We start from the raw sequence: 144,179 nt of genomic DNA, 5'->3' as shown, positions 1-144,179 counted from the left end.
CCTCCCGTGTTAATATTTTTTTTGTCCTTTCCAATGCTATCCTAAAACCCAAACCAAAATAAGTAATACAGGATAGAAGTAGTATACACATTTCCCTGTGGAGTAAGACATTGCATGAATCTCCTTAGAGTAAGTCAAATAAAAATTTTAAAACCAGTTTCTGCTGAAGTTCAAACAGTGTTATCTTGTAACTGTTATATGTGGAACAGGTAAAAAAAACTTTAAGAACAGTAATTTCAAATGTGTCTACTTCTATAACTTCCTTGTTTAAGTACTTGTGTAGTAGCTGTCTTTCCTAGGAGTCATGAATGTTACGTTCCTCTTGAGATTGGTACTAATCTCCATGTTGTCACACACATGCAGATGTGACTGGCTTACACCAAGAAGTTAAACTTCCACAGCTGAAGTTTTTAATAAAGTAATTAAATATAAATACATATTTTATATGATTTTTTTCACCAATCATTTTCTCCAGAACACAAACCTGGATATCACAAGTCTACAAACAAGGAAAAAGCTTATTTGTGCAGCAACAAATACTGTAATTTTGTCTTCTTCAGAAAATATAACCATATTATTCTATTGCCAGCTGCTTTTAAGGCAATTCACTCCTGTCAAACACTCAAGTACTCACTCATGTCAGCTTCCTTCCATGCTTCTATCCTCTGAGCAATTGAATCCATAGGAGATTGCATGGGGACATATTGCCAGCCAAGAACCTTTCAGCTGGCTCATCTGACTACACCCAAAGTTTAAAGGTCACTGAGGGGAAGACTAGTATTTGGGGTTTTGCACAGAGCCTGTGCAATCATTTTTTGGTGCTGTTTCGAGGCAATAACACATGTCAGAACAGAAACACTGTTTAAGGGTTATTGACCACAGATAACAAGAGCATCTAATCTACCTTGATTAGTCATGCACACAGAAGCATAGGTGGATAGCTTTCTCCATATGCAGTCAGAATTATCCACTTTACATGAGGTCTCCAAGATGAAGTATACCTGCTTGTAAGGTATGATACCTTAAGGAGATCTAAAATAGACATGCTGTTTAAGGTACTGAGCTATTTTATCTACACATGCTGCCTCTCCTTTATCCACTTCATTTATTTAGCCAGAATTTTCTATTCTTTCTAATCTGACATGAAACAGCACTGATGCATCAGATTAGCAATTCATCTATGATTCAGAGGGACTCCTTGTTAAATGCAAATCTTTGAACAGTTGAAAACAAACTGAAAGAGGTGCAAACTCATTTTACCCAAATCTAGTTATTTAATGAATTGAAAAAGCTGATCTTCCGGTTAAACCCCCAAAAAATGTCTCTGTCCCCAGACAAGAGTTTCAGAACTCATTCTTCAGCAGCAATCTGTGAGCACATGGAGGCTTCAGTGCCCAGCAGAGAAGGTACAATTTGGCATTATGTTCTGAAATAAGCTAAAGCTTGCTTCTCAGAATAATCCTTATTCTCACAGATAATTCAAAAATAAAACAATGTTATAGCACTTACATGAAATGTATCTCTATGGTAGAATACCGGTTTTGTTTAGTGTCAACATCTCTAGGAGGAAAAAAAGAAAAAAAAAGAAGAGTCCAACTTTGTCCATCAATACAAAGACCTATAAATATCGAATCCAGGAACTCTGGAAACAAACTCTTAACGAATCTGATCTCATACTTTTTTTTAAGCCTAGGAGGACCTCTAGTTCTGCCCAATGAATTTTACAATGGAAGTATCTTTTATCTTTTTTAAGAGAGAGAAGTATATAAACTCCTGGGAAATGTTAGTGTGCAGCAATGGATGAACAGGTTACAGTAGACATCAGTGTATATAAACCAATACTTCATCTCAGAATTTTGACCCAAGAAACAAAATCCCTTAACAGGGCTATAGATGCTCATCGCTTGTGTGCATGGGTAGTGTCATTGCAGCAGGGAAAAGAGATCGTGAGGTCTAGGAATTTACCAAGTGAATTTAGTCCAGCAGGGTCCTGTTCTGCACTTTTTATGCATCTTGGCTAAGTGGGCAGCAAAGTAGGTTAGTTTAAAACAAAATAAAACCTTTCCAACCCCCTACACCTCCCAGATAAAATTCCTGGTGTGGAGACTGGCGATCTCAAGCAGGGCCTCGGCGCCATCTCCTGGGGATTTTGCTGTCGTACACGAGACACCGTAACTGACTAAAAATTTTAGAGACCCAAGTAAGCATGTTTCACTAAAAATTTTTATTTTTCCTCTCTCACAGCACTAATCAAGTTTCATTAACGTTCAAGTACTTACATTACCTATGCAAAGCTACCCTATTACTGAAAAATCACTCTAAAAATATTGTTCCCTTTTCTCACTCTCAACTCCAGAAACAGTTATGCTCACTTTATGAGCTGTCTGATCAAACGGTGCCACTGTTCCTCATTTTCTTTTGTCAAAGAGAAAAGTTTGGCCTATATGAAGTAGCGTCCTCATATTTTCCTTCCAGAAAACTTCATTATGTCTGCAATTGGAGTACCATGAGCATGGCAAAAGAAAAAGTGTTCACCCCAAACAAGCTGAAGTTGAGTAGGGAATAGTCTTTTCAAAATGAGGCTTAACCACTGGAAAAGTTGGGGCAGCTCAACAGTAGTATAGACTATTTTCTAAGAATTATCCCCAGCGTGATGTGCTCAAAAGGAACTCTTCAAAGACAGCGGTGTTGCTGTACAAGGCACTTTGCAGGATTCAGATGTTACATACTACAGAACACTGTCCTTCCTTGTGTGGGAAAACAAAACACCAAAAGAAGTGAGGTCAAGTCTTAAAAGACTGTTATTAAAGTTATAAGGTTCCAAGCTTATTCTCTTGGGAAACAGAAACTTTAAGTATCAGAAGTTCTTAATGCATAGAAGAGATTGATACTGAGCTAGGTTGTCCTATTCCAGATAGTTTCAGAAACTAGATTTACTCAAATTTGGGGGGATGTGGGGGGGAGGGGAAGTAAAACAGTGGAAGTCACTGTTACTACCCCAGGAGACTTTCCTTTGTGGGATTTGAGTTCTCTTGGCATATCAGCAGTGCATGACCCAATTTCATACATAGAAGCTTGCATTCCCCTCTTCAGTCAATGTTGCAGTGATACATGCATCATGCAACACTGTTGGAGTACAACCTTCCTACAGCCAAGAAAGTTCTGAAGAGAACAAGAAAAGTTTAAGTATTACCAGATGTCTTCTCCATGTGAAAATACAGACCAAATTTCCATTAAATGGTGCTTGCCTTTGGTCTTTACTAGGTAAAGAATTGAGCTCTTCCCCATTAATAGACTAGCACTAATTCTCTTTGCTCTACAAGCCAATTGATGAACCTTATACTAACGTAAGACTAAAATAAAGAGTAGGCATATTCATGCTCAGCTTTTAATTAGTTACAGTACTTATCAGAAAGAGTCAGAAGGCAAAAGGGAATGATGTCCTAAAACACCTTTTTGCTTCGCTGTCCAAAGGGGCTGAAAGAATGACAATACCAAGCTAGTCTCAGTATTGACCAGGAAAAAAATTATTTCCCATTACTTCCAAAGAACTGAAAGTGAACACTTTTATATGTGACAGTATCAAAAAAACCCTACTTGCTTGAATTCTTTTTTTTCCCCTTCATATCACACCCATGCTCTTCCTGCTCAGGAAATAACTGATAATCCTGACATAGACAAAGCAGGTACAAAGTCTGACCCATTTTCTAGGCTACCAACACACAGGCTCAAACTCCCAAGAGCTGTAGGAAGTACAGAAATCACAATCCCTTGACCAAAGCAAAGGGAGCATGCTTTATTTCTGTATATATTCAAAATCAGTAACCATGGAGTTTGATAACCAAGTCTCCACCTATGAAGGAAGTTAATTCAGTGCAATTCTTGCAATTGCAAAGGCTACCTTAGTGACAGAAAAACAGCGTAAGTAAAATAGACAAAGTTTTTGTACATGTAAATATAGCTACTCTAGTGCCCAGATTATATTGAAAACACCCATTCAAATGACTCCAGAAAAAACAGGTTTTCATATAGCCTCCAGATAGCTCAGCAACACCGATAAAATTTTAGTAAATACAAGAACTTAGAAAAACTGGCAACGCGGGTGGAAATACAGTAGCATTCCTGAGCTTGACTAATTTGAGAGTTTCTTCTTCCTAGTTGGTTGCACAGATACCTAAACTAAAATTTACCAGAGTCATTGAAATTAACTGTTAAATGTTTTGTCACTTGTTATTTACCAACAAAATCAGAAAGAAGCACAAGTTATTTGAAACTATGAAATATTGTATTTGATATGTGGAACTATCAATCAGCAATTTCAGAGATGTCAAATGGCTGAAGATATTTCTATTACTTCCACACATTTGAATCAATAAAGAAATCACATATGCAACAATCAAGTAATTCAGCATTCTTTCAATCCTGCATTTACCCTGCAAATGCTTTTTGGTGAAATAAGAGCTATAAGGCCATTTGATGATTTAATAGCAATCAAACTGTCATTCAGGGCAACACGATGACATATGAATTTCACTGCAAGCGAATGCAAGGTTATACACAATGGAAGGAACAATCCAGCTAAACAGGCACATGCTGATGGGTTCTAAAATTAACTGAAATTATTCAGAGAAAACAACAAGGGTCAAGATGAACAGCTGACTGAGAACATCTGCTAAAAATGGAGAAAACTAGACAAAATGTTAAGAGAAAGACAAAGAATAAATATTCCAAGTACTGTCCTATTGTTTAAGACTGTTATATGACTTCACCTTGTATATTTACTGTCTCCAGCTATGAGACTTCTGTAAAATGAGCAACTAGTACCTACATGAGGCAAGAATCTTTACTGCTGTGCTCTTCTATAGCCCTGAAAGATCAATCCAGGTATCTGGACCACAGATAGCAGTAAATGGAAGATCTCAGGAAGGACAGAGGGGCTCAAAGTATAAAATCCTACCTTTAAAGAGATATTAAGTGTTTTTATTTAGAATTACCTGATCATCACCTGGATTTTACATCTTTCTATTAGAATGAAAAGAGGGAAGAAAGAAGATGACAATACCAAGCGTGACAAGGAAATTTAAGTTCTCATTCACACAGACAGAAGATGAAGACAAAAAGTTGAAGCAATGGAAGAACTGAATGATTTGTGGATCAGGCTCACTTTGTCACTTTCAAGTTAGAAAGAATAAATTATCAATCTTTCTTTGTTAAAGAGTATAGGGGTACAACTCCATTTTACAGCCATGAAACTAGAGAAGAGACAGTATGAGAATCTGATCTTACAAGTCAGGATCCACAGAACTGAACTATGCATTACCCTTATGAAAAGGCATTTCATGCTCAGAGAATCTACTGGATAACAGCAGGGAAAACCATGTCAGAGTTTGTTGCCACTGAATTGACTCACAGCACATTTAAGTTACAGTCACATAAAGATGAAAGGAAAACTACTTCTACTAAAGAAATTACTAATGACCATTTTTACATTGATTTGCATTTTTAAAGGTATCACATTAAAGCAAAACTGCAACAGGTATCCAAAGTCCTTTTTTTCCTCTCAAGAAAAACAACTTTAATCTCATGTTTGAGTCAATCTGATTCTTTTTTTCTTCAATCAAACAAAAGACTATAGAGAGCAGCAGTCCAAGAAAACAAACAAACAACCTCACTTACAACTTAAATCATGGAATCATTTCAAAAGGATAGTAAAGTTGCAGCTGTACCATCAAAAATAAGCAGCACTTATCTGGCTGTATGAGCAAACAATCACTGCCTTTACAGACCAAATGGTTGTTGCTGATGAACCAGTATGGCTTGGAGGAAGGGAACAAAAAAAAAAAAAAAGTCTCAGACTCAATGTTGACAGAGAACTTCAGAAAAATTTTTGTGGTCAAGACAATACCAAACCTCAAAAGGCAATCCTGTAGACAAGATATTCTTCCTGTGGTGCTATACACTATACATGTGCAAAACAGACTGATAAGGAATTCTTTAAACAAAGGTATCATAGAATCATATACATGATGGGTGACAGACCAAAATACAGTAATAACCAAAATAATCCAATAGTCCACATAAAAACAGTGTTGTATGGTTGGCATTAATTCAAGAAAATAAAAATAAGAAAGCTGCATGAACAACAAGTTAGAGTACCTGATCACTTACTGGGATTGTCTTGTTTCATTCATGTCAATAGCAGGTCCTTGTCAATGTAATTTCAGCTCTTTCTGAAAGATGATCAGTACTGTTCTTCAAACAATGCAAAATCCTATGAAATACAGTCACTGCCTGTGACTTAGATAAATGCTACATTGATGAAACCAAAAGTGTTTTAAATGTTTACTCAGTCACTGATTATAAGCTGAAACCTTACTATATATAGCTGTTCTAGTTGAACAGAACTGGATGGTTAGAATAAAATGTCAAATGTCTGAGAGCGGGTCACTTTAATAGCAGATTATAATTATCTATGGATATTATAATCCCCAAAGAAATAATATTGTGCTTATAAACCCTTTTAGAAGAGTAAATAAAAGACAGTTAAAATCACACAAGTGATAAAAAACATCATATTTCTCCACATAGTGCCAATTCCTTTTTTTGTCACTTCACAGAATTTATTGCATACTCATTTTTTTTTTCATTAAAAGTTATGGTAGGTATATTGGCCAGCTGAAAAAAACAACTTAAACCATTCCACAGAGGCATAGTTCTTACTGCACAATGGATAAATTATGAACACTTCCAAAGACACCATTCCTAAAAAAAAAAAAAAAAGATTCAGACACAAACTTCTTGAACAGTATTTCAACTTTAATAGAATCAGAACAGTAAACCATCAGAACAATTCTATACATCTATATAAACACTTTGGAGCATGACTAAGTATCTATTACTTCCTATATACAATCACCTGAAATAATACAGTGTAAATATGCCTTAACTAAGAAAATACAAACATGCTTTTGCAAGATTATTTAGCTCTTTTTGAGCGTAGCTGTCGCTTGATGATTAGCTGATCGCTTTCCTTCTCTTTTTGTTCTATAAAGATCTGAAAAAGATGACATTTCAAGAGTTACTCAGCATTTCTTCAGTGACAAATGACATGCACTTCTAGACCCATGTAACCAATAACGTGGTTTTTCCTAGAAGCTGTTTTCAGAATTCATTTTGCCTATTATCTTTTAGTCAGAGGTCTCCAGAATACAGACACCATTTTAGTGCATCATAATAAGCAACAAATACTGGGATCATACAAAATTTCATTTTTTGCTGAAACAAATATCAAAGTCCAAAGAAAAAAAATGATCTGAAAGCAGCTCTCACTTCTTATCTCTAATACTCATTTTGTGAAACAGGAAGTGTTCAGAAAACATTTTTAGCTTAAATTTCTTTAGCTTTCTGACTTTCCCAGGATTCAGTCTTTAACTTTTCCTTTCACTTCCAAGCTTCTTAGCTTCTTTTGCTCTGCATTCCTGTCATTTTCTTCATCCTCCTATGGACAGCATTTTGGTTACTGCTGCATCTATTCATACAATTTACAGAAAAGTCTACAGTATAACTCAGTATGGGCAAATGCTCACCATAGCGAATGAAAAAGGACAGAATAGAATGAAGAGATGTACTTCTAACAGCCAGAGTACGCTCAGCACTTTAGTTACTGTCAAAACCATAAAGATGGATTTCAGAAACAGTACATCAAACCCTGGCCTATAAGACTCTCTATAGGCTGGCTTAGACAGGGCAATGCAATTTAAGCACACCCAGAAGGCTATTTAAACTGTGCTTTGAGAAGCATGGATGTATCCAAATCCTAAAGTAACCCTAATATCAGCTGGGCATAAAAGGAATCAGAAACTACCTTAGGTGCTCACTTGCCCTGCAAAGTTAATCGTACATGCAGACCTTTATCTTCAGTGTTTCAATCATGCTATTCCAAATCTATGGATTCCTTAATGGTCTCTATTTCTATTATTCCTTTATGCTACTCTTAAATGAACACCAACTACTGGAAAACCAAATTAAGACTCAACTGCTGTAGTAGAGGAAAAAGTAACACTCCACATACCACAGCTAAGGTATCTAAGAATCCAAATGTGAAGATATCTCCATGACTACTATATAGGTGATACAGCAAGTCAGCAGTCACACACAGAGAAGATAAGTGAGAAAACAGAGAAAATTAAAGTAACACATCAGGAAGAAAAGACCAAAAGAAATAAGTCAGTACTTTCAAACCTCTTCTGCAACTTGACTCGATCAGGTTTGTTCTGTCCCCCTAATAGCTTATTTTAAGACAAGATTACAGAATAGATTACAGCGGACAGAACACTAACCCATAATCACTTACCGAAGAAACAGGGATATCTAGAGGGCAAGAAATGTCAGTTGAATACAGCTTTCTCTTAGCTCGTTTTGGCTTGAGCTCGTTTCCTTTGACATTTTCTGGCTCTGCAGACTTGGGAGAGCTTATTGTTGCCATCAGCTTCTTTGCTACAAGAAAAATTTTATTGTAAATCAATGTCTTATTGGTTTTATGAGCCTCAAAATTAATGAATAAAGGTTTAATGAATAAAGGTTTATTAAAACCAGTTTAAAAATGAAACAGACGTCTGAAATTTAAACATAAAAATTCAGAAGTGGTATGTATTTGACTACCACAGTCCTCTATATCCTGAAACAGTTTTCTATAGCTTCAAATGCAAAAGCTTAAAGGACACATTTAAATAGCACCAAAAAAATCAATTGGGATTCAGATTTCACTGGATGTTAAATACAACAGGAATTGAAAACAGGGCTTAACTTCTTTGTACTGACAGAAGCACAAGGTTGAGTCAATTTTCTCTATGTACTTGTATAGTTTTATCAAACTAATACTAGTTCTATAAAGAGATGAGTGTATGCATCTTATGAGCTAGAAGGAAAGAAGAGATCCCAAACAATACTAAGTTATGCAAAAGAGGGAAAAAATACAGGACATGGTAATAAAGGTTACAAATTAGACCTCATTTGCTCAAATAAAGTATTTTCAGGGTAAAGTTTTGAGTAGTCTGAATTTGGCTTCCATTGATAATGACATGTTGTCCTCGTGGAACCACTCTCACAAATGTGAAAAATTTTAGAAATACCACTATCTTAATTTTAACTGTGCAAATTGAATAATGACTAACTTTGTTTTAACCAGCCAAATAATAGCGTCTTTTAGAATTTAACACTGGTGATTCCTTGTGCCCTCTGCTAATTTTAATCTTTTTTTTAAAAAAACCCCAGTAACTCAGAAATCATGTCTTACTGTAGGAAAGAATAAAAATATATTCTTCAATGGAAAGTCCTAGCAGTTAGTTTTCCCAAGGCTATGCTTAAACTTAATGAAATCCATTAACTGCTTCATAACTAGTTTAATGAAGTCTTCCACATATTTTCAGGAGATACTGGCTTTCAGATTCTGTAGAACTAACCTTCCTCTCCTACATACATACTTCAAAAAACATTAATACAATTTCCACAGAAACAAAGCAGGAGGTGGGGGGGAGATTGCTTATAGAACAAGATAAGATCTGGGTTTGAATTAAACTCTTGATTTTTTTAGATCAGCAGGTCAAGTTTCTGAAATTGTCTTTAACTGTTCTACTGTAAGCAAGAACAAAGTAACTCAGGCATTTTGAGCTTATCATTGCTTTTATGATAAATTTATACGCACATAGTCCACACTGCATCCTTTCACTCTACCTGGCCTACCTTTCACACTTAACCTAAACTTTAGAACCATGTGGTCCTTGTAATCAAGTCAGCCTCTTCTACGCTGCAAGATTCAATATAGCAGGCCCCAGTTCAGACTCCATTATTTCATAAATGAAAGAACAACTTGATGTAGCAGACGTGTCCTTTAACAGCATATACATTAACAGATTACGGTGGAAAAAAGCTATTCTACAATACCCAGATAACATGGAATAAGCCTTATTTATTCTGTACAAACCTTTAGAGTGAATAATAACAGGAGAACTTTGGAAAAAATCTCCAATTTTTTGTAGTGTTCCATCTTTCTTTTTAGCTGACTTTTTACTTGAAGTAGATTCTTGGTTTCTTAAGGGGTATTCTTTTCTAAACACCTGTGTAGAAGACATCTGTATAGAAATACAAGATCATTGTTTAAGTCAAAAAGTTGACTTATCTTCAAGTTTAATTCCATTTTGTTTGACTTCAATGTTATTTTCAAGCTGACATTTTGAGCTTTGCTACCAATACCTCTGCTCATTAATGATACTGCTGCAACAAGCAATGTAGACAACCTTATTTTATACCCAAAAGAAAACAAATTGTCAGTTTCACAGAATACATCTAAGGGCATGAGTAATATAGGAAACAAATAGTTTCTTTTAAAAAAGTAGATTCAAAGTTTTAGAGTATTTCATTAGACAAGCTGTTTAGCTATAAAACAGAAGGAAACTGATGAGGAAAATAAATCTACTATCCACCCTTTGAGCCTGCCCAGGTTACTACTAAGGCCTAAAATCGTATTTTTATAATTGTCATGCATATAGTTGACACAAATCTTAGTTTTACTTTGAAAGGAATTGCCTATAACATCACATATGCTAAGAGCATGTTCAAACTAGTCTTCATAACTATTCAGCATGCAACATCCTTCCCTGTGCATCACTGTACACTGCAGCTAGTACACGTTCTTGGCAAATACAGACTTACTCTCTTTGGTTAGCTTATAAAGTTTAGTAGGAAGACAACCTAAGTGTTTAAGAACCCTATTAAAATACATAGATAAGGATTAAAATACTGCTGCATAAGAATGTTTGCTCCTTTCACAAGTCCACCTTTACAGAAAAGGTGGACTTATGAAAGGAGAAACTAACTTCAAAATTGAACAAAACCAAACTATTTTCTTGTTGCTTGTAGAAGGTGAATTAGGCATAGCAGGTTTTGCATTTTCTTGTTCTCACTTTTCACAAAATCCTAAGAAAATAAATATGACAAATTTTAACTAGGATTCTTCTGGAAAGCATAATGATTACCTATATTACAGAAGCAGCCACTGTTTAAATGCTATGACTAACAGTAGGGAGGAATTGACTAATACTGGATAGAGGTAACTATTCAAATGTGAAATAAACACTAAACAAACTTGTGGAAGGGAACTAGAAACGCCTGTAGTCAAACCATTCTGACATTTACTATTTTCTTCTCTCCATTATTTCCTATACTTTTGTCTTTAAGAGATTTGACAAGTCAACACCGAAACTGAAATTAATAAATCAAAGTGTAAATTTGGATTTATGGTGACAAGTACAAAAAACAGGTTGGTAGCATAGTGCCATTGTTAAGCTGTCTTTTAATGACATCTTCTATCTTGTGAAGTGGTGCTGAGAGATTTCAGATAACCAATAGCCATACCAACTGATAACAGCATCAGAAAATGGAAAGAGGATTTTGTTCTTTAATTAGAAGGGAGCCTCTGCAAAAGATTTGGTTTTGTTTGTTTCTAAAACACCAAGGAGTTTGTTTTATTTTTAAAAAAAATTGACATGAGCAGTATGTGGTTATTTTAGTACTACAGGTTTCCCCTCAGTTTTAGTTTTCACAATGCTTTTCAGTTTTAGGAAATTTAAAAAACAAACTGTGTCTTCAGTAGACTTGTAACAGTTAAAGTTACTGAATCATTTTATAATCTGTTTGGCGTATGTAACATGAAGATAAATATTTAAGAGTAACATTCAGGTGAATAAAACAGCAATATGATACTTCTAAAATTAGTTCCATGTTATTGAAAAATTACTTAGCTAAATGTTATCCCATCGGGATATGAACATCTATGCTATGAAAGGATTTATAAATGGATTGGTAAAACAGTCTTCTCAAAACACGGATAACTATGTTAGATGAAATATATTCATCTGTAGATAAGGTTCAGTACTTTTCCAGTGCCTTCAGAAGGATGGTTATTTTTACACTTACTTTTCCAGCAGCCTAAGAGAATACTCCTCTCAAAGAAAATTGGTTCAAGACATAAGAAGTTTAAATCAACTCTGGACATTATTCCAGAATGAAGCGTTCAATTCCAGATGAATTAATTTACACAGCTTTTAACAGTTACTTTTGCAATCCAAGTTTAACAAAATGAGTTTATTGAAGTACTGTTGAACACTAATCACTAAAGTGATCATTTCCCTTAACTATTTTACTAAGAGATTAAAAAAACATCACTTGAGAACACTTGAATGAGAATGCTAGAAAAGCATCAGACACTTCACTCTCCAGCTGAGACCAACTCAGAGTGATCACTTGCCACTTATGCAAATGACCCACAGGTCATCTCCTTATACTCACCTGTCAGCTTCAGAAGTCCTTAGAAGTATAGAGATTCATAAGCCCCACAAGTAGGATTACAAGTATGTAAGTACCACCACAATGAGGTGTTAGGGTTTCATAGTCTTTGTAAGTGTCTTAGAAATAGCTGTGTTCATGCTAATGTTGATAAAAGTCAGAGGAAAGAAATGTGCAGTTCAAGTAGGAGCAGTGAAGATTTTTACCACCCTGAACTGCTGTGAAGCCTTAGTCTCGCATGTAAACACCACAGCACACTGAGAAGGCTGGCACATATAACCTAGCACAACTGAAGGAATTAAAGAGGAATTAAGGTCTACAGAAAACAGGGAGGTTCAGGTGCTTGTGCAATTAGTTCTGTATATTCCCTTTAAGTACAAAAAGATCAAAGAAAACACAGACTGGACAAAAAGTCAAAGGAAGTGGTCTTGAAACTCTGAAATGCAATGATTAAGCCCAGAGGCTTAACTTTTAATTGCCTATTAGAAGAGATTATAATTGATACCAATGATTGCTTAAACCAAAAGAAGCAATTCTATTGAACTGGTCTCTAATCCTGCAGATCACAGCTAGAGACAGAAGCAAATAGTAAGAGCAAGGAGAGAGAAATGCAAAATGTGAAGAGGAAGTACATATCAGGGACAAGTGTCCAGTCTGGATAAATTGAAATCCATGACTTTATTCAACATAGGCCAGAGATCCACACCTTGGCAGGGGGTGGGGGGGGGAGAGGTTTAAATATTCTCTGTATATATCCTTAGGATCTCAGTGAGAATCAAAAGGATAGGATTTTAACAAATGATCAGAGTAAGAAATTGGAAGACTACACAACATATTTTGTCAGTTGGTCTAGGTCATACCTCATCCATCTCTTCACTCTTCCTTTTCTTTCTTGGCTTGAGCACTTTAACTGTAACTGGTAAGGTGCTGCCCTGGTGTTTCACCTCCATCTTATCGGGTTGCAGAGGTGTGAACTGAATTTCCATCTCTGGTTTTGGGAACCGACTAGTATTTCCATTTTCTGTGGACACTTCTGAAGAGTCAAGGACAATTTCTGAATGGTCCTGCAAATACATGGAAATTTTAAGAACACAAGTTTTAAAATAACTGAGTTAAAAACCCCATAATACATATCTTTCCCCAATGGATTGCAAAGTAAGCATTCCATTTTCCAGCTGTTCACTTTCAGAACACTTCTAATTGAAGGAATCTACTTCAACCATAGCAGAGTTTAACCCTTACTTTCTAAAACTTTGTTACATTTAAAAAAGTTAACGTTTCTATCTACAGTCACAGAACTTGAACTCAGCCTGACACTATGTTTCCAAGTCATTTTGCTCAAGGGCAGAGACAGAGAGTCACAGTTTTCACAAGTAGCAGTAGTAGAATTGACATAATTTTCATCTTAACTCTGCTGCTCCTTAGGAGCTAGGCAGTGATAGCAGCTTTTGAGAGAAAAGTATAACCTTTCTCTAGCCTCTCTTTAAGGAATTTTCCCTTCCCCTTCTACACCAGAGAAGTTGTGTAAGTAACAAGGTCCAACTAGCAAGCTACAAGCCAAATTCAACCTATGAGAGACTTCTACATCACTACCTGTTCTCTGGAGGAAGAGCAGGCATTAAGGTAGCCTATTGCCCACAAGCTGAAAAGCTTGTCTTGTACCTGCCTACAGCCAAACTGCAAGAACTGCACAGTGAGGGTGGGATGGAAAAATCAGTTTGACAATTCTTCTTCCTCAGCAGCACTTACCTTCCACCATCCACCCAACCCTGTTTTTCTTAGCAAAACCAGCAAGTTATAGCTGTGGTCTTCCCAGCTCCTGCATCTCTGTGGCAGCAGTTTAGCTGCTGGCTAGCATACAGAAATGGATTCAGCAGCTGTTTGAATGAAACCTGAAATATAGGCTTTTGGGGTTGTTGGTGGTTAGAAATTGCAGGTGGCTACTACTACTGTTGCTAGTGGGGTCCCAAACAGACTAGCTGCTGTTGCTTCTTGAAGGGAACCCTCCTCCTCTCAAAAAGGAAAATGATCAAAGCTCATGGAAAGCCCAACGATAGTCACATTCTTCAACAGGCTCTGCTGGGATTCTGAGTGAGAATACAAGCACCACTGCATTCCCAAGAATGGAGTTGGCTAATACAAACATTTTTCTTTATAACTGCTACTTCATGAGAGTTAGCAATCAAAAAGTTACACAGGAATGGCTAGTGTCATTAGCTAACAAAGCTACACACAAGAATCCTGCAGTGGAAGAAAGCAAATCCAATTTGCCCTGCTACTGCTCATCCATTTAAAAGGGTTTATATATTTGTTTCAAGTGACTTATCTAATAATCAGCCACTTCATAAGCATTGGTGAGAGGTAGGATTTCAAGAGCATGCAGCTGAAGTCAGATACAGCTATTCACATGATTACGTTATACATCTTTTATTTCTACCAAAATCCACTAAAATCAGGTGATCTGATCACCAAGAAAGGTATTTGCAGAATAAAACTTTAGAATTGTTCAGACAACAGGATACATTTTCTTCCCTATTCTGCATTTAGCAAAACCCATACAACTGCATAAAATTTTTAAATTTCAGTTTTGTACCAACCTCACTTAATGAAGAGGCACTGCTAGGACATCGAGATAATGAATAATTCCCTTTACCTTCATCATATCTAACTGAAATACTTGACAAAGTATAGGATTAGTCCTGCTTTGTTTTTCTATAAACTGTAAATATTTAGAATGAGAAGAGATTATGCTAAACTGTAAACCTCAAAATATTTTGATTTTTCTAAAGCTACAATATAAAAGCTCAAGTGCAGACAGCTAATGAACACCTGGGCTGAAAGACAACAAAGTTTAAAGCAGTAACATCTACTCACAATGCCATCATAAGATGTGCCCTGGCTGGGTCTCACCAACAGTCCGTCTAGTTCAATATTCTGCCCTCAAGAGTGGCAAAGGGAGATGCTATTTAAGGAAAACGTGTGTGAACCTGGTCACCTTGTCATCTGTCCTCTCCATACTCTCCCAGCATTCTTAGCTGTTGCATTAGAATTGTCAGAGTCTACACCACTGCTTAACCCTCAGAGTATCTATTTAAAAATATATTTATGGATTTCTACTACAAAATTTTTCTAATCCCTGCTGACAGTACCTGTTTCCACCACCTCCAGAAAATTACTAACTGCTTCATATAGGAATATGTTATTTTAACTGTCTTAAAATTATTTCCTATTAGTTTCATGAAGTGCTGCCCAGTTCTTGCAGGATTTTAACAAGGACAGTTCTGCCTTCTGTTTACCCACCGCAACCATGATTTTGTAAACCTCAGCCCCATAACCCTCTGGTGGCCTTAACCTCTCCTAATCAGAGTGCCAGCTTCTTAGCCTCTCCTCACAAGGCAGGAGACACACATCATCTTGATCACTTTAGATTTTCTTCTTTATCTCCACTATATCTTTCCTGAGAATTATTTGACTTCCCTCCAAAACTCTACACCATTCACTTCACCACCATAATAGTTTCTCACATGATAATACTGTTAGTAGCCTCTCCTTATTCATAACATTAAGTATTGTGGCTACTGGCTTGAGGTAAATACTTGAGCACCAACTGTTCACAACAATTCTTTTCTATAACTAATTTTATAGCAAAAATAACTAATTTTATGGTGCTCTCTTAGCTGCTATTACAAAGTTATATAAAGCAATAACCATTCTGAGAGCTATCCTCTACTCCCTCATACATCACAAGCTTTATCTATACAGCATTAGCTGAATTGATGAAGTAGCAAGAAACTGGCCAGTCTTATTTGGCAGTAGACAGGAAAAAGATGAAGAGATGTATTTTATCATTCAGTCCAGTTCTGCCACAAGAGGAGAATCGCATCTTCTAGCAGCCAGGGGAGGGTCTGCTAGGAAATCCATGTTCAGCTCTGTTCATTACTAGTTAGCAATAGAGTCACATAGCATTAATTCAGTTTAACAGGAAAACTACCTCATTAAAAACTGCTTATGTAGCACACAAGGGTTTGGTCAGAATCAGAAGTCTCAGTACAGGTGCAAGCCTTTCAATTTTTGTTCAGGAAATATGCAAAGTCGATCTTTTCTTTGTGTAAACTTCAAATACTGTTTTGTTTTTAAGTAAGATGCAAGATACTGTTCTGTTCTTGTGAACCCCATATGGGCTGGCAGCTCTAATTACAGAATCATCTCTATTACCACACTATACGTGACATCAAGAAAGTTGTTTGAGCTGAAATCCCCTTAGCACTGAATAACCAAACAGAGGTGACATCACAAATAATGTGTCTTCAAATCTCTAGAATCTGGATTAGTTAACTAATATTTCCCTCAGGTACATAAGTTTTATAGTGTATAGAGAGGTTGCATTCTATTAACTAAAGCGTTTCTTTTTCTGAGAGGGAACTTGAAAGAGGGAGAGAGAAGAATGAACAAGAACTCAGAACTAATGATATAGTTAAAGTACAAAGAACTACAGAAAGTAACTTTTGGGAGATTCCCCATGTTGCTGAAATATATACTGAGAAAGCAACAAAACAAGTAAGTTATTAACATATCATTAGTACATACTTTCTATAAATATAACAAACATACCTCTTTGTTTACAGACTGATCTATTTTATCTTGTCCTTCAGGTAAAGGTACTTCTGCCAAGGACTGAAGACTTTTATGGTTAATGCGTTGTTTCAATTCCTTTATGAAGTCATCTTTCTCAGCCAGCTGTTTTCTTAGTTCTTCTATATCAGTTTCCTCATCCTAATAAACATAGCAAAAATTGCTACAAATTGCAGGATTGGCAAAAGAAATTAACATGTGCATGAGCATCATTACAATTACTCAGTAGCACCAGTTTTAGAATTGCAGGCTCAAACAGCCAGCTGTCCAACAAAAAGCGAACAACTTCATGTATGAGTGGCCTCTATTTAAACTCAAGAAAGGTCGTATAACAGCCTGGGAAGATGTAATGTAAATTTTTTTATTTTACTCCACTTACGTAGGGTTATAAATTTCACCTCCCATTGTTTGTGAAGTTCTTGGTTCTGTGCAAAAGGCAGCAGATGTGATAGTTGTTTCAGATTTCCAGTTCAATCAAATTGCAATCAAATGATCAAACAGACTTGAGTGTTTATTTGAACTGCTAAGTTTTTTGAAACTTCAGTTACTGTTACAAATTCAGTTTCAGAAAAGCATAAAGCTTTTTTTTTGTATTAGCTGCAAACAATGTCAATATGTTTGAAATAGAGCCAAAACGTAGAGTTTTGCAGAGTTAGTCAATAACAAAAGAAAAACCACAAAAAACAACTACAAAAAAAATCCCACGGAAACAAGAGAAAGAATGAGAGAGGACCTTTCCTGAATCCTTTACTGCAGCTTGTTTCAGTTCTGCTATTTCTTTATCTTTTTGTATGGTGTTAGAAACCAAAGTCTTGAGCTGTACTTCCAAAGCTTCTATTAATTTATCTCTTTCTTCACGCCACTTTTGAAGATTGTTGTCCTTTTCTACCAGCTGTGCAGCAAGTCTTTCCTGAGTGGGGGAAAAAAATAGGTTAGAATTGAACACCACTTCTACAAACCATCTGAACTGTTTTGATAGTTTAGTTTTGCATAGTTAGTACTATTTTATGGCCTTAGTAGACTTGAGAGCCTATGTAGATCTTAAAAAGCTCACACAGAACTAGTTTTGCTACAAATATACAAAAGCAAACCATGCTTCAAATTAGAAAAAACTGTATCTATATTTATACTCTTTGTGAAGAGAACTTTTGTCAAGAACCACCACTCCTGTTCCACTTTCTGATTTTATTACTAGAAAGTCTCAGGCAAGCAAAGTCACAGACAAAGTGAAAGTAGTCCTAAGCTCCTAACATCCTCCTGTACTGATTGCAGGTCTGGAAAGTCATTGCTAACTACTTCTAGATGCAAGTATAGCTTTAGATTGTACAGATTCATATAATAATTTCATATGCTTAAGAAATTACAACCTTAATACAGTCCAGTGACTAGGCAAGGTATTCACCTTGTTATTAACTATCAGTCACTCTACCTTGAAAGTGGTATGGGAACAAAACCACTAACATTTTGACCAAGTATTTTTACTGGAAAGATCTGGAAAGAGGCTTTTTTTGGTCAACTACTGCTTGCTTCTTCTCTTCCTTCTAAAGCCTCATAGGCTTCTCCCCGCCCCCCCCCCCTTTTTTTTTTTCAGGAAAGCCAAGCAACAAATCTTGTTTTTCAAAGTATGTTTTCTTAGCTTCATTAAGTAGCAATTCATTTAAGCATAGGTTACTTACTGGTGTTTTACACACAAGATGAAGTTTGAAGAATTCATAGCAAGGTGGTGGTGGTGATAGGATAGAAAGGAACAGGCACACTAACTTCCATTACGTATTACGCTTTTTCATTTTGTGACACTCCTATTCTTCCCTTTCACATTGAGATGATCTCATGTAGGCTTTGTCATGTGATAAAGTGAGGGGACTTTGACAAAGACCAGCTACCCTCAAGCACCCACACTGTTAACACTTGACATGAGATCTGCTCTGTACTAACGACTTACGCTAGAGGACTCTGCTAAGACCTCCAGTCACTTACAATTTCTGCTTGCTGCTCTACATAACGTTCTCTGTCATCCGCGAATTTTCTCATTTCTCTGTTGCGATGGCTCTCAGCTTCTTTCACTTCACTCATGAGTCTCATTTTTTCCTCCAGCCAATTCTTTCTATCAGTTTGATACTTTGCCTCACTTTCCTATTTTAGTGGAACCAGAAATAAAGTCATAGGCAGAGATTAAGCAACAAAAAAAGAAGTCTTAAAATCCAGATTACCATTAAGCACATTAATTTCAAAAAGATAACAGAAATACTAGCACAGTTTTACTCCAGCATATTCCCAAGTGCAAGTATTACATTCTCATTTGTTCTTTTCCATTTAAAAAAATTGTTCAGCAGTTCTCAGAACTTATTATTCAGACTGGCACATCTTCAGGGAACAGCCTTTTTTCCCTCTAAAAATGCTCTGGGTAAGTCAGAAACACTATTAAAGTTACACCAAAGGTAATGGCAAAAAGACCCTTTTTACTTGCAAATTCCCAATCTTTTATACTTGCAGAACATGTTAGAAAACCTACTTCAAGACTGAAAGGCAAAAAATGCAGCAAAATTTGAATGGTAAACAGAGATAGTGTGTAACTAAGAATGTTGCTTCAATGCACAGCAACTTTGCCTCCTTTTCTACCACAATCAAACCTCTTGTCAGACATTCTCCCACACAGGACCTGAAAAGCTGCTTGGGAAAAAAGTCTACTTTCTAATCCAAGGAGAATTAAGAGGTAAATCCTTAGTCTAACAGGAAGGACTTACAGGTCACACAGCAAGCACAAGATCTTTAAAGAGTCTGATTTATTTGCCCAAGCAACTGATGGGAAAAAGGCTCGAAACAATCCAACTCTTGACATCTGTTCAAGATAATTTTAAGAGGAGCCCAGCTACAGAAGCACCGTCCATGGTAGCATAACATAGTGAAGGGTGCACTCCATTATGGAGCATCAGTGATGCCGTATATTACAAAGACACCACATCCAGACTTTGCTGCACTGATGCACTGGAGTTTTTAGAGGAGGTTTCCTTTACCAGAACTTGCCACGTTGTGCCCTAATTCTTGAAGATAACAACACAAAAAAAATTTAGACTCCTAAATGAAAGTTATGGCTTTAAACCTAAGTATGAACTACATCACCATGTTTTACCTTCAGTTCTTTTTGCAGCTTTATTAATTCCTCATATTCATCTATGTTTTTTTCTGTGGTTTTGCTCATCTTTTGCTGCCAGTCACTATTGCTCTGGTTATTCAGCTCTCTATATTTCTGCTTCCATGCTTCCAGTTCTAGTCAGTACACAAAATGAGGTTATATAACAGTTTTAAATGCATATTTGACCACATTCACATCCTTCTACTAAAGTTACTTGGATTTATCAGCTATGGCCACAGAGGGACAACAGAAGCCTTTAACTGTTAGAAGCTTGTTATGTACTATATAAAATTAATGCCTAAATTACACTCAGCAAATCAAAACAGAGATTTAAAGCAGCTATCACAATACATCCAAAATAATTTTGTCTCCTTGCTCCCTTTCCATGGAGAGATTACCCCGAACTAATCTGTTGGTCTCTTCTAATTTGGCTTCAATCACTTGATCTTGTTTAATCTGAGTCTGTTCTTGTTCTTCTAATGTCATCCGCATATCTTCAATTATTTTTTCCTTTGCACACAGATCTGAAAATAAATTTACAGATGAGTCCCCATCCTAGTTCCCACCATTCTCTCCCAAAGTGCCTTCATCACAAGTAATTTCCCCCATTTCCTGAGATCTAAAGCTCTATTAGAAAGAAATAGAGTATCTCTACTAAACTTTCCAAATCCAAAATTCTGAAGTGATTCTCATCAACTTGATTTAGGTGAGCATTTTAGTGTTAATGTCAGACTAAGGCTTGTATTATACGAAAACCTAACTATTGTTCCACTGCTAAATGTTTATCAAACCTGCAAAAACTGTTATTGTGCTAGTTCATGTTTCAGTGTTAACATGGCCAACTAAAGCAGCAAATAAATACCAATATCTAGTAAGTTAACACTGATACAGCAAATCCAGTCTTCTTTGGGCTTATGTTTCTTATTCTGAGACTGTTTCTTTGATTTCAAATATTCCTGTTCATAATGATTCAATAAAAATTAGTTCCCAACTGTAACATTTTAATGCCCAGGTTGGAGTTTCTCATTATTTTAAAATATAAATATGCAAGACACTCCAAATTAGTTAACATCACAACTCATTATGTTGCCATTCTACACCCAAAAAATGGCACAATGAGGGCTTTTTCTGACCTTTACATGCTTTCTCATACTGTTTGGAGATTTCTTCCAGCTTCTCATTATTCAACTGCTCCTAAATATCACATTGAAAGAGAATTAAAGAAAACATGTCAAAAACATGTTGAAAGAAACAAATATACATGCTAGATATTAGTAGCTTTTATTTATTATTTATTACAGCTCAGAATGAAAGTATTTAAAGACAAACAGTGTTTCATATGGTGAAAGGAGTATTCAGGCTGACTTAAAAAGTGTTTAGAACACATTACTACTAACATATCTAAGTGTGACTAATCAGAATCAGGGTATCTGCAGGTATTAAGTATGTATTTACTAGGCAGATTGGCAAATTGTTTTAAATAATGTCCTGCAGTGAGAAGTTCTTTAAACATCTTTCATTCATCCATTAAGACTAATTTCAGCTGGTTACTCTTGTTTTTACCCCAGTTTCTGTAAGCTTTCTCCTGTTGGTTGGAAAATTTGCCTCATTACTAGATTAGTTAACAAAACTAAAAGCAAGTAAAATTTAAAAAAATAGAATACCTTTTTAAATTGCAGGATTGTGCGCTGTTTGATCTCTAATTCTTTACTAAGCTGGTTTTTAATTTTCTGAAGTTCATTAACTTTGTTCCTCAGGGATTTCTCCTCAGATTGCATTGTACACACCTGTAACAATGCACAAAGACAGCCAGAAAAGCTAGCATTTAGCTATAAGCCTTTTAACTTGCAGAGATTATATCTAAATAAAAAGATATTTTAATCAAGAAGCAAATTTTTGCAAGCATCTTTGCTAAATTTCAGGGGCTAGAAGTACACTGCACTGTACATCCTTCCTAGGGAACGATTTTCACCATAGAATAGAGTATTAAATTTGGTAGAAAGAAAAACAACAAACCACACCACCAAAACCAAAACACCAGGAAATAGCCTAATCAAACTACAAATTCAGTTGTCCTTTAAAAAAAAAAAAAAAAAGGGTTTCCTGACATGTGATCCCATCCACTCCTTACTGCTTCTCAAAGGATTATACACTGCATGTTGAGTAGGGAAAAGGTCCTGAAATGTTAGGCTGCTGGGGAAGACATTAATACTTTTTTAAGGCTTAACTTTCAAGCCCAAACTCTTGCAATAGTCTTCTGGATTTTAAGTTCTTGCGATATCCCACGAGGTTCTAAGAAATCCTACTGCTTAATAACTAAATACTAACAATCAACATTAGTAAGTTATTCTATTTTTTCATTTCTTCTCCCCAAACTTAATAGAAAACATCTCAGATTTTAAAAAGTCTCTAGAAGTTCATGCTTTCCTTTTCCAATTAATCCATCTTTTCCTCCCAGAGAGGAGCATTTTCCAGAAGTCTGAATTCTGAGGCTTTGAAGTCAGCACAAAAAAACAACATAAGGCTACTGTTGTTATGAAGATAACAAAGTCCTTCTCCATAACCAGGCTAGCCTACTTTTGACAAGCCTTTTTCAAGTGTATTAATAAAATTTACTTCCCCCTTCAATATCAGTACTAATCCATGTTTTGACATCTGGTCTTATCTTTAGCTTACAGCTTTAATGGCAATGTAACTTAAGATTCACTCTTACTCTAAATGGATTGCTGAACACAGCCTTATTATGAACCACTTTTAACATCTGTAGCTTGAGATTTGTGAAAACAGGTTTTACTAACAGAACCCCAAACAAACTTGCAGAAGAAACATCTGGCCTATGGTTACAAACCTCTTTTTGCACTTGCTGAATTTGTTTTTTGGCATCAGAAAACTTCTCTTTCAAATCTGCATATTCTTCCTCTTTCCTCTGCACATCTTTTTTCAAACTCTGTACAAGGGTAGAGCTCTCAGAAAGATCTTTACGTAGCCTTGTGTTAGAAATTAAGAGACATAAATAACATTAGTGTTATACATCTCAAAGAAACAGCTTTTACACATTAACTCAGGCTCTTTGATGGCTGGTTTTATTCATGAATAGAATCGCAGATCTATCAGCTAAATGACAAGCTTTATAATTTTACTTTTGGATTTCAGCTACTTATTATATGATACTGAAGTAACAAACCGCTCAGATTCACTCTTGAACAGTGTAATTTTTTAAAATTCTTTTTTTAAGCACAGTAGAGTAACCATTTCTATCATTAGATGTCCTTACACAGTAACAAAAGGGACAAGGTTAATATCAATTAAGTTTAAACTTGATATTTACATCCCAGACCTTGTAAGGATCAAAGTAAATAAAAATCAAAAGAAAGTAGAAAAAACAATAACATTGTAACAAGTCCTGTTGTTATTAAGAGCTACAAAATAATTAAGAAGTTTAATGGGTTTATTTTTAAATGGTCATATTTATTTTAAAAAGCTTACAGTAAGTTATCTTGGATTTTTACTTTACAATTAACTAATAAAAGATTTCTTAAATTCTATAATTAACAATACAAAATAAGGTCTCACAAAAGGAAAACCTTTCAAAATTTTACAAACACGGGGTCAGGGATCCCCAGACCTTCATGCTAAATTGTATTTTAGAGCACATGCAGGTGCCCACAGATATTGGAACTAAAGAAACCCTAATCAGAAGGGCCACACAGCATCTTAAAGCTATTTTTACATGATTGCAATTTCCTTGCCACATAGCAAATATAATCTCTCAGATACATTTAATCTCTTATTTCTTAAAGATTTAAAAAGTAGAGGGGGCTGGGGAAGTTCTACTTTCCTACACCCATTATTCCTTCAAGTTCTTATAGTATACTGTGTTCACCTAGAATAGCTATTACCAAAACCAGCTGTTTACTGTTTAATTACTAGGCTTTTTTTTTTTTCCTTTTTACCATTCAGTCCTTTCTAAAGAAAACATTGAGTGCTTTTATACATGTTACAGGATATAACATTAAACTATGTCATTTCCTCCAAAAAGGGTATGCAACATAATACTATTAGAAATCCCCAAATAATTCACCATTTCCTGTTTCGCCCTACAATAGTTCTGCATGATTTAGAACCATATTTCTGAAAGAATACACAAACGGGTGAGGAAAACATAGCTAGCAAAATATGCAAGTATAGAAATCAAGTAGTGTATTAAAAGTTCTTAAGCAGTTTGTTTAATAAAGTTGACAAACATACAAATGTGTTATGTCAAAATAAATTGATGTTCACAGAAGGTAGTTTTTACTTGAGTCTATTCTCAAAGAGCTAGGAATTATCTCATTATTTACTTACAATTCTATAGATTGTATTTGCTCATACTCATTTTTCTCTTTATCTTGAAGAGTGTGTTTCATGTTCTCCAAGCTGTTCGTCAACTGCACAACTTCCTCCTTTAGATTTGCTTTCTGATCATTTAATTCTTTCAGTTTTTTGTCTGAATTGGCACATTCCTCTTGCAGAGCTGCTGTATTACTTTTCAGATTTAAAATAATAGATTCTTTTCTTTGAAGTACTTCTTCTAACCTTGTTATGATGCCATCTTTAGTTCTAGAAGCCTCCAAGAAGCATTCAAACTCTATTCTTTTTTCCTCGTAGCTGGCAGCTTGCTCTTCCAACTGTGCAATTACTCTGTGATCCTCTGCAGCCTGGTTTTCTAAATACTGATTCTTCTGGATGTACTCTTGTAACTGTTTCATAAGATCTTCTTCCTTTGTGGACTGATGATCTTGATTTGCAGTCTCATTTAACTTTATTTTTAGTTGATTATTATAATTTTCAGCATCATCAAGTCCCTTCTTTAAGTCTTCAACTTGTTGAAGTAGTTCTTGAATCTGCTGACTTTTTTGTGAAGAAGCCTTAATAATGTTTTTGCATTCTTCCCAAATGCTTTCAACACTACAATGAAAGTTCCCCTGTCTCAGATCTGCTGTAGAAGCAGTTTGAGACTCTATGCATACAGGACTCATTTGAGCTCTCTCTAGTTCATCTTTCTGAGAGTCTAATGAATCCTTTAGATTAACTGAATCAATATCCATAGCGTAAGACTCTAAGTGACATTTATACAACTCATCTACTTTGGACTGCATTGTTTTAATTAGTGACACTTGATAAATTATATTTTGGTTAGCACCTTCTACTTCGTTATTTAGCTGAATAATCTTTTCTTCTTGTTCCCTATTTATAGTTTTCTGTTTGTCCAATTCAGAAACCATCTCCTGATAGTCAGCTTGACACTGCTGAAGTTCTTCACCTAAGCCAGAAGCCCTTTCTTCAGAGGCAGAGAGCTTGAGATTCAAGTTTTTTATTTGCCCACTGAACTCTTCTTTTTTGTTTTTTTCTCTTCTGCATTGTTCTTCAAGTGCAGCTAGCTGACCTTCCAAGGTTTCAGTTCTTTCCTTCAGTGCTTGTATTTCTGCATAGTTCTCAGTATTATTTGTTTTCACATATTCAGTTCTCTTCTGGTCTAGAGAGTCATCTTCCCGACTCTCCTTCATACCTCCTAAAAAAAAAAAAAAAAACCAAACCCAAACCCCAACAACAGTTCAGGATGATTAAAATCAATAGTACAAGTCACTAGCAATACCAAATAGCAATTACTATATGGAAAATGGTCACCATCTGAAAGCCACACCCTTATATCATATGGCATTTTGAAGTCTTGAAGTAAAGCCCCTCTGAACAGTTTAAAATGCAGTAGGTGCCTCTTAGGCTTATAGACATAGTTTGCAGCAAGAGGTGTTCAGGAGCCTTAAAGAACATTTTGCCATGGCTCTATTCCAGCCTTCTACTCTGCACCACTATAGAAAAATCTAGCTAGCTTTATTAATATGTAGTAATACCTGTGAGCTAGATAACATTTACAGTTATGTCTAGTTTTCACCTTCACTGGTTCTTCAACAATCCTTTTAATACAGCCAATCACTCATTTTACATTTAGTAAAGCAATGGTATTGTATACTTTCCTGAGAATTTTTGTTCATACTCAATATACCCTTACTTTAAAAATTAAGCTAAAAATCCAGCACAAGTTTTTTGCTTAGTGTTTGGGACCTTCTCTTTTTTTAGTTGGTTTCTAAACTAGATACGAGGATAAATACTTACGCCCACACCTAATGTGTTGCATGTAAGGTTCTCCCAGAAAGATCTACAACATTCTATCACAATCCCAATTTTCCATAAACATTTTATTAGCTTAAGACTGTTCCTCCCCCCCTCCAAAGTAAAATCATATGCATTTCACCACCTTCAAAATTGACTCCAGCTGTATTTTACACAAATGTTTTAGAATCCAACTGTGTCCATTTAGTAACACGCATGTATGTTTTAGTATTAAAATCAAGCCTGACTATCACTAAAGGATTAGGTCATCACAGCTATGTACTACAAGGAGATACTATAGATTTCGGTGAGTACTGCAACTATAGTAAGGTGGAGTTTGGCAGTCATCTCACTTTGGGAGCACTAAGCACATATGTACATGTGTACTGCATGAAAACATCCTCTGAACAGATCCAACAAGGTTTATAGAGTCACTAACAAAAAGTCATACTGCATTTGCAATAGTGGTTTCCACCTCAATTCAGGTTTTGGTTTTTGATTATCTTCAGAGGGATCAAATTCTACAGGACACTTTTATCCTCCTGCTTTTCTGTACCTTTTCTTTTCTGTTCTAATTAGACGTATCAAACATTCCTGCTAGGTCAGAGAAAACAGCAGCTTTACTTTGGCTTGTAAAGCCATGCTTCTAAATACAACAAGATTAAAACTTTGGGATTAGGAGATGGTTTTCTCTGAAAGCCTAGTTGTTAATCTCAAGAGAACATATCAGACAAAATATTACAAACTCCTCACACTGGACATGAATTTTACATACTTCACTAAAAGGGAGAGGTGCCGAGATGTCTTAAGACATATTTTGTCATCTAAGGTGCCAAGATAAAAAAAAGTAGCAGAGTTTTGCCCAACAGCTATAGTGAGAAGGGTATGATCATTCATAAGAGGATTTAGAGGTGATCGAGATGCTTTGTACTGACAACCACAATCATGTAACAAAGCAGGATAAATATTAGTGCAAGAAGATACATGATATTCAGTGCAGAAGTTTTTTATGTAGGAAGTACTAAGAAAAGAAAAAAAATCTCATCCCAAAACACGGGAGGAAAATCCTAGACAAGAGTATAAAAACCTGAACCTCAAGACAAGATAACCTGTCTTCTCCTGTCCTGACAGATTGGAAACTGGCCAATGTGACACCCACATATAAGAAGGGTCGGAGGGGCGATCCAGGAAATTACAGGCCTGTCAGCTTGATGTCAGTGCCTGGGAAGCTGATGGAGCAGCTCATCCAGAGTACCATCACACAACACATGTGGGACAACCAGATGATCAGGCCCAGTCAGAATGGGTTTATGAAAGGCAGGTCCTGCTTGACAAACCTGATCTCCTTCTATGACAGGGCGACCTGCTTATTGGATGAGGGAAAGGCTGTGGATGTAGTTTACCTTGACTTCAGTAAGGCCTTTGACACCATTTCCCACAGCATTCTCCTGGCAAAACTGGCTGCTCGAGGTTTGGATGATCGCACGCTTTGTTGGATAAAAAACTGGCTGGATGGCCGGGCCCAAAGAGTTGTGATGAACGGAGTTAAATCCAGTTGGCGGCCGGTCACGAGTGGTGTCCCCCAGGGCTCAGTTTTGGGGCCACTCCTGTTTAACATCTTTATTGATGATCTAGGCAAGGGGATCGAGTGCACCCTCAGTAAGTTTGCAGATGACACCAAGTTGGGTGGGAGTGTTGGTCTGCTCGAGGGTAGGGAGGCTCTGCAGAGAGACCTGGACAGGCTGGAGCGATGGGCTAAGGCCAACTGTAAGAACTTCAATAAGGCCAAATGCCGGGTGCTGCACTTGGGTCACAACAACCCCCAGCAGCGCTACAGGCTTGGGGAGGAGTGGCTGAAGAGCTGCCAGTCAGAGAGGGACCTGGGAGTGTTGACTGACAGCCGGCTGAACACAAGCCAGCAGTGTGCCCAGGTGGCCAAGAAGGCCAATGGCATCCCGGCTTGTGTCAGAAATAGCGTGGCCAGCAGGGACAGGGAAGTGATCTTACCCCTATACTAGGCACTGGTAAGGCTGCACCTTGATTCCTGTGTTCAGTTTTGGGCCCCTCACTACAAAAAGGACATTGAATTACTTGAGCGTGTCCAGAAAAGGGCAACGAAGCTGGTGAAGGGTCTGGAGCACATGTTGTACGAGGAGCGGCTGAGGGAACTGGGGTTGTTTAGTCTGGAGAAGAGGAGGCTGAGGGGAGACCTCATCACCCTCTACAACTACCTGAAAGGAGGCTGCAGAGAGATGGGGATGAGTCTCTTTAACCAAGTAACAAGCAATAGGACAAGAGGTAATGGCCTCAAGTTGTGCCAGGGAAGGTTTAGACTGGGTATTAAGAAGCATTTCTTTACAGAACGGGTTGTTAGGCGTTGGAATAGGCTGCCCAGGGAGGTGGTGGAGTCCCCGTCCCTGAAGGTGTTTAGGAGTGGGGTCGACATAGTGCTGAGGGATATGGTGTAGTTGGGAACTGTCAATGTTAGGTTAACAGTTGGACTAGATTATCTTTAAGGTCCTTTCCAACCTAGATGATTCTGTGATAGGCTACTAGCATATCTAAATTCTACAAAAGCCATCACAAAGTACCTGTGCTCATTTTTCTATTGTACCAAGTATGTTCAACGAGAACGGTTAAGTGTAAGTTTATTTAAGTTTCATCATTACAGAGCATTTAACAACTCAGTTTTTAAGTTAGATGCCTTATATTCTCAATAGTCACAAATCAAACATTTAACATGACCGAAGAGCTTGCTCTTCCCAATAAAGAAAAAATCTCAGTGCTGTCATTAATTGGCAGTTACCTAATTTCTTGTTTGAGAAGAGCTATCACTTTTCTATTTTTTGCTTGTTTAAACAAGCTTCAGTCATGAGATAAGAAACCTACTACTATATAGTATATCAAAGAGTCTACATCAGCTTCAGTTCTCACCCCCTTCCTGTAACATTTATATAGGTGGCACTATCAAATGGTCATGCTAGGACCCAGTATTCATCCCAACCAAAAAAGGTAGAGACAAATCAGAGATGCATCTGGTACAGACAGAAGCTTTTCTTAAGAAAGACTTCAAATTACACTTATTTGAACAAGCTGTACAAACATTAGAAGTGGATGACAGACCATCGGTTGACCTAGGCTAATATTTTGCCTCCTTTTGCTGCTGTTGGCAGGACCAGCCACTTCCCACAAACCTTTTCTGACATAGGACAACTGGGAATGTTGGAGGAACATGAGACATACATCCCTGCTTAATCGTTTCAGTATCTATGTATGAACCTGTTGGCCGTTAGCTTGTCTAACCACTCCTGGAATCTGAGAATTATCTGTCTCTCTCACCTTCTAGGGCAGCAAATGCTAGAAGTTCACTACCCATGGCATGAAGTGCTGTGTTCCATAAACCGATCTAGACTAAACATTCCCTTGTTCTTTCACTGCAGTGATGAATGACAGTCCAGCATTCAGTTTATTCACCATCTGTATCCTCAGTTTTCTGTGATCATGTGAATTTGACAAGTCTCCTTTTAACATATTTTATCCCTCTTTATGGAGATAGATATTTTCTGATCCCCATTTTTAACGTTATTCTCTTTGTCTATCCTATCCTCACCCAAACAATTGCCTGGAAGATCATCTTTCTTGCACCTATTCTGCAGGAAGAAGGCAAGAAAGTAAGGGATACAAAGGGAAGATCTTTCATTCTCCTTTTGCATATGCTTTCCATAGTTGTATGAGAAACTGGAGCCCAGCTCTGTCCTGAAGTCAAGTCAGAGACAGGCAGATCTTACAAATACCATTTTGCACAAGTCACTACCATATAGTTCAATCTCACCAATTAATAGACTTTAATGAAATGGGTAACATAAGTAGTGGTGTCCTTTTAAGTTCTACCCTTATGATTGAAGGTCTTCAACTGTAGCTAGTTTATTCACCTCATTCTAAAAAAACTGGTAAGCTCGCAGATAAAGCAAGGAAAGCAAAAAGATTGGAAGTGCAAACGTGAGAGCTGCACAAAAATATGTATCTGTGGACTTAAAATAATTTTACTTGCATTCAAGTGAAAAGCTTTTCTCCTTTACCAGCACTGTCACCTTGAGCAAAGCTGGTGTGTTCACAGCATGCATACAGAATGAAACATCAAGTTTCACAGTACATGCTGTATGCCTGAACAATCAGTAACTCACTGACACCTTTGATGCTTGCGTAGGCAATTTTAAAAAACTTGAGCAGGGGATGCTACTTTCCCAGAAGTCCAGCAACAGGAAGTTTAGTACAAAAAAACCTGTTAAGAAATTAAGAACTACAGCTGAGTCTGCAGATACATTAACAGATGAGAAAAAGCAGCAGAAAGGAGAGTCTAAAAACTAACTTGTATTTTAAGCATTTAGGACTGAACAGTGTAGGACCTTCCGCAAAAGATGATATTTACATACCAGTTACTTTGATTTACAGTTTAACATAGTAGATTTTCTCCTCACAACAGAATGTTTACACTTCACAACTTTTCACTTCTGTTCTGGAATAGTAATCAAGTTTTTTTGGAAGGCCCCCTGTTGAGTGATGGTAGAAATTTTACCTTTCTTTGCAGGTGGCTCTTTTTCCACAATAGGCTTACTTTCAGAGTAACGTTTTCTTCCCACTTTCAATACAGTCTCCTCACAATCCTTGAATTGGCTGCTTTCAATCAGTTCATTAGAGTTCTTTTCTGCCAATTTTCTTTTAATGGTAGTTACAGTGTTGTCCTGTGTTAAAATAAGATAAATTACTTTGAAGTTTTACAAAGTGAGCACTTAAAAGGCTTAGTAATCTTTTAGATGCAAATATTTTTACAAATCTATCTGGGTAACCTGTATATGGGTTGTCAGAAGAACAAGTCAGTTACAGATCAGTTGCTTAAAGAAAAAGCAGGTACACCTTCAGACAGTAATAAGCACAATGTTTTGCACTGTACAGAAAGCAGAGCAAGAGACTAGGAAACTACGAAATGCAAAAGGAGTTTACCACCTAAAGTATCCAGTGTCAAAAGAGTGGAGGAAATTCATGATTTGCTCAAAGGGCCAATGGTCAGCTCTACAAGTTCATCACTTTCTTGTCATAGTTGGTAGAGCTGGGAGTCTTAACCACCTTCAGCAAAGCCACAGATCATTTTTGTCATGAAAGATCTGGTGCAATTTAAAAGCCTAGTCAGTTCTGTCATACATACTTTAGACTATATATTTGACCAAGAATAAAGTTTCTTTACTCACAAGATGACACAAGTGGCAAGCCATGCTGGTTGCCAAGGACCAACCACTCATCTAAGTAATTCATTAAAAAAAAAAAATCTATAGAACAGACTTGAGGTTTGTGTCACATTTTAAGTTTCATCCCACACAGTCTCATAGAAACACTGGACAGAGTTGGAGCCTTTCTCTTGGAAGCAGTCATCACAACTGTTACCACTCTGAGCATTCATACTATTGAAAAGCTAAGTTGCTCAGAGGCAGAGAGGGAATAGAAGATTAAGTATGGTCAAAGCTTTAAGTTCACAGTGGAAGAGAAAAATGGATCAGAGTGCTGCCTAAGTTTAACTTAAAATGTTCTCAGAACTACATTTCAGGTTGCTGGGCATCAGGCTCAAAAAAACACCTAACTGCATGTTTTGATTTTTTTTTTAACCTGTGTACATGTAGCCAAGCTAGTCTTTTGGCATTCAGCAGCTAGCAGTAGACTAGCCAGCTGCAAGTTTTATTAATCACATCAAAAGCAGAGATACCCTGGCCATCCAGTCTTAGATCAAACTCTGCTCAACACATTCATATTATTGCTCTGCTTTAAAAAGTTTGTGTGCATGGTGGTAGTAGGTGGGACACACTGACTTTTGTTGCTAATTTACACAATCACCGTCCTTCTCACATTAACTTCTAACTTCAATTAAATTTGAGCTTTTGCTGCAGCAAAAGCTCCTTTCCTTCCTCTTCCATTCAGGTAAAAATAAAAAAGACAGTGACATAATCCCTCTCTTCCCACTGCTAAAGTCCTCCCAGTTTGAGTGTTGTTTTTTTCTTTAGAGTGGCTCTTCATAGTCTCATCTACAGTCCTCCAATAATAACTCCAGATCACTGCTTCCAGAAGTCCTATTTTCCACACACACCTCTGCACACATTTTGCTGTGACTTTAGTTTCAATGCCAACTTCGCCTACTACCATTTCAAGAAAGTAGCAATTACTTACAGAAAATTTCAATTTTCCAAAATAGTCAAGTCCGTTATAAGCACAGATTTAATCTTTTTGTAAACAGAAAATTGAGATGTCTAAGACTTACATAGTCTTTTATGGTTTCTTCTAAACAGGATATCAAATCTTGCAGTCTTGTGATAGCATCATCTTTTTGCTCCACAATGTCCATTAGTACTTCAATCCTTTTATTCTGCGTATTCATTTTCTTAGAAAAGGAAGTAGTTCAGTCAATGTTAAATTCTTGAACTATGTAATGCATTTAGAAGCAAGATCAGTTAAGCTAAGCTTGATACAAAAAAAGCTAGAAACATACTACAATAGCATTTTAAGCTACTGAAATTTTGTATTAAAGCAAGTAATTTTGCACAAGTTTTTTTTGAGAAAGTTACCTCAGTTGCTTCTTTAAGCTGCTCAGCAGCCTCATCCAATTTAATCATCTGCATTTCAAAGTCTGTAACAGGAAAAGAAGCCTGCATCAAATAAGTGGCTGTTACATAGTTTACTCAGTAATCCATTTTTCCAGATCTTCTGGTACTTTAGTAGCTTTTGAATAGACTCATTTATTTTTGTGTTGGCTTCTACTTACAGGACACATTTCAAAAGTTCAGGTTTTTTTGAACAGAATTGGGCCCTGCAACCCATATAAAATATAGATCACATCAAGAGACTTCTGCTGAAATCATATTATGAGGTATTGATACTTTTATCTATGAATGTTCCACAGAATACCTGAAAACACTGCATCAGCAAAATGTAAAGTGCTGGGATCACAATATAACCATGAAATCAAGAATAATGTTGACATGTTACCCCCACAATTCAGACATCTTCAACTGACAGTTTTAAGTTTTGTCTTAAAAATGAAATAATCAAGGCCTGTGGAATTGTTCAACCCAAACATACACAAAACAATTGATTACCACCTCTATACAGATGATTTGGTTCCAAAATCCTGCTCAACTGGATTATTTCTATTTTACAGTAGCCATTTCTTTTTTCTTTCACATCACACACACACCCAGCTCACCTTTGGTTTTCTGTGTCAGCTCTTCTTCAATTTTGATTAGTTCATCTGCTTTCTTTGTCAGCTTTTCTTTGGTGTGAGTTAGTTCAGTGCTAGTTTTTCCCAGTTGCTTTTCAAGCCAACCTATAGCTTCCTGTGGGTCCTCTAGAGACACAATGTATCTGTATGTTTCTTCCGCCTGCTTTTTGATATCAGTGACATCATTCTGCAGAGAATCAATAACATCCTCGAGATCAATGTAGGTGCCTGGCCCTATGCCATGTTCTTCATCCTGAAAGATAATTTATATCCATGTAGAAATAGCAAATAGTTACACAATATCCATTATTTCTACTGAAAATTTCGAAGAACATTAGGTACTCAAAACATCTAAGTACAGTTAATTCTGACTTCAAAGCCATCTTGTAGGTTCACAGGCAATTTGATTGACAGTTTCTCTCTACCTTCACACAGAAGTCTCCAGTATCAAGTAACAGCTACTTTATTTTTAAAGCATTTAATGGCCCACCATGACATTCCCTTTTATATCACCACAAAAGCATCCCCTCCAAATTTAATATAAAAGCTAGCATTTTTACCCAATGAGAATATTGAATGAACACAGCAAGCAAACAGTTTTAGAAGGAATACATCTGAAATTTTCAAATATCAGTAAAAGTTTGTGAGGTCAAATAAGTTTGTGGTAACTTATCAAATTAAGTTGTACTTAAAACACTGACTTTCTATCTTTCCTCCTTGTTTTTTTAAAAACAAAGGGTTCCAAACTCACAAGAACCAGCCTCAACTTAAGAGTTTAGTTATGCTTAAGGGTATATACGATTCTCATTGCTTCAGTTGTGACTACAATAGCCTTAAGAGGAAAAAAGTCTCTGGGACCACTCCAGTGCAGTCCATATATGGGGTCTAAGAAATCAGCTTCAAATACCTTAAATAGGCACTCAATGCAACAGTTTATAGCATAATTGCAGCTTTTCCTCCAGTTTCTTTGTACACAGTAATTTTCACTTTGTGTTGCAGAAATGCAGAAAACCCCAGATTCCTAAATGCATATCCGAGGCACAGCAACTACTCCTATTTAACATGATAAATATATCTTGCTGAGGATACAGTTAGGCAGCATGCAATTCCTTGAAACCATTCTTCTAATTCTTGAGACATACCATCACCATAACAGGTAGTTAGTGAAAGGGATGTTATCAGGGGGATAATACCAGAGGTCCAGCTTGTTCACTGCAAGGCTTATCCTTTAGTTCATTTTCTTCATCCATGTCTTCAAGATAACCATTTACAAGTTCCTTGAAGATTTCCAGGCGTCTGTCAGAATCTTCTTGAAGCCGTTCTCGTTCGTAAGAAAGGAACTCGCTATATTAGGAAAAATAAGTCAGATAAAAGCTAGCTAGTATGAGCTGCTACAAAGTTATTAGTACAGCTGCCTGTAAACAAAGATTTTTTTTCTTTATTTTGGCACAATAGAACAATACACAAAATGGTGTTGCTACACCAGAGTAGAAGTATATTTCCTGCACGCACACTCCTGAAGAATGAGGGGGAGACATATATACACAGATTATGGCTAACACTTGACTACAAGCATTTTTTCTAAGCTTCTTGAGCCAGAATACCCATTTGAAGTATCACTAAGACTGCAGTAAGCAAAGAATTTGCAAGTGTCACTCTTTCTATAGACATCCTATCAAAGCTCTTCTGTTAGGGAGAGCTCTACAGGAACACTGCTTACAGATTACACACACACACACACACACCCCTCATGCCCCACAAAAATCAAAGCCTTTCCTACACAGTATTTTTCCTGAAGTCATAGTCCAAATAAAAACTGATCTATTAACAGAGGCAGTAAGTCCAGCAGAAGAGTGTGGTCTCTTATAGCCAAGAGACAGATTTAACAAATAAGTGAATTTAATTTCATTTCTTTTAAATCATTAACTTTAAAAACCACTTAAAGCTAACTTACTTAAAATCTATTTCCTGCTCAGCAAAATATTTGGCAAATTCCTGCGTCACCTCTTCACGAATTTTTAGTTCCAGCAGTAACTTATTCTTCTTTTCAGTAATAAGTTTGTTCTTCAACTCTTCTACAAGATTCAGCAGCATCTAGAATTACCATTAGTATTAAGTTTTTCATAAATAAATGGTTTCCCATAAGTGAGATTTTTCTCATTCCTCAAACACTACCAACACCACTTTACCCTTCCACCTGAAGAAATTTCTTCCAGTTCTTTTATTAGCTTATTCATAAACAGGAAGATTTATGAGTAGATCAAGATATCTGTTTGGTACTAACACAGCAATTTATAAGTTTGCCCAGAGCAGGCATTTGTAAAGAACATTCATTTTATTACAAGAATTGTTGAAGTTGTCTTAAACAGGCTTAAGCTCCACAGGATCTGGCTCTTGTTTTCCAGATGCTCATTTTTGGGGCAATATTAATGAAACCTCCACAAAACAGTTTCTAGTCCTCAGTTCCCTCCTCATCTTCCCTAGAAGTGACTAAATTTGCTGTTCCTTAAGGAACAGTTTTCAGCATTTTCTTGTACACAGAATACAGAGAAACAGTCTTCTATATTGCTAAAACCAAGTAATACTTGCTGTGCATTGACCATAGGCTACCAAAAGGAGAGAAAGCCAAATCTGCAATTCTTACTGCTTAGTGTATATTTAGACACATTATAGAGTTTTCCCACAACAGGCATCACACCATGAGTAATCTCACTTTTAGTTCTTAATGCTGGATTTAGATAAAATAAGGGTGATCAGAATAAAAAAAAAAAAAAAAGAAAGGTGAGAGGGGGGAAAACCAGAATAATACCTTGCTTCAAGACTCCATGCTACACTAATCCTTAACATACCCCTGGCACATACCATGTACTCTTTTTTTCCAATAAGAACTTTATTATCTTCATGTTTCTGCACTGCTTCTTCTCCTGACATATGCTGTTCCTCCATCTCATTATCATCTTCAGTCACATCTTCTAAGCTCCTGTCCCATAGGACAGTAACTCTTTTCCTTGAAACTGGCATTTTAATGTGATTAAGTAGTGATGATGTTGTTGTTTTCTGGTCAAATGACTGATCTTGGACAAAAACAGATGTGTCCATAGCTAAAACCTACCCAGAAAACAAAGAATAAAGTCTTCAGTATTTTTTAATCCTCTACTGGCACTTCCAAGATATACCTGTTGCACTTTCCTATAGGTCTCCTGAGCATAGTACTCCCCCAGTCTATCATCTGTTCAGAGTCAGTACTTCAACTGGTTTCCAGCTAGAGTATAAAGGAGTCACTTTAGAGTCTAACCCTTCTTTTGATTGCAGGAACACCTAGTTTCACTAGCTTGACAACATACAAGAGGGTTGCCACCTCATGCACCTTCAGATTTCTGTATTTCCTATACTTTGAGTTTCTAGTTGCATTACACAAATGCCATCCAACAAATTCTGTTTGTTTTAGTGTTGTACTTAACCGATTTAGATGAGCCCACATTCTAATGGCCTGGATCTATTGTCCTTTGAACATATTTAACTGTCAACAGAAGTTTACCATGGCTTCTATTAAGGCTGCAGCACTGATCCCCAATACTTTTGTCTTCCAACTCCGCCAGGGTTATATCACTGCACTTACTCCTACTCATTCTGCTTAACCTCCACCTTCCCACTGAAGATTCTAAGGACATAAAGACGACCTTTCAAATTCTCTTTGGTGCTCAATCTATATATTTCAGGTGAGCAATATTCCAAATTAAGATAGCAGTAGTATATGAGGCACCTGGACTTGCTCCTAGGTAAGAGCATGCTGTGACTACAGAAGAAAAATTCACCCAGATCTCAGGGAATTTCTTCCAAATATAGCAAGTGTCTTGTCAGTCTGGATATTTTATGGGAATTATATATTTTTAATAGGAGATGTTCCCCCTCCCACAAAAAAAATATATGTCCCAACAAAGCCTTTTTTAAAGCTTTACAAGGAAATAAAGCCTGACTAGGAGTAACTAGAAAATATGATTGCAACATGAGACAGAAAAATCCAGTAACTAAATTCATATTCTTAGAAGTGAGGAACCTGCTCTTTAAAGGCAAATCAGAAGTACTGATCAAGATAAACTACAACACACTTACTTTTTGTGCAATGGCCGAGAACTTTAACACATTGAGTGTTTCATCATATGTTGAAGCACATTGGCTTATGTTTACTATCATGTATACCCTCCCCTTTCCACTGAAGAATCCTTGAAGGAAATGAGTTAGTTTACTTTCCCGAAAGGGTATGTGCTGCTGCAACCTTTAAAGACAAAAGAACAGATGCCCAGATGTTTAATAATTTCCAGTCAGTGTAAAAGCTACCCAGCATGAAGACTTAAAAATATTTATTAAAGTAGTAGTCATTAAATAAATTAAAATTGTTTTGGACTAGATGCAGCTGTTTGTAGAGAGACCATGTGGCTGTTGTGACTGTGGCTTTAGCCATTATCTTAGATAGGCTATAGCAATATAACCAATGGGAGCACTTAAACTGAAAGAGTGTTCAACGTTTAGCCTTGGGCAGGTCACATAGCCTCATGTTACATCAAACTATACCCCAACCTCTCTCTTCCCTTCCACATTAATGAAGAGAACATATCTAGTTCTAGGTATGCAGTACCCAACATTATCAGAGATCTCTCTCACTCAGTATCCGGCCTCTGAGAATGGACAAGAGCAAGTGCCTATGCAAGAAAATGAGTATACACCAAACACATGGAGATACTTTTCAGAACTTTCTTCCTAATCTCCCAGCAGTTTGGCACTTCCTAAAAAAATAAAAAAAAATAAAAAATAAAATAATAATAATAATAAAAAAAAAAATCACAATTTGTGCCCTTGAATTTAACAGCTGGTGATGTAGTTTTTGATGTTTATAGGAAATTTTATGAGAATTCCTAAAACGTGACTGAACGCACACTTGCCACCAAATAGATTGCCTGCATTTTGGACACATAACAGCTATTCAGTTATATGAACAGTGCTACAGAACTCAGGAAGATAGTAACACTCCTACCAGAGTACATAGACAGCTCATAAGTAGCTTTGCTGCAGGACTGGTAGTCCAAAACAATTTTAAGAAAGTTACTATTTCCTGTTCAACTTGCAAAGAGCATGTATTAACACTTTAACAATATAGAAGAAATGCTCTGAAGCATGATCTCTTAAAATTCCAAGTTATTAGGATCAGAAAAAGACATTCTGAATACATCAACAGCCCTCTAAGCAGCCGCTAGTTTTAATGCATCCTTCCTATCTGGAAAGAACAGAAAAATAAGACAGACTGTAAATTCACAAAACATAATCAGGAACACACGCTAGTAAAGCTTCTTCATCTTAAGGTGTTACAGACTTTGAACAGGCTGTCAGGAAGAGTGCTACGGGGTAAGTGAATTTGGCAAAGCACATCAATCAGCAGACTGAGTTCATTTAACTTCTGGGACAGAAATAGAGCTGCAAATGAGAACATGTGGAGAAAGCAGTTCCTAGACAGTTATATCCAGCTGTGACTATATATTGTACTGTTTTTAGACAACTAGCTTCTTGTATTATTTCACTCTTATTTAGATCCCCAAGCTAGGGCATAAATAGTAGGAAGGCTTTCTTTTGTCTGCATATGGTTAGCTGGATCAGGAGGAGAGTGTTAAAAGTTATGTCAGTATTTATTTAAAAACAGACAAATTTTGTCAAATGGTGCACAGTTATGATAGCACAGCAATATTCTGCTGATGAAAAAATGTTACACTAGAAGTATAGACAGTTGAGTTAGTTCATAAGGAGTAATAAAAGGCTAAAAATTTGACACTTACTATGACACTAGTGAAAAGGGGGTTTTAAACTTATTCCAAAGTTCGATTTTTTGATAAACAAAGCTCAGAAGAGTAAAGTTGCTAAAATATACAATAGCATGCTTAAAGGAGATTAGAATTGATGATTTAAAGAGCAGAACAAGGCAAGTTTAAGATAACTTTGGTAGATCGACAAGTCTATACATCATTTCCACCAAAAACTTAGTATTAGCATTGCGTATTTTAAACATTGTAGGTAATACCTAAAAGCCACAACCAGTTTGCAATTCGTAAAAGGACTTACTTTGACTGTTGAGAATTCTTGAGTGCGTTAATACACTTGCCTAGAATCAGAAGAGAGGTGTTTATATTTCCACTCTCTTTCAATCTATGACCTTCATTGTGGGTCTTGGCATATCTTTCTGAACCAGCAAGATCACACATTGACAGTCTGAAAGCAGATAAGGAAAACTCCCTTTATTTACCTTAGAACATGCACAAATTATTCACTTTTTAAAATGATCACTGTTTTTAGAGGAAGAATTTCTTGATCTTCATCTGCACAAACACTTCCATCCTTCTCAGTGTTGCTTTCCCAATCAAATTTTACATTACTTCCTGACAAATCTTTTCCCAACACACTTCTTATTCCCCCCCCTCTTCCTTTTGAGGACTTAGATGAGTTCAGGTATATAGCAGGCTAACAGAACCTTGTGCTGAACAGAGGGGACAAGATATAGAACAGCACTGCAACCTGATGGCTGGAGATAGAGGGCCAAGTACTGCATGATTGTAGCAAGTGGGGAAAAGGAAGTGGGAAGTGGGTAGAAAGTGCATGAGTTTCTACCAGGAAGCACTGGGTATATAGTCAGTACCAGTACACCAACACAGAAGATAACTGACAACTTCATCAGAAAAGAAGAGAGGGTCTCCGCTCTGAACTTACTCATTGACTTGGGTCACTTGTGGGGCTCCTGAATCTTCAATTTTTAGTATCTTAACTGTGAATATGCTGTGACTAAAAGGAAAAGTTTAAATCAGCAGAGAAGATAAAGTAGACTAATACCTTCAAAATATTTTTAGCCTCCACAACATCTGTTCAAAACACTGTTGAATCTGTCAACTTGTCTAAGCATATACTCTATCAGATACAAACTTTTAAAGAGATGCTGGTGTAGCCTTTATTTTGCTTTTTCCTCAGACATTTAGATGGAATAAAGCTAAGTGCTTTTGCTTGAAGGAGAGTATTTGATAAATCTGTTAGCTTTTGTACATGTTCATCTTACTGAAGGATTGAATCCTTTTAACTAAAAACATTGGGTCACATAGTGCTAAAGGATGACAAACCTAGATATCTAGACCCTGTTAAAGCCTCTTCCCCTCCTAAAAGCCACAATCCATATTTTAATTCCCCCTTCCTCCCAGACACCATCCTATGCCCAGTGCTATTCAAAAAGTTTCTCACCTTCTGCTGGAGAAAGTATTTAGCTTCGTGCTTGCGATACTCTGGTGTTTCAACCCCAGTTTTAGAAGTCTAAAAGCTTCTTTAGAATCAGAAATCTGAACCCACTGCAGATCTTTAGGAAGAATAAACATGGTAATCTTGTAAATATCATTATCAAAAAGAAAGAAGTGATTAGGGGATAACATATGCACACCAAGAATAATATGTTTATTTGAGACAAAAACATTTTACTAAGCATGCTTCAGACAGAAATTATACGATGACAAGATCAAGATTCTTCCTTCCATGGGAAAGGAAGGGCACATATCTCTCACCATTTCATGCTATTAGCACACAGAAATATGCTCCATCCAAATTAAGTGAGCAACCTTAGCCTCCACTCTGAAAAGCCAAAGCATAGGATCTAATATGAGCATGAAAGCCCTATGTTCATCAAGGCAGAATTCTACCTGGACAGCTTCTCTGGTTTAGCCTATGATTTTGAGGGCAGCGGGGGAAAATCACCTAGACATCTTTCAGGGCCATCAAGGTTAAAAAAAAAAAAAAAAAAAAAAAAAAAATCAGTGAAGAATTTTGTCTGCAATATGATGACTGTATATCACCTTGGTATGGGCTAGAGTAAATACCTACAACCCTACTAATGGAACTTATAATATGAACATTATGGCCTCTGTTAAACCAGAGGTCACCAAAATTGTACTAGCAAAAATACCAGCTGTCACAAAGAAAAATAAGAAAATCATCAGCTTGTTTTCCTCAATAACATCAGGAACAGCCTTATACTTCCAAACATTATAAAAAGAGATTATGCTGAAGCATAGCTCAAAGCAGACTATTTCCTTCTTCACACATTTTCTAGTCTTTGAAGAAATGAAGGAGTTGGGTTTATCATCTGATTCAGCTTTTTGAATTATAGTTTGGCATATGAAAGATAAAAGGAGCAGGCCAAACACCTACAAAAAAGCCTTTAATCTAGAATTGGTGTCTTGATTTTCCAAAGAACCTATAAATCAAATAGGATTTGAAACCTGTTATTTCCATGGCCAGAAACAAACACTGAACTGTTCGAGTTCTGCTAACTCCCCACCTCCCCCAACCCACAACAAATTACATCACAGGCTTGATTAGAGTACTGTAAAATGTAATTTACAGTCAGACTGAACTTTCTCACATATTCTCTGAAAATACTAAAAAAATAGAACTGTTGAGCCAATTATAACTATAGGTAAGAATTTGGAGTCTTTTTTAAGAAAATGGAAAAAAACCAAAACACTAAAAAATTTGTCAATTGTTCTCAATATTTTTCCCATTTCAACGAAACATCAAGGCAGTGGAGTGCACGCAGGCTTTTAAGAGTTACAGTTAACAACAGAGAGAAAACACTATTGAAGGTACAGATACTTCTGTGTATGTAGATTGGTGCCTTTCATACACAAGGTAGACATTTCTAGTGCCACAGTGAATATAGTTAGGAGTTTTCTAATCTAGAAATAAATATTATTACAGGAAGACTGACTTCTCAAATTACACGTTTGGCATTTGCAATGTATTCTAATCACCTTTTACATAAGAACATCCCTTGATATCTTGAGCAAGGCGTAGTGTTTTTCTTTTCTTGTCATTTGACATAGGAATCAGTAGATCATAAAAACATTCATTGTAAATCTCACAAAATGAAACCCAAAGAGAAAATTTCACGTGATTTTTCGCAGTTGTGCTAGATTGTTCTGAGCCTTTTAAGAGTTCTTCCAAATCTGTCAAGTACAAAATATTACAAGTCAGTATAGACCTTGTAAAATAAACTTTATTTAAAAAATTACTAAGTGAAAACTGTTATTACATCAGCCTTCTAAAAAGCACTTACCCCAGACAAAAATACCTTGAAACTTTTCTCCCCTTAGATATCTGAAAGTCACATGCTTACCCTACATATTTGCCAGACACCTAATCTACCACTTCCTTTCCCACTTGCAAATTCTATCAAAAATATGCAGCTTTGTTAGAATTATTCAAGTCTCTTCAATATCTTCAGAAGACAGAGAATTAAACTGACAAGTACATGACATTCTAACATTTTAAAGCAACCCTAGTATTTAGGTAGTTTTTAAATGCTAGAATTAGGTTTATCTAATTACATACAGGGTCAGGATACCACTAGAGACCATAGCATAAGTAGTACTATTTTTCCTTGCCATAGTTTCATCTCATTTAATCCCTGTTCAGGTATACTTCTAAGCATTTTATCCTTGTGTTTTCTGGCCAGATAACTTGATCACTATCTAATTCACAGGCATCTAAAAATGCCAAGTAGTCATTTTATTATTAACATAGGCCAGAAGTCAGTTGTTGACCTTAAGAAAGCTTCTTTGCCTGCTTTAATTGCAATTCTTTAATATAAAACATACCCTTACGATCAACTGGTGCTTTGCTGTTAGTGCTATCTTGATGGTCTACCTACAAAACAGAACAGAGGCTTTAAGATACATCCTTGACAGTAGATCACCAGTTACTTTTGTAACAGCTCCTACTAGACAGTAATACAGTGTAGTTGCAATATGCCAATACAAAGATCCTGACTAGGCATCATGTCTAGTTCAATGCACCTGTTCACTCCTATTGAAAGGATTGTTCTTACCTTAATACTCATCCCTGACACTTCCCTTACATCAGGCCCTATCACAGTATATAGCATTTCAGCTTGCTGAGCCAGAGGAAAACTAGCCACAGAAAAATAGAGGGGTGGGACCCCACAGAGAAATAGGGTGATTTAACAGGATTATTTGTGGAAGTCCAGTTGTAGTTTACACATTATTCTTAACCTGGTGAATCTAGAGAGTCTGGAAATTTTTTATTATTGGTATTTTGCTAATTCAGGATTCTATATCTTACAGCTTCCTAGGTCAACTCTCAGAAACAGAGGTAAATGTAGAACACTTGTTCACTTAAGAAATTAAGTGAACAACTTACTACTATATGATACAGTCTGTATCACAGTTGAGATAAAGCCTAGGTTTTAAAAAGAGAAGGAAAACTTCCTTCTGCTGAACTCTTAAAAACAAAAGTAAAACAAATCCCTACAGATAGAGGTTAATACACATACACTCCATTCCCACTCTTAGTTTTGGTTGGTTTTTTTAGGCACAGAACTGCAAAGAAGTGTAACTCATCTACCAAAACCAGTATGCTTAAGAGAAGAAACATGTGATTTGGGTTGGGTTTTTTTAATGTTTTGTCAAGAGCATATGTCATAGTTAAATACATAAGTAATCAAAACTTTTGGGTTTAAGCTTTACATATATAAAACACCCACCCAAACCTCTCTCTGTTGAAGTAGGTGCAAACTTTGAAAACTGTTGTTATAAGAACAATACTTCAGCTTAGAAATTTAGTGGCAAAACTACAGGGGACACATACATGATCATTATTTCTGAAGCCCTTAAAGACTGCTAGAGCTAGATATAAAATATGTCTGTGCTTTTGAAGTGAAGTCTTGAGGAATTCTGCTGCCACCTGCCTTCCACACTGGAGAATTCCAGTTAACTAACTCGGATAAAAATCAAGGTAACAGATATATTCCATCCCACAACAGCCACAACACTGCATTATAACCTAGCATACCACTAGGCAGGTACTTAATTCTTTTCACTAAAAATAAAAAATGCACTGCAATCCCTTTCTAGTTCAAATTCCTAGCATATGCCCAGTTTTCTTACGTTATTGCATTCATTTCAGAGTTAAAGACACCAGGAAAAAGGTATGCTTATACAAAATACAAATCCCCACAACTGTAATTGGACTAAACAGCTTTAGAGTTCCAAGCAATTCATGAAACTGAAGTGTATTTCTGGACTACTCAACAGTGAACTGTTTAAGAATAAAGTCCAGCAGAAACCTGTTTTAATTCAAATCTTTAGAAGTCCAACAGCTTTATAGCTCTGCTGTTCCAAAAAAACCTTTGCTTCCTTTGAGGTTATTTGTATAGACTGGAAGAGGGGAACAACCTCAAAATCATTAATTTCTTTCAAGTATCCTGGAAGAGAGTAAATTGTTTAAAGGAGCAGACCTACTAGCATCCCCACAGATGGCGAGACTATTTGCATTCCGTCCTTATTAAGCACCAGTAATCCCAGAGGATAAATTATCAGATGCTCAAACTATAGAAAAAAACTTAGTGTTTACATTCTATAAAGTATTCAGCCACAAGGCAGAAATTCACAGAACAGGGTTCATCAGCAATATTGCTCACTTTGCTGCTAATCTGAATAGCTACCTGACAGCAAAGACACATCCATACTTAAATACAGATAGTTGCTTCCCATTGAAAAATTAATACGGTAACATTGAGCTATCTAAAGATGCATGTACTCATCAGTACAGAAAGAAGTGCTCCTCTACCTCTTTTGTTAGGCGAAGTATCGAATTTTTAATAGCAGTTTCTTCTTTCACTTGGTCTCTAGTCAGCCTTATATAATCTCTGCACCGATGGGGTTTGAAATCCATTGCTGTGTATAGCCTCCCTTGAATACTTTTAAACAACATATCCATAGTCCTTGGCAGAATACCGATGTCATCTTCTGTCCCTGAAAGCAACATACCAAAGAAAGATCTTAATTATTACTGTGAACAAGATATACAAATAAACAAAGACAGAAAGATAAGCAACTCTAATCTCAAGGCATACATGATGGATTTGGAGGCCACTTACAGCACGAAGCAGTGGGTTTTTTATTCTCAAGGTAATAGCAATGTCATTAGTGTTCTGAAAGGTATTTGGTTTTCAGCAACAGCTCATGCTCTACCCCTTAGACAGTAAGGGACAGAACATAAAAACTGATGGGGTGTTCTGCATAAACTTAGCCTTAAGGAAAAAAAAACAAACCAACCACAACCAACGCACATTCAATAGAGATTTGCAGTTTTTCAATTGCATTTCATAGGCTGCCTTCACTCTCTCTCTCACGGAAGTCATCTGGAAATACAACTGATGACTCATCTCTCAGCTGCAGTCCTGTACTAATTCCACAGACCCTACAAAAAAAGTTCTAGAAGCCTTGTGAAGACTCACTCCTTTCCCTGTCCCAGACCCTTTCCTACCAAAGCATCCTACTTTTGCACATGAAAGGCAAAAAGGAGTCAGATAAAAGCCTCAGTGAACACTTGATCTTTCTGAATCCAGATGCAAGTTTAAAAAGGGTTCATTTAACTTTGATTTCTAAACCAGAGAGGAGAGGAAAGAGGGGAGAATGGAAGAGAAACAACTATCCTGTCTCAGACTGACAGCATTATCTTCCAGCCTCTGATAATTTCTACTGCTCCTGAGACAGATGGGCTTTCACCAGTTACAGCACTAGCTGTGTTGCCCAAGTCAGAACCTATGTAAAATCTAGCTGGCACTCAAACACCAAGCTAGGAACCAAATAACATATTAAAGTACTGTTGGATTACATTTGTTTCTCCTCATCTACTCATAGTTTTTTGTTTCTTGTAATGCCACTTGTAATTCAACCTAACATGAACAAAGTAGCAGTCACTGGCAAACAATGAACAGTCCTAAAAAAACTGTTGCATCTTTCACTTAAGTCCCTTGCCACTGACTGAATACAGACTCCCATGTAATGCCAGAAAGGAAAGGCTATATTGACAATACTGGGAATAACAGAAGAGGAAATCATGGCACCCCGTAGGCAACATTCTGCCCTGACAATTCTTATCACAAGTTGATAGTTAAGTCCTAGAAAAATATAATAGCATGAAAAAGTCTCCAGAGTCTGAAAAGACATGAATCAAAAATTCTTGAAAACCCACACAATATAGCCCAAACTAGTCAAGCATGCGGGACTGTACACTTTAGGAATTTTGGGGGTTTGTTATTTACCTATTATTTATTAGGACAGAGCATCCCATTATTGCCCCAGATTAATGATAACTGAAAATACTGGCAGTAGTCTTTAGTTATAATCTACCTAACAGAAGATCACTTAGAAGACAATGTCACTTCAATAAAGATCAATTTCATATGGCATAAGACATATTGTCCTTCTACTACTTCTGTGTATAAAATAAGCATTATAGCATCTAGAACTGCCATTTTATTATAGGAGAAATTGTTTCCATCTAAATCAAGCCACCTTATTTGTTAAAATGCTTTGAAAAATAATTAAAGAATGACATCTTCCAACCAGAAAGGATAATGAGCTTTAACAGTACAGAAACAGTACATTGGAAGACAAGGTCTCCTAGGATATTATTGATAAACTCAGAAACTTGAGACAAGACAGAAATAATTGGAAGTACTCAAATATGTTTCAAAACACTTATGCTCTGCCTGTAATAACTGAAACAGACTCAAATGCTATTCCTTATTTGGAGACAATGCTTATAAATGCATATGACCTTTATAATAATGATTAAAAAATATTAGTCTGGACTTACACACTTTTCACATTCTGATATACAGAACACACATTTTCTTAACTCCCCCCTCCTCCCTCTAGATACTTGGAGGAAAAAAGAAGTCACACACAGCTGGTTGAAATTATTACAGTCTTACAAAGCAATACCACTGTATGTTTACGTAAACTCTGGCAGCGACTGTCAGTTGGCAGTTTAGTGATATTTGTTATGGAAGGAGACTTTCAAAGGCTATTTATTATTGTTATTATTCAAGAGAAGCCAATGTACAGGGCCTACAGCTTAAATAAAGGAAAGAGTTATAATATTTCTGCTAGAAGTAATCCTCTCAAAAAAAAAAAAAAAGGAATTTCATTCAAGAACACATTTCTACTTATACCTTGGAATGTGTAGGTTTTCCCAGCATTTGTAACGCCATATGTAAAAATAAGACGATTATACCCATCTAAGAAGTCTTGCACTGGTTGCTTCATGGTGCCTTCAAAAAATTCTTCTTGAGTTGTTTCAGGGGCAAACACCTGAGCATTACCAAGAAACATCTTTATTTTGTTTCAGCAATCATTAGAGACTTTTAAAGAATCCTTTAAATTCTGTATGTTTATAATCTTAAAGACTATTGACAGTTTAAAAATCTAGTTGGCTTGCTATTTAATAATATAAAGTTAAACAAATTTTTCCAGGAAAGTATTAAAAATTTTTAAAGACAATTCATTTACTTGTGAAAAAGTGAACTTCTGTCCAACAGTTTTTTCACTCAGTCGACTCAAAGAATTTTGGGGTGGCTTCAGTATGACACTTGTTGAATCTTCAATTGAAACACAGCTCTATTAAAAGGAACCAGAAACAATGCGGGCATGAAAAGAGTATGAAAAGCTCAGCTTAGAGGAAAAAACAAACCAAAAACCCCAAGCATACATTTAAGGTATTTTTAAGCTATATAAATGTCACACCTGCAATTCATTTTCTCTCTCCAACGATGTAAATGGCCTAATACGCAGGCAAACTTGTATGTGTCCCTTAGGCTCCAAAATGTTCCTCTTAAATAAAAAAAAATTAAGGAAGTTAGAAATTTGACTAGATTTTTTGTTGGATAGCTATCATGTTAAGGCAGTTTTATTTTCACCAGGCTACTTTGAACAGACTTATTTGATGACAAGAGAAGCAAAAGTAATTCACTACATCAGTTTTCACAAGTGCTTAGGCCTCTGCAGAAGTTTGCTGTGGTAACTTAAGAGTTCATAATCTTGCAGCATATATATATACACACACGACGCTAAGGCAATGAGAAATCAAGAATGAAACCCACAAAAACATTCCATGATTAAGCTGCTCCAAGTCTGATGCGCCCAATAAGGTATCAATGCAGTGCCACACAACTTAGTCTAATCCTATCTATCTCCTCCAAATTAAAAACATACTAAAGATGCTTTTCATCTTCTCTGTAAAATTCTGATTATTCATATTGATGAAAAGACTAAGCTTATTAAAAAATATCCAAACAATGCAAACATTAAAGCTTTCTTACCTGGCTTGTGTCCGAGTCTGAAGAAACCAAAGAAAAATCACCAGAGAGATCTGTTTTAAGGTCTTCCACACTTACTGGCCCTGTTCTTTGAAGTGGCTCAGCACTAGCAATATAGGATGGTCTGAAAAATTCCTCTTTATCCAAATTTGGTTCCATCCTGCGAGATAAAATAAAATCCTTCTTTTGCTTTCTGATCACATAACATAGAGCTTCTGAAGTCTCTTATATAAGACAAGTCAATTTGAAACTGATAACTGCAGTTTCTTTAAGGAGAAAGCTTTCTTTATCCTATTCAAAATTTACACAGCAAGTTTCTGATAGCTGGGGAGAGGGTCTGCAATGGGGTTCACGTCATGGTGAAACAAGACCAGCCATTCTTCTTTCAATGCAAAGCAATACCAGGGAAAAAGCCTTACACATATACCACAACCTTGCTAAAACCCATGTCTGACAAGGAAGATATAATTAAAAAATAAAAACACCAAACAATCATATTGTTCCACATCCGTTTCCCATTATTGTGTCCATTTAGAATAAAAGTTCATTGCAAGAGTAACCCAAACTTCATGGTTATCTCTGCAGGACCTGATAAATAATTGGTATTATAAATATAACACAATGTAGCTTAATACATAACAGAGTTCAGAAAAATTCTGAAGACTAACAGATAGTTTTAGCTATTAAGGGGACACTAGAAAATTAGAAGACCTCATGCCAGAGGGCAAGTTACAGAACTGCTTTTTAGTAACTTTTTCAGTCATTTTATAGATCAGCAATTCATCTATTAATCCAAAATTTAATGATTTTTGTGCATCTCAGAATCTGGGCAGTGAAAATTGCTATAGAAAATGAAAGTAAATTGATTCAGTGTTGATAGTAGACAGGTAGATTTCAAAATAATCTTTAAAAAGTACATTTTATTTCAAAATATTAGTATATTTTGTCTGCACTTCACTCCAATTGCTTTTTCCTGTGATGTTACAGATGTGGCTTGGCAGCTTTTGTTATGGATTAAGTTTAACTCATTGGGCTCACAGACTATGACAGCAACTCACTGGGCTCATAGACTATGGCAGCAAGCATTCTAGCAATTAGACATCTACCACATGGTCTCCTACAGTTTTGAAGCTTTGGACATGATGATTCAATGGTCTAATACTACATTCCCATGTCTATGCTACAGCAATGTATATATATTTTGTCTCTAAATACTAATGGAGAACACACAGCATTCATTAAAACAGTGGACAGACCAGGGCTGGTTCAAAGCCCTTTTGCTCAGAAAAGGTGTTGCCTATTAAGCAGTTGTAATATTTTTGTTCCCCCCAGCAAAAAAACTGAAATATACCAGCACTTTGGTGTCAAAACATTTAACAGTTCAGCTTTCCTATCTAGCTTGTAAAAGGCAGATACAAGGCTTCATGAAGCTAGACAAACTTCATCAAGAGGCAAATGAGGTAAAGCTATACATAAACTAAGCAGCAATGTTTAGTTTAATCTACAGTTTTTATTTTTGTCAGAAAACTATATGAAAACCAGGGAAAACATGGCCTGAAATACTGACAAAGCTTGAACAAACACCAAGTTGGGAATAAGCTACTACTGGAAAGAAACATACCTGTGCTGTCACGATCTAGAAGTCTTACTCATCAGCTGCACACAGTCACACCGCAAAACTCTTACCAGACCTTGACAGGAAACATATTTGTTATGTAACTGACATTTTAGTTGTTTTAAATATAAGGTTATTTTAAAGTGTGATTTGTCAAGATTATGCTCTCACTCTGTGCTTTTTTACCTAAGGGGCAAAATACAAACATTAAACTATGCATGCAAAGCTGGAATGCAAAGCATTCATATGAGCCCAGCATTCAGATAAGTCAGGTTGATCCACTAATAGCATGTAAAACACAAGATGCAAACTGTCCATCTGTCTCTACACTGTGTCATACAGCACTGTAATTACCTTAGATGTTCTGGGGCAAACAGGTATACTGCCTGGCTGTAGCCACTAAAATGTACTTGTATACTGGGATACGTTATTGTAACTCTGCTTATCGTGACAACAGAGTTTAGAGCTGCAGACACCTTAAGAGAAGGGTATCCAGAATGGCACACAAAGCAAAACACGGTCACGGTACACACACAACCTGTAGCACTGTCAGACAGCACAAAGGTTGAAAAGGCTCCAAACCTCACAGCTGGCAGCTTATAAAGAAACATAACGCATCAGTACTTACACTTTAAAAAATTTAAAAGAAAAGTTTTCCCTCCGCAATTACCAATCTCTCACTGCAAGGCTTCGCAGTGTTTTCCCGTTCTTACGGGACACTGCCGCATGGCCTCATCATAGCCCTGGCCGCTACCCGTGACTTGCACGCCCCTCAGCAGTAAAAGTTTTCACACACACATACCCCGCTCCACAACTTTTCACCCACCGTAGTGCCAGGGGAGAAGCGAGGGGAAGAGGCCTCAGCACCACCCGCCATGCAGACCCCTCAGCACCGCTTCCCAGCTCCGCGACCCCGAGGCCGAAACGGCCGCCTCCTTCCCTCCTCTAGCGAGCGGCCGGCAGCCCGACAGCCCCATAACCCCTTACCGGAGAGGGCACGGCAGGCTGAGCGAGCCCAGCCACTGACCTCCGCCAGGCGAGAGCCGCTCCGCTCTGCCGAGCGGCCCCAGCAACCGTTGTCACTCACCAACAAAACCTAACATGCACGGCCGCGATTCTTTTCAAATCTGACCAATGGCGGAGCGCGGCGCCGTCACGCGACCGCCGGCAAGGGAGGGCGGACGTTGCCGCGGCGAAAGGCTCGGCGGGAAATGTAGTCGGGGGGGGGGCACGCGGGGGGGGCACGCGGCGGGGGGGGGCGGGGCGGGGCCGGGCGGCCAGGCTGGCGGGGCGGGGGGAGGTTTCCTCTCAGGCGGCGGCTGGGCTTCGCAATGGGGGCGCGCTGCGCTGCGTTCTCTGAGGCTTCTGTGTTGCAGGCACCCGGAGCCGCCAGGGCCCGCCCTCTCAGCGGCAGCACGACCTCGACTGCCCCGGGAAGGCGCCCTGGCCTCGCCAGGCCTGCCCCGCGGCCTGCCCTCACCTGCCTGCCTCGCCGGCTGCAGTGCCCGGGCTTTGGTCCCTCAGGTCTGGCAGAAGGATGTATGTAAGTTCGAGCTTGTCGATACTCTGGGTGATGAAAGTGATGCTATTTCCACGGGCGTTTTGCAGGCTGAGAGGCAAGCTGAGGCTTTGCAGTCTGTATATAATCACTGTTTGCAGGTAGTGAAAGGGAAGAGGCCAGGTGATGTGCTCAAGCTGCAGATGCCCTATATCGGAGCAGGGATAAGCACAATTGGGAAACTCCAATTTTAAATTCAGGCTGTCTTGTTCCTCATCCTGGATTACAATACTGACAGAGTGACAGCTGTAGAAAACACTTTGTAAGGTATCTTTGTTTAAAACTTTCCCCAGGTGGAAATTACTGTTTGGTACCAGGTTTGCATGATAGGGATTTAATTTCTTAAACATCAGTAAGAGAAATCCTTTGGCTTCATTTTCAAAACAGTATCATAATGCCAAACAGATCATCCTTTTCTAAAATGTCAGTGTATGGAAATGTATGGATTTAGGTAACAAAAATCACCATAAGTTTCTCTTTAGACTCAGACAGGAATTCTTTGAACTTTATAATAAAGAACGTCTGCCTGTTTTAAATTGAAATAAAAGGACAAGTAACTTGAAAGTAGTCAGTAACTACCAAAAACAAACGTTTGTCTTTCATTTGAAGAAAATGCCAGCTAGTGCAAGCAATTCTGTAAAAGAATAATTCTACACAGATCCTGTATCAGCTGCTTTGATGAGGTTGTCTTTAAGATTATATCCCATCTTTCGTTAAACAGAGGTTGTGTCATATCAGTAAAAGATGTGTGCTTGATTTCAGTTCAGATGCAGGCCATGTTGCAAGAGTTGGTGTGTTTTAACAGTAGAGTGTGATGCGATTTTGGATTTGAAATTGCTTGCCAAACAAAACCGAAAAGCTCTTGTAGACATTCTTTAAGACTTAGGCTAACTTTTTAAAAAGTATCTTAATTTCTATCCTGAACAGAACAGTGAATTCAAACTACTGAACTAACCTAATGCCAAACCACCTTTTTCATACCAGGAAGGGACTGAGAATGGTTCTCAAAGAAAGGGGAAAATTAGCTCCTGCGAGCAAACCTGAAAGTTGTTCTCTTCTACTTGTTGAAAAGGAAAACTGAAGATCTTCTCGGAATATTTTTCAAGGTGTATTCCTAAAAATGTTGGGTGCTGTTTCCTGCAGAACTTGGGGCATAACAAAGCTCATAGCACAAGCAGTATTTTGGTTTTGTTTGAATATTAGATTTCTGAAACTGATTTTAAAATACTGCACATGCTGCATAATTTAAACTAGTATCTCAAAGGACTACCATCAACATACTAAAAGAGCAAAACACAATCTAACATGTGCTCCTAGCCTCACACAAACCATGATAAAGAAAACATTAGATCAGCATAACCAACCCAGCCTGTTTTGGAGTGGGAGATGATGAAACTCCATCTATGTAAATAACCTTTATGGCTTTTCACCAATATATTCTCCTTAAAGTGGTTTGTGCAAGGACAGCCAGTTGCAACAAAAATATCTGCTGCCAAAAGTGTTAACTCATTAGCTCCTGAAATTTGATTATGTTTCTTTTTAAATCCTCTATAACTTGTGGAGCAAGGTTGCCACTCTGCAAGGGGAAAAGATTTTTTTATGAATTACTTGTTACAGCTCTCATCATTACCCTTAGAAACTTATGCTCCTTATATTTGGGACAGGGTTGAAAAGTTGTGGATAGTCTCCTCATCAGAGTGATGAGATGATGCCCTCTGAGACAGCGTATCTCGGGTAGCTTTTACACTGCTGTCAGAAGTAATTAGAGACACAGTCAACACTTCTGGGACTTGGCCCAGCATCCTTCAGCACATCTGAGCAGCAGCCAAACCAGAACTGGCTTCAGCGTCTTTGTACTCAACTCATCTTCCCCGGGGAACTGACAAAGCACTTCAGTTTCCCCTCAGCACTCCTGGTTCTGCTGTGCTTCCCTGTGCCCTGACAGCACTGCCTTCCCATCCTGGTTGGAGGAGAGTCCTTCTTCTGCAGGGCTTGTTTGGAGCTGACTGGCAGGAAAGCTCCCGTTCCTTGTCACAGAGGTGCCTTGGAGGAAAATGGTGTGCTGCATTACCTTCTTGGTAGTCTGCCATATCAGCCCCTTTTCACCTGTCTTTCAGGGCAGTGCGTGTCATTTATCTTGTGATTTGCACAGTCCTGTGGGTGCATTTCACACTGCCTTTAATTTGAACCTATATAGTGGTACCCTTGTTGGCCCAGTGCCATCAGTTGCCTTCAGGTGACATTATTTCTAAGTCATATACAGCTGATTTTGTGAACTCATGACTTTGCAGGCTGTTGATTTGTGCATTTTTCTTTACTGATACAGGTATATTTTCCTTTACCTCTTTTAAGCAATAAGCTGCTTCTTCAGTCTCACATTTCCCAGTTCATCCAATATATTTTTTCCACGGCTGACTTTCGATTCTTCAACTATTTGCTTGTTTCCTGCTCAAGATTAGCTTTAAAGGCACAAACTTAAGAGAAAAATGACTTGAGTTTGTCCATGTAATTGTTGTGCGTCAGCGTGCATACATTCAAGCCTTCCCTTGAACCGAGGGTCGCAGAGGCAGTCAGTGGCAAGCAGACGATGTTCACGTTGCGGTCCGGTGTCAGTCAGCCAGCACAGCGTCTCTTCCTTCAAAAGGACGCGAACTTACGTCAAATTAATGACGGAAGACAAGGTGACGCGGCCCAGAGCGCGAGGCCCGCCGTAACGTCCCGCCGTAGCGCCTCGGCCCCACCGGCCCGGCAGCGCTGGCGGAAGCCGCTTCGGCGGGGAGCGAGGCCACAGCCCACCCGCCGCCGCCCCGACCCTGCCGGGCCCTCGGGCCCAGCCCCAGTGGAAGGCGCCCGGCCTGGCAGCGCAGCTCGGCCCGGGGGCTGCCGCGGGCGCTCCCCGGCTCGGGAGGCGTCGCCCCGGGGGCAGGTGACGGCGTCGGGGCCCGGGAGATCGGAGCGGGGCTGGGCGTTCCCGGCCGGGAGCGGGTGGGGTCCGGCCCTGCAGGGCGGGGGGCGGCTGACTGAAGCCCCGCGGCGGTGCGGGGCCGGAGCCGCAGCCGGCCCCGGCGGTATCTATAGTCGGGGCCCTTTCCCCGGGGGCAGGGGCTTTCTGCCAGCCGCCGGCCTCCAAATGCTGCGGCTGTTTCGTGGGTAGTTTGGTTAACTGAGTAATTGCGGGAGTTCGGGCGGGGTGGGAGGAAACCGGCACTGGAAGGAGTTGACGGATGGTCGTGAGGCCGCTCCCTTGAGGTGCTCTGGAAGCATAAAATATAGTCTGGAAAATGAATCCCAGACCCACCGGCACATGGCAGTGTGAAATAGCCAGCCGGGGGCCTGGGGAGGAAGGAGGGGATCGCTGATGGCTGCTGGAGGCAAGCCATAGCGCCTGGTGCTGGACTTGGGCCTTGACACTTGGCCTCTGGTGGCTTCCCAGCACCAGGGCTGGCTGCTGTGGCAAGTAAGGTGTTGGGGTTGCCTGTTGCCCTGTGGTCGTTTAAAAAGTCATTCACTGAGAAGAGACAGGGAGCTCACAGCTGGAGGCATGGTTGTGTTAAGGCATGTTTAGGTACTGCTGCATGTGTGCTTTTCATAGATGCAGTGAGGCCACCTGGTCCCATGCCAGTGTTTTGTGTAATAAAAATGTGCTACATGTGCTTAGCATATAATTTTAAAATCTTCATAGCTTCATTTGAAAGCATGTACTTGGCAAACATAGTATTACTCTTTGAGCAGGAGCTGTATTGTTTTACATAGGAGAAGATTTGAACTATATTTACTAAGATGTATTTTGTTCAATTTGAATAACTCAAGACAGTCCTTGGAAAGAGTGCAACTGAGACAAAAAAGCTATTGCTGTTTCTCCCTCCACCCTGGTTATTCATTCTACCCTTTGAATTATTGCATAATTCTCTGATGAGCTAAAGAGATCATTTCAGCTTTAACCAACCTTTTAATCTTGTAATTAAACCAAAAAGTTTCAAAATCGATTATTCTCTGCAATACGGTAATATAAATGATTACTGTTTTGAAGGTCAGATCTAGCATTTTGAAATCCGAACCTTCTATCTCTCATCAACAGGCTTAAAAATGTACCTGAAAACTAATTGTGTGTCTTGGATCATTACGCTTACCAAGTATATGAGAGGTTATTTTAATTCGAACAGCTCTTAAAGAAGCATGTGTAACCAAGTGCCTCATAGTAATAGTGTTCTATACTGGCTCTAGCAACTAAAATAAGTGAATGGCTTGGATATTCTGAGGAATTACTAATGCAGTTTTTTTCAGTATTAGTGTGCTGTATATTTTTTACATCCATCCATCCATCTATCTTTAAATCTTTTGTTACTATGATTAGGAAGCTTTTCAAGGCAGGATCATTAGGGCCTTCCATTAGCGCAGTTGTACTCATGTTTGCCTAATACAGTGCATTCTTAACCTCACAGGAGCTTTTTAACATCATCACAGCATAAATGATGATAAAGTATGTTTCTTAAATGTTTCTGTGATATACCCTACTCATTTAAACTGCCAATTTGGAGTAAAATTTAATAGACTCTCAAGATGAATAATAATTGAGAAATATTTTGTGTATGTATGTGCGTATATATATATTTATATGTTTTACTACTAAAGGAAACTGAAGCTTTACTAACTGGAGGGGAAAAAAAATCAACTTCTATTTTTCTGCGTTTTCTAGGGACTTTCTGTAACTCTGGCACAGATGCTGTAAAACCACCAGTGATGGCTAAGTATTTTACTTCTTTATTGCTGAAAGGGGCTGAAGCATTTAGACAGGAGTTGGCTGATCAGGCCAAACAACACAGTATCACAGTAGTCAATATAACAGCAAAAGTGGCCTCCGTTGGAGAAAATGGTAAGAACTGTTTTCACATTGTGACACAAGTATTTGTCCTGTAAATGTTTTGTCTGTTTGATTCGTTTTGTTTGTCAGTGTCAATGTCTGATTCAATTTGTTGTCAAATGTCAAAACATTCAACCCATTTTGTCTGACTGATTCATAGTCATGTAGCAAATAGCTTAGCTATCAGGTATTTAAGACACGTTGTGAATAGTAAAACTATTGTTTAAAAAATATACGGTCAAAGGTTTTTTTGTGAAAGTGTATTTATACAAGAAAAGATGACTGCTCTTAAATTGTGTGCTGTCTTATTTTTAAGAAAAATCTGCATAGATGGCTTTTCCGTAGAACTGGTTGCTAAATATAGTTTCTGGGGCATTTGTGATGTGCCCCAGAAAATTAACTCCATCCCAGCCAGAGCCGGTACACTGTCTCACTTTGGGTTGGGATCATGCTGAATCATGTAAACCAGACATTTTTGAGTTACTGGTAATCACATAACTGAAAACCTTGACATAGAATGCACAAGCAGAAAGAGTGACGGTTGGTATCAACTAGGTGTGTAATATTCTTCTCTCCTAGTCTACATTATACTGATGTCTCAGAACGTACTGTTAGAAATGGCTATACAGCTGGAATAATAAATCGAATCCTGTACTTAGAGAAGTCAGTATGAGCTTTGCCGATGTTTTCACACAGCCATCTTCGTTTTCCTATGGGTTTCAAGTCTTACATCCTTTGGACATAAAAACAGAGTGGTATGGTTAATGCAGAAGGACAGATACAGTACAGGAACATTGGCTACTTCAGAAAATGTTTTTTATATGTGCTGCTTATATTTCATGAAGGGTGTTTGAACTGTGTATCCAAATATTGTTTGGTTCCCTAAAATGTCCCCTTTTTTCTTTTTTTTTTTTTTTTTTTAATTTCTAAACCTGTGCCTGTGTTCTTCAAATATTGGCATAATGTCTTTTCAGCTCTGAGTCTGGGACTAGGCCTGTTTTGCACTTTTTGCCATACGTGATGTTAATTATTTTTTTTGCAGACAGTATGTTAGCTTGTAACCTCCAGGTTAAGGGCTGGGCATGAATTCCAAATCTTATTAGTAAAACTATTTCTCTCCATGTGTTGTTGATTCTTTTTCAATCATCCACAGAGCTGTATAAATACCAACAAGGGTAACCATAAATTAAAGGTAAAAATCTCAGGATTGACTTTCCTAAAATGAAACATATGTTTGAATTTTATTTCAACTGAGGTTTCAGAAGTTTTATTTCAGTTCCAGGCTGCTTATGGAAATTCTTCATGGTGTAAGAAATTCAAGCTTTAATCCTTAGGATTACTTTTTTGAGAATACTGTTTCTTCTTTAGTAGCGTTATGTAAAATAGAGGCTGTAAATAGCTGTCTAATGGTCCCAGAGCCCTCAGAACAGCCCAGAAAACTTTACCAAAGGCATTCTGTTGCTCGTTACATTCTCAACTGTTGCTGTCCTCTTACTAGAAGCTTAACAAGATAAATAAATTGGAACATGAAGTCAATACATATCTAGAGTCATGCAATTCTGAAATGGGGAAACTGGCCAAGATACCAAGCTATATCTAAATAAATATCAGATATTTATCTGATAGCTGAAGAAACTGAAAGATCTCCACTAAAGGGGGGTGTGCGTGTACATATATATATATATATATATATATAGTTCTGTGTAGAAGCCAGAAGACTGGACACTTCTGTGTCTCAAAAATATAAGGTGCCTCAAAAAGATGTGGTTCAAGAGCAAGAAGCTTACTGCTCATGTAACATGGGCTAAATCCAAGGAGCAGGATATGTTATAGTGCAGCCATTACAGTATTTCAGTGTAGTATTACTCATCTTTCTGGCTCTGACACCCAAGACAGAGCTTCTTTTATCCTTGGCAAGTGTCAACTGTCTGTCTTGACCTCAGAAACTAGTGCCATTCTCTGATGTTATGTACCATTCCTCAGAATGTCATCATGGCTTTGGGCACTCGGGGCTTCTCCTTGAACTTAAGTGAAGATGTGACTGGAGTGGGATAGTCATGCCACTGACCTTCAGATGTTTTAACTTGGGCTTCCTGTAGAGCCAGTGGTGAGAAATGCTCAGAATAGTTTCAGGCCTAAGTTAAACTCTTGTTCTTTCCAGTTATGCTATATGGTACAGCTAAACAATATAACCATAACCTGAATTGCCCCCTGGAGAAACCTTGCTTTCTAGCCTCTTAGTTTAGATGTTAAATTTAATGTCTAATATTGGGTAACACAGTTATCCTAAAGCATGATAAAAGGGCAAGAAATGAGCATTTAGAAAACAAATTTCTTAACCAGTGACATCTTTAAAGGACTTGAAAATAATGGCTCTTTGACAATAACAAATGGCCCAGGGCATTTCCTGTTTTGGTCTGAGCTCATCTTCCTTTTTTTTTTCTTTTGTAAGCTTATATTTTAGTAGTATTTCAGGCTGGCCATTGCCCATCCTGTAGGAAAAACAGAAGGCAGGGAGCTTAATACACACTAGACATCTGCCCTGCATAGAATGAAGTCATACTCCTGAAAAGAAGAGACTGTATTTGTGCCATGTGATGGGACTACAGTGTTCTTTGCAGTCCTTGAAGAGAAGCACAGTCTTCTTCCCTGAAAGTGGACCAGCAGATGAAAGATGATGAAAACTCATGAAGTCCCTGTTGCTTCTCAAAGGGTGGATTAATGAGCAGCTAGTTTTTTAAACATGTTTTTATACCATTATTTTCAGCCAAATCAGCAAGTAGATCTACGTGGCCAAACAGGTGCTGGGACAGCAGAAGAGCAGGCAGAAATGCTGGTGGGACAAAAGAGCAGGGCTGCTTCTCATCTATTAGGCAGTCTTAGATTGGCTAAATTGCCTCTGAAGTTGCATCTTTGGCAATTCTTCAGCAAGGAGTCAAATATGCAGGAGGCTGGCTGGATTGCAGCCTTTGGACATATCCAGACTTGCAGAGTTAGAGAGAGTATTTCCAAATGTCGTTCAGCATAAAGTTCTCCCATTTAATGCTGCCCTGATGTTGTCACAACATGCTGCAGCCAAGGATGAGAAGAGTTTTGAAGCAGGACAGGCTTCCTTACTGAAAGTTTGCTCACAGCTGAAATCTGGAGAAATTGAAAGGTTTCCACTGAAATGATGAGTGTTACCAAGCACTGGCTGATCTGACCCTCTGTAGTCAGAATAAACCCCATTTTGCAAAAACTGAGCTGTAAACAGCAAAATTCTGTTGTTAGTAATTCAGTTTTGTGCATCTGAGTTTCCCTTTGCTGTTTCAACAGATTATAGGATCTGACTGCAGTTCCAGTCAGGTGCTTTTGTATAGTGTTGCCAAGTACTGTCATAGTATCACGCTTCATCATGTATGTGGGTGCACTGAAGAATACACAGACATTTATAAAGCACCATAAGATCTTTCTGGGTGAATGGCGTTATAAACCTAAGATAATTATTCCAACAATCCAAAAATTCTGTATAAAGCAGATTTTGGCGTTGTGAAAAGAAACAAAATATGCAACAATTTAGGGGTAAGAGAGGAATCATTTTATTTTAAGGATAATATTAGTATAAAGTTAGAAATGAGTCATTTTCTAACTCATTTCTAACTGGGTGACTCATGCTCTTGGCAAATTAATTATCCAAGACAAATGATTCAGAAATAGATGCTATAGTTTTATTATTTTTTTAATCAGATGGCTATTGCTGTTACAAATATACATGAGGCTTGATTTCAGGTATAACAAATGTAGCTATACGCTGCAAATTATGCCACAGTGCTGCTTGAGTATGTGTTACACATGCCAATTTTTCTTATCTGATGTTTTGGTTTCAGTTTTAGGTGAATGCTGTAGTAGCTACTGGGTGTCTAAAGCAGCTGTGGCCACCAAGAATCTCAGCAGTGAACTTCGACAAGGGAAGTCTAATGTGGTATGTGTTTCTTTCCATACAGGAACTGTGATTTATTAAAGCCTCATCACAGGAACATTCCTATGAATAAACTTTTCACCTCAGAATTCTTAATAAATTGTTTGATGAATATTATTGGGAACATTGACATGGGGATGATGGGAAGATCCATGCCATCTTTGCTTGGGATGGATATATTGTATTGTTGGCTGTAACCCCCTGTCTCTGTTTTCTTTCTTTTTCTCTCCCTGCCCTCCCCCTTCCTCCTTGGCTGCAGTTTGTAAGGTAATATCACAATGCAGGTCTGATCTGTTGAAACCACAGCTAATGCCCATGCCTGCCTCTGATGGGAAGAGAACACAGACCACAAGTTTGGGATTTCTGGCCTCTTTTTAGGCAAGTCTGTGGCTTATTTTCCCCTTTGCCCCCCAGTTCCCTTTGTTCCTGCCCTTCCTCTGTATCATTAATTCATATCAAAGTTCAGTGTTATTGGTTGCTGGGAACGCAGTTTCATTTGGCTATACATACACTCTTCCCTAAAAAAAGTTAGATACTACCTCCATGTTGCATGTTCATTGTGCAGTGAAAATATGGAGCATGATTTTATTGTAGTAGTTCTGAATGATTTTCAGCTGAAGTAATGAAGAGGAAAGTCAGGCACATTTTTGTGAGGTGTTCATGTTTCTCAGCTATGATTCTTAAATTGGGAGTTTTGAGTTTTTAATAACATTAGAAATTATTCTTGTTCATTGCCGATACCTATACATCCTTATTCTTAAAAGGTACGATATTTGCTAGCATAGCTGAAATTATTCCTGTAGTGAGACAGGAGAATGTCTAAGGAAAACTGCATTGAGTAATAGTTTCTATTCTCTTTATTTTGTTCAATTGTAAATATAGTAGAGAACAGATGAAATAGCTATTGACGTAGAGAATAACACAAATTATGTCAAACAAGGACTTCAAACAGTGTGTTTTGAGGTCAGTAACCTGTGTGCCCAGAACTTTGGTCACACTGGTGACAGCCAACTGACATAACTTATGTGGATGTACACGCAAAGATAAATAGGTAGCTTTTTGCTGAATTTTCCAAGCAGAACAGCAAGATGTCAGTGAAGATGTATATTTCTAATAGGTTCAAGGTGCTTCAACAAAGGAAGCCAATACTGATGAGTTAACTTGCTGAAACTGCAAGAGGTTTTTTTTGCTTGTTTGTTTGGTTTTTAAACCTACATGGATCCTGTTTTCAATAAACAGCATGAAGGAGGAGTCTTTCCAGGGCTCTGCCATATCAAATAGAAGACAGCATGTTCTGTCTGATGAAATGTAGGTTTGACTGCTAATCGGCCAACGCAAAGCATTGCTAAATTAATAGCCAATTTTGCTGAGAATACAACTTCTCAGGAACTGAAGGTGTTTCCTGAATCTGTGACTGGCTGAGAAAAATGGGAATTCCTTTTAAGAAAATCAGGATATTCTGATTTTTTCAAACAGAAGTCTTTCATATTTCCATGTCAGCACTGATCCTGCCTAGGCAAATGAGTTAAAAATCTGAGAATGACTCTGGAATACTGCAACTGAATTTTCCAGTTTGGGGGCATGGGTATTTTAATTTTCATTTTGGGTCAAACTGATCCAAATACGGGTTTCAATTTGGAGGTGAGACTGTCTGCAAGTCCTTTCTCAGCTCTCTCACTACTTTTTGTTTTATCATTGTTGCTTTTGTTTCTTTAAATGGGAGATGAGAAGAGCAGTTATTCACGCTTTATGAAGTGTCTGAAGATCTGTGGGTACAGAGCACTACATTAGTGCAAAGTATTTAAATTCAGAACTATGTTATGTCTTCTTCCTTTTTCCTTACGCCAGTCTGAGCTGTGACTGAAATCAGTCTGCTTACAATCAAACTTAATAGGGGCAGAGAATATTTTTTTTATGTTTTAACCACAGACTTTCTCGTTCAGTGAAAGGAGGGTTCCAGCCTATTTCTCTCTGCAGGAAATTTATATATATATTTTTTTTTTTAATGTTTTAATTGATTAGGTAGTCTTTGCTACTCCTATGAAAACAGTCATGATGTGTCTATCCAGTGCTGTTTGCATTTGCTTCAAAATGTGGGAATTAATCTGTGCTAAAAATTACTTGGTTTATGTGTGCGTTGTTTAGTTTATATGTTCTGGGAGGATCTAAGGACTGAAAACTGGCAATAATAAGGAGGTCATAAATCAGGCAGCTTTTCTTGGTTTAGGATTTTAGGTCAGGTGTATCAATTCCAGCTTATGCTAGATTGCAGCTGTGCTTGTGAATGGAGACTAGATCATATCATGTAATTTGTGGGGGTTTTCTCACTTGCAATCCATGACCACTGATGCCTCATAACCACTGCAGCAGTATTTTCCTCATACCTTCATCTGATGGGGTAGCTGTACCTTCCTGTCTGGCTTGTGTGGTTGCTCTCTTTCTTTTTTTTTTTTTTTTTTGTTTTTTTTTTTGTTTGTTTGTTTGTTTTTTGTTTGTTTGTTTGTTTTGGTTTGTTTTTTTTGTTTTTTTTCCTTCTAAGAGGAAATGAAATTAAGATAGATGTCTCCTTTGGTATTTTAAGTAAACTTTATAAAGGGAGGAAATGCAAATCAATTGGTGCTTGCCACATATAGAGCAGTCAGACAAAAAGTATGAGAGGTTGATGTCTTAGCACTATCAGTTCTGTTTTCAGTGGATATACAGAGGTTTTGTAAACAAAAAAGGTATCTTTGTCTCCTGTTGTACAGGAGTTACACAATGCTTTTGTTTTCTTTTCCCATGTGTGAAATGTCTGGCACCAAAGTAACTCCGAGGCTTCTTTATCTGACTTCTCTGTCAAAATTAAGGATAAATACAGCAAATTTGATTAGCAGTGTTCATGAGATCAAGGAGTCTGTTTTACCATTCTGGGTTAAAAAGAATGATAAATGTGTATAATTAGGACTTTATGTGTGAGTGTCAAAATAATGCTTTGGTCCCAAGGTGTTCAGTCATATGTTATGAGATAATAGAACATCTTCTATGCTCTGTGGTGCTTGGCATATATGTTTCTTAGACCCTTTCAGGTTAATCAGATTCAAGAACTTGTTTCGATGACCCAGATGGTCTCTTTGAGTCTTAAATTCCCATTAGACCAAGTGTGTGTATTAGTTATGTTTTATTGCAAGAAAACAAAGATTTTGGTGACACTAAGGTTCCTGCAGTGAAATGCAAGTTGCCTTCAGTGTGGGAGAGATCCTGGAAGTTCCTTTCTATTGTTTTGGGTTTTTTTCACAGTGTATCTAATGAAAAGACAGAAGTCTGTGTAGTTCTGTGGTTTTTTTTTTTTGTGTGTACATAGATTGTATTGACCTTGTGAAAACCTGAAAGCACTAAATTGGCCTCTTGAACAAAATGAAATGCATTGCACAGAACAGACTATTCCCTGTAGTATTTATTCTGAAATGTCACCAGTCACAGAAATATCAGAGGATGTAACTATGGCAAACCAACCCAATGTTAGCATAATGTTTGGTTGTTTCCCTTCTTTGTTACTAGGTAATTGGAGCCTTTAGGAACACATTTGTCATTTATAGCACAGCCCCTTCCTACACAAGACTCTGATTCTTTGCAAACATGGATAAAAAAGATATTTTTAAAAAGATTAGCATTTGAGTTTTATTGTCTGTGGTTTCAGCTTAATTTCACAAGGACATATTAAATGTTGTTCAGCATCAAAAACCTAAGCAAATGTTTGTTTTATCTATCAGAAAGCAAAGTCATGTTGTTCAAGTACTAAAGTCTTAACTCTGGAGTAGTTGTGGTGTTTGGACTTAACTGTGCTTAAATGCTCTTTCAGACATACACTTCCCTGCTACTGAAGGTGATTGAGGAGAAAAACCAAAGATGTGGTGTGTTTCCGTTTTGCACCGATTCCCATCTGTGGACTAGTTTGGAAGAAGGAAAATAGAAGCTCTGTGACCTTTCTAGCCTCTGATAGACACTGTATGTTCCCTCCTGGGTTAGAGGAGTAAGCCAGTTTTGTCTGGTTTGGAGGTATGTATGTCTAGCTAGAATAGTTCAGAGAGATGCTTTTTTTCCCTCTTCCACATACGGACATAGAAAGTCCGGTTCCCTGTTCTTATCTGATTCGTAATCATTAATATCCATGGGAATTTCATGTCAGCATTTAAACTCTGGGAATACAGACCAACGCAAGTGAAAAACCTCCATGCAGCTGAGTACTGATAGGAGAACCAGTTTCTCCTCCTCTTCAGATGTGGTAGTGCTGAATAAGGAAGAGAGAGTCTTTTGTAATTGTCAGCCATTCTGTTACTGTCTTTCAAAGTGCTTGTTTTGAAACTGTTACTTCCCTCCTGATGGCATTATGAAGGTCCATATAAAAATGCTGAGTTGAAAAAAAAGTGAAGACATTCAGCTGAGCAAAACCAGTATGTTTACATACACGAGGGTAATTGTCTGTGGGAGAGCAGTCAGGAACAAAGGCTTTTCTCTACCAAGTTCTCTCTACCAAATGCTCTGTCACTTGTTACGGTAATTTTGATGATGATGAACAGTAGTTCTCAATCTCTGGGTTGTTAACTTGCCTGTTTTTCAATTACATTTTGTATATTTAAGTTTGATAGTTAAAGATAAGCAGCAGTACACTGAGCCAAATACTTAGGTACAAGGTAGAGTGGATGGGAGCAAAGGACAGTGTATTTGAAATGAGATTTTTAGCTTTTTTACATACCTAATAGTTTGAGTCAATTACCTGGCTTTTCCTTTTTTACAAACTCTCTGCAGAATAGAACCTATGTCATGGAAAAAAGATGATTCACCTCTTAACACCTACTTTGTCTTCACTGGCTTGTAATCCTAAGCAATAATCAAGGACTAGATTCTAAATGTTTACTAATTTGTGGAGTTTATTTGAAATGTCTGAACTAAGGCACTGAAGGTTTTTGTTTCCTACCAAAGATGGGCAACCAACAGCTCTGCCAGGGATCAGTTAAAGTTGTGGAGAGTAAATGCACCTGCAAATTAAGTTGTAATTGTCTAGTTGAACACAGAGAAACAGAGGTATCAGCAGGAAAAGCTTTAGAAGGAAAAGATTCTCGCTGTTTTGTGACTGCTGCATGCTTTTTTTCAGTTGGGATGAAAGACGGCAACCACAATCTCTAACCACATCTCAGCACTGCTAGAGGATAACTGTAGAAACCACTTGGGCCACGACAAAGTCTGGCCGCAGGGATGGGCAGGCTGGGAAGACCAGGATACACCTGTGTACTCTTCTGACTGTTATTCCCTAGTCTTGGCTATTGTTGTTATGTTCTAGTCCAGACAGCTTTTTCCAGGTAGCGTTCATACTGCCTTTCCTGGACATTCAGCTTGGCACTTGGGCCGGGAGATCTATCTATGCCCTATTTGTCATCAGTGAAGTGAAAGAACATGCCTCCTGAGGGCTGTTCAGACTGCCAAAGCTAAATTCCCACTTAGACAAGAGTGCCTTTCTCCATCTTTCTTACCCTTGATGAAAGTGAAGGGGAGATGAGCTTCAACTCTGTGCAGGGGAACCGGGCTTTTTATTAAATCAACAGGTTTTGTTTAAGTGTCACAGAAGGCATAATTGAAAGGAGCCTGCACTGGGAGGTGGGTGGGGAGGAAAGGAAGAACTGATGGTCTCAATATAATCTTTCTTGGCCTCAATCTGGCAAAGATTTAGGCATATGACTAAATTTATGCCCTTCACTTCCTCTATCATCTGCAATCAGTTTCCCTTCTCAGATGCGTTAGTGTTGGGGGAAAGCAGAATTCTCGTGCTAGCTAGCTGTTGTCATAGTAAGGCTTAGCTTCCCTGTGGCTGCACTGATAATACTAAGAGCACTTTGGGTCCCTTTCTAAGTACTTTGTCATTGCATTTTCCAGATAGGAATTCTACACAGTTTTAGAGCTGTTTTGTTCCGTTTGATTTACACATTTATCATATGTCATTATATAGTTACGTTTGACTGTTAGTCTTCTAGCCCTGCAATTTAAAGGGAGAAAGAGCATTAAAATATATTTTAAACAGGTGTCTACCTAAGGCTAGTTGTTTTTAGTATGTTTTTTTTCCCAGTTCTGAAAAGAAATTAGGAAGAAATACTGAATTCCTAGATGTGGTGTTTCCTTTTGATACATGTGATATGTGAATATACCTAAGCCAACAGTATCTGATTTTTTGCAAGGAATGCTATTAATATTTTAATGTTACTTTATTAAGCTGTACTGTATTTGCTTTATTTTCGAAGGGGAAAAAATGAATAAGAACTAGTATGACTTTCCTGTAATATAGAAACAGGGTAAACATAGAATAGAAATGTAAACAGAAATGGCAGAGTGCCAGCAACCCCTTGAACATAAATCTGCCAGCAGCTATGCCAGAAGTCTGTTTCATTACACTCTTTGCATTGGTTAATAGAGTTTGTGTAAATTGAGAAGATGTGTACATGCTCCTCATTACTACTTCTCTCCAAAATACAACCAAAGCTTTGTATCTGGATGGCTTTGAATTAGAATAACACCACTGGTGCTCTGTAAGATTTTTTTTTGGTTCTTGGGTAATGGATTTACATGTGGACTGCACCTGTTTGGTGCTTATTTTAGCTTAGTCTCAGACCAGGGACATAGGAGGTCCACAGAATGAGGGAGGAGGAGCCTAAAAATTTCAGGCCAGGTTGCCTGTGATAACATGCCTGAAAGGGTGTTTTGGTTTGGTTTGGGTTTTGGGGTTTTTTTTCAGTTCCATTGGTTTTGAAACTGTAAGGGCTGGAGCACACCATATTTGATCCTGTGGCAGAGTGTCTTAACCACAGGGTAGTCATTAGTTTGCTGAAGCTGACTTGTAGAGTTAGAGAATTGCAGCCTGGCTCTCTGTATTTATAAACAAATAAACAGAGGTGATAAAAAGCTGGGAGTCTGAAGTGAAGGCGGGTATGGAATAATCCATGAAGTGTTTGCTGTGCAAATGTGTAATATACAGTGAGTCAGTATAGCAGACTTGTTCACTGTTCTGAGTCCATTTGTGTCCTGGATTTCTTCAGTGTACTATGTGTTTGTAGTCCTTTTCCCACCAGATTGCTAGTTTACAGTGAAATATATAGGAAAATATTTTAAAATAAACAAGTAGTTTCCACCTACTCCTGTTCAGAAAAGAAAACAGAAATCCTGAGTAAACGTTAATATTGAAAGAACTATAAGCATCCTCAATTTTGTTTGTCAGTATTGCATTTCTACCTGGATTGTTGTCTTGCAAGTTAGACTGAAAACTGAAGTGTCTCACAGGGTTTATTTATAAAGTTAGGATAAAAGGAAGAGGCAAACTTCACTTTGGTTGCACCGAAGTGTTAGAAACTCAACCTGTAATACATGCCATGACTTCATTGACGGGTGTTGTATGTTCTACCTAGTTCTTGATTTGCAACAACTTACATATATATATAAAATATATATAAATTAATATAAAGGGATATAGAGTAGACAGTAATATACTGAATGTGTATCTGTGGTATAAAGGCAAGGAGTGCAGTACCTCTTAAAAACAATACCTGCTTTCAGCCAGTTGTGCTGTGATGCATCGTCTCATGAATAGTATGGATAAAAAAAACCCAGCAGACAGCAGGTCTTGAGCCAATGGCTCAAATGTGAGAGTAGCAGGGTAGTTTATTTCTGCTTTTTGTCCTGTTTTGAAGAGGTGACATTATCACTTCCATCATATTTCTTCTGGATTGTGTTTTCTAAGACATTCCAGATTTTCAAATATTAAGTATAATGTGAGACCTACATCACCAATTTAGCTCCTGTGCAGAATATTAGAAGAGCACAGGGTGTCTACATCAGGCAATGAGTTCATGAAATGTTGTGCTGTGGTTCTACCTGTGGCTCACAGCTGATGCAGAATAGGGTGAACAATTCATTTGCTCCCAGATTCAACTTTATTATTGCAAAAGGCTCAGGTCTTTTTGCCCTGAATGCCAAATGGATTGCACTGTAGTTTGCTTGTGCCCAGAACAAGCAATGCTATATACACCTGAGAACATGAGATTACTTCATTTTAAACCCTTACAGATGATCCTGTAATACATCAAGCACTCTAGTTTTATTCCCGTTGTCTTAGTTTACATTGCAGAAGAGCTGAAGAATTCTGAAATCAGAACTGAAGAGGGTATGTAAAACCTTTCATTCCAAAATTAAACAAGTGTAAACAAAAATAATATGTAAAAGGTGATACTTTGCAGTGCAGAAATCAGTTCATGTGATATTTGCCAGTACAAGAGTCTGAAACTGTTTTGATAAAGCAGCACCTTGGTCTGAAACTTGGTATTTCCACAACACAAAATGTTAGGAAAGTGTTTTCCTCCATTTCTGCTGGAGAGCTTACAAGATCAGGGAAACTTGCTCACTTAGAAGTGAATCTGTCCTTGTACATAAAACCTGTCAACTGATTTGGACCGTCTTTAGTGTTGCTCTGTTTCTTATTTTCTCCAGCATTATTTGATGTGACATTTGTTGTTGTTATATGCCATTGGTTTACACTGCCCCTGAACTTTTCAGTGAGCTGGGCATAATTGTACTATGTTTACAGCAAAATATTAGGGAAATATTTAATTAGAAATAAAAGATTGGAAAGAACCTCAGTAAGGTGTCTAGGCCATGCCTTTTCCTTGCTTTAAGTCAGGATCAGCTCGACCTAGACTGTTCCTCACAGATATTTAACTTTTCCTAAAAATTTGCAGCAACGGACAGATGAGTCTTCCAGTGCAGTGTAATGCTTGTCTAACTTCATCCTAGGAAACGCCTGAAGTCTAAAGTGAATTTCCCTTACTGCAGTTATTGCTTAGGAATTCCTTCTAGTTTCTCAGCAACTGTGATATATCTCCTTTGCTGTTAGCTGTTCCAGATTTGAATATATCTTCAAATCTTTCATTTCCTAGACTAAAACTTGATGTTTTCATTTAATCCTTTGTTAGTTATTCCAGAAGTTTAGTGCCTGAACTTGAGCACAGTACTTGAAACAAGTACTGTATTCCATTGCAGAGTCAGTGGGCTGCTATCCTACCACGAGGAAATGTAAGCCTGCAATTAAAGGTGACTTCCTTTTGTTGCAGTAAGGTAAAAAGTTGCCACCCTTCAGCTGAGATATAGTAACTGCCTATCTGTCTGCTCTGCAGTTGCAGAGAAAAACAGATTTGCAGGAACGATCCCCTGTTCTGCGGTTGGTTGTGGAGTCGGTTTCTGCGTCAGGCATAGAGAAAGGAGCAACGGTTGCCAGCTGGGGACAGAGCAGCAAGGATTCCTCATGCCCTGAGAGGTCTGAATTAACAAGGAAAGTTCGCAAAGCGTAACCAGCCAGCTGCCTAGAACTGCTAACAAGTGGTATGAAGGTCCCTGCCAGTCCAGGCAGCGGCCACCTTGTTTTTAGTTTAAACATAATTCAGTAAGTTAGGGAGTTCTCAAAGAATTCACGGGTTTGGAAGCACTACAGCTCCTTCTAGCAGTAAACATACATAGCATGCTTGCCTTCCTGCCCTCTTTGGGGCAGTCGCGTTTGGGCTAGCAATTACAACAGTTGCTTATGCATTAGGATATGAGGAAGAGGAAAATTTGGAGTGTTTTAATCATCAGAACACTGGTTACTGGTTTTCAGGAAAAAAATTCTACTTGTTCTTTGTTCTCAAACGTGCTTTCTTTGTTTCCCCAGCTTTGTGCACCTGTTTTTCTGTGGCTCGCTCCCAGTTACCTAAATATAATGTTGTGGTCCTAGCCCAGAAGGGGAGAGAATGTCACATTACCTCTTATGAAGCAGTTGCTTAATACAATGTCCCTTTCTGGAGGCAATTAGAATAGCTCTTCATTCTTTGTAGGTGTTTTACAGGGGAGGGCCTGTGTCCTGTACTAATTTTAGGTGTAAGGAGGAGAGATGATGTGACCTGGTTTTAGTTTAAGAACAATCATCCATGTAGGGACTGGCAGTTTGTAGGAAGAAATGACCTTCATGTGCGGGGCCAGAATTCAATTACCGCTTCTTTTCAAGTACACGCATGGCACCGCAGCATAGCTCACCCGGCTTTATGTCCACTTGATATTTGATATATTTCATTCAGAAAATGGTGTTTTTACACTTGACTGTCTCAAGGGTCAGAGAGTAAATCAGTGTCACAGGATTATCAGTGCTGCGCAGGGAAAGCCAAGATACTAAAAAAGCACGAGGTCAGACACATTCAAGGTCACACTAGCCCCGCTAAGCTGTTGAGGAAACACGTGACTACGTAGACAAAAACTTGAACGTTGATGCTGATGCCCAAGTAACTTTTTGTGCGGGGTGCACGGCACACCTGGGTCACAGAGGCCTCCGGGACGCGGACACCCGAGTCACAGGAGCGTGCGGGTGGGCGCCCTGAAGCGAAAATGACCCCGCAGCCGGTTACCGGGGCGGGCCTGCCCGGTGCGCTCCAGCCGGCAGGGCCGGGGGTGCCGGCTGCCAGGGGGACCGTGCGAGTGGGGGCCGCCCCCCGCCCCCCGCCCCGGCGCGCTCCCGGCGCCCCGCAGGTGCCGGCGGCGGCGGCCGGGAACGCGCACGTTAGCCGGGCGCGGGGTAGGGGGGGGGGGTCGCCGCCGCGTCCCCGGCGGAGGGCGGCGGCCGCCGCTCTGCAGCGCGCTGCGGGCAGGACGCCTGCGCCGTGCGCCGCCGGCGGCGGGGGGGCGGGCGCCGCATCCCCAGCGCTCGGAGCTGCGGGCACGGGCGCCGGCATGAGCGGAGGCTCCGCCGCGCCCAGCCGGAGCTGAGCTGGGAGACAAAGGGGAGAGGTCTGCCGCCATGGGCGAGCCGCTCCGCGCCCAGCCCGCCGCCCCGGCGGGGCCGCCACCGCCCGCCGCCTCCTGCTCGCTGCTCGGCGGGCTGCTGCAGAACGGCTTCCACCCCCCGAGCCAGCCGCTGAGCCACGGCGGCTGCGGGGAGGCGCCGCACCCGCTGCTGCTCCGCCCGGAGCTGCCGCCGCTCAGCCACGGCTCCCCGGCCAAGAAATGCCGGCTGCGCCGGAGGGTGGACTCGGGCCGGCGGCACAGGCCACGTAAGTGACGAGCGCGGCGGGCTCAGCGCGGCGGCACTGCGGGGCGGCCCCCTCCGTGCGGCGCTGCTGCGGCCCGGCCGGGCCGGCCTCGCCATCGGCCCCGCTGTCAGGCGGCCGCGGGTCCTGCCCTGCAGATCGCCGCCCGTCCGGGGCTGGCGGCCACCCGGCTCCCGCGCCGCGGGCGTTCCCCCCCGCCCCCCTCCCCCGCCGGTGGCGGCCCGGGCGGGCGGAGCGAGGGCCCCCGGTGCCGGCCAATGCGGCGGCGGCGCCCGGGCACGGCCCCGCTGTCGCGTGGGCCGGGCCCGCCCTGCGCCAATGGGGCGGCGGCGGGCGGGGAGCGGCGGCCCGGCACAAACGCGGGCGGGCGGCGGGCGGCATCTTCGTGCCGTGCTGTGCCGTGTCCCGCGTCGGGCGGCGCCCAGGGTCCTGCCGGCCTCCGCCGCCTCCCGGACGCACCCATGAAGCTCATAGAGCCCAAGCAGCGGTGTGAGTAGCGCCCGGGCGGGCGGGGGTCGGCCTGGGTGCCGCTGTGCGTCGGGAAGGCGCAGCGGTCTTAGTACATGCGCCTTCTCCTTCCCCAGAGGCTGTCAGAATTAAGAAAAAAGTAGAGCTGGGAGCTGAGTGCATATCATTCGGACTGAGGCGGGGGGGGGGAGTATATTGCAAACACGATAAATTTGTAATACACTCCTTATGGTCATTGCCTATGGCTTTGGTTGGTTTGGGAGGCGTTCATGAACTGGCTGCTCATGTTTTGTTGTAAGGCTATGAGTCTCAGACATCCATATTTGTAATGTACTTAATTGTATAAAGTTTGTTGATTAATGGTATGTTTTACTTACTTGATTACAGCTAACTTCTTACATTTAGGTATGGAGCTATTCAATAATTTCATGGTAAACTCTGTACAAGTAGAGCAATCCCATGGAATTGGAGTACTCTGTTTCTTTACAGTCTCACTTTGCTAGCCCTTCAAATAAAGCAAACGAATGTTTTCTTCTTCGTTAAAAGTTCAGCATGTTCTGAAAGGGTAATCAAGGATAGTCAGGATCACAGCTACCTGCTGCCAAAACTTAAAGATGTTTCTTACTCAGTAGGAAGTAGTGTGCATTCAGCTAGTCTGGATTATGACTTTTCTCTTTCTTTTGAAATGAATACTTAAAAAACTTTTCTGTATAAGTCAGAAAAATAGTCAGAAAGAGCCTTGAAGAGCTGCAGCTTTCACAAGGCTACTTATTAGCCAGTGCCTTCTCTGGCTTTTTTTAATGTTTTTGCTGAGCTACACATGCTACTTTACCTTAGAATGTTCTCAGTATTGATTAATCATGTATAGTATTTGTAGATATTTAATTAGTCTTCTACCAAATTTAGCGTATTGGTGACAAAATCATTCTCTGTCACAAACTGGTTTTGTAGTCTTTGTCTAGCTTCGTACTTTCATTCAGGAACAAAAACTGCAGAACTTGGACTAACGTATGTTTTGATTTTGTGTAACTAAGAAGGGTCAGCACTTGCATATCAAACTTCATAATGTTAAAAACTATTTTGAAACAAAGAACAAGGTTTTTATGTATTCATGTAATCACTTGAATAAGAAAGAATGGGGAATTTGGTATTTCCCTCACATCTTGAGGGCAAAAAAGAGCCCATCAATGTAAAGAGCATAGGTGACTGGCTATATTGCCCAAGATGTATGATAACCGAGTCTTCAGTTGTGGGGTTTTAATAACGTGAGGCTTTAAGGAAAACAGCAGGTGAGGGAAGCACTTTGTAGAACTATTTTGTGGGCAATGTCTTTGAGTGAAAGACATGAATTCTTGCTGATCTTATACTTTTTGATTTATATGGTTAATTTTGTACAAGAATAATTTGCAATTTAGTATTAGTCTTGCAGGAAAATATGATAGCATGTTGTCACCAGCTTAAAAAAGTCAATAGAATTCTATGCTACTGCATAGCTCTCCACTATATCCATCTCTAGTGAATACTATACAGTCCCATTTTACTGGGTTTTGTATTTAATCCCAGCCTTTGCAGATGTTTGTTCTGTGCTTAAGGACGGATTGCAAAATGAAGTGCCGTTGCCACATGGCATGTAAGATTTCGGTATTGATTGTGGGGTTTGCTTTGTGTAGTGGAAAAGATAATGAGATAATTACTGTTTCCCAATATTTCAAGAAATGAAACTTATCTTACTGTAGTGATTATTCCTTTAAATCCATATAAAGCATGTTTTCTTGATCGCTTTTGCTTTCTGCCAAAGTGACATACACTTCTATATTCCTAAGTCTTTTTCCCCTCTGAGAAGGGAAGATTCCCTGTGAAACTGGTGTGCTTTGCTGATTAGCCTGTGGTGAGAGAGGATCTGGGGTCTAACTTATCTTCCTTTTGACTCGCCTTCTGCCTAGAAGGTTGTCTATGCTTTGTGTTTTTCTTAGTTGAAATAGATGAGTTGTCAGGGATGTTAGGCTTATATCAGTTTTCTGGTTCAAAACATTAGTGCAGACCCTTTGTGAGACTAGGGTTTACATTACCTTTCTGTCACAGTACAGGGTGATGAATACAGGTAAGTATCTGTTGTGATGCCTTGGGCTGTGAAGCACTCCAGAAGAGAATAAAATACTGAAATGGTGTGAATTCTGCAAATTTCAAAAGCTTGCTGAAGTGTCATGTTGTTCCATTTAAATGTGATCTTTGAACAGAAGAAAGAAAAAGAGCAGTTAAGTGCCCTCATCGATCCCTGTGAAACAGCATTTTAACCAAGTAAAGACAAAGATTTCAGCATGTCCCTTAACTAGACTGGTGCTTCACAGCATTATTCTACAGCAGACCTAGGGGAGAAGCCAGCTGGACATTTTAATTCTATTACTTTTCTTAAAAGCTTTGGGCTCTCTATTCAAATCAGCATCTTACATCTCACTCCAAGTCAGCTGGTAATTGTTAGGGGTCAGAGAATGTGTATTTTGAGACATTGTGACCATTTAACCATGGCAGTTATAATGTGTATTAGTTGCAATTTCTGAACACTTCGAGTCGTGACTTCACAGTAAAGAAGCCTTTAGGCCAATATTTAGGTTGTTATACCTGTGATGTTTGGCTGCAGCATGATTATGTAGTACTACTTAAAGTCAGGTGGAAACTGGCTTTTTCACTTGTGATGTTAAATATGGAATGCCATGATTATATAGTATATTTTGGTGAAGAATACAGGAGTGAAAATGGTTTTGATCTTGCTGTTGTTTGACAGTGAATTAGAAAAGTACGTTACTGGTTACTGAAATTTTGTCCAAGGCATTGGAATATTTCAGTCTTTTAATCTTTAGAACTGCTTCAGGTGACATGCTGCTTAAAGTTAGTCTCCAGTTGATTTTAACTTAGGTGGGTGTAAGGGTTGCCTAAGGAATAGGACTGGTCTTAACAAACTATTTGGTGTGTTGTGGTCCAGCATCCTGTGAGTTAAAACTGCATATCAACCGTACCAACAAGATAACAACACATTGCCAACAGGAGTGGGAAACTTAGGCAAATCACTTCCATCAGGCTGGGTGCTGTCAGATCCAAGAATGAGATTCTCAGTAGCTCGTGGTTGATTTTTGTAGCTTTGTAAATTTGGCTTTTATTTGTTAGGGGTTTTCTTAGTGAATCTCTCCAGGATAGGTAATGACCAAGTCTCTCAGCGCTATCTTCAGAAATCAGTTTGTGTTAATATGACTACATATGTGTGAATGGTCACAACTGTTTAACAAACAATTCTGTACTTTTGGGTTTGAAGTTTTTTGGTTTGGGGGGGAGGGTGTTAGGATTTTTTCATTTTCTGGTGAGGTGTTAGACGTTCAGTAGACCCTTGCTGCTGAAAATGAACTGGAAGGCTTCACCTGATAGATGTGTATGATTTAGCTCTAGCTTTGTAAGGTTTGAAGAAACTTCCGTTACTAAGCAGGGATAATTTTTTAAAGATATGTATTCTATTTTTGTTCAAAGGAGAACAAATGCTTCCATTTTACAGCATGTTTGGATTGCTCATAATAACTAAAATAGGAAGAAGTAATTGAAAAATACATGTAAGCTATTATCAGCTGCTTTTGTAATATAAAGCAGCTTTCAGAAGCTGAGAGAATACTATCCCATCTTATGTGTGGCTCTTGTTTTGATTTTTTTTTTTTTCTGTTCTTATTTTTGGTGCTCTCTCCCCTCTTCCAGTCCCAATTAAAACAGAAAGTTCTTAGATCATCAAAACATCAAGCAGTGCAAATTAAATGCAAATGAAAACATGTAAATGAAGTAATAGGATTTCATCCTATGTGTATCCAGGAAGAAAAGCACCTGGACCCAAGATATTTCATTTGAGATATTTATTACTAAGATATCAGAGTACTGATACCACCATTCCAATTATTGATAAAAAACTGTGATACTGTACCTGTGTTCAAGGAAATACAGGTCTGTAAGAGAGATGTATAAGCTGAAACTGTTTTGGCAAAAGAAGAAACTGCTGCAAATTGGTCATGGATAAATGTAGGGTCCAGGTAGAGAGAAGAAAGTTCTAACCAGCAGGATTCAGGCACAATCTATTTCTAAGAGTTGAGGAGTAAAAGGATTCAGCTAACCTTATGTGGTGGTTGTTTAAACATATGAAAAGGATTGCCCTTGGTTATCTTCTTTAATGGGGGGAAATATTACTTAGTGACCTAGGAGTTCGTATTCATTCTTGCTTCCCCTGATCTTGTCCATGTTGTGATTTCATATTTACCCTCCACACCCCCCTCTTAATGTTAAGCACAGGATTTTTAAAAATCAAATGTGTTTGATTCTGAATGTAATATGCCTTGTAGCAATAGCCTTATAGGTTCATATTCTTCAAAGTCTGTGCAGAAACTAGGTAAAATGTATCATGGAATTTCTCATGAGTGAACCTTTCCCCCAGATAGCACAGCTGTCAGTGTGCATCAGATTACCTCATTATGCAATGCTGTAGATACCTTCTGTTTGCATTGTCACATGCTTCTGCAGATAAATTTTGGAGTAATGGAGATTTTTATCTCAGGAAAACAAACCAGTAAGTAGTTGGTGTAGTTTAACATAAAGATAATTAATATTCTTAAGAAGATAAGCAGAGTCTTTTGATTTATGCTAGGCTTTTAAGAATGCGAGATTCATCTTGATGCTTTCTGTATCAGTGCTATAGGACCTAGAATTAAGTTTTATACTGTTGTTATTTTTTATGACTTACTGCAGTGTAGCAATACAGTAGAATAGTTTTCTTTTCTCCACAATAATAATTACATTGATCCAATGGATATACTGACTTTGCTGAGAACAGAGAAATTGGCTCATAACAGTCTTATGAGACAATTTTAGTTAAGAAGTGCATTTTTTACACTGTGAAAGCATTTCTGCAAGATATCCAGTGTCTTCATTTTTCATAGTAAATCACACAGTTTTGAATAATTGTTATCAGCCTAAGATGTGGATGTGAATGATTTCACTTTCTTCTCCTTGCTTTCCTGGCTTTTAATAACTCAAGAAACTGGATGTGTATTCAGGTTATCAATGAAATGCTGGACTTCCAGTTTAAAACAAACAAACAAAAAACTAAATAACCCAAACAAAAAAAAAAAAACCACCCACCACAATTTCCCCACTTCCATTTTCCCTCATGTCTGTGGAGCCTGTGTCTATGCAAATACCTTTCTTTCTTCATACCTGCCCTGGTTGTAGCAGTGAGGGCCCTAATAATTTTGGTGGCCTCTGAATGGTCTTACTGTCTGTGTTTGGGGAGACAGCAAAACCCAGGAGCACCTTGCAGTCTGCATGCATGCTCCCGTTAGGACTGCATTCAGTGGTGTCAGGAAAGTTGAAGTGTATAGGTACCAGATAAGGTGCGTTATGTAAAGATACTGAAAAGAGCTGATGATGCTTCAGCGGTGTGTTTTGTTTTGGAACATATCAGTAGTAACAAAAGATAGAATTAATACATTTTTAAAATAATCACTGGAATACAAAAGTGTTTCCTACTGTCACTGCAGTTGTACGGAAGTTATATTAATTTCGGTGGGACTTATAAGGAACTTTGAGACTTGGCTTTTGTTCTGATTGGTCAACCAGTCAGAATAGTTGTCATCTTTACTGCGAGTGATTCCAACAGATAGCTGGTGTTAGCAGCTGCGAAGAAAATTAAGCTGCTGTTCTGTGTAACAAGTATCAGTGGTTGTGAACTGATGTTGTGCTCTTTATTTGTGCTGAAGAAAACTGCTGCTGTTCTAGGAGCAAAGTTCTTTCTGCAGCTCTCCATTTGGCTCACAACAAAATGAAAGGAACTTAGATTCACAGAGAGAATAAACTAAAAAAAAAAAAGTCTCTTGGCATTTCTGCTTGCTTTTTAAATGTGAGCATTATGTGTACCTATCCCAAGAACTACACAGACTAGAAATAACTTCATGGTTGTTTTTTACAGTACTTACTATTCTTTGTTAATCATTTAGTTATGACTCCTCAAAATGTTAAGATACAAAAGTGAATGTCTTGGCAGCCATTTATGAATAACTTTCAGCTGTTAGTACTTAACACTTCTATTGCCCGGCCTGTGTTTGATAGGAGGATAGAATGCTTCTTGCCTCTCTTAAAGATTAAATCTACACTATAGTTTTAAAGCAACTGTCGGTGCAGGTAGATTGTAGCAGATTTTATGCCCTTAATGTAGAATATTGGAAGTTGGCTTACGCTTAGGTAAAGGCTGGTTCTGTATGGCACAGTCCAACCATCCTGCTTTTACAATTAAACTTCCTGCTTGTGCAGTTAATGTACATCCAAGGAGGAGACTTACTGTTCCAGTGAGAGAGGTAATTAAAGTTTTCAGTAACTTAAATAAAGATTTGTGTAAATCACTAATGAGATTGGCATCCTGAGTTCCACTGCATTGTAGTGTTGTATGGTGTGGGCCAGACCACTTTTGCTTAAATGTTTTCCATGTACTTCTAAAAGTGTCTGAAATACAGGTTAGTGTATGGTAATGTATTTTTCCTCTCTAAAATAAAGCCTATTTTAAAAAACTTTGTTTCAAATTCTTCTCATTTCAGGGAGCTTTTATGCATCTGCATAGGATGTATCTTCCCAAACCTCAAATTAGACTCATTTCAGTGTCTTTGTGTCTTGCAGCTTGCAGGACATGGAAAAAGAAATTAGGCTTTGCAACAGGTAACAGTAGGTGCTCTTAGAAAAACTAAACTGTAGGCAAGGTACTTTGTGGGAGTTTATGCATTATGCCTTCCTTGGCCTTAGGGAAAGGGGGGAGAAACTGACGATTCAATTATTTAGCATACATCAGTGGAGCCAAATAACCATTTTAAACATCTGTCATTTAAGGATTGGGGGGTGGTGGGTGGTGTGTGTATTAACAAGTGTGAAATTTAGGCTTTAGAATTATTCAGCCAGACAAGAATGACACTGAGACCCTTGTGGTTAGAAGTAAATGACTAAGCTCCTTTCAGCCTGAAATTGAATAACTTAATACTGAACTTTGATTACCTGAGGAAGAACAGTGTGAACAGTACCTCCTATGCTTATTAAAATCTTTGCCCCAAGTTGTTTACATTTAGGTTCACTGGCAGAAATACCAGTAATACATATGGTGTCCATGGTTTGGAGTTTGTATCAACACTAAGTTGGGATGCCCTAGTTGGTAGAATCACATTTCTAGCAAGTCTGCCTGATTCCCCCCAAAAGCAGAGGTGAGTATGTGACTGCAATATTAGATATGGATCTTAGATGTTAGCCACATACTCAGTACTTTTAATTTCTCTAAGAAAAACTACTAGTGGCCTTCTTCTTCAGTACCTGTATATAGATTTTTGTATTCTCACTTCTTACTGCTTCATAAAGTTACCTGGTTTACTGTTTGAAATGTATGCATGTATATAAGCAGAGCAGGCAGGCCAACCTGGTTCAGTTAGTATCTTCTGTCTGCGTGTTCTCCATAGCGATTTTCTCTTGCTATTAACAGAACAAAGGCTTTGGTAAACCTAGGCTGGCTGTTTCAAATAAATATATATATATATATATATATATATGCTGAGAAGCAAATAGTGGCATTTCTTGTATAGTTGTGTGATAGGCTAACACATATACCAGCAAAGGGAGTCTATGCTTAAAGAAGAGGACTGTCAGTAGTAAATATTGAACTTAAAACAGCTCATCCTCTTTCCGCTAATATATGCAGGTGGTGTAGTTCCAGCAGAGCTGCTAGTTCTGGTGGGTTGAAGTCTGGAGACTCCCAGCATAATGGGAGAGTTACGTATTGCTGCTCCTCAGACAGAGCCTTGTGACTGTGGAAATTCCGACTGGTCTTGGAAAGGCAATTGTAGATGTTATGCAGTGGGAATGTGACTTGAGAAATCTTGTTCTCCTGTTTGGTTGTTTCTTCCTCCTCCCCTCCTTAGTCTATTTTAAGAATTGGTGCCAGGAGTCAGACTGGGTGAAACGCAGTAGAAAATATTTTCACTTTATTAAAACCTGCTTCTCCAGAGAAGAGTATTTTGAGATTTTCTTTAGTCTTTTTCTTAACTGAGGCTTTATGAAGTCTTAACTTAGAGAGATGTTTAATACATGTGAATTGGACACATAAGTGCCCACCAGTTTTCAGGAGTGGATGCTGCTACTGTGACTGCACTGAATTGTCATTCAGCGAATGTTTTAAGGGATATGTCTAACTTGTATATTTATAGTGACTTTCTCTTTCTTCCTCCCCAATCCCCTTGTCCTTAGCATTTCCATGGTTTGGAATGGATATCGGTGGAACGTTGGTTAAACTGGTCTACTTTGAACCTAAGGACATTACTGCAGAAGAGGAACAGGAGGAGGTAGAAAACCTGAAAAGCATTAGGAAATACTTGACCTCCAATACAGCCTATGGCAAAACTGGCATTCGTGATGTCCATCTTGAACTGAAAAATTTGACTATGTGTGGACGCAAAGGAAACCTGCACTTCATCCGCTTTCCCAGCTGTGCCATGCACAGGTTCATACAGATGGGTAGTGAAAAGAACTTCTCCAGTTTGCACACTACGCTCTGTGCCACGGGAGGTGGAGCTTACAAGTTTGAGGAGGACTTTAGAATGGTATGTGAACACTTCATAAGGGTTCAGTGGGAAGTACTATGGGAAGACATTGTGGGAGTCCTTCTGTTAAAACTTGCAGAGAAAACATTTTTTTGTCTATCCTAACTGGTTAAGATGAACAGAATCAATTCACATTTGTTAATTGGTGGAATTGCTGAGAACGTGGAGGGGGTGGGGAGGGCATTCTGCTTGCTGGATATTCTACTGAAGTATTACTGTGCAGGATGTCTTCAGTAAATGGGTTTTTTTAGAGTGCAGCTGTGATGATCAGATGCCTCATGATCAGCTGAGGGTGTGTTATGACAACCTAGAAGTCTGAGACTAGGTACTCATCTTGTAAACTGGATATCTGTTAGAAAACCAGAAATTAAGCCATACAGGCTGGAGATCAGATTCAGGTTCCTTTCCCCTTGTGTTAGTCTTCAAGCAGACTTAAGTCAAGAGTCTGGAAGACCAAGTGTGGAGCAGGGGGAGGAATAGTGTATGGAAGCATGACAGTAGCAAGCTAGCTTTTGATATCAATTCTGGGAGTACATCATGTGTAGAAAGGCAGTTCATAAGGTGACTAGGTCCCAGATCCCCTAGAGCTTAAAAATAACCTCTGCAGGGAGCTCCAGAAGCTGATGTAAATCTGAAGAATCTGTCCTTTTGGAATGGTCAGTCTTCCCATATTCATCTCTCCTGCATCATATAATAGCAGCTAGAGTTGCTTACTTAATAAAGAAGTTCATGTCCCTCACTCCCACAGCTTTAGGATTGAACTGGAAGTTACCCAGTGGCTATCACAGCTAGGCATTTCTTCCCATAGTTTTGGCTTTATCTGGCATAAATATGCAATTTACCAGTCTGTCATCTCAGCTGCAGTATAATCAATGTGGCACTGGAAGCCATGGTTGAAGTTAGGGCTGTTTTGCTAGATATTACACAACAATATGAGGTCACATAGCAAACTGCTGGTGGATTTAGGCATGAAACCCCACATCTCAGCAATGTTCATTAACACTCTGTGTGCTGCAACACTTGCAGGTAGTTTAAGAAAAACACTGTAAAAGCTGGCTAGGATGTTTTGTAGCATAGAGCAACCAGTAAGGTGCACTCACACCTGAGTGAGTGCTTTGGACAACTCTTCTTACAGCTATCCAGTTCCACAGCTTCTGTTATAGCAAGTGTTTCTTGGCTCAAACTGTAATATCCATAGAGTATTACAGAAGCAAAATATTATCCATTACATGAAGGTTTGCTTGCTTAATCTCTCTCGAAGGGCTGAGTGTCCTGGGTACTGGCACTTAAATTGTTGCACTTCATTAGCCATTGTAACCACAGCTGGCTATCTCAGTGTGTTCAGCTGACTGTAAATTGACATTGGACAACAGCTTCAGGATTGCTCTCTCAAAGCATTGAAAAGTCTGTTTCAAATATTTGATCACTCTAATGCACCTGTAGCAGAGAACATGTGCCAAGTCTAATATCCTGCTCTTGCTGGATTCAGTACTGTATAATGCCTTATATGGAGGAGGCCTTAAATTTTCCTGTTTCTGTTACTTTAGTTTTTCTACATTGCTTTTAAGTATGTTTGTGAACATTGTTAATTTCATCAAAAAATATGCCTAAATTCTAGGAAACTCATGAAACTGATATAAATAACATGGTTTTGTTCTGGCCTTTATTTCCCTGTGTACATGCTTTTAAGTTATTTGTCTTTCATGGTTTTCTCAATGCTTATGGGACTTTCAGGATTGCATAGATTTAGGACAAAGATCCAACATATTGCAAAACAGCACTGAAATCCCAAAGAAGGAATCCTTCTAAGATTACAGCAGCTTTTCTACTTAAAATAGACAAATACCCTGTTGTTACTTGCCTGTTCCAGTGTCTAATTCTGAATCCCTAAATGAGTTAAATAGGTTTGATCTAGACATCTCTGTTCCTTTTGTGCATTATAAAATAAAATTGGGAGGCATCTTCTGTTTACCGTAAGCCTGTCTTCTGTGCCACAGAAAGGCAATTAAATCTACAAAGGTAGCTAGGTTTAGCTATCTGACCTCCCTCGCATGGGATCCACAGCGTTGAATAGGAGGTGACCTGAAGAAGTCTCCATGGACTGCTTGGTGACTGCCAACAGTAACAGTCAGTGGCCTGGAAAATCATTTGCTTCATTCTTAAAATCTGAATGCTTCCCCTAGAAGTAGGAAAACTGACTCTATTCATTAAAGTAGACCACAGAAATAATTATACCAACCATATGGTTGTACTTGATGTCCATTGAAGAGCATCAGTAATTCACTAAAAGGACTGTTTCCAGCTTCGGGTGTTTTTTCTTGTTTTTGTTTTTTGTTCTGTGGTTGTTTGTTTTTTTTTTTTTTCCCCTTTCCATTTCTGAATGACTGGTCTTCATGGCTGACTGACTTTACATTCAGGTAAAAGTGGTGTTGACATGGATGAATCTGTCACCTAATTCTGCTAATCCTCCTTTCCCCAACTACGTACTGTCACCTTGCATATTCTGTAAATGGTCAAGTAACATCACTTCTGTAAAAGGAGTACATAAACTTATTTGCTTGTGTTGTGTACCTGTAATATAAATCTCTTTATACTCTGTGATTCCTCCATGCTAGCACACGCACATTACTTGCACAAAAATATGCTGTTAATGTTGTGAGGAATAAATTCTTAGGCTCCGCTTTGTAAAGCAACTCAATGTAAGGGTTACATGGGGGATGAGGGAAGAAAGCACTATTCAGACTTTTGTCCAAAACCTGCTCTACTGCAAAATTCCTGTCAATTGCAGTGGCTCAAAGGTGGGATCTTTGTATTTCTTCCCTGAGCAGACAGCTAAAGAACCTAACTTGTCATGATATAAATTTTACTGCTGGCTTCAGTGGAAGCAGGGCCTGGGCCAAAAACCAATCACTTAATAACATTTGGGGCAGGGAGGAAGGAAGTCTGTTACCAGCACTTAAACTCAGGCCTTGACCTTCCCCATAACCTACAAGGAAAATTCTTTAAGAGTAAGCTTGGTTGCTGGAGAGTGATTTTGTTGTGCAAGTTATTAGCTAATTCTGAGGCTTGACTTTGTGGTATGAACCGAATGCCTGTGAATGACTTGTAGGCTGTTGTATTCATCTTAAATAAACTTGCTGTCCTGTGTTGTAGGATGAGTAAACTCTGTAACCCTAGGTTAGTGTAAGACACTCAAAAATCTTGTTGCACCTTACTTGCTTGAGGCTGGACACTGCTGCTCAGGCTGTAGTGTGTAGACTGGGCTGGAATTGAAAGTGGCATCCAAAGAATGGGTGAAGGTAACCATGATACCTTCTGTTACCACCACCACAGGAAGCTAGGAGACTCTTTGGAGGGAATGGGGAGAAGCCATGTGCATCTTTTCCCTGTCGAGAGGGAAGAGATCCTTACAGCTATCTGGGCGAGAGGGCAGATCCTCTGTAGAGGATCCCAGAGTAGTCCTTTTTTTGCCCGAAGCTGGTGTAGTCTATCTTCTCTTGTGCCTCAGCAAATGTTTGGTTTACCCTTTATTTGCGTTAGATTTTTGTCTTGTTTTAATGTGAGTGGATATTTCTCAGCCTCAGAGTGTGAAATGAACTGGAGCGAGTATCCCATCTGAGCTCAAAAAGGAGGTTTGGGGGTTGAGGTAAAGACAATCAAAATATAAAGGAAGCAAAGTATGTCTTTATGAAAGTGGAGGAGAGGTAATGGGAGGGAGATGGAAGGAAAAGCTAGGCTGTAAGCTATTATAAGAAATAAAAACTGGAGCAATGCACAGAAGGTATATAAAAGCCAGAGTGATAGAGTAAATGAGACTGTTGTAATTGATAATTAAGAACTTGCAAGATGTTATGTTCCTAACAGTTTCTTACAGAAAAAAAAAAAATCATATTTCTGATTGAAAGTCCGTAACTGCATCTAGGTTTGGACATTCCTGCGCTCACCAGAACTCGGTAACAGTGTGAAAATTCAAACTGGGTGAAATCTTTCATGAGCTGGAGCTTCATTGAAAAGATGTCTGCACACCAGTGTTGATCCATTAGGCATCAACCCTGATGAATATATGTCATGGCTGCCCTCAGCTCACTTCTAGAGGAGTGGGCTGTTTCGTATTTTCCTTGCTGAGGTGGAAATACTTACTCGTCCATAAAAAGAAACAAACATGACCCAAGTCTTTGACTTCTGTGCTTCCATGCTTTAAAGCAGCAGCAAGTTTGTACCACGTATTTTCCTTTTATACTGTCTGGTACTTGAATACAGCTAAAAATTGTTTGATGTTGTGCATATTATTAAAAAAAACCAAAAAACAAAAAAAAAACCTTAACTTGAACAGACAGCATCATTTTCCAGTACTTCTTGCAAGTGTATGACAAGAAGTGGGCTTTCATTCTCCTTAGAATAGCATCTGTACACAGTAATAACAGACCTTTTGCGTATCCTTGAAATCAGCTGGGTTTCAGGCGTTTTGTTGCTATGGTGTGAACTGGTATGGGGAAGTGTTCACTACTTCCTTGCTGTGTTGCACCCACTTGTAAGCACGGTTAAAGTCCCGAGTCTCTCCTTTTGATGGTCCTAAAGAATTCCTTGAAGTCCAAAGTGTTTTCTACCCTCCCTCCAGTATTTAAAAACCAGCCTAAACTAAAGAGGCATTTCTACAATCTGGGTATAATGCAGAGAAATTGGTCTTTTAAAAAATGTACATATGGTTTCCCTGTAACCATTGTAAATTTTTCCCTCTAGGGACCTGTATACTACTTCATTCTGCAGTTCTTCCTCTCCTAGCACAACTTTCTGACATAAAACTTTTCTAGAGAAGTGGGTAACTTTCTCAGTTACAGGAGTGCAGAGCAGAATCAGTTGTCCATTATGATATCTGCCCTCACATTAGGTACTGTAAAGAGCTGGAAAATATCTGCAAATGCATTTCGTAAAGAGTTGTAGGAAAAACATCTAATTAAAATGTCCTTCTTCACACAGCTCCTGTTTTTGTTTTGCATTTTTGCACATAAATTTACGTTCCTGCAAGGAAAAGTGGGTTGAACAGCTGAAGGATGAGGATGAGTAGAGTGTGGTAGGTCAGGTGATGGCACCAGAAAAAAAATGTTTGCTTACTCATACATTAGTTACAGTGTTTACAGGCACATCTATTTTGTGATGCAGTTTTGCTGCTGGAGTCGTGAGCAAAGAAACGAATGGAGAAAAGGCAGCTCTATATGCAGGGAAGGGGACTGGGAATTGTGACCCTGGCTCTATCATGTCTTCTTGTACCAGACTGGGTCGCTACATTTCTTGCAGCTGTGCCCTAGTTCGTGTTTAGAAACAAAAACAGTGGTGGCTCACTGGGCTGTTTGGAGCCCCAGAGGTCTGGTGGCTGCAGAGCCTGCAGTTCTCTGAATGGAGGCGGATTAACGTGGAATACTGATGCCAGTCTTGCTCCTTCCAAAAATGAAAACCAGACTGCTGCAACAACACAGGAAAATGGTTTTTCAGTCTGTTATGAATATCATACACAAAAGAAAGCACTAATAGGGCTTTTCTGCTTACAGTATATCAGCTGTTAAATATAGCACAGAGCTATAAAAAGCACAGTAAATTCTAGTATGTCTTATACATGGAGGGATGGACCTTATAAAACTTCTATGCTTATTAGTGCTTGAAAAAGAACCTTTGATTAGTTTTCTTTTGTTCTGTCCTTACAGAACTGGTGGGCTGACTGGAGAGTTTGTAGAAACAAAGATTTTGTCTGTGTTTTTGCACAGATGCCAGAAGTATTTTAGTCTTAGATTTGTATTTCTTGCTCGTGTCTTCCAAGGTCTCTTACCGATGCTTACCAATTTATAAAAATGTAACATGGATGAGACAAAAACAGCTGGGTATTTGGCTTATGGGAGAATAGAGCTTTTGAGAGCAGGAGCCATAAATCTGTTAATGACTTGTCTTTGTAAAGCAGGCTTCTGGTTCATAGCATGTTTGTGCATGCTGTATCTGTTTTAAATTGTGTTTGGTCATGATGTATCTAGCTTATACAGTAAGATGGGGAAATTGAGACTGTACAGCACATAACCCATAGAAAGATCGCAATTAGTATAGAATCTTTCCTTATTTTGACTAGCTATGTGCAATGTTAGTTGGGTTTTAACAGAATAAATAAGTCCTCTAATGAGTGATGACTTAGTGGACTCCATACAGTGTCCATTGTGAGAAAGAGTGCATGAAGCATTTCTGTTAATGTCTTGTATTGTATATCTCTTGATTGGAGCTTTTGCTCTTAGTCTAATAGCAAGAAAGTGCTAACATCCAAGATATTTGCAAAGTAGCCTCAAGATTTTTGTAACATTTCTTTGAAAACCTTCTCTCCCAATTTATGTTCATTCTTTTTATTTGCTGGCTAAGTGGATCAAGTCCTTTTATGCTGCATTTGTGTAATTGTAATTTGTGTAGCCCTTTGTTAATGAAGAAAAAAATAGGAAGGGATTGCAGAAGTTCCAGGAGGAATTCCTGAAACAAGAAGAAACGATCTCCACCTGTCTCTGTTATCCTATGAATAACTGGATCTATATTGAGGTCTTTAAGACTCCTGGTTTGGGATTTTTTTAATCTTACTTCCTTTCTATGGTTCCAGGATTTGAGGACTAGCAAATCCAACAAAAGGGCAGACCCAAAGAGTAGAATGGCTTTCAGTTAAGGCAAGTCAGAGCTATGTACAAGTAAAGAACAAACTTAAGGGGAGGGATTTAAATAGCTCAAAAGAATGTAACCTATTGACCAGGCCCGTTCCACAGAAATATCTTTTCTCTTTATAGTGACTTAATATAGCTTCCAGAATTAAAAATAGGAGGTAGTTAGCCTTGTAAATCTTCTCCATTAGCTGTTATAAAAACATCCTTCAATATGCAAATGTTTGAGAACCAGCTCTGTGTTGTATAACTCCTTTTTGTTCCTAATACTCTGTTGCTTTTTCTGCTAGAAGGTGGAGTTAGATAAGACCTACTTTGCAGGTGTGAGGATGCAAATAACCTCAGAGTTTGGATGGTCAACTTTACTATTTTTCTCCCTCTCCTCTCCCTAACACAACTCTTAAGCTCAATGTCATCTGGAAAGGAGACTTTCTACAAATTGTCACTGTATCCTATTTCGAGAAAGGGATGTGATTTCTAATTCTAGTAAACAGAATGCTATGACAAGTAGACATGCCTGTTTAAGTACAGTCATGGGTGACCTGTGAGATCTCAGAGGGAATGTCCTTTTTAAGCTCTTATAATTTTTTCCTGCCTTCTGTAACAGTTACATTTTTATGAACATTTTGCAGGGGGCGTGGGTCTGACAGTATTTTTTGTTTGGGTTTTTTATATTGTTTTTCACCAAACATTGGGAATACCCTATTTTTCACATGGCATTTTAAAGTGCTCATCATAATTTAAAGAAATCGTTTTCTCAAATTACTGGTGACATATACTAAAAAACCTGAAATCTTTAAAGCATAATCCACTGCATATTTAATGTATATTAACATAAGGTTTTAACTATCTTGTTTTTAACTGAAGATTCTTGATCTTAATGCTTCTATTGAATATTTTATTAAATTGCTGGGAAATATAGTTAGCTGATGAGTTAAAACACTTTGCATCCTGAGGAATGCTGCTGTGCAGGCATGTGTCAGATACTGTCCAAAAGCTGCAGAACGCAGCTCCTCTTGGGATGGGGATGAGGGGAAAGAAATTTACTGCTTCAGAATACTGAGAGGGGGGGAAATACTCCCTGCTCTGCGAGCAGGAAGCATCTTAAAGGCAGAGGAACTAAGTAACATTACTGCACATCATTGGTTTGGGAGGTACCCATTGTCAGGTGGATAGAAAACTATTTTTATGTTGGACTTCATGTTTAGACAGATCTTTGTACTGTTTAAATAGCATAATGTGTTGCTATTGAAGTGATCAAAGTGCTTCAGTGGAGCCTTTTGTCCTTCTCATTGTTGTATTATACTAGGAAATGTTTATTAATTTCTTGTTGTTCTTTTCCAGATTGCTGATCTACAACTCCATAAATTGGATGAATTGGACTGTTTGATCCAGGGCCTCCTTTACGTTGATTCTGTTGGTTTCAATGGCCAACCAGAGTGCTATTATTTTGAAAATCCTACAGATCCTGGACAGTGCCAGAAAAAGCCTTACTGCCTTGATAATCCATATCCTATGCTGCTGGTTAACATAGGCTCAGGGGTCAGCATCCTAGCTGTGTATTCTAAGGACAACTATAAGAGAGTCACAGGATCCAGGTAAATTTAATTCCATGTTCTTTTAATTCTATTTTTTTTTCTCCTTAGTAACTGAACAGATAGAACCAGACAGTGCGACTGGTACCTGCAGCCCCAAATTGTGCTTGTCTTCCCATTTCTTTTAAAAGTCCACCAGTAGCAATGCTTGAAATATCCTAGAATTCCTTCATAGAGGGGGTCTACATCAGGGAAATCATTGATCCATTCAACTTTAGAGCTGCCTTAGTCTCTCCTTGGTGTTCTTGCCTACTTCCTGTCTCTTGTTGTAAATTACCAAAATAAAGTTGTGCCAGTAAATGGATCTTCTCTCCCCTGATTTGATCCCTCAGAACAGCCAGAGCAGTGAAATAAAAATGTTTGTGCTAAACAAAAATCTCTTGCTTAGGTGTTAGGATGTGTCCAGGATATAGGAAAACTATAGAATTACCTGCTGAATTTTGGCAGAGGAGTCTCACTAGATGTCTTGGTTTTTCCCTTGATTGCACTAGTCTTTGGACTATGCTGGTAAATTAAGGAGTGCCAGCATGTAAAGACTAGAAATTATTTGTAGGGTACAGCCGAGTTGAAATGGTCTCTGGCCTGTGTTCAGTAAGAGACTTAGATGTGACTGCTCTATTTAGGAATTACGGAGTTCAGTGGCATGGATGCAGAATTTTTTTCTCAAGGCCAAAAACCAGCCTGAGGCATGTTTAAGTTTACTCTGTACATGTGGCAACAATGCTTACTTACAGGAAACCACTTTAGTTACAAATGTGTCCATCCAGACTAGTAGTAAAAATACCAATAAATCTATCCCACTTTTTCCATGCAAACTACATTGATGTACTTTATTTGTAATAGTCTTGTAATCTTAAAAACAAAACCAAACAAACCACCAAAACAGAAGCCTAAAAAAACCCCTTCCAAAACAACAACCGAAGAAGCTTTTTGGATTTTCTGTAGTCCCTTCCAAAGCTGCATTCTGTTCTTCAGCGCATGGTACATATTAATAAAGTTTCTACTGTATACTGCACATGACTGCATATGTGTCTTCTGTTGCCTTACCTAGGGCATATCTTTGCCATAATAGTAGCCATGAGCCATTTTTCTGTATACGGTCCAGGCGAACACAAGTTGAATGGAAGAGGTATTGCATATGTAGTTTCTTGCAATTCTGGTTGGTTTTCAAGCATAGCCCTTTTGGTATCTGTAGATGTGCTTCTGATCCTTTTCACTACAAAAGGAAAAACATGACTGCAGTGGGTTGCTGACTTGTTATAGATGAGGAAATCAATAGTCTTGTGGCTGGTGTGCAGAGCTTCCTGCTGTTCAGATACTGAATATATTATTACAGTGCTACTAGATGTGTTCTGAAAAACTTGCCTAATAATCCAGGAGCACTGACTGAATGGTGTTCCTATCTGACCTGTGCTTTTTTGTGAAGTGCAAGTGTGGTGTCTCACTGATCCTCTTGTTTACAGTGGCTCCGGTCGGTGTGACTGCAGTCAGTGCAAATAAGCTAACTTCCTCAAGGGTTAAGAAAGAATGAGGAAGGACGTAGAAGTTAGTAAGTTGAAGTTCATGTCTGTTAAGACTGAAGAGTCCAAAGTAGAATTTTAATTAAATGAGTTAGCAACCTGTTATGCACAATCAAATACACCCTGCTAAATTTGTGTAGTCAGTAAATATTGTACTTGAGCCTGTGCAAGATATTAAAGCGTCTGCTTCTTGCTCGGGAGTTCTTCAGAGGGCTGAGACATCCGGGGCTGATGCTAGCCTTGCTTTGAACAGGAACCAACCAGACTGCTTCCTGCCGCTGGCTAGGGGGACCAGATCTGTCTTGGCTGCCTGCCCCTGCATAGATATTTAGCTTTGATCGCTGTTTATTCTTTAATCACTGACTTAAGTGATCTGCTGGCTAATTATTCTTGCACAAGGAAAACTTGCTAGAGTGCTACACATAGCAAACTGACATCTGTGGTGTTGGACTGGACCTTTCAGCTACCCCTTTATTTAGCATCATTTCTCCTATTTAAATATTAAGGACTTAAGCGTAGTTCAGTTAAAACCACGCTGGATGACATTTGTGTTAAATAGAAACTCAATTTAGGGTGTCTGTCTTCACTTCTCTGAGGGAGGAGTTGCAAGATACAGTTGGTAACCATGTAGACCATGTTGCAAACAGCAGTCTAAAGAGCAGTGGTAAAAGCTGGTTCAAGCTGCTGGGCTGAGGAAACTGTGCTTTTCTAGTCTTGGAGGAGGAACATTCCTGGGCCTGTGCTGTCTACTGACTGGCTGTGAGACGTTTGAAGAAGCACTAGAAATGGCTGCGAAAGGAGACAGCACCAATGTGGATAAGCTGGTGAAAGATATTTATGGAGGAGACTATGAGCGGTTTGGCCTTCAAGGGTCTGCTGTAGCCTCAAGGTATGTGTTAATTGAGCTGGTTTTAAGGAGTTCATTGGGAAACTTACTGTTTATGCTGAACTGAGTGCGTAATCCCTGGACTGTGCACTATGTCCATGTGGAAATGTCACTCTGAATGTATCATGTGGTTCATTCTTATCTCTCACCTACTTCTTGCCTTTTTTTTAAACAGGTATAAGCAATGCTTGATGTAGTTTGCTTCCATTTAAATTATAGTTATTTTAGAAGTAGTCTTTGCTCATTTTTCTGTCTTTCCAATGAGATCCCTTTTCCCATTTCAAATCTGTCTCAAATCAATGGATATCAAATCCAAGCAAAGCTTATTAAATGATAGAATTTCTAAGGGCTTTTAGCACTCCTAAATAACTCATATTAAAAGGAATAATCTTCCCCACACAGCTTTGGTCATATGATGAGTAAAGAAAAGAGAGATTCCATCAGTAAAGAGGACTTGGCCAGAGCTACTTTGGTCACCATCACCAACAACATAGGTTCTATTGCTCGCATGTGTGCATTGAATGAGGTAAGATAGCATATTTACTATGAGCTTAAAACCTTTAGAAACAGCATAGTAAGATTTTCAGAATACAAAAATGCAAATTGCTGATATAGCAGGTGTGTAACTGGCCTTGGTGAAGATGCATATATTTAATGTGCTGTCCCAACTCTTGTGATTTGTGTTATGTGTATGCTTTGATGCAAAGCGTAACATACTTTGAGCTTCAAAGGTAGGGAAGAGGGGAGAAAAGTTAACTGTAAAGATCGTCTTGAACCATTGATGCCTAGAGCTGTTCAGTTGCTCTCAGGCTGCAATACATAGATATTAACACCTTTGTAATCCACATTAATACTCTCAATTATCTTGTAGTTATTAACAGATCTTACTATACCATGACAGATTTTTATTTTATTTAAAGAGAATTTTGCTTGGCTTGTTTCCATAGCATGACGGGTTTGAATTGTGTTTTGTGTTAAATATTTTGATAGATATAAGATCCATTATATTGGGTCAGAGGGAAGAAAAATATAGTTCATTATCCTACCTCAAACTATCAGATGCTTGTTACATTCTTTTCTTTGATATGATAACTGTGGATGGATTGTTCCATTCATACACCTTTCCAGCTTCCAGCAGTCTGGAAAAAAAACCAAAACCAAACCAACTGAAAACCCAAACATTTAGGCACTTGTTTTGAACTGTAAATTGCATCTTTTACTGTTATGTGATAACTATTCTTTTATCTGCTGTTGGTGAATTTATCTAATCTTTTTTTAATACATAGATGTCTTTAGCTCCTCAGCATTCTGTGATTAGAAGAAAGTGCCTCTTACTTTTTTAAAATGAACAACACACCCACACAGCCCAAAAAAACCCCAGCAAAACAAAACCAAGAAACTCACCAAGCTACCATCTGATTACTTTCTTGGGTCTTAGCAAATAATTAATCACTGGTGCTTTTGGTGAGTTTTAATAAACCTTTACCACATCTCCCTCTTGGTCTTTCCAAGACAGAAAGTCCTAACACTTGGTGTCCTCTCCTACAGAGACACTCTGTGTCTCTTTTTCCACTGTTTCATTTTGGGTTTTTAATTGTTTATAATTCTAATTTTGAGATCAAATGATCAGATCTTCATGCAGTATTCACAGTGTGGTTGCACAATGAATTTATGTGATGGCATATTGATGAATTTTATGTTCTGATTCCCTTACTAACAGTTCTTAATATTTTATTTTTGTGAGCATGGACCTCACTTTTAAGAAACAACCCACAGTCCCTCCACAGTCTTTCTTGAGTGATGGTGGTTAATTTGGAGCATATCATTGTGTCTGAATACCAAAGTGTCTCTGTCTCTTCCCCCTTCCATTTGTGTCATTTCACTGTTTTAACTTAAACTTCGTCTGCCATTTTGTTCCTCAGTCACTAGGTGTAAGTCTCTTCAGTGTTGCTATGCTGTTAATTTTTTATTTTGACTCTCCTGAATAACTTTGTATGCCAATAAATGTTAGGTTTGTTGCTAATATCCTATAGAGCACATTTAAAATATGTTGAACAGCGCAAGTCTTAGTGTATGCCCCCATCAAATGTCACTGATAACCTCCCTTCATGAAAAGTGGCTACAGACTTCTATTTTCGGCAGTTTGACTCTTTCAGTCAGGATGATTCTCTTTCAGTGTTCTCTTTGCTTTCAGCTTCTTTACAGTGTTGCCTTGTGGCATGGAGTTCAAGCAGCATTGTACAGGGCTATCAAAGCATGGAGAGTTGCAGCAGGGAACCACATGTGATGCATTCAGAGGAGGAAATAGGCTACTAATGAAACTAATGTTTCTGAGTCATTGTGAAAAAGTTCCTAAATATCTTTGTTTTGTGGGCGGGCTTACTTAAAAACTAGTCATGAACCATAGAATTTTGTGGAGGAATGTGGATTGATGTGTGAAGTATTCTTCATTTCACAGACAATGTCAAAATACAATTGCTCCAACACTTGAACTAAATTATTTTGTAGCTTCAGAGAATGAAAACTTCATTTAGTAGCTTTACATACTATTAAAAAAAATTCAAACATGATATATCATTGCAAATAAGCTGTTCTCCAAATACCTTGCTGGTGGGGGAAAAAAAGTAATGTTGATTCCGCTAAATAATCTAGACACCTAAATTGCCTGTAGGAGATATGGCTCTGACTCACCAAGCTTGATGAATGAAATGCCCAAATAAGAACTTAAAAAAGTAATTGAATATGATATATTCTTTTGTGGAGTTTGTGTGTATTAGATTAGAGTTATGGTGAAGCTCGCTTTTAGATTCTTTGACAAAATCAATTTATGCCCTGAAGCGTGAGTTTTGATAAGGGTTTTTTTGTTGTTGGTCTTTTTTTTCAATTATTGCAACTTTAATATTGTGTTGAAAATTACTTGCATATGTGCAGGAAAAAATGAGGCTGGGGAATAAATGAAATATTCTGTCCACAGAACTTCAAAGCAAAGTTTGCTTGCACAAAGTTGGCAGTGGGGTAGAAAAATTCCATAGTCTGGAACTATTTGGCTACACATCATTTGAAACAGTCTGTCCTAGGCACAGCAGAACTGCTTTAAAGGAAACCAGTCTCCCTGGTTTATACTTTTCTTACTAGCAGAACATGTAAGTTGCATCTGAACAAGGCTTCTTGCAAAAGTATGTGCAGATTTTTTTATTGCATCTTTAATATAGATTCCCCTATTCAATTATATTGGTAAATTTGTGTATATGCTATATTGAAGCTGTACTATAGCTTTCTACTGCAGGGTAGTTGAACAATTTAGCAATACCCCACAGAGTGAAAGAGTGCATGTCTTTTCCAGGGTGTTGTAATTTAGTTAGCTTAAGTAAGCATTTCATCACCATCCCTTCATCAGTTTAGGACTTACAACTTTCAGCTTTGAATATTTCAGCAGTGAACATTTTAAAAGTAAATTGGCAAGACTCCCTTGAAAGATAAAAGTAGCATTTCTTAATTTTCCAACTCCTGAAAAATGCTAAAGCTGGTTTTTGTTCAGTTCAAAAATCTAGGAAACTTTACATCTTTAACATAATTTTTAACCTCATCAAGGAATGTTGGAAAATAAAATTGATACGAAATTTGCATGTTGATATACACTCTTCTATTTTAGGAGATATGACTAGTACTTTTAGACTTAAGATTTTCAGTAACTTTTATACTCAGTGTTAGGTACTGCTTGCTTGAATTTCTGCTAACAGTAGCTTTGTGTGTATAGTCAACAAAACAAAAGTCGTGAAAATTAAATTCAAATATAGATTCTAATCAATTTGATGATATTGCATTACAGGAAATTTATTAGTTACATATTTGTCCCTCCCTTGTCAGAAATTACTTCAGAGACAAAACTGCCTTGTCAGAGGACGCAAAGTGCTCTTGGCCATGTTTAAGAGCAGCCTTTTGAAGTTTGAGAAGTTCTTATTTTTGGCCGTATAAGTTGCTAGGAATGAGTATGAATGCATGCTGATGTGACTGCAGAGTCTAAGGGGATAGATGACTAGAAACATGAATTATTTAAATAAAGTTTGTGTTGATGTGTTTGGTTTGAGGACAATCAGACATGTAACTCAGTCATCAGAGACTGAATAAATGAATTATTGCATCTGGGTATCAGCACTCTCCAATATTCAAGTGAGGATATTCTCTGTGGTATGTCACATGCACAGTACTGGACATGACAAAACTGTGATCTGTAGGAAAGTAATTGCTGCAGAACCAAGTGTTGGGCTTTATAGAGCTGTGTAGAGAGGTTAACACTTGGTAATTCTAGCCTCTATGCAGATTTTTGCTCATAATCTTCAGCAATTTATGTTTCTAGGATTTGGCCTTCTACTGAACTTTCTAGACCAGTTCTAGTGTATGGTGAACATCATATGGTACACCAGTCCAAAATGCAAGTGCAATTTTTGTGCATAACAAGCAAAACTGAGCTTGGTGAGATAGTTATGGGCATTGTTTAAGCACCAAAACTGTTGCTTACGTGCACTGATGTGCATACAAGTAAGGATAGTGTGTGGCTTTCTCACTGATGGTGTAGTGGTGATTGTTCAAAACTTTTAAGCTTCTGTATGAAAACTGAGTTCAAGTGAGCTTCGAAACAAAGGGATGAAATGCATGTTTCACTTGCTCTTCAAAAATGGAACCACAGTCCAGATAACAGCTAATGAAACATGCTTCTTCCCATCTCTAGTGTAATCCTTCTTAGATACCCTTCAGAGGTTCTTCATCTGGATTTAATAATCCTAGTGATCTCTGGGAAGTCGCTTCATTTAACAAGCAGAGGGAAAAGATGTCTTCAGTGCAGCCATGTCATATACAATTAAAAAAAACAAACCAAGAAACACTCATAATCCTGTTCATATTGGGAAGGTCCTGGGCTTTTAAGCAAATACTCACCATCTGTCATATCAGCCTCTCACTTTCTTTGGAACAAAACTATTTTTATTTTTTTTTCCCTTCTTGCAACATCTCTACTTAGCAGTCAGTAACTGCAATTATTTTTATGATTTTTCAGTCTGGAGAATTTAAATGTAACCCAAACTTCCCATTTAATTTTATAGTGGAGGCAGAAGTAGATGTTGAATGAGGCAAATAATGTAGCTGAATATAATTTTTGCTGGTGTGCATTTCAATTTTACAGAGAATCGACAAGGTGGTATTTGTTGGCAACTTTCTCAGAATTAATATGATTTCTATGAAGGTGCTAGCATACGCTATGGATTATTGGTCCAAGGGACAGCTGAAAGCTCTGTTTTTGGAACATGAGGTAAGGAAATACATGTTGAACTTACTTTTATTTGTAAGTACAAAAATCTTACGGTTCTTGACTTGGTGAAGTTAAAAGGGAGAATTTCAATGCCATTGCTTAGAAGTGAATGCACAAAGTAAGTTCTGCATAAATATAATTTAATTACAAATTCATTTGAAAATACCCCTTGTCAACTCCGTGGCTTGATCACTAGTCTTATGGTATGTGCTCCTAAATGTTGCACATCTCTTATTTTTGCTTTCTGACCCTAGTACCAACACTGTTCATTTGCACAGTCCGGTATATTAACCTCAATTAGAATTAATTTTTGTAAGCACAATTTTGAGGTGACTGTCAGATGGATGTGTTCATAATGGAAACTGTCCTGCGTCAGTACAGCATCATTATAGTGGTTCTGTAATTTTTTCTTTTTCAACAATTTTAAAGAACTGTGTAAGATTTCTCCCAGTATAAGGCCTTTTCTTGGACCTAAACAAGATCATGTTAAATCGTAATTCGGATACAGCAAACAGTTGGCACAGAATGTCTGATCTTCTAAGAAGGGTCTTTTAATTGCCTTAACAGAACTGAAGATTTCATGTGCTCATGCTTATGTCTTATTTTGGAATTTGATTGGTTTTATTTTGCTTTTGCCTTGTTTAAAGGGTTATTTTGGAGCTGTTGGGGCTCTTCTAGAGTTGCTTAAAATGACAGACGATCAGTGATGAAGCTGTCTGAAGAGATTCCTATTGCAGATGCTGCTGGATAAGAGTGAAAGCCACTACAAGGATGGAAATGAAGCCATTATGGTAGTTCTACCTGCTGGATTTGTAAATAATTTAAAATCCTTTTAGCTGATCTTTAACTTCTGGGTTTTGAGCCTATACTTCAGAATTCATACTGGGAATAATAAGATTTTTTTTTTCTGTACACTGTATTTTTTAGGGGAAAAATGTGCAAAGTGGCCAAAAATACAGATTTTATGGATTTATTTTAAAAAGTGGATACTGTTTAATGTAGGACCTGTGATATGAGGCATCTGCTTTTCTTCTGGGGTTTACTGATCAGTGTGGTAATTTAAACTTCATTTAGTAATCACTCTAGGAGATTTTTTTATCTTATTTTCATGACGTTTCATGATTTGTTCTTGGTTTCAAATGAAACTACAAAGCTGATGCGTTTTACTGTGAAAACTAGTCATTGATTTTTTGCCTTTCCTTTCCTCATTAGATGAGACACTTTTTTATTTAACATACCTCCACCCCCACAAAAAATAGATTTACAAGCTTTCTGCAACGACATGGGTTTCTTGGCAAGACTGCAAGAAAACTTGGCGGGGGCAGGGGGTTTAAGATTGTAACTTTTCAGTAGTCGTGACTTGAAACAGGAACAGACTGCTAACTGGTTTTGCAGGACTAACTTTCCTCTATATTAAAAATTTTAAACAAGATGCAAACTAAAATTTTAATTATTGGCTTGATACTAAAACAGAATCCTGTTCCTGTTGAAAATCTCTCATCTGTATGAAGAGTTCTGTACTACAGATGTTATTTATATGGTACATACTTGGTGTTAGATGACAAAGGGAGTAGATTGTTTTCATTTATTTGAAGACTTTTCTGTAGTCTGCAGTTTTTAACTTGATCATAATTGAAAACAATGGATAGCTGCATTATTCAAAGCCCAGTTTCTAAAATTATAAAAATACTGACTAGTGTATTTTCTGGTTTTAAGCTAATGTTAACTTTCCCTACAGGACACTAAGATTTGAGTGTTTATTCCAATCTGGTATTTTCTACCTTCTTTTTTTATTTGTGGACGTGTCTAGACTTTTTTTTTTTCCTGCTGAATTGACACCTCTTTGAAATCTATGTACTTAGGTTGCTGCATAGCATGTATAAACTTGCTTTTCTTAGACACCATGAGGGTTCACAAAACAGAGGCTGAAAACCAGTCCATAAATTATTGTGTCTTGCAAAACTGTATGTGATGTCACATAATATAAAGGGCTCATCAGAGGAACAGTATAAAATTCAGACACGTATCATCCAGTATATTTTTGGAAGGGGGTTTATTTCACTTTTTTAATAGTCATTAATTTCCGTATCTCCCAAATGTTGAAATAAATTAATACTAACTGAAGTGTTAACTTGTCTGATGGAAATAAAGACCACTACTGTTTTGACGGTTTTAATGTATCTGTGGAATTCATTTCTTGAAATCAGTGATGTGAAATACATAACGGTGTTTTGTGACACATATGACTAGTTATTTCCTTGATGATTCTTTGGCTCTTGATGATTTTTTTAAGCTTATTTGCTAGGTTTTGCTGCACCTAAAGATTGGTTTGTATATATTTTTTTTTTTTTTTTTTAAAGGAAGACTTCAGAATGTTGAGGTAACTGTGCTTCTTATGATAAACAGTAGAGGGAAGCATAACGTCAACAATGTAAATATGCTTTGGTAAAGCAGTGGAGCTTGGGGCAATTTGTGGGATTGGTTGGTTTGTTTCTGAGAAAGATTCTATCTTTTTCTCCCTGGTCAGTTTTTGAAGGGAATTTGATACGGGAATACCTGTCATATAGATGTTCTTGCATTCTTAGCATTTATAGTTAACGTGAAGGAACAATATAATGTCAAATAAACAAATATGAAATAACACTTCTTTTGAGATTAAAAACCCTCTAGTCCTCAAAAAAAAAAAAAAATAACCCTAGCAAGTCATTCAGGAGAATATGTATGGAGTATGTGAGATGCACAAATTGAGGCTGTGTGGTTGAAGAACAAAAGCACAATTCTCTATCCCTAATGTTAGTTGTAAGATTCCAGGGACCATCAAGTAGGTTGATCACAGCAGCTCTAAGAGAAGCACAGAATAAACATTGAACTTCAAAATGCTGATTTGAAATTTAAAATGCTTAATAGGTAAGTTGCTGTAGTTTATAAGACTGGAAAAAATACTCTGAAGTGTATACTACACAAATGAGTACATTTGGTTTGGAAAAATATTAGCAAACTAAATTAATAAGATGGAGAGTCACTAAGTAGGAGAAATTAGAGGAGCCTGGTGTAAGAGGAAAATGACATTGTAAGTTAAATTCTTCCTTTCCTGAGGGAAAGTATTTCTTTGTTACCTTGAAATCTACAGTTGACTCTTTTTTTCTCCTTCCCCACCAGCACCATCACAGGAATCTGCTACTACTGTAATGTGCTTCTTTACCTTTAGGCTTTGCCTGCCTTCACTAGTCGCAACTTTTGTTTTCCTCCCATGTACCTCCTCCATAATTAAGGTAATGGACAAATGACAGTGTGATTGATTCCTAGCACTGTTCCAATATTTTTGCTATAGGGGAGCACTTTGGGGCTCTTGTAAGAGCATCGCTGTTGTCTTGAATTTTTCTGATTGTGTTTTGTATCCAGTTGCTGGCTACAGTCATCTGATGGGAGGGTTCTTTGCCCTGCTTCATCATCCAGAGGTATTTAAAGAGTCTGAAAACAGTCTTACTTGACTACATAGATGAACCTCTACTATAACTGGTACAAACTGGAAACTTGAGCAAGTAAAGCTGTGTTGCACCACTTCAAAAGAGTTGTCTTGAGAACCTAGAATAACCCAGATCCTTAGATCTGTATTTTGGGAATGGTGAGGGTGAAGGAGCAAGCTTCCCTAAGGACGATCAGTGAGTCTGCAGATTTAGTTTGCATTCAAAGCACTTGTTTTGGTATAAATTGATGAGATCTCTTAACAAACCAGGCCGTGTTAATCTAGCTTGTTTTTCTGAAACATGTTAAGGTAATTAAGGTAAGCTGGAGCAGAATGAGTGGGATTCCTTGCTCTCAGTTGTGATGGCTTGTGCCAAGGTCTGCTTCTTTTAGACTCAAGCATTTGTTCTTGCTGAAATACATGCTACTCTCCTCATTCACTCCCCCTTGCTGAGGAACCCCAATTTTTAATGGTTTTGACAAAAGTAAATCCCATAGGACTATGTTTTAAAGTAAAGTTTTTGGACTAAATTACTGGGAAAAAGTTGCTGCAAATGCTGGCTGAACAGTGAAAGACTAAGAGTATTTGTTTGATCAGATTTGATAGGGAAGACTAGCATGGGGGGCAGTACAAGAATCTGACTTCTGGGACAAGTGGGGTGTTTGCAGTGCATTCCAACCTCAGCAAAGCTGTCCTGGTGTTTGACTGTTATCAGCGCTTATGTTCCTGTTAGACTGTTACAAGATACTTGCAAGTGATTTTTGGCAGGACACAGCAGAATTTTGGAGATGGGAAAACCGTATGGGGTTGAAGTGGTGACAAAATAAACATACACAGTTGTTTCCAGTTGGATGAGGTCTTCTACTGGGATCTGTTTTTTTTGAAGTACAAGGTGTCTTTGAATTTGGGATTAAATGAAATGCAGGCTATGAAAAAGACCACAGTCTCTTTTCTGTCTTGCTACCTCTCAGTACCTGGGAGGTAGAGAACATCTGATCTCTAGGATGTCCTGGAAAATAAATGCTTGTTTATACCTAAAAACTGAATACAGTTTCTGATTCTTTAAGTATTACTGCTGCTGATTGGAACTTACTAGTTGCATGAGTATTAGTGTGTTTGGAGAAAAAGAGATGTAGGGACTGTGCAGTAAGAGTCTGTTCTTCAAACCTCCCCCTATCACCTCCCCCCAGAAAATCCCAACATAAAAGAAGCAGAATAAAAATTGTGGTTCTAATTGTAAAAGTTAGGAGAACCTGTCATCTGCCTTGGGAACTGAGATTCACCTCAAGCAGGAGGAGGTACTGGCACTTCGAGAGATGGAGAAGAAATGAGAGAAAAACTGAGGCTCACAAGAGGGGAAGCTACTGAGCCTGGGAAAGGGACATGGCAGCATCATCTTCAGAGGTTTCTGGAGGTGACATGAACAAGGTGGGAAGGGCATGGCAGGGAAGGCAATAAACCAGCTCTTTGTTAGTGCAACCAGTGAGAGATGGGTGGCAGAGGTGGAGAGGTCAGGTTGTTTGATAGAACATGCCAAGACAGGGTGTTGTCCTAATTCAGAGGTGAAGGAAGGATGCAGGTGGGTGGTCGTGACCTAAAGCAGTTAATGGTTACTACTTGGGTCGAGCACCCCCGTGTAAAGCACCCAGTGACCTGTGCTGAAGCGCATTAGGTCTATCCAGATGCAGATGTGCTCTCTCTAGTGCAGGCAATAGCCTGGCCTCAGATATTGCTTGTCTCGGTACATGAGACACACAGTAGGGGATGTACTGGCCTCCGAATGATTTTTTTTTTTTTTTTAAACATCAAAACTAGTTCTATCGTATTGGCAGAAACACAGCTATCTTCTATTGGCCTTCAGCAATTTCCGCTGTTGTGCGCAGCTGTGCAAAGCAGCTGGTTGCAGCAAGGGGTCAGCAGCCTCCTGCGGCTTCCCCGAGGTAAACCCCCAAGCTGCTTACAAATGGCGGGGTGGTGCAGCCAGCGGAGACCCCAGAGCACAGTGCTATGGTCCTGCATATTTTATTTCTAAACTCTGTAGATGCAACTGTGAAGCACCACCGAGTTAAAGGTATGATTTAAGGCAATGAAGGGGGGCAAACAGCCTGAAACGGCATCATGTTGTACTTAAAACAGCAGTGTGTCACTCCCTGTTCTTCAGTGGTTTTGCTTACTTTGTTGTGATGATCAGAGCACTTCCAGGTTCAAAAGTGTCTTTCCGAGGTGACAGCTTAACTGTTTTTCAGCTTTTTGGATGGATGACCCATCCCTCTCTCTGCAAACTTAAAAGTTTGAGCAAATCTGAACATTGTGTCTACTACAAAGCAGAAGCTACCCTTTAACACGTGCTATGATGTACCACAGCAGCCTTGGCAATGTGTGTACAGAGTTGAGTTTACCCGTGCTACTGAGATTCTGTTTATGCCCATCTGTGAGGATGTGGCCTCAGCTAACCATGTTACCACTTTCTCACATATGTTAGAATTTTTTTTTTCCAAGTGGCATACATTTTTGGTTTAAATTCTTTTGTGAGAGGAACTTTCCCTTGTGAGGGAATACGTATTCTTAGCTGCCTTGAAAGCACTGAGGAAAAATCAAGAACAGCCACTGGTTTGATAATGAAAATAAAGATTGTCACAACAGAGACATCGGTGCTTCAAGCAAGAGGATGGTGTGGCCACTGGTATGTTGAGACTTGGTTGGGGTTTTTTTTGTTGCTGTTCTTTGGGGATTTTTTTTTTTTTTGCATTCATATGTGGTAGCCAGTTGCACAAAGTAAAATAGCTGGTCCCAACTTGTAGGATCTGAGTTCCCAATGCTAGGCTGGGTGGAAGTGGGAATGTATGTGCCAGTAAGGATGAGGAATTTAATGCCTCAAGCCTGTAGGAAAAATGTGCTGATCAAAATGTTCTTTCCTGCAAGTTTTTATAATAGTTGCATCAGCTGGGAGACTGCAATCAAAGTATTCTTGTGTAGATCAGTAAATTATTACCAACTGGCAGGTGTAGTACTGTGTTGAGATAATAGTATTTTTGTCTGCTCTACTGAATTTGCCCCCTCTGTCCTCCCGCTGGCATCATCCCATCGATACCCTGATTGTCAGCATACCCTCAGCCCAGCATGCAACTGAGGCAGCACAGTAAATGTGGTCTGTGAATATCTGTTTTGTGAAACGGAGTGGTATAATGTGGGCAAGGCAACTGAAGCTATGAAAAACTTCTCCTCTGAGAAGGTTTCATAAGCTTCACCTGGAGATTGAAATAACAAATTATTATTGGAATTGATTTGAACAGTGAGAACGCTCTCTTGTATTTGAAAATTATTTTTACTCTTTTTATATTTTTAAAAATGAACTGTAAAATAATGCATATTCAAAAAAACTAAATGAATTTTCTGTTTTCAAAGCTGGCTGTCTAAATGAATCGCAAAATGTTGAATGTACTTAAAAGAAATTTTAGTTCCTTTTAGCAGAATTATTTTTTGAGCAACCTCACCCCTAGTGTTATTTGAATAAGTAAACAAATACATGGTGTTCCTATGTCCTAAGCATGGAGCATGCTGTTACCCAGCTAGCATTCAGCATATTGTACTTGGCCACAAAAGGCTGTGCACAAAAAAATCCAGAAATATTTACAAGATAAGCCAAAAACACTCCCAAATTTCCCAGTGTCTTAGTAATTTCTTTTTTTAGCTTAGAAAGTAAGTTATCTCTTCTCTTCAAACATAGATGGTTTGATATCTTCTCTCCAGCAGATTTGCCTGTGCAGTGTGGCAGCTCCCTGTGCATCACTGGTTTGCTGTCTTTGAAGGGGGAAGAGCAGTGCAAACGAAACTAAAGCTGCTTTCTGACGATGGTTGCAGACTGACCCACAACCCATCACACTACAGCTGTTCTTTTAAAGGTAGGACAGAAAATATTCAGGAACTGAACTTTTGTAAGAGTCTTCTCTCCCTTGCACCTCTTGCTCTCATCGTATGAGAAATTGCATCCAAAACAAATAAACAGAAGAGGCACCAACCCCTGAAAATCAATTCACCTTTTATTCATGGGAAGAATCATCAAGGGCAGCTTAGCTTCTGTCAGGAAGACTTTTTTTTTCCCAATTCCTGATATTTTTCTCCCCTATTAGGAGCTTAATTTTTAACCTGCCATACAACCTATCTCCCTGTTCTGCTCTCTTACCTGAAAGGGTTATAAAATTTCTTTGTCAGTTTCCATGAACATCTTAAACGTTATGAATGTTATGGGAAATTTTTTTGTTTCATTTTATACACAGTGCTATAAAGTTCTTGGATAACAATCCTGGAGTTTTAAGTGCCTTTATCAGTATAGGAGCAAAAGAGCTGTTACTAATACCACTCTATGGAGTCCACTGACTACTGGTACAAAGACATTTCTAGAAGTCTCTTTCTTATATATGGAGATCATTAGGCTTGGCAATTGAAATCTCTTTATTCACAAGAGTAAGAAAAGAACTTTTCTAACCTATTTGCCTTGCAGACCTGTTAGAGGAAACAAAATAATTTAGAGTCAGTTTCCTTTCAGTCCCTGACCTTTCCACCTACCCTGCTGTGGTAGGAAGGTGAGGGTATATGACTGGCAACGCAGTGATGGGAACTTCCGGCCACAAAAAAAAAAAAAAAGATGAATACACAAACATCAAAGAACTTTTAAAAACAAACAAGCAAAATTCCTTAATTAGTAAAATATTACTCAGGCTTGAGTCAAAAATCTATCAATGAAGAAACCAGTTTGTCACCAGTCATAAAATTCGCAGCATTAGTCTTATAGCAATTAAATGGTAGATAATACCATTCTATATCTCTTTACTGTTTTAAATTTCATGTCTTGAGCAGGTAAGATTAGGCTCCAAGCCTGTATACTGAGATGTATTCCTCACCCAATAGTAGTGAAGTGTGCCTCTACCCAGGCCTACCTGAATGCACTTCTGTGCGCGTGCATGTGCAAAAGATGGCAGTCCCTTTCACTTTGCAGGCCCATGGCCAAATCCCCAGACCTCGTACAGCATCTGGATGGTTTTGCAGCAGGAAAACCATGTGAGAAGGTGGGTTGGTTTGTGCTGACCTGCTAGCCCTTGAAGGGATGATGCTTCAAACCTTCTCCTACCAAATGTTATCAGCAGCACAAGGAGGGGTCACACACTGATGCAGTTTTTCCCCCTAGACAGCATCGCCAGCCTGACTTCAGCCCCTGCCCCTCCCGAGGCCGGTGTGGTACCCATGCAGGTAAGCACAGCTGCAAGCCAGCATGCACCCACCTCCACCTCTGGGCATCCCATGGCTCCCTGGGGAAGACAGTCTCACAAATGTACTTCTCATTTCAAGGGGCTGCTGAATTTCCACACTAAAAATACCTCATTGAGAACCCGTGAGGCACTTTGGCCACACAGCAGTGGCTAAGCAGAGGGAACTGAACCATCTCAGTGTCAGAATGGCAGGAGTTTGTCCGGTTTGCAGCCGTGAGGCCAATACCAGAATGCAAGGCCGTGAAGAGTCAACATCATAATATTTACCAAAATATCTTGCTACACAGAGCAGATAGTTTCTGACGTACTTTTAGCTGGCTCTGGTTTAGGTCTCTATCCACACATACTTAACTGAGAGAACAAAGCAAACAAATGGCGGGGGGGGAAACAACCCACCTTGCACATGCACAGAGTGGAAAAAAAAAAAAAATCTCCTGTAAGGTTGTGTGTTGCATAAGTGCCCCTGGAACTAATCTGGTTCATCTCCAAATAAAACAGAAATCTTTGATGCTTGTAGCTTTCTCTATGGGTGGAATGACAATAGTTTCTGTGTTTAACTCTGTAAATGTTTGCTGTAGATACTATCAATGGGCATATTTTATTTAAAGGAGTATATTAAAGTTTAAAGCAAAGAAATTCTTCCACCAGCCTGTGAACACAACAAATACAACAATTTGGTAGTAAAAACTGAGTTGAAAGCAGTCCTAACTGTTAAGCTGTGCATTTTACAGGTGAGCTCCAGGGAAGAAATGTCTGGAGGCACAACATACCCTGGGATGGGTGACAAGCTCTCCCTGAAAGCCCCAGCAGTCAGCAAGTGCCAGCTGGAGTTTGGTCTGAGGTACTGCCGATTCTTGCCAAGTGACTGGTTTTCTGTGTTGTGAAGGTATGGAGAATTGGTGGCGACTTGCCATCTTTTACCTGGTATCATGTGCTGGTTTGGGGAATAGGATAAAGATGACCTGTGCTGCCTTCAGGCTTTGAACCCCAGTTCAGCCTTCCTTAGCTTGTGCTTTTCCCCAAGAGTTGGTACAGGTGAGGGTGTTGATGATGAACAGGATAAAGCTGCTAACACCAGCTCTACAGAAGAGCACAGCAACTCATACTCATCATACTCAGCGAGGATGAAAAAACATAATGCCATGAAAAGTTGTAGAGCTGTGGGCATGGTTAGTTCTCTTCAGAGTGGAACAACATTACAGGCCATATTTTATGTCGGGTCCCTGTATGGATTGAAATAGCCTGAGCCTCTGGTCCACAGTCAAATGGATATGGAAGAGAGATTGGAATGGCTGTGCAAAGGCTTGTTTTTCAGGTACAATTAATTCAAAATTGTTATTCTCATGCTGTGGAAAATTCCAACACGTAATTAAGTTTTTCTTCTGATGTGAAATGAAATGTAGACATTTTGACATTTCCCTTTTTCCACCAAAAAAAAAAAAAAAAGCCTGCTAACAGGAGGCCTAGCAGGCTGCCAAAAGAAAGTCATTTGATGGGCAAGATTTTTTTTAAAGCTCCTGCCTTTATATAGCCACAGAACCACATTTCCATAGAACACTTGTTTTGGGAAATCTGTGTTTTCTATTGAAAAATTGTTGCACTGGAAAACTCAGACTAGCTGGAGTGCTGATCTTTTTAAAATACATGCATCAAAATGTGTCCAGAAAACTTACTCTGTGTGCTTGGACCAAGGATTTCAACAACAGACCAGAAGGAATACCTTAGATAAACAACAAGGCAAGAGATTTGAAATGTGGAAGCTTGTAATCACTAAAAGGAGGTGAATCGTCCTGTTCAGCTAATATTAAGTATTGATCTGCCTATGCTTAGTTTATATCAAGAAAGAGAGAATATCTTTGCCAAAATTTCCAAAGGTTCTGGAGGATGATACACTCAATTATGCAAAATAGGTTGCAGGATGTATCTGCATCTAGTTCTGGGTGTCCTTAGGAATGAGGCTGGTTTTAAATGCATCTTTTGGTCTGATGCTGTATGATGGTCTTATGTTCCAGGAATTGCTAATGTCCATGGAAAAAGTGAGGCCATGGAATAACAATTACATACCTCTTTTTTCTGACCCAGGTTCCATATGTGACTTACATAGCCATGTATCTTGAGGAATTCATCAGTGTCTTTTATTCTTCTGCTGAAGCCCTGTATGTCGGTAAGCAACAGAGCTTGCCTTCACCTTCAGAAAGGAGCCTCCGCTCACAAGTGGTGAGTACTTGACCTCTCCTTACAGTCAGCAAGATTTGGATTGTAGCTGCAGAGGGGGAACTGAGGGAACCGTAGCGACTACAGTTTCTCCAGCCTGTGATGTCTTTGGCTTAATTTCCAGAGATGTTGGGGAAGCTGTGTCCCCTTGGCTGTATCCAACTGTTAGTGACCAGAGCTGAAAATGTTACTCTCAGCGTACTGTTACAGTATATCCTGTGCTGTTGGCTGACTGTATCAGAGAGGTGGAAGAAGAGGGCAAGGCAAGGAGAGTAGTGGGGTTTTCAGTTTACCACAGATAATTACCGAATCACAGAATCATCTAGGTTGGAAAAGACCTTGAAGATCATCTAGTCCAACCATTAACCTAAAACTGACTGTTCTCAGCTACACCATATCCCTAAGCGCTATGTCAGCCCAACTCTTAAACACCTGCAGGGGTGGGGACTCCACCACTGCCCTGGGCAGCCCATTCCAACGCCTAGTATCCTGAAAGTGTCTTTTTGTCTCCAGCAAAGGAGCCCAGCCCACTTGGGTGTGGATGGCCACACTGAGGTAGATGAATTCCATATAGGAGAGGGCTGTTTTCCCAGTATAACTAGGTATTTTATGCCAGAGACTCTGGCAGAAGACAACTGAGCATCGTAGAGAACTTGCTTAAAGAGAACATACATGCATAGGAAGGCCATTCATCAACTGTACCACAGCACCTAACCATCCTCCAAACTGTAAAAGCATTTATTTTACCCATGGAGTTCCATAGTGTTACAGATTCTGATTATTTTTGTGATTTGGAAAGTATAAAAAAGTGTAAAGGTATTATTCTCGTTTGTATAGGAACCAAACCAAAACAATCCACTTCCCGGATGTGTTGTCTTTGCCTGCTCGAGCACTCCAGGTGAGGGAATGTACTCCTCTGATACAGTGATGACAGCAGTTCTAGAGGAGCAACATGCGTAGTCCTGCAACCCTGGAGGGATTAAGGTCATTGCAGGCAAGTTATATTGTGTTGCTTGTCAAACTGCTAGATGGAGCAATGCAATGGATCATTTACCTGGTGTCAGCAGTTGAAACTTGCATGAGAAAAATCCGTTCTAGCAGTGACAAGAGGAACCCTGTCATGAATGTGTAAAACATGACTGTAAACCAAAACCTTGTATTTCTATTATTGCTGGAATGTTGCTTCAAAGAGCCAAATGAAGTCGTGCATATTGTTTTAGTGATATCTAGTTCTGATACTTCACTGCTGAAAATTAATTTATATAAAACTTAAATAGCACAAAACTGTGTTTAACAGTTGTTACAATGCCAGCGGCCAAGTTAGCAGAGTATGAGCGGTGTTACTGCCTCTCTGTGTATTCCTGGTACGTATAACACGCGATGTGGGTCTGTGGTGCGCTGACCATTTCCACACCACAAAGAAGAAAACATTACCTGTTGTTGACCCAGACATCAAAATGTCAGCAGCCAACATAGATAACCACTGGTGTTCCCATCGCTGATGGGGAGTTGTCATAGAGACAGTGCCAAGCAGACTTGCAGAGGAAGTTTACTGCAATGCTGAGATCCCCAGTCTCCTGAGTGGTAGCTTAATGTGCAGGCCATCTTGTTCAGAGCTGTCTATTATCTGGCAGTGTTACACTGTACAAATAAAGCCTCTTGCAATTACATTAGCAGTGTATTTTGGCAAGTGAAATGCTTCAATGTGAAGCACAGTTTAATCCAGGTAAGGTTAAAAATCTTTCCAAAATATTACAGAACTGTAAAAAAGAGGAAAAAATCAAAATCTCACCAAGAAAGCAAGAGCTGCATTTTTTTTCCTTGTTCAAGAACCAAGTTTTTGTTACCCACACAGCTGGTGGAGAAAACCTAGCCCCTTTTCACTACAGCTGCTGTGAGCCTCAGGAAGGCAAGTACTTGCGCTAGGGAAGCTGTGCGTAGGTGGTGTGGGCTGCCCAGCACACAGCTTCACCCCACAGTGCGCAGAAGGAAGGGGGGAAGCACTTGCAGAGCAGTTTCTCTCAGACACCTCATGCCACTGTCCTGGACAGCGTAGCTCTGCCTCCTGGAAAGGGGAGTCTTTTCCAATTAATAATCTACCCTGAAGCTGCTGTGCTTATCCAAATCATGTGTACTTCCTTACACTGAAGGATTCTGAATTTAACCTGGAAGAGCAGTGTAGCAAACACCTCGCAGCCACCCTCTCTCTGGCTCTGCTTGTGCACTCCTGGGAGCTTTGCACTTGCTCTTTATAGCAGTGCTGAAAGGCAGCAAAGGGCCTGGGTGAAAGACAGGAACCAGGCAGCCCTTGTCTGGAGACAGTGTTTGGGAAGGGTAAGAAAAGGTCCCATTTTATCGTTGTTCTCATGGAAAGTGTCACAGGATGTTTAATGGCCCTTCTGAGCAAAGACCTGCTGTTTTCCAGATCTTGTCTGAAAAGCCATGCAGTATTCAGCAGGCCACTTGGTTTATCTTCCTTGGATAAACAAAAGGCTGTTGGAATTTGAAACGTGTTCCAAGAGTCTAGGGTCCAAAGCCTGCTGAAATCCGTGTGAGTCCTTCCCCGGGGCTGGGGTTTTGAATTGGGTTTGAAAATTTAGAGACTATCAAGCACCGGCGGCACGATTCCTGATGGGGTGTAGGGCATGCAGGGCCGCTGTGTGTGGCAGAGGGCCATCCCTATGCATGAGTTTTGGTGCTATTTCCACTCCTGAGTGTTGCCTGGCTTTGGAACAGTTTAAAAATACCTTCTGAAATGCCTGAGAGCACTGATCCAGAGCTCCCAGTGCATCCCTTGATGGGGAAAAACCCCTCTTTACCCGTGGCACCGTTGAGACGCCCCTTTCACGGTGGTGAAGGTACCCCGCAGGAAGGGATTCCTGGTCCCTTTGGCGACAACCTGAGGGAGCCGGAGCCGCGGCCAGGGGCAGCGCCCGGCCGAGCCCACCGGGTCCCGCCGGGTGGGCGGCCGGGGAAGTGCCGCTGCGGGCTCCTCAGCGCCTCGCGGAGCCGGGACGAGCCCGCGCCGCCTCCCGGCCCCAGGCGCCGGGGGACCGGCGGCGCTCAGCAGGGCGGGCGCTGCCCCCGCCCCGGGCTGCCGGGAGCCCCCGCCCCAGGCAGGGAGGGCAGCGCGCACCGGCGGCCGCGCTCCGCCCGCCGCCGCGGGGGCGGCAGCCTGCAGGTAGGGGCTGTGCGGGGGGCGCGGGGCTCGGCCCGGGAGCTGCAAGGAGGGAGGGGGCGACCCCGCGGGGAGTGCGCTGGTTTGGGGCGGGGGGGGGGGTGTCCGCGCCGCGGCGGCGGTGTGGACATCGCTGGGGGCCGCGAGGGCAGGGGCGCGCAGCTGCGCCGCGGCCGCGGAAAAGCGCGGAGCGGGGCGGGCAGCGCGGTGCGCAGCGCGGTGCTCGGCGGTGGCGGTGCGCAGCGCTCCGCCGCGGCTTCAGCTGGGTCGGTTTCGTGCCCTGCCTGCAGCATGGAGCCTCGAACTGCAGAAACGTTTGAAAAGAAACATAAATGTAAGCCCCACCGTTAAGTTAAGGAACTGTCTGTATGTGCGTACATGTATCTATGCTGTTGGTTAGATAAAACCTTAGTTAAAGAATAAACAGCGTTTCAAGTTCCTAGACGATATGAGGAAAACTTAATTACCTTTTTTTCTGTTGCATAAGCAGAAAAAATATACTAGTTCAGAGCCGGCTGATAACTGAAAGAGATGGCAGCGCCTGGCTTGGCTGCGCGCGCCCTGTCGTGTGTACACGGACCCTCCGGGCTGTCACCGAGACCTCCCTTACGCGGGCTGCGGCCCTGGTGGGGTGTGCAAGTGAAAACTGAGGTGCAGACTGCTCGGGGACGGGCTGGAAGAGCTGGTCTGTGGTTTTCCACAGAAATGGTTACCTGTGAAAGTGGCTAGTCGCAGTGATCCCAATCCTGAATGGCTTCTATACGTTTTCTGGGATATTAGCATAATTCATTTCCAGGAGAATACTTAGTCCTTTGCAGGTCTTAACCAGGTGTGCAAAAATATACTTAGGCCAGGTGGTACTGTAGGCATGTGTCAGGGGCAGGCTGACAAAGTTCAGGAAACTGTTCAATTAAAAAAAAAAAGGCAAAAGATACAATGAGTATTATCCTTATTTTGTGTTCCGTTTAATATCTCTAGGGGTAAGTTGTTAATTAGGTACTTGGGATGAATTTGGGTTTGTGTGGTAGCCTTTTGTCTAAATTGATTTCATTAAGTTAACAAGCTGATTGGGGTAGCAGAGTCTGTTTGTTGTTCTAAGTCGGTTCCTGCAGTGGCAATGAGGAAACATTTCCGTTAGCGCTGGGAAATTGGAGGATAACATGAAACTTAATGAAGTGAAACAGGATTGCATTTTGCTCAGAGTGATTCTACTATGCCTCAGTTAGGGTTGTATTATTACTCACCTCAAATCATTAGCTCTTACTATCTTTTCTCATATATTTTTTTTAGCTATATGTAGCTCATTATGTGTTTTTGCTTTATCTTTTTCACTCGCATTATATTTAATTTTTACTTTTCTGTTGCTTGCAACAGTGTAACAAGCTGTATTTTCATGGGAGGTTTCTCAGGGCTTCCCTTAGGGGTTTCCGTGTTAATATCTTTAAAATTTAACCATTAAACTCAGGTTGGAAAGTCATGATGACAGACAATATAACACAGTGTGTAACTTAATTTTACAAAGCTTTATCGGTATTGATTTAGCTGATGTGTAAAGGGGGGAAACCTCAGGAACCTTCTTTTCCTCCAACTTGCACATTCACCTCAGCTTCAAGCTGTATTTCGTTTACCTAACAAGTGGCTTGCTACAGTAGATCTGACTGACTGGATTTTCTGGGTTGGTTCTTGCCCACGGCTGCGAGGAGGGACACTAGGAGACCCCCAGGGATGTCTTTCAGATCTGTATTCCCAGGCCAAGATCCTACGGACTGGGCACAGGGGGGGAAGATTTTTCAGATGTTTTGATGCAAGCACAATTGCTTCCTCAGGGAGAAATTTGGCATGTGTTCCCTTAGACAACCATGCTTGCGTAAGCAGCCCCCTGCCACCCTCTGAGCTGTACTAGTACATTTGTGAGGCTGGTGGTGAACTGCATCGAGGATCTGCCACAGTTTCAAAAGTGTCTGTTCTTCTTTGGTTGTCAATTACTTTTAACTCTCATCTGTCTGACTGTGTGGCTGCTGTGTCAGGGCTGAGAAGGTGGCCTGGGAGGAGGGAACGTGTGGCAGGGAACAGGAGGTAAGGGCTGTTTCTGCTGGCATTGCTGCTGCTGAAAGAAGTAATTGCTTATTGAATTGTGTTCAGTAGTAGATGACATCTGGTTACGGCAGTTGCTTAGAAAATATAGGTGAATGCTCGGATATCTTAATGCAGTTGCGTGCACAAGCAGTTAGCTGTATACACAAAGAACCAATTCTGTATTTCTGTTGTAATTCTGAGTTTTCACCTAATGATTTTACTTTCATGATGTATAGCTATGTGTTTGCATAACTTCAGGATATATTTCCTATACTATTCTCTTGCAGTATGAGCATTTCAAAGGACCATTTTTCTGTAAAATAAACCCCAGGCATCCTAAGGGTATGAGTTTTATTAATCAGATTATATTCAACCGGATAGGTGGATGCCTAAAATTCTAAAAGGGAAGATTAAACCACCCCTAAGAGGGTGCCTGTAAGCCTAGAGAGCATAATTGTCACCTGCATGCAATTTACTCTCTTTTACATGTGCATATAATATTAAATATACTTTTGAATGTAGCATAGACCTGCTGTTAAATTCTCAATGGCAAAAGTGATTAAGCAAATAGCACTGGTTTAATTGGTATGGTGAGACTAAAAAGTCAGTGGAGTGTAAGCTTTCTATAATCTGCTATATTTTATTTCAGTCTGGAGAGCATTGATTCTTTTGTGCATTGTTTTAGGACTTGTTCTCATTCTTACTTTAGACACCTTGTTTCTCTGTCATGATCCTATTGTAGCCAGTAAGGAAGCACTTACAGCACAAGCACTTACAGCACGTCAACTTCTGTGTAGCATGTGTGCATATTTAGAGAATGATGGTACACTTTCTTCTTCACAGAACTTGAAGGAGTAATTACTTGCTATTACAGTCTTTATTCAACAGAGAAAAATCACAGACTTTTTTTCTTCTAACCTGAAACAAGAAACTGTATTAGAGCTAAGAAAAATGTTACCTTTACTGTTTGTCCTATGGTGGGTCGCTACAACTGCAGTTTAGATTATCGGCTTCAAGTGTCGTTAGATTTAAAAAAGAAGACATAAAAAAAAATTTTATCCATTCTTTCTAAGAGGAAAGCGGTTTCTTGCCAGCAGTGTTATGAGCCATATTCATCTTCCATGAGCGATATTGTTGCCTGTATTAAGTGACGTATATTGATGTGTCTGCAAGCAGTAAAACTGCAAGTTACAACTTGCCTGCAGGCAGTAGGCTCCCAGCCTGTGGTATGGAGAAATTTGAAAAGGTCCTTTAAAACCAAAATCAAAGACAGCCAGGCTAATAACTCAATTTTTCTTCACTGAAAATTAAGGTGCTTTTTATTTGGCTTATTGAACTGCAAAGATAGTTTTGTTTTCTTCTCTGGAAGCTGTCTGCACTTGCTGTGATGTGGTAAGTGGAAGAGCTGTTGCCAATAGGACTACATACAGTTCATCTGCTCTGGATGAAGATACCCAGATGGAAACTGTCTTTTTCTGGATTGCCTCCTTGTCTCTCTTAGGCTTGTAGGATGTTGGATGCAAGTACATACAGGGCAAGCTATGATCTTCTGAGTACAAAATTGTTGGTGTTAAGGTCCCTCATCCTTCTGCTTTTGGAAGAAGCATTCTCCATTTTCAGTACTGGCGGGCAGGGTGGTGCTGTAAGTCCAGCTGCTCGGATGACACCTGTCTGGCACGGTCAGTGACAAGGTGGTAGCACAGATCAGGACCCTGCAGAATGCAGGTACATCCAGGAGCACATGCAGTATCTTTCCTTTCACTGTAAAGGCAAAATCCATCACTTTGGTCTCTGCAGCATTTTAAGCTGTGCAGGTCCCTGAGGCAAGCGATCATCACTTCATCAGCAAGATAACTTATTCAGTGGTAAAATTAGCCAGCAATTTGTGGCACACTTCTTCCTCAGAGCCTGTGGCAGCTGGGAATTGTGGAATTGGCTTGAGGAAATGAGACAATATTTTATTAGTGAGTTGGGTTGAAGCGTAGTCTTCATTAGTAAAACTCTATCGGTTACTTTGCATACAATACAAAAACCATTGAATAGTTGTTTCTCAGCTGCTGTTCAGTGTTGGAGAATTGCAGGTTATCCACAAAGCAGGGCATTCTTGCTGCTTTTCCTTGGGACTTAAAACAAATGAAGCAGTACTTTTAGTGTTGTTTGTTTTATATTTATTAGTGTCTGCTTGTTTCATTTGATGGGATAATGAAGTGAGAAGGCAGCAAATGAAGGGGTTTTTAGTGTTTACTTTTAGACAATATTCCCTGTTTCCACTGAAGGATTGTTGGTCTCTTATTTTTTTTTTTTTCCTTTTTTGGTGTTTTATTGTAAGATGATTTTTCTGGGCTGTGAAGAATGAAACAACTGTCTTTTTTATACATGTTATATGTCTGGTCTATGTTGTGGATGTACCTCCACACTTGTATGCACGAAGAAACAGATTTGCGAGTTGATGCAAAGTGTAAATTGGAGTGTAAATTGGGTAATGATATTTAAGTGTATAGAGTTAAAATTAATGTAAAAACAATACATCTGAGATAAACTGGACTCCTTTTACTATTAAACATTATTTTCTTTAACTGTTCTGATCACAAGAATCTATTCAGTTCCTGAGGAATATTGTCGTTGAATGCTTTTTGAATGGTAAATACATCAGTTGCTGCCACAGGATCATCATAACAGTGTCCAGAAATAATGGTAATGTGCACCCCTAGGCCATATGTGGATATTTAGTTATAATGTACATTATTGTTACTGTTCTTTTAACTCGCTGATAGGTTATTTATGGAGAACTAATTTGTCACCCTTTTCAATTCTCCAAGTTTTTTGTGAGCTGGGAGGAACTGGGAATTATAAATCATTTTTCTGCTAGATGAGAGTTGGCCTGTGCTTGTCAAGAGAAATGTCTTTTCTGATCTTGACACTTGGTGATACTATCAAAATTATATCCATAGCTTGCCAAGAGATGTGACCAAACTTCGTCAACTGTCTCAGTTTGCCAGTGTCCTTTCCTCCACACACCTTTTATACTCCATTTCTTCTGGGGTAACAACGTACCTAATGTTGAATTCGTTTTAAGCATTAGGTAAGAGTGCAGATGAAAATATGGTAAAAGAAATTTCAGTTCTTGGTTTCAAAGTTGGAAGAAAAGTTCCAGATAGGAGACAAATAGAAGAAGGAAACATTGTCTTTGGATAGTTAAAAAATGAAAGGTTTTCCCAGCCATTGCAGAAGATCCTAGAGGCAAGTTTTGAGTACAAAACCTGAGATGTTTTAGCTAACAACCACCAAACTCCTTCATTCCCTTTTCTGAATAGGACCTGGAAGAATTTTTGAAGTTGGGAATTTAACTCTTCATCATCAGTCCTCGGCAGAACAGTGCTGACCTCTTTCTCTCCCTTTGTTCAAGATGGAAGGAAACAGTCTCCTGTCTTTCACTTCTTTTTAATTCAAAGCTTCCTTCCTTCCTGCTGTTTCTGGATTTCTCCCAATGTGGATGTGATGACTCACATTTCCCAGATGCAAAATGCAAATGTGGGAAGTGGGATCTTTCCCCTGCCTCTCTATGGATTTCTCAGAGTCTGTGATGCCGTTGAGTTTCTTAATTAACGTGTCCCTCCTGATTCAAATGGTTTTCCTGCTGGCCAGAGTGTTTTTGGGGCTGTTACAGTACTTAATAAGTCATGTCTTAAAATGTTCATTGTACACGCATCTTAAATGTGGTTGGCTTTGAGAGCTTCTTGAAGACCACAAAAAACTTCTTAATTTAGTCCATTGACATAGGCAAATACCTCCTCCTCCAGTCTATTTTAGGGCTTGTCTCGTCAAGCTGTCGTGTTTGGCGGCATCAAGATCCCTTGACAGAGGAGTGTTTGGAGCTTGTTCAGGCAACCTGCTGGTTGGTGCACAGCTGAGAAGCTGGTAGTACAGGGCTGTGCACTGCTTGTCTGCAGTCACTGTCCCAGCTCCTCTCTGCTGTGTCTTCATTTGGTGATACTGCAATGGACTGTGTGATTCCACGTGAAATCATATGCATTACTCATATGCTTTCCCCAAGGTACTAGGGTATTTGGATTGATAATTTCTTGGGTTTGTGTCTACTCCTCTCCTTTGGAGACCCCTGTAATCAGCTCTTCAAGCTCATCACCTTTATTTTCCCATAAAAGTCACTAAAAGAACAGGAAAGGGAGAGTTGAAATAAGAAGAGTCAAATCCCAAATGGTTCCACTTTCAAGGCATGTGTCAGCTTCACCTTTCTGTCACTGAAATGCTGCATCCTGTCTCTCTGCTATTGAGGTTGAAATTTCCTGGGCCCGGGGCTTGCCTATACAGGCATGGCTCAGCGGCAGTGTTCAATAAATACCTGTAGTTGTTTTTAAAATGCATTGCAGCACTGAACTTGGTGGGGGCATAGGGGCTGCCTTTTCATCATATGGGCTAACTTTTGAGTTTGTAACCTGATGTTTTGAGTTGGCACTTAAGGAATTGATTTGATGTGATATTCCCATTTGAATATGCTGGTATTGTTACACTTACCATTAGAAGCAGCTCTTAATTTTTTAGAGAAAGAAACATTTCTGGTAGTTCACATTCTTTTTTTAAGCATTGCAGCCTTGCAGATGAGATCCTGTCAGTTTGTATAATGAACCACTGCCCATCTCTTTTTACCATGATCATGTCCTGTGCTGCAATGTATTCCTGGAGAGTACTCTCCCTGCTGACTGTCTCTGTTGGCAACCTTGCTTTCATGCAAATATCCCCTTAAATTACACTTTCTTCCATAAAAGCTTGAAAGTTATACTATCTGACCTACTTAATCTAACAAACCAGAACTACTTGTTTTGGCGAAAGGTGATAGGCATTTGGGAAGCTTCTTCATAATGTGACCTCTGCCTGTTGACTCCCTTTTTCTCTCTTTGCTAAACTTCTGTAATAGCGTTTCTTTATTCGATTAGTCTGAGTGGTCCTTGTGGCAGCTGTAGCGTGATACTGGCAGTAGCAAGGAAAAGTGCCTTTTTTTTTTTGAAAGGACTGAAAAAAGTCCTCCTGCGGGCAGAGAGAATATTGAAATGGAAATCAGCTGAGCAAGAAGAGCCAACAGAGAGGAGTCCCCTCTTGAAAGGACTGAATTAATGACCAGGTAGTTTCTCCGCTTGAGCAATATTGGTTCTGTGCTCCAGTAGCATCTGGGGCTTTTTGGTAAGAGTTGTTTTCATTGAGTTAAGAATTAATATTTTCTGTTTCCTCATCTAATAGTTCAGCCTGTTTCTCTGTGCATCTGATACTTTGTATTAAAAATGGCCCAAATATTTAATTTGGGAAACGCAGCTGCCGTAAAATACAACTTGATGACAGCAGAGAAGGCAGCATTGGATGAAGAATGTACTGAATGCGGCATCACAGCTGATCACAAACAGCCCTCAAACTCTCAGCAAAAATACACAATTTGTGTCATTATGTATTGAAGGACCTGGCTTCCACCCTAAATATGTGAAAATCTCAACAGTCAAAACAGGATATAATTGGAGAACAATTAAATTGGTCAAATTTCATTTTCAGTTTTTGCAAATTGACATGTGGCTGCAATGCAAATTGGCAGGACAAAAAAGCTTTGTAGCAGAGACATCCCTGCTCATCCCAGCCAGAGCCAGCTTCCTGTAGAAGCAAACACTGTTATTTCTATACCCTGTTCTTTAGCTCAGAGGTGCACAGCACAGACCCAATCTTTGGCAGTTACCATTTTGGCTTGCTTAGGGATCCAGATGCAGAGTATGTAGGGCAGTAGAGCAAGGCAGTGCAAGCGAGAACGGAAAATTTAGGATGAACTGTGACTCATCCCCTGCCTGATCCACCATCCTCTGCTCTTCAGAAAGCCAGTGTTTCATCTCTTTCTCATTTGTGGTCAGAGTTTGTTCTGTCAATGTCCATTTAATTTAGCCTGATGGAGTTGCAAGTTGGAAAGAATCAATGGAATTATCCCACACAGCTAGTTTATTCTTAATGAAGCTAATGGAGTAGAGAGTAACCTCTGGGGAGCTGCAACCCACATGATATAATTCTGCCTTGTGCTTATGGTGTACACTATGTAGAAACAGCCAACGCATGACTGATGGTAAAATGACACTTGTCACTGTTTCCAAGTTCTGCTTCTTTGCCAGAAAGGGTGGGATAACAAAACATTTCAAATAAGAGCTCTTGCATGGGCATCTCAGGCATATCGGCAGAGGTATTTTGCAGAAGACTCCTTTAGTAGGCAACTTTACTCTTTTACTTTTATCCAGATGAGAAAGTAAATCTTGGGAGACAGCTGTGAAAACCTGATACACGAAGCTACTCCTTGGACAAACTCCTTGAAAATGAAGAAAGGTAGTTGTATTGATCCTGGATAATATAGCAAGCATGTAAATGATATTATCAATGTATCAATGCCTTCTGACAGGGAAGGACTATGCAGTTGGTGCTAAAGCACTAAATAAAAACTGGGTTGGGAAAAAATGGAAAAAAAAAAAAAAAACCGAGAGGATGTGAAGGTGGTAACAAGCAGGATAACGTGTGGAACAAGTGGAGTGTGTTTTAGGGTGTCTGTGAAGGAGGAAAAGGAAATCAGCTAGCACTGGAGGACTGATTAAAAGTTGGTTAGGATTTTTTTTTTCTTCAGGTGAATTTGGAAGTTTGTAGTAATTTAAAATTTATCAGATGCAACCTGCCCTAACATGAAATGACTGCTCAAGAAGAAAAATGATCTAACAATGCAGGATACGGAGCATGCAACAGAGCTTTTCTCCTGAAGGTTCATAGGCAGACATTGCTAGCAACATTATTTCAGGTGTTTTTCAGGGTACCAGCATACACAGGTGTTACTTAACTGGAAATGGAAACTTAACTCCATGAGAGATCTCTTAGCTGAGTAATAGATACTAATTTAATTTTACTTCAGTTTTTGTTTATCAGTTTTAATGTGAGGTTAAGTTTATCCTTTTGTTATTATGTGTCAATGAACTTCTGGGTGAACCAACAGTTCCCTGTAACAACTGTTCTTTGGGATGCTCCGGGTTACTCTTTTGACTAATTTAGAAAATACAATTTAAATAATGCTATCATAACAGTTACAGTTTATTCCTTAGATGGGGTGAATTTCCACTGTAAATAGATTATGTTCTTGAAAAAAATCACTAAGCCCTGTTCTCTTTCACAGAAAAAACTTAATTTCACCTGGAGAAGATTTTTAAGGAATATCATCCTCTGTGTATCAAGATAAAGCCATTGTTTTTAGACATAATTTTTGTAGTCTGATCGTTCTTGAGTTATTTTTGCTTCTTTTTTCATCCAGGTAATAAGCTGTTTAAAGTGAAACTGATCCCACTAGAAGGATTATTGATAGTAGGATCTAGTTAAGGGACAATTACAAGGTTGGCTGGAATAAGAGGATAACTATTGAGTCCTCCTTTTAAGTCTCTTGTTTTTTGGTTCCCAAGTTGATATGTGGTGAGACTTTGACCAAAAGATACTCATATGACTGTCCAATCTGAACAGCTGGCAAATGCATTTCTTCACGATGGCTCCTTGACCAGTAATGTCAATAAGGAAGCTGAGCTAGAACAGCCAGGACTACTTTTATTTTCTTTTTTAAAAAACATTCTCATAAATCCTATGGGAGCATGGTACCAGGTTGAAAGCCTATGGTTATTTCTAAAATCTTTTCCTGAATTTCTTAGCCAGGTGTTTGTTTTTATAAACTTTCTGATGCAGTGACTCAAGATGCTGTGATAAATGTCCTGCAGTTGGTCTGTAGGATCACACGAAGCAGCAGAGCCTGCACTGTTTGCTTCTGAAGTGTTTCCATTTGAGAGTTTGCTGATAGGAGTGTTTGGGTGTTTTACGGGAGATTTGGCAGGCTGGGCTGGTTCTGAGGTTGTAAATGCTCTGCTGCTCTCAGCTGCTGTAATTAGGACTGTCTTTAATAGGAAGAAGAGATGGAGCATTTTTATCAGTTCTTTTATGACCAGTTCTTAGATAAATTTCTAGTATTTTTTTCTTAGCTAGCATCAGTCTTTCTGTCTCTTTTTTCTCTTTTCAAGTCCTTTAAAATTTCACCTTTTATGGGCTTTCTTATCATTGCTGTCTAACATTTAACAAGATGACTCCCTAATGTCTTGTCTTGCTGTTCCATATGGGCTCTTTTCCTCTTTCTTTTATAGCTATATGCATTTTTAGTGTAGCTGTTGAAGAGAAAAGACAAACATGATACAATCTGGGGAAAGTGGTTTCCTGTTTTTCTACGTACTGTCTCGTTACTCCTAATGTAATTCAAACTTCTCTTCTGTAAAATTTCTGCCCTCCCTACTTACAGGTTGGTTTTCCTGCCAGAGGCACCCTTGGGTCCTTTGCTGTAGAGTCCTTGTCTTGTGCTTTTTATGAGTTAAGCTAATCCCATGCTTCTTGTGGTCAGCTATTTTTTCAAGCATTCTCTCCAATTACATCTCCATTCCTTAAATATGAACATAGGCATGTTTGAACACTTACTGTAATATTCTGCTGTCTGACAGTTCTGTGTGTCTATGGAGCTGAGAGGATACAAGCTGAGGAGCTGTATTGGAACACCAGAGAAAAAGAAAATGGAAATTAACTTTCAAAAAATAGCCAGAAATCTGGAGAGTAAAGATAAAACATACTTAATGGGACAGGTAGATTTTTTCCATGTTTCACTTACCAAAACAAAAACATTCTCTATGGAGAGAAATGTTTTTCATATAAAATTGAGAAACTCTATTTCTGGGCTGCAATACTAATTAGCAGAAGTACACCCTTAAGTAGCATGGAAAGTTCCTGCTGATCATTCCTGAAAATGATGTAATCAAGCAGCTGCACCAGTATTCACTCAGCAGAGGGAACTTGAGGACTTTTCTTGAAGCTTTAAAGATTCCCTAAAAGCTAAAATAAGCTATTAAGCAAGGATCTAGTTGAAATATGGATGGTTTGGTGAGGCTGAATGGAAGACTGAGCATGAAGAATGTGCTGATCTGCCCAAGACGTGTTGGTTGTTTGTTAACTTTCTGTGTGTAATTTCACTAAGACAAACTGCTACTTGTGAGTAGATGCATGTTTTCCTGATGTGCACGCTGTCAAACATGTAATTCCTGGTCAGAGATTTTTTTTTTTTATGGTATGCTAAGAATTTTTCCTCTTGACCTCCATCTTTTTCCTTGTCTTTCATTTTAGTATTTGATGTTTCCTTCCCAGCTTAGTAGCTTCCCTGTTGTTATTTTCTGAAGTTTGTGTGCAGTGACACACATATAAGCCTTCTTGTACAGAGATGTGTTCATTAGTATGTACCTATGGCTATATTAGTTGTATATAATATTATGCTTTTTTAAATAGAGTAAATGTGATCTGTGCAATGACTTCTCAGAAATACCTAACCCTTTAAAGCAGCATTCATCAGTAGCTGCTGTTGGAAGCCTGTTTCAGGAAACAGCAGACATCCTGTTTTTTGCCTTTAAACTCCTGTCTTTCCAATATTTAGATATTTTTCTTTCTTTCCTGCTGGGAATTATATTACTGCACCATTGTATATACAATAATTATTTATTATCATTATTAAGGGTAAAATTAATAGAGGCTTTGAAATGATAGTGGGGCTATCTTAATTTTACAGAGTTAAAGGTTTCAGCTGAAATCTCCCAAGAAAAATAATGGTCACAGTGACAGTTTGCTGTCATATGGTGTGTATTGGCCATTAGAAGAGCACATTTGGCATTAAGTATCCTAATGGCTTTGTTTCAGAACATAAGCTTGTGTGAACGAAAGGAAATAACCTGCCTTGCTTTTTCATGCCTGATTAGTTTTTGCAAACAAATCTTGTGTATTGAAGGAGAAGATGATGAATTGATGCTAACAGCAGCCCTAGAACATCAGATAAATAGAGGCAATCTACTGGATAGCTTGATCTGTAGATACAGAATTTATTTTCTAAAATAGTCATCTCCTTTCCCTTTAGAAAGCACTTGTGTAAGATTCACATCTTGAAATTTAACAGTGAAAAGTATTTTTCCCTGTGAATTGTTAAAAACCCAACAATGCTACTCAGGCTCTAAACACTTCAAGAACAGAAGAAAAATATGTCTTTGTTTAAGTGCAGTTCCTGATTTTACTAAAACCCAGCTAGGAACCTCAAGGACATTATCCACCAAATTAGTTGTTCATAACTTGAATAAGGCTTCTCCATAAATGGAAGGACTGAAAAGATGACAACTGCAAAAGATCTCAAAGTACGTTTTCTGTAAGTACATCATTGAGATTTCTGGGTGAGGGTATATCGGTTTCCCATGGTCCTGCCTTCTGCTTTCTTGTCTTCCCCTCTGCTGAGGAGTGTCTGAGTGCTGGGTGGCAGCTCTCCCAGGACACTGCAGACCAGTTGCCGGTGTTTCCCCAGGCTGTGACCCCCCACTGGGGGCGTATGCTGGAGCCACTGTCCATCTGCATGCGTTTCTTATTGGAGATGAGACATAGAAACTGGCAGCAGTCACAGCTTTTGGGTGGCCTTTGGCACTTGCAGGTGTGTGCAGGAAGACATGTCTCCATAGTCTTCAACCCCTCGGTTTTATCCAGGCACAGCTGCATTGTTGGTGCCTGAGAGCTCCTGGGGTGCCTGATAACATCCCAATTGTCTCTGGAGGGATCAGCAGAGCATTTGCTTGGTATCTCCTTTGCCAGGTCATCTCCAGCTAACCTAAGAGAGGGTTTTTGGATCCTTACCAGTAAAGTAAAATCTGGGGTGTAGAATCAGTAAAAGAAGGGGAGAGTAGTGATTTCCACAGACTGACTGCATAATGATCTGAGAAAAAAATGTCCTATTCTCACATGTTCCATGGCAGCTTTGCCAGTGATACTCTTTCTCAGGGCAAGATTTTTCTGAAGATGGAAAAATTAATATACCAGATGTGGGGAAAGTGTCAGCTGAAGACCACTTTGAATAAAAAGCTTTTTCAGAATTTCCGAACAATTATGGTCATATGTTAACATTTCTTTAAGGATATAATGGGATACTAATATGTGACTGATCCAGAGAAGTGCACAGATCCTTGAACAGATAGGGATGACTCAGAAAATGATTGGACTATCACATACTTAAGCTTAACCATAAATGAGAAGTGGTTGACAAAATGTTTAGTCATCATTAATGATATGTTATAAAACTCAAAAGTAGCAGATAAATGTAATTTAATTATAAATCAATAAACATATAAGTAATTGTAAACAAACAAAAAAAACCTTCCACAACCATTGCCTACCCACCATGTGTTAAAAATTAGGAAAATGTAAAAATATTGAAAAATGTAGAGTTATTAGAAAAATAGCAAGCACCAGAAAATTCTGACACATCTCTATGTTGAGAGAATAAAATAATGTCATCAGCAACCCCTCAACAAAAATTTCAAAACATTGTCATAGGAGTTGTCTTGTGTAATTGCAGTTATTGGACAGCAGGGATTGATCGTTTCCTCCCCAAAAAGTTTCCCGATATTTTTTTGTAACCCATTTTTGGCTATTCTCACTTATTTGCTGGAAGAGGAAAAAAGGCAATAACATGGATACAGTGATGGTACCATTCCCCCTGCCCCCAACAGCGTGGTTGTTGACTAACAGTCAATCAGTAGCATTCTTTTTTCAGGGAAAAAAATACATGTTTGATGGAACATGCATGACCGTAACCGTACAATGCTGTAAATGGAGCAGCTGAAAAAATTTCAATGCTGTTAAGTGGAGCAGCTGAACAAGGTAGGAAAAAAGGAATCCCTTGGTCCCTGGGCAGGCCAGCGTGACTGTACCTGCTATTCCTCTGTCCTTCGTGATGCAGATGCTTCGCCTCTTCACTTCACACTGTTGTGATAGCATTATTGAATCGATTTCTTTAAAGAAGTGGAAGGAGGAGCAGGCAGAGGGGGCAGCGAGTGCTTTGCTGTCTGTGTGCTGTGTTTTAAAAGGTCAGTGGCTCCTGTCGCTGTGCCGGCCAGTTGCTAGGCTGCCGTGGATTTCTGTGCTCCTTTCCCTGGCAAAAGGGACCTCATGATGAGGTGCAAGGTTATAGTAATGCCTTTTTAGTAACCTCACCCACTCCTTTCTGCTGGCTGAGCAGACTGAGTAAGGGAGATGCTCTCAGAAGCAGTTGTTTTCTTTCCAGGGTTCTCGAAAACAGCTGCTGAAGTAATTGATAGGTTATTTATCCTGCCAAATTAAACCTAATGTATTAACTTGGAGAAAAGAGTCACTGTTTAGTGAGCTGTGACCCAGTGCACGCTGGGTAACTAAGGCTTTCTTAGGGATCAGCAGAATTTGTTGCCACCTTCACCGTACTTACCTCTTCTTTGAACTCAAGGAAAAGCACATTTACTTAATGCTTGAGTGAAAATTATCTAGCAAAGGTTGCAAAGTGCAGAGCTCTTTCATGAGCTTTTCTTTTAACCCTGCTTTCCTGTAGCCATCTCAAGCAGCAGGAACTTTTATGCACATCTGTGATGTGTTATAATAGCTACCAGCACTGCCAGTGGGGATCAGGCCTTACAGGTGGAGCAGATACGCAGTAAGAGTCTTATCCTGCACCAGAAAGATTAAGAAAAAGATACAACATGAGAGCAAACCAAGGTAGAGCTGGGAAGGGGAGGACATGGTTGCTCAAACAAAGTATGTGCTTTCTGCCTGTTTGACTTCATTCGCAGAGTCCACAATCTGTATGATCCATGATATGGATAATTAGAAAACAGCACCAGGGTGTAAGCAACTGAAGTTTTCCAACCTCAGAATAAAATTGCCAGGTTGACATAATAAGTGTTTATTAGACATGTGCAGCAACAAGAAAGGTAATTATTTAACTTGCCTATTAGTTCAGTGGCTATGAAAGGCACAGTACTCCTTGAAGTGAGTGTGAAGTCAAGGAGATGAGATTTGCACCAGTCCTGCTATGGGAAGACTGGGTGGCCTATTTCTGTGTTGGTGAGGCATTTCTTATAATATGGTGGTTTTCAGTTGCTTGTAACTTCATTAAATGTTTGCCGTTTTTGTGTACATTGGCAGGCAGGGTTCTGTGAAAATAACAGCAAGTGATCATGTAACCAAATACCTAATCTATGTTTGCGTAGCCCGATATGTCATCAAATTCTCCCCAAGTACATTAACATAGAGCTAAAATGCAAACTAGAGTCTCAGGCCCAGTCTGAAGCTTGCCTGGAAAGATGGGCCAGAGATCTAGGCTGAGGTCATGCCACCCAGCTATTGCTGTTTGTGCATTAAAATTAGTTAGGGCCCTGTATGTGGAGATTGTTGACTCCTCTGAAAAATTGTATCTGTATTTCTGCTTATTGAACAGTTGCTGTTATCCCTTCTGGCATTCCTGGAACTTCCTTCTCCACCCTTAATAATCAGAACTGGAAATGAAATCATCCCTCCAGAAGGGGCAGTGAAAGATACCTCTCAGATCCAAAATAAGAAGCCCTGCCTTGCCAACACTCTGCAGAAGTGCTGCAGAGGTAGATCTGAATTGCTCAGGATCCCTCTGTGACGTATCAAGTGCTTATGCAAACTCCAGCTAACTGCATTACTTGTAATTGCCAGGAAATCCTTGACCAAAATAATCTGAACTTTATCAGTGCCCTGTTAACTCAGGTGACTGTCATGGCTTCTTATGGGCTATTCAGTCATCCAGGCATTTGAATGTAACATATTACACTTGCAATAATACAATAAATCCACCTCTGAGGTCCTTGGTGTTAGATGCAAAATGTGTTGGCCACATGGTGCAAAGCACTGGTACTTGCTCTGCCTGTTCAAGTGAATTTGACAGGATAGTGTAATGGGAGACTTTATTGACAAATCAGGGTATAATCAATTTGTGCCACTCTGGCTTCATGCTGGATTGGCTATCAGCTTTTTTGTGGCTAGGTTAGATGCAGACAGCCACAGAAGTGTTGAATTTTGTTTTCCATCTAAGCAGACAAGGATGTGGTGGTGGTTTGCATCAAATTGTACTGCTTGATGATCTAATCATTCACTGATCCAACATGAAGGATTGTGTAATCATTGCCTTAGCCATCATATAACATGTTGATCCAATATTTGCACATATTTAATAAGGCTGTTGTTGCTTGGAGTTATACAGAAAGGGATGTATAATTGGCCTTATTAGTTAAAAATAAAGAATCAGTCATTAGTTCACGGCAGTACTCAAAATGTAACATAGACCCTGCAAAATTGTCTGCCATCTGAATGGAATCAACACATGAGATGTATGATCTGCTCACAAATTAGCAGTGCATGCTGGAGGGCAAATACAGAAGTGGAAAGTCCAGGGATGTGTCTTCTGTATCATGTGCCCGGCATCCTCTAACTAATTTTTGACAGCAGGCGTGTTGAGCCGCCCTCATAGGTTTTGTGAAGAGTTCTGTACTTGCCTACATGCCTGCTTTCTTACTTTACTTATTTGTTAGCCAATCTGTTGTGCCTTTTTTCCTCAATTTGTTTGTGTTTGTGTCCAAGAGTTTGTTTCAGAACATAGCGGGGAGGGAATGAGGGTGTGGGTACACACTGGCACTGCTGTATGTTTGTCCTGAAGCAAATAGGTAAGGTCAAAAAATGAACTTTACACTTCAAGCAAAATGTCACAAGGCTTGTGAAGTGGCCAGTGATGTCCCTGGGGTCATGTGGGCACCTGCAGAGGCTGCTCAGAAAGCTCTATCAACTGCGTTGGCATTTTTTGCTGTGTTCTAGAAAGCTATGTCAGAAAAGGCAAACTGTCCTGGTCTCCATTCCAGAGCTTTCATTGACCTTTAATGTAGGTAAGTCCTAGCAATTGAATACCTTGAAGATGAGGTTTGAAATCATAAACTCATTTGGATCTCATTTGCTTTGTGTGGTTTTTCTAATCAGCAGTAGGAATGCATCCAGCTGAGACCCTTTAGACTCACTTAGAAGCCTCTATGCATGAGATACCAGGTTTGGAGGCTACTTACAAAAACTTTTGTAACCCCAGCCATGAATTATTCTTTGATCTTTGTAAGCTGCTATGACCATTGGTATATAATCCAAACTGTAGCTATCTCAGATGTCCCATTTGAGATGTGGCCTATTCTTTACACAGTGAAGCATTTATACATTCAGACAGAGCAGAGCACTGTGTATCTCTCCAAAGAGCCATAGAAGTGACAAGAAAAGACGTCATTAGAGATTTTCTTTTTACCATACCTGAGCTGTCTTCTAGTTCATTAGTATGGCTTATATTGTAATAGTATTTCATGCTGCAGTGAGGATCCACATTGTGCTAGACTCCATATAAACAGAGAATAACACAGACTTTATAATACAATTTAGCTTATGATGAAACAGATGTTCATGACAATGGTGGAGAAGAGAATAATAAAGACAGAATTAGTACATGTTCTAATGCTCATCGTGGGTATTGCTTTGGGCTCTGAATCATTAGACAGCTTTATACAAATATTTACTTAAAAATACTATCAAAGCCTATTATACAAAGAGAGAAAATAGGATAGTAATTTTTATTTCCAAATAGTACACAGCATTTTTGGCCTAAAGTAAAATGTGTGACAGCTAACAGGCTGACTAGCACAGAGGCAAAAATAAATGGTACTTGAGGAATACACAAAGACCTGGAACAGATATTTAATGGTAGCTTTTTTAGCTGGTGTAACTGGATGGTGGTATAATATAGTTTTGGCATCTTTTGTGGATATTTTTATTCATGGATATTTTTCAAGGATGTTGTTTCAGACATGGTTACCTTAAATCACTCCTCAAAAGTGTTGACAAGCACACATTTTGTTGTGAGTTTATGAACAGTTCTCTTCGCTGTTCACTTCTTGTGGCAGTTCAGGTGCCTCATATGACAGCACAGCTGCTGGCTTTTGGACTTCACCCCATCTTTGAAAATTGCACTTGGTTTTTCTGTTTTAACATTTATGGGCTGAGTTGTCTTAGTATATAGGGCTTGATCGTGCCCTGTGTGATCAGCTGCAATTCTTGGGCTTTGAAAGTCAAGCAGGTAGATTAGGATAATGCTTCTTATCCTTTTTAAATCAGAAGACTACCAAACCTTTTTAAAAAGAGTCCACTGTTTCTCTTGTACAGTGTTGTTACGGCATATTATTTACAGCCTAGTAGGAATTCAGCTAAGCTTTTAATATCTTGTGGTTTTTGTTTTGTCATTCCTGTTGTCTCCTACTTCGTTCACCTTTAATTTTGGCAATGTGTATATGTTTTCTTGAAATAATTTTGTAATGGTTTTGAGATGCACCTCCTGATATCTCAGGAGAGGCAGCTGATGAATACCTCTGAAAGGTTTACCCATGACAATGTTTAGGGTTGCCTCTGTGGTGCCTTGCTGGTTTAAGTCAGGGAGCTCTGGGCTCTGCAGAGCCAAGCCTTGAGCATCACCTGACTGAGAAGATTCAGGGACTGAGAAGGCACATTATTAGCCATGTAGCTTCTTTCTTGAGTTGCACTTTTGAGTAGCTCTGCAGCCCTCTTATGTGCTGTAACCGGTAACACTTCCAGGGAAGCCTGTGGTTCTTGTCAGTGGGAATGTTGCATATTCAGCATCTGTCATATTAGGTGATGTAGAAGCTATTTGAGGTTTCTCTCCAAGCAAAACTGAAAGACATCCCAAATAGTTTGCTTATGTCTTATGTAAATCTTTGATTCATCCAGGGGCTAAGTGCCTGCTGTGATGGCAAAAACATGGTCTGAAACCCAGCACTGACAGCCAGCGCTATGTGTTCCTGCACTGAGCAAAACGGGGTGTCTCAGGTCCCTCAGTCAAGCCCTGCCATGCACCCACTGATGCAGAAGGGACTAAAGGCTCTTGGTCCCATGCTGCTGGTGATACCCACAGCATTAGCAAAGCTACTCCAACACACAGGACTCAGTTATTCATCTAGGGTCCAGTAGGTGTCATTTGGTCTCCTGCAGTGTCTCCTGCAGCACTCAGTGCATTTAGAGCCCATGTTATGGCCTGGATGCAGACACTGCTTTGATTTAAGTGGATGGAAGAGGGGGATGGACTAGCCCTAACCTTCAGTGAATTGTCCGTGCTCAGAAAATAAAAGTTGCTGTGTCCTGCCTGATTACAGCCTTCATCTAGGGTTTGGCTTGTGAGAACAAGGAGGTCATTTCATCATCAGATCTGCTCTGATTTTGCAGAGAAAGTTCCCTTTTCATACAAAGGTGAAAACTGTATTCCCTCAAACAAAAATTTTGCACTAAAATGTGTACAAAAAAGAACAGCTACTTTGAGTGGAGACTGCAGCTGAAAATACAATTCAGGCCAGGGGCTGGTGTGAGCCGGGGGAGGCAATAGAAGGTGAATGAGCTGAAGTGACTGGTACCAGTAAAGTATGTGACTTACATGTGTGTGCTGTGACGTTTGTGGGGAAAAAGGCTATCATGTGCTAGGATGTAACTGCTGGGCAAATCACCCTGAAATAAATGATACTAGACACAGAGCCAAATTCTGATGGCACTCTTGCTTCCAACAAATTTTCATAAACTGCATTTGAAAGAAAATCCTCAATTTTATGCAGTGAAGCCAAAGCAGTATGTCCTAGCGCAGCCGTGCAGTTTTACAGTGTGTGTGATGTACCCTGATTCCCCCTCTGCCTCTTTTTTCTCTCTCTCTCCCTTCAGATGGCCAGTAACCCATGTGCCAGGCAGCCCCGGCCCGCACTTGGCAAGCCGGCCGGACTCGGCCCCTGCCACTGAGGCGGGGAGGAGGGAGGAATCACCCCAGCCTGCGCCATGGCCTCACCCCGGCACGCTGGCCCTCCCGACGGAGGCTGGGGGTGGATGATCGTTGCCGGCTGCTTCCTTGTCACTATCTGTACCAGGGCTGTGACGAGGTAAAGGGGCTGCTTCTTGTCTTTCTGACCTGTTTGTGGTATTATCCCTCCATTTATTTTTTTTTCCTCCTTAGGAAGAGGTTTTGAGATCTCCCCTGATGTCCCACAGCCGCAGGGTTTATTCTGGCTAGGTACAAACCTCTCTCTTGCTACATTTTTAAAGGTTTCCTGAAATCTCTAAGGCTGTGGGGACGGCTGAGGGATTATGAACCCTCTGGTTTTAGTCTCGCCTCCTCTGACACCTGCTCTATCTCTCAACACCCTCTCCGTGATTTCTTACAGAATTAAAGCCTGGGGTTGGCAGCATTATTTCAGGCTGTGGTGGTTTGGTTGGGGAGGGAGGAATCATATAGGGTCTCTTTGGGTCCGCTATGTCCCTCTGTCCCCACAGCCATGTTCATCTTTGCTAGTTCCAGTGGATTTGCTTGGCTCCTGAGTCTGAGAAGCCTGTAAACACCCCCTTCTCCTACTGCAAGTATTTCAGGTACCACCCTGCCTGAGAAGGTCTGTGCCCTAGAGAGGAGGCCCCTCACTGTGCCCTTCTGGTATCTAAAATATGCAGAAAATATTTTCTCAGAAATACTTCTCAAAAATAGAAAGAACAGGAATAGACTGCTGCCTTGCATAAACATAATGTATACATCTGGAGTGAGATGGCTTCCACAGTGACTTTGATGTCGACTGGAGACAGAGGAGCCTGGTGTGTGTGAACTTGAACATTTAAGCTATATTAAGCAGAGAGATAAGCACCCTGGTAAGTGAGGAACACTGAGACAGTGTCTTGCTGGACGGTCAGTATAACGTAAATACAGTGTTTCCTACCTACATCCTATATTTCTTTTAAAATAAAGCTGCCGAGTTTAGGAATCTGAAGTCTAGGGTTTTGGAGTCAACAGCATAAAAGGGGCATGGAAACATTGACACAGTGTTAGTTTATGTATGCAGATGTATCAATTCTGTAGTAACAGTAGAGACTTCCTAGTGGGTTTGATTCCTTTTTCATGTGTGAAATGTTACATCCAATAAATCATCTAATGGCTGGCACACATCTGGAGTATACACAAGAATGAAGTATGGGCAAGAAAAAAGCTGAAGAAAATGGTCATTTGCAGGAGGAAAAAAGAGAGGGAGAAAAGGGATCTCTTGCTGATCCAGAAACTAGAATGAAACTATGCAGCCTTTCAGTCCGTTCTCCTGCAGAGATGGTAGAACAGTAACATTCATTAAGCAGAGCAAAGTAACCTCTCTTGGAAGCATTTTAATAAACTGTTGGAAGGTCCATGGGGTCCTGCTGTGTTTTGATTCTCTGTTCATGAGGGGTTGCTTTTCATTTGCTTTGCACTTTTGCATCCATGAACACATAGCTATAAGTGGTGTTGGCTCTATAGGTACTATGCTGGCCCTGCCCTGCCAGTTTGTGCAGATGTGAATATCGCCACTAGCAAGCAACCAGGTCAGTGAAGAACTGGGGAACTGGGGCTTTGTGTACCAGGAAAGCAACATCATGATGTGGGCTATAAATTGCTGGTGATAATTACAACTTCAGTTTCATTTCAGTGAAAAATAATATGAGTTATAAAAATCTAGCAGCAGATACCACAGTGAGAAACGTGGTATTGTAATGTTCATAATCTCTCTGGAGGTTATCTGTCTGAACTAAATTCTGTATCAGCCTAATTGTCTAATCCCACTGTTGCGATAATAGTTGGACACCAATCTGTGTTTCAGTTGTTGCCAGTGCAAAGCAAGGTTTCTTCTCTGGTGAATACCCTAGCGTAGGTGCCCTACGCAGAGTACTGTTGGAATTATTCAGCTTGCACACATCATGCATTAAGGTAGCCCTTCATTTCCAATATCCCTTAGAAACTGTTTAAAATTTCTTCATCTCATTGGGATTTAGGCAAACTACAGATTTGATTTTCCTGGGAGCTGGAGGGGACCTTCAAGTGGATACTCTTCGTACCTGAAGAGTGAGACTGGTGTTTTCTGTGAGGCAAATATCCCATGTTCAACAGATTGGTGTTCATGTTTTCTTTCCTAGGTGCATCTCCATTTTTTTTGTGGAGTTCCAGGCGTACTTTGGGCAGGATTATGCCAGAACAGCTTGGATCCACTCCATTGTCGACTGTGCTACGATGCTCTGTGGTGTGTATTACACTTTTAAGACATGTGGCTGCTTTTTCTTCATCTCCATCTGGTTTTAGCATGTTCACAAGCTGGTGAAGTCAGCTGGCAAAGATAGATACTGTAGGCTCTCTGGGGTATGGTATATCCAAGCTGCTTTCCCCAGCATAGTTGAGCAGGAAGGGAGTGTCTTCATACTACAGAAAAGCAGCAGAACTTTTTGTCAAATGATCTAATTTTTCAGAAATGTACTTTTGTCGAGGTCTAGAGGGACAAGTTGTGTTTGAGAGTTACTAACTGAACACTTGTTTCTTTTGTCTTTTGACTGGAATCGTATTTGAGACTTAGCACAGGATGTACATCTTGCCTTCAGAACAAGTCACAGCCCATCCTCCTTTTAGCAAACTTGTATGTTTACAAATAGTGTTTTCCCTTAAAAGAAAATTCAGTGTTACTATGGATGACATGCATCAATGCAGCAGTTATACTGAACTTCTCATGGGTTTACTTTAAAACTGTACAGCTAGGTGAAAATCCATGCCCTAATTCTGTGTAAGAGGGTTAATCCATGAGAATTACTACAAAGGCTCAGGGACACAGCTGGATTGAGACATACCAACTCTCCTGTGTCAGCCAGGTTATATCTTGGTCAAAAAAAGCAAAACAAGGATAACCATGCCCTGACATTGCAGGCAGAGGGCTGCTGATGACACCATGGTAGAGGTAGTGTGATCTGGAAGCCATCAACATCGGAGAAGTGCAGGAGAGGGGTAGCAGGCCTGGAAACAGTCCAAAAGATGTGAGACCTCTCCTGTTTGGGTCTGACGCAGAGCCCACAAGGCCAGGGAGGAGCAGGGAAGGATGCCTGAAGTTACTGAAGGCTGAAGTGCAAAATCCAGGTGGGGGAAGGTCTCAGTGTTGTAAGTGTGGGGTAATGAACAGTGTGGGCTGTCGCTGTGGTCTCTCTTGACCCCCAAAACTGCAGAGTAGCTGTGTCCTGTAATGATTTTGATCTACTAAAAATGGCTGCTGAGAAAGCTACTGTGAATTTCAGTTCTATCCTGACTTTCAGAAAAGTTATTTTTAGAACTTTTTTGGTGCTCACACCATTGTGATAGGGGGGATGTTGGAAGACCACTCTGTGTAGCTGTGATCACCATTTTCTCCTGCTTGCCGGCCGCTTCCTTTTGCTTTATGACCATTGCAATGAACTGTGTGTGAGGACTTGCCATTAACTACCAGCTTTATTTGTTTCTTTGAAGCCCCACTTGGGAGTTTAATCAGTAATCATGTATCCTGCCAAGTTGGTATCATGCTAGGAGGGCTGCTTGCATCTACTGGACTAATTTTGAGTTCATTCGCCACCAGCCTGGAACATCTCTACTTATCATTAGGAGTCCTTACAGGTAGGAGACATTCAGCCCTTTTGTTCCTGCCAGGAAAACAACACAGGAATGTTAAAAATTATGGTCCTTCCTTTCCAGAGGTGCGATCTCTTCTCCATATCATATTGCCACCACACTGGTCAATAGAGATACTCAGACCTGTTCCCTTCATTGTAAAAGAGAGGCTTTGGCTGCCCCTCTGAGGGCTTCAGCACTCAGTGAGTCTCATACAGCCTGAATGAGGACCCTGCAAAAGCAACTCTTAAACTTCTGTTACAGAGAGGACTGTGGATAAAGTTCTGAAATTATAGTAGGTCAGGAAGGACTGCTGTTGGAGGTGATACACAAAAAGGTTTCCTTTGTTTTCCTGTGATTTGGCAGGAGTTTGTTATAGCAGGAGTTCTAGATTGCCCCAAAATATTTGCATATTAAAAAAAAAGTTTAAATCAAAACATAAGAGTAAGTGGGCAGAAGAACACTAGGAATACCTGGTACCTCAGCTGTGCATCTTATTTTTGTCTGTGTTACATTTCAGTTGAAAAGCAAGCAAATTGCTGGTTGGTAGTGTTGCTGTAGCAGCTCTTTCATTTGCATTCAAGTATGGTGATAGCAAGTATCTTTGCTCTGTCATACCTTCCTGTGTTTGGTGTGCAGAGGAACTTGAGAGGTGCCCATGGTCACACTGACATTCCTTCCTCATTAATACTGACCTGGTAGCCACGGTGATATAAGCCCTTGTACTTGGTCCCCTGCTGTTTAGTAACAAGTTGGTGGAATTACTGCAGTTCACATGCTGCCAACAGCTTATTTGTTTAAAAAAAAAAAAATCCTTATTGTAGTGCATGTCACTCCTGTATTATGATGTTAATCTTTGACAAGTATGTTCATAACAAGTGAAAAGGCTCCTTGTAACTCGAGGGACTGTGCCACATACCATGCTAATGCCACTGAGGCTTCCTTAGTGGGAACTGCTGCGAATGCTGAGGTGGAAAAGCAGTTGCACTTTGTACATGGAGTTGTAAAGAGCCAATTCTACAAGCAGTGAACTTCTAGTCTGTGGGGACTGATTAATGGAGAGGTGAACTGTTGGTAAAGGCTGAGGTGGTGCCCCAACCCAGAGAGGAGGTGGGAGCATAACTGGTGGAGGTCTAAATCCATAAAAGCTGCAGGACTTGAAACTGAGGAGTAAAGCAAAGGTGAGATGGGGGAGTGGCAGTAAGTAGCAGAGTTCCTTCTAAAAGGTATGATAATGTTTTCAGCCCCAAACTTTGCATTTCCCCTTTTCACAGGACATTTATTGGCTTTTTGGGGGCCTATTTCCCCCATGCCAACTCACTAAAAAATAAATGGTGTGTATGCCAAATAGAGTGTGATTTTCACAGCTCTCAAGTGATGATGTTTAGCTCAGGGCTGCTCCTCCAGCTCTGCTGCCCACACAGGTTCAACGCCAGCTCTCTGCCCTGCTCCTCCCCTCGCCTCCTGAGGGGTACCAGAACGGGCACCCACTGCCCGGAGTCCCTCTAATCCTCTTACCCTGCACAGTGCGGCCTTTGAGGAGAACGTGGCAAGCTGGTTACAGTGCCAGGTGATTATTTCCTCTATTGGCAAGTTCTGTCAAAGGCAGTGGTGACCGTTTTACTCTCATGGACATGATCCAAAACCCTAGTCAGGAACACGTTTCTGCAGCTGATTCAGAAACATATGTTTTAGTGTTAGGGCAAGCATTTGATGATTAAAATCCGCTCTCTGGTTCTGCAGCAGAGATCACAATCTTTTTCCCAGTCCAAGAGATGGATCTTATTTGTTTACTAAATTGGATATGGCTTTGTTTTCTGAGGCTTTTCCCCTCTCTTTACTCGTAGTCAGGGATTTAAAATGATGAGGACTCCAAGCAGCTGCTGCATGGAGTTTGTTTAGCTGACTAAAAAAGGTTTATTGTAGAATATTAGTAACAGAGACAGATTCTTTGTACTGCATTTCAGAGACCTGAACATTAATGTTCAGGGTTGCAACAGACCAGATCACAAAGTGGTGCCTTATCAGGATAGTGTGCCCAGTATAAGCACCTGTGCAGACCCTGGGCCCCGACCTCATCTTGCATCCAACACAGGCTGACACACCATTTCTCTGATGTTTATTGATCGTTCTTGTTATTAAGTGAACCCCATCACTTCTTTCTGAGCCTTGTTGTTGTGAATTAAAGATGATACATTAAGTTTGTCAAGTTGGTGACCCTGATAGTGGAACAAAGGAGTCATCCTGGTTTCTCTTCACACTGAATCAGAATAAGAATCAGAAGAAGAATCAGAAAAAGCTTCCTATTCGTTTGTTCTAATGAAAGTAGGTTATGTGGTTTAATTTAATGTGTTTCATATGTCATGCTTAGTCTTAAGCCATTTGCACTGTGCTTTCTCTTCTAGGACTTGGGTTTGCACTCTGCTATTCTCCAGCCATCGCAATGGTGGGCAAATATTTCAACGAAAGAAAAGCACTGGCATATGGAATAGCGATGTCAGGAAGTGGAATCGGTACCTTCATCCTGGCCCCTGTGGTCCAGCTCTTAATTGAGCAGTTTTCCTGGCGTGGAGCTTTACTCATCCTGGGAGGTTTTGTTTTAAACCTCTGTGTCTGTGGCGCCTTGATGCGGCCTATTGCTCTTAAGGAGGACCATAAAACTGCTCCTGAGTTTCTTGAACAGGATTATGTCCCCGAAGCACAGAAACGAGACTTAAAGCGAATGTCCATCTGTTCACCTTTAATCAAAGTGTGGTCTCATGAATGTTTATGCTACTGTTCATGGAAGGAATATGACTTTTTACTGATGCCAGGCTTCATGGTGCTGGCAGTGTCAGTTTTATTTATGGCATATGGCTGTAGCCCTCTTTTTGTCTACCTAGTGCCTTATGCCTTGAGCGTTGGAGTGAGTCATCACCAGGCAGCCTTCCTCATGTCCATACTTGGTGTCATAGACATCATTGGTAATATCACCTTTGGATGGCTAACAGACAGAAGGTAATGGCTTATGGCTAAGCAAGTGTAAACTTTAGCTAGTGGGAAGCTGAATGCAAGTGAGATAGAATACATATAAAAGTTAACATTATGGGGGTTTTCTGTAGCATGTGTAAGTTTTCAACAAAAAAGCCCAACATATCATCTAACTTTCAGAAATGCTTGCTATTTAATGTTTCTGTCTCTTCTGAGTTTGTTCAATTCTGCTGGTTTAATTTCTTTTTTTCCTGAAGAAATTATGTGTTTGTGCAAAGCTCTTGCATTTGACAGTGGAAATGTAACTCTCTGCTTGAGGTATGTTGAGTGTGATCCTCTGTACCTATTTCCTGGAAGATCTTACCCTACTTTCTCTGCCTTTCTGTTCCTTTTGTGCTGCTGGGGAGGCACAGAAGTTATGGAAAAGGGTCAAGGGTCTGGCCCAACACTGTCAGACACATACTCAGAAGGACTGACCTAAAATTGTTTTACATTTTCCAGTATGTAAGAACTCACCATGCTTTGCTCACTCCAAACATATGTGTGCAGCAACTGTAACATCAGTAGAGATTGGCTAAATTAAGAAGGTTTTTTATTCTAAAGGACACATTCTTTGTGCTTATTCAGTTTGTGGGAAAAATCAGTAATTGGTTTTGTGGAGCAGTGAGAAGGGGAATTGTCATCTTGCTTAGCTCACACTAACTCCAGTGTTTAAGGGCTGATGCAAAGGGTGGCATCTAAGAGAGGTGTACTGTAATATTTTTTGCAAATACTGGGAGCACCTTGCTGAGCTGGGATGTAAAGCCCGATGGAATACTGCTTTGAACATTGAAACTTCAGAGGACTGCAAAATCCTGTCAGTGGAGCGGCTCCCCTCACTAGGAGCAACCCAAAGAACACTGCAGGCAGCATGGGCTGCTGCTTACCAGTTGTTTCTGCAGCTGTAGGTGGGCAGCTTTCTCTGCCTGGGCTTGTCAGTACTGAGCTCTTCATCTTGAAGTCTGTGTAAGAAAATGGACTTAAATTTGAGCTATATAAAAGAGAGAGAGACTGAAGTGCTGCATGCCAGGGCGTAGAAACTGAGGTGCTGTGTCTTTTTCTTTTCTGTTTTGAAACTTGCAGGTGTCTGAAGAAGCATCGGCACTTTTGCTACCTCTTTGCTGTGGGAATGGATGGTCTCTGTTGTCTTTTCCTGCCAGTTCTCCGAAACTTCCCCTTGCTTGTGCCTTTCTCATTCACCTTTGGCTACTTCGATGGAGCCTATGTAACGCTGATCCCTGTTGTGACGGCAGATGTAGTGGGAACTTCTTCCTTATCATCAGCACTGGGTGTTGTGTATTTTCTGCATGCCATACCATATCTAGTGAGTCCACCTGTTGCAGGTCAGTTCACAAATGACTTTCCTATAATTGTATCACTACTTCAGATTTACCTATTGGTGTGATGTAAAAGGAGAGGAGGGACATCAGATGGACACTAAATGTGGAGGTAGCCCCTGGGTAGAGAAATAACACACCTAGACCTTCATAAGACTTTAGATCCTGTTTAAGCCCTGTCTTGATAGGGTGATTTCTCTATATAGAGCAAGTTGAAATTTAAAAAACAAACCAGTATGGAATGGGACTTCTAAGAGCTGTTACATCACCACTTCATGTAGTTCAGAAATTGTGCAAGTGAAGGAACAAAAGATTTCACTGTGAAATTACATGATTTTGAAACTGTAACCTAAAGAGAGTTTCATTCCAAGGTTTTTTGGTGCAGAGGTCTTGTCCTTTTAATCTCCAAACTGCTTTGAGCAGGTGGGTGAGTCAGCTTCATTACTGTTTGGTCACAAGCTCATCACTGTAATACCTAACCATCATTTTCCTCATCGGTTCCATTACAGTAAAGTAAGGATGAGAGCTGTACTCCTATTATTGTTTAGAAAGAGCTTGACACAGTTTCGAATATTGTGGAAGGTCAGAGATCTTTTTCAAACATCCATGTGTATATATATGTCTTACATATTTTGTCTGCTGTTCACATCAATTCCCTATTAATCTCTGCTTCTGAGGCTTTTAATTTGATTTTCCATAGAAAAAATATTGCAAAATGGAATTATTTTAAGTGATGCATGCACCTATGGCATAGCTCATTAGATGTTTATGTATGAGGATCTCATGCACACAATATTTAATCCCAGGGCTCTCTAAGCATATTTAAAGACTGCCGGTTAAATCCATGCAGTTGAAAGATGTTTATTTAGTATTGTGGTAGTGACTGCTGTGCCTTTTCTCATGGGTTGGACCTCCAGACAAAAGTCCATAAAAATCTTATCTGCCTGCTGAGGACAAATCCCTCCCTGCCGCAGGAGGTAAAAGTAGTGATGGTGATGTAAACCCGTATTGTTTGATTGTATTTATATGTGATAACTCCAGAAGTTTATAAAGTTCCTGTTGATCACAGGATTTGTAAATTATCAGAATTTGGTGACCCTTTAAAAACCAATGATTTGTTTTCCTACAGGTTGGCTTGTGGACACAACTGGCAGCTATACTGCATCATTCCTCCTGTGTGGATTTTCTATGATATTTAGTTCAACATTATTGTGCTTTGCAAGACTAGCAAAGAAAATCAAAAGAACACATTTGCAGTCACTCACCAATGATACTGGCACCAAACAGCACATCTGGGCAAATGGAGCAATAGCTTATTCTGTCACAGCAGAATTAGACCAAAAGGATGTTGAATTTTTGGCTGTGGATACAAACAGCTACAGCAACAGATGACAAGCACCATCAGGATTCAGCACTACACAGCCGTGACTGAGAGGTGGCTCTGTAGTGTTACGCTGTTGAAGATACTACTTGTGAAACAAGGCATCTCTCAATTAGATTTTTCTATTGTGTTTCAGTTGGCTAAAATCTACATACAGCACCAGTAATACCAAGTTAATGCAGTAATAGAAGAAAGCTAGACAGAAAATAATGAGAGTTTGTAGATACAAATGGTCACAGATTTATTTGAAAGGCAGTATGTTGACTCCACAGGTAATCTCAAAGATGATAATTGGCTCATCAAAAGAAAACTATAAGGTAATCTGTCACCAAAACTGAACAATGAAGTTTAAATTATTTCAAAAATAGTATTAATGAAATAAGCTTTTTGGTATTCTATTATGGTGGTCCATTATGTTTCGATGGACTAATCACACACACACCACCAAAAAACCTCCACATTTATCAGTCTGCATTAAACTCTTTGCAAATAACTGCTTCAAATGCCAAAGCCTTTTTTTTTTTTTTTTTTTTTTTTTTAAATCTGTCAGGAAACTGTGATTTATACTGAAAGTATCTCTGGAGCAGCTTTAATTTTTACAGTGTGCCTGAATTTTGTACGTAAGTTGCAATTTAATTTTAAATATGGTTCTAGACCTACTTTCCCAAGCCCCTCAGCAAAATTTTGAAGTGGTTGCTGCTTTTTTTCCCAGATATCTTTAAAGCTTGAATTTCTAAACATTGACATTCCACATATGATCTTCCAGCTGATCCTTGACTGGGAGGGTGGAAGAGGTGCTGTGGCTCCTCTACTATCTGAAGAGGAGTAAATCTGTGCCAGAGGACTAGGCATGCTGATAGACAAACCTGCTTTAGCTGCATTAGTTGGAAGAAGCCCAAAGACAGCCCAGGAGACAAGAGGAGAGGCTTGTGTTTTAGCAAATACAGAGCCTCTTCCTCCTGTGAAATCAGCAGCTGTTGAAGAAATTTAGAGTCTGTGCAAGCAGATGACTGAGAAACTGCCCACTCCACAGACTATTAGTAAAAAGGATGTTGGCAGACAAAATTGTTTGTGTATTCCAGTGGCAAGTCTGTCTCTTCTTGGACCCAGGAGCTGTATCTTCAGATGGTGCAAATTACTTTTTGTGCCAACTCAAGAGCTGATCAGGTCACTTGTCCTGGATGACCAGAACACAACAGCTGTGATTTGCTGATGGTTTCCTGCTACTTGTGTGAGGAATAAACTACAGCTGGCTTCTTCACGGGAGCTATAGACTCAATGTAGCTCATGGGGTAAATTACTGATGTGATGATTTAATAAATAATGGGATGTTTCTTCCAGAGTGAAACTGTTGTGAGCAATGGAGGAACTTCACATTCTGCAATGCAAATCACTTCTGTGTTTTGATGCTGTATAGAGCTGCATTCTGTTCATTAGCAAATTGCTGAGAGACAAATAATTTTTATCAGTGCTGAACTAGTAGTTTTGCTAATCATCTGCAATGTATTCAGTCGTTGCTCATAGTGTCCTATTCCAGTTTGTGCCTCAGAAGGGAAAGCAAAATAGACTGATGTTCACAAATTCAATTTAGATAGAGTACAGCCATAAAAAATACAGCCATGTATTTTTTATATATATATGAATAGTATGTGTATCAAGTATTTCTATTATGCATATTTTAAATATAACATATTAAAATTGTCTGACTTCAGTTGTCTATGCTCAAACAAAGCATTTCTTGCTGCCCTGCTTCAGAAGTGTGGTTAGAGCCAGTAGCGTGATTTACAGGCACAGACCGCAGATTAAGAGATGGGAGTGCAAAAACTGCTTAAAACTAATGACATAACCTTTTTTTCAGCTCTGTGTGGGAATTGAGCCCCGGGCCCTAATTTTGATTTTAACATACGTTGATAAAAAAAAGAAAGAAATTATCCATGAGTATTTTTTAATGAGTTTGGAAAAATATGCACGTTTGAGAGGGAAAAAAAGGTGGCTTTATTAATTAGTAGTGATGAAGATATTGGTTTAGATCTTAATGCAGAAGTTTATATCAAAAAGTAGGAAATGTGTGGTCTACAAAGAAGATAAGCTATTACAAGGAGTTATAGGTTACCGCTGTCATTTACTTTACAAAAATTTTATTACTTTTTTTACCACAACATGTCAGCAGTTGTTCATGCCAGAACTGCATATTATAAAAGCCTGTTGGAATAATAATATATGCATTTTTATCCTAGTAAACAATACTATGTAATACATTACCAGCATTTTTTGATTTTTTTTTTTAATTTCAAGGTATTTTTTCATAGGCTTTTCTGTTTTGTGTTTAACTTATAATTAAGGCAGCATTTCTTGTTTTAAATATTTAATTCAGGAGAAAACATTTGACTGCTTTTATACACAGACCTTTTGTAGAAACTGATAGAATTATTTCAGGGTTTTCTAACACTGTTTCTGCTCTGAATTAAGCCAATGGACAAAAGCTTGTATACAGAATGATGCTTTCTGTGCATAAAACACACTGTGAAATACCAGCCCTGTCATGAATCTCCCCAGCTCTGACACAGAAGGAAGGAAGCATAACAAGAAATGACCTGCAAGTGGAAGAAATGGGAGTACAATACAGGTTCACAAAGCCTCATGCCAAACTTCTGCCCCCCTCGTCCACACAACCCAAACTGAACAGCTCTTCCTCATCCTGCCGTGTGAAATGTTTCAGGTGGCACATTATAGAAGCCTCTGGATTATACCATTTTAAAAAAATTATTTATTGTAACTGCAATGTTCTCTTCAGAGATTATAACTAAAATTCAGGCTGTTCTCCACAGAGGGTATTTCCTGGCATGGCACAGTGCAGTGGTAGGTGGAGTTACCTGGGCTAGCTGTGAACTATTTCCCTAGCTAACACTGCATGTTCCCACCAGCCTTGTTGAGCACTGATGGATGCAAGCTTGACTGGAGCACTGCACCTGCTGAGTGAGTCTGGCTTCCCGAGACAGCATGGTCTGACTTGGCTGTGGTAACATCTCTCTGAGACAGAAGCAGATGGATCCTACCTCAGATAGATCCTGCCTGGGACAATACTCTATTCGGTGCAGCGAACGGGAATTCAGCGTAAGTGAAACTGTTTACAACTGCTGAAGTTACCCCATCTGTTTCCACTCCGTGACGTTTGAAATGGGAACTCATAATTCTTATGAAATTGCTTATGTTCTAGTGATAATTTTTATCAGATCAGCTTTGGAACATTTAATAAATTGTAACTTTAAAAATTGTGGGAAAACAGCATTAGAAAAGTCAAGTACCATCTGTTGAAAAGCAACCCCGTTCTCAGAAAAAAAGAGACAATTTTGAGCCTAAAATGTTTCTGCTAACATGGATAATAATTTACCTCCTGAAAAACAAAGGTTGTCTGTGCTACTATATGGTGAATATATTTTATATTGCCACAACAATTCCTTGTTTGCTTTCTAAAGCGTTACAAGTTTATGGAAGAAGGAAGAGCTTGTTTAAGTTAAGCTGTAACAATACTTCATGGTCAGCACAACAAAATCCTTAGTTGGGATCGCCTCAATAAATAATACCTTCTTCTAAGTGACTGTTCTGGTATATTCCAGTAGAGTTTTCTATATAATTTAGAAGGTGCTTTTGATTCATAAATTAATACTTTCTGAAGGGTAGTATTAATTAATTAATTAATTGCCTTTACTCCTTTTTTCCCTGCACCACTAGCATAGGCTCCAGTGATGTACTCATACTTGGGTGTGAATTGAGAGGTGTTCGGCTTCTGTGTGGTTTGATTTTGCCCGTTGGACTTGGAGACTGCAAAATGCGTGTTCCGTTTTGTCCCCTTCCCGAAGCTCAAACCCAGCCTCTTCCCTGAGTCGCCGCGCCAGGCAATGCAGCAGCACCACCCTGCGGGAAATAACATT

General features: G+C 39.4%; 3 protein-coding genes and 1 long non-coding RNA gene across 9 annotated transcripts; 3 read left to right on the top strand and 1 right to left on the bottom strand.

The window, feature by feature from the left end:
* Positions 1–6,795: 6,795 nt before the first annotated feature.
* On the bottom strand, positions 6,796–51,456 carry KIF20B (kinesin family member 20B). Of its 3 annotated transcripts, none has more exons than XM_074830904.1 (33): positions 51,423–51,456; positions 50,342–50,411; positions 48,724–48,880; positions 48,149–48,235; positions 47,915–48,022; positions 47,578–47,716; positions 45,183–45,367; positions 43,193–43,241; positions 42,347–42,541; positions 40,788–40,899; positions 40,269–40,340; positions 39,627–39,773; positions 37,632–37,794; positions 36,381–36,626; positions 35,473–35,612; positions 34,712–34,862; positions 33,504–33,771; positions 32,866–32,927; positions 32,562–32,681; positions 30,834–30,999; positions 24,452–25,658; positions 22,956–23,094; positions 21,772–21,894; positions 21,241–21,301; positions 20,506–20,631; positions 20,105–20,241; positions 18,952–19,107; positions 17,708–17,884; positions 16,954–17,115; positions 13,203–13,406; positions 9,983–10,130; positions 8,354–8,496; positions 6,796–7,054 (listed from the first exon to the last, which is right to left on the bottom strand). In XM_074830904.1, exons 3-33 carry the CDS (start codon positions 48,877–48,879, stop codon positions 6,977–6,979), a joined length of 5,427 nt encoding a protein of 1,808 aa, XP_074687005.1. In that variant the 5' UTR covers position 48,880; positions 50,342–50,411; positions 51,423–51,456; the 3' UTR covers positions 6,796–6,976. The 3 variants fall into 3 exon arrangements, with proteins under 3 accessions (XP_074687005.1, XP_074687004.1, XP_074687006.1); XM_074830903.1 differs by having other exon boundaries at positions 51,323–51,424; XM_074830905.1 differs by having other exon boundaries at positions 9,983–10,115; positions 51,323–51,424.
* A 9,526-nt stretch (positions 51,457–60,982) lies between these two features.
* Positions 60,983–99,067, top strand: PANK1 (pantothenate kinase 1). Of its 4 annotated transcripts, none has more exons than XM_074830900.1 (7): positions 60,983–61,090; positions 80,560–80,912; positions 88,934–89,187; positions 91,417–91,593; positions 91,993–92,116; positions 96,770–96,895; positions 97,543–99,067. In XM_074830900.1, exons 2-7 carry the CDS (start codon positions 80,577–80,579, stop codon positions 97,600–97,602), a joined length of 1,077 nt encoding a protein of 358 aa, XP_074687001.1. In that variant the 5' UTR covers positions 60,983–61,090; positions 80,560–80,576; the 3' UTR covers positions 97,603–99,067. The 4 variants fall into 4 exon arrangements, with proteins under 4 accessions (XP_074687001.1, XP_074687002.1, XP_074686999.1 ...); XM_074830901.1 differs by lacking the exon at positions 60,983–61,090 and adding an exon at positions 71,023–71,117; XM_074830898.1 differs by lacking the exon at positions 60,983–61,090 and adding an exon at positions 71,454–71,799.
* A 5,140-nt stretch (positions 99,068–104,207) lies between these two features.
* Positions 104,208–106,506, top strand: LOC141925640 (uncharacterized). Its single transcript, XR_012623897.1, has 3 exons — positions 104,208–104,263; positions 105,547–105,608; positions 106,360–106,506. It is a non-coding gene; the product is annotated as an uncharacterized LOC141925640 (long non-coding RNA).
* A 4,435-nt stretch (positions 106,507–110,941) lies between these two features.
* Positions 110,942–141,958, top strand: SLC16A12 (solute carrier family 16 member 12). Its single transcript, XM_074830897.1, has 7 exons — positions 110,942–111,023; positions 130,785–130,996; positions 133,038–133,141; positions 134,383–134,526; positions 136,926–137,517; positions 138,613–138,872; positions 139,996–141,958. The coding sequence occupies exons 2-7, from the start codon at positions 130,896–130,898 to the stop codon at positions 140,256–140,258; spliced, it is 1,464 nt and encodes a 487-aa protein (XP_074686998.1). The 5' UTR covers positions 110,942–111,023; positions 130,785–130,895; the 3' UTR covers positions 140,259–141,958.
* Positions 141,959–144,179: the final 2,221 nt, after the last annotated feature.

Source organism: Strix aluco, chromosome 7 (assembly GCF_031877795.1).
Source record: "Strix aluco isolate bStrAlu1 chromosome 7, bStrAlu1.hap1, whole genome shotgun sequence".
Lineage (NCBI taxonomy): Eukaryota > Metazoa > Chordata > Aves > Strigiformes > Strigidae > Strix > Strix aluco.
This window is presented reverse-complemented; position numbering and strand designations above follow the sequence as displayed.

Coding starts and splice junctions, on each gene's coding strand:
- KIF20B (XM_074830904.1), bottom strand. CDS start 48,879: ATGGAACCAAATTTGGATAAAGAGGAATTTTTCAGACCATCCTATATT. Junction 36,627..37,631: donor TCTCGGCCATTGCACAAAAA/GTAAGTGTGTTG, acceptor TTTTCTGGGTAG/GTTTTAGCTATGGACACATC. Junction 34,863..35,472: donor GAGCAGGAAATAGATTTTAA/GTAAGTTAGCTT, acceptor TTCCTAATATAG/CGAGTTCCTTTCTTACGAAC.
- PANK1 (XM_074830898.1), top strand. CDS start 71,547: ATGGGCGAGCCGCTCCGCGCCCAGCCCGCCGCCCCGGCGGGGCCGCCA. Junction 91,594..91,992: donor GGGTCTGCTGTAGCCTCAAG/GTATGTGTTAAT, acceptor TTCCCCACACAG/CTTTGGTCATATGATGAGTA. Junction 92,117..96,769: donor GCATGTGTGCATTGAATGAG/GTAAGATAGCAT, acceptor TCAATTTTACAG/AGAATCGACAAGGTGGTATT.
- SLC16A12 (XM_074830897.1), top strand. CDS start 130,896: ATGGCCTCACCCCGGCACGCTGGCCCTCCCGACGGAGGCTGGGGGTGG. Junction 133,142..134,382: donor CTGTGCTACGATGCTCTGTG/GTGTGTATTACA, acceptor GTTTCTTTGAAG/CCCCACTTGGGAGTTTAATC. Junction 138,873..139,995: donor AGTGAGTCCACCTGTTGCAG/GTCAGTTCACAA, acceptor GTTTTCCTACAG/GTTGGCTTGTGGACACAACT.